This window comes from Eschrichtius robustus, chromosome 20, assembly GCF_028021215.1.
Source record: "Eschrichtius robustus isolate mEscRob2 chromosome 20, mEscRob2.pri, whole genome shotgun sequence".
NCBI classification, from domain to species: Eukaryota; Metazoa; Chordata; class Mammalia; order Artiodactyla; family Eschrichtiidae; genus Eschrichtius; species Eschrichtius robustus.
In genome coordinates, this window is record NC_090843.1 from 45,464,975 (window position 1) to 45,609,153 (window position 144,179).

The 144,179-nt window shown below is 46.9% G+C and overlaps 1 protein-coding gene, 1 long non-coding RNA gene and 1 other non-coding gene across 8 annotated transcripts; 2 read left to right on the forward strand and 1 right to left on the reverse strand.

Moving 5' to 3' along the window:
* Positions 1-15,097: 15,097 nt before the first annotated feature.
* Positions 15,098-68,466, reverse strand: HNF1B (HNF1 homeobox B). 6 transcript variants are annotated; one of them, XM_068530012.1, is made up of 9 exons: positions 68,123-68,466; positions 63,314-63,513; positions 58,398-58,584; positions 56,706-56,941; positions 37,111-37,271; positions 31,936-32,068; positions 27,689-27,883; positions 25,017-25,135; positions 15,098-16,067 (listed from the first exon to the last, which is right to left on the reverse strand). In XM_068530012.1, exons 1-9 carry the CDS (start codon positions 68,464-68,466, stop codon positions 16,047-16,049), a joined length of 1,596 nt encoding a protein of 531 aa, XP_068386113.1. In that variant the 3' UTR covers positions 15,098-16,046. The 6 variants fall into 6 exon arrangements, with proteins under 6 accessions (XP_068386113.1, XP_068386112.1, XP_068386111.1 ...); XM_068530011.1 differs by having other exon boundaries at positions 31,936-32,071; XM_068530010.1 differs by having other exon boundaries at positions 58,398-58,662.
* Positions 20,259-20,390, forward strand: LOC137755729 (small nucleolar RNA SNORA72). The gene has a single exon (XR_011072111.1). It is a non-coding gene; the product is annotated as a small nucleolar RNA SNORA72 (small nucleolar RNA).
* Positions 68,467-68,786: 320 nt separating the features above from the next.
* On the forward strand, positions 68,787-73,409 carry LOC137755309 (uncharacterized). Its single transcript, XR_011071990.1, has 2 exons — positions 68,787-69,021; positions 69,654-73,409. It is a non-coding gene; the product is annotated as an uncharacterized lncRNA (long non-coding RNA).
* Positions 73,410-144,179: the final 70,770 nt, after the last annotated feature.

Sequence of the window (144,179 nt, forward strand, 5' to 3'; positions counted from 1 at the left end):
ATTATACACTAAGAAGGTTCTTAGGGTAGAATCTTATTATACACTAAGAAGGTTCTTAGGGTAGAATCTTCCAGTAGGCTTTAGCCCCTTTACAGACAAAGAAACATAGGTTCAGAGTGTTAAATAATGTTCACATAGGGAGTAAGTGGCAGCATTAGGATGTGAACCCCGCTCTGGATGCCTCTATCTACCTATCTATTTATTTTATTTTGGCCATGATGTGCAGCTTGCAGGATCTTAGTTGCCTGATCGGGGATCGAACCCATGCCCCCTGCAATGGAAGTGCAGAGTCCTAACCACCGGACTGTCAGGGAATTCCCTCTGGGTGTGTTTAGTGTCCACACATGTCCCCCAACCCTATACCGCCTCTATCATGGGGCCGTATCTTCAGAAAGAGCCTGCACACTCTCAATACCCTCTTGTGCCTGGGATGGACAATATGTGGGGACCATTCTTCAGGGAAAAGTCATCATCATCATAATTATTACCAAAAAAATCCTGTTAAAGGTCCAGCTGGGTGCTGGATGCTACAATCTGGGATCACTTTTCAGGCCTCAAAGTGAGGGTCCCTGGAAAATGGGAGTGTTTCACCATTGACCTGGTGGAAGTAAGCCGAAGGGTAAATAAAGCCTAAGTAAGTAAATAAGTCCTAAGATAGGTTTCTCCACCTTTGGAGCTGATGGGTTGAATCAATTTACTGCTTCTCATAGACCCACAGACTTAGAAGACAAACTCATGGTTACCATAAGGAAAGGGCGGGGAAGGGATAAATTAGGAGGTTGGGATTAACATACACACACTACTATATATAAGATAGATAAACAACAAGGACCTACTGTATAGTACAGGGAACTATACTCAGTGTTTTGTAAAAATCTATAAGGGACAAGAATCTGAGAAAGAATATATATATATATATATAGATATAAATATATATTGATATGTATAACTGATTCACTTTGCTGTATACCTTTCATTGAATCACAATTCTGTACAACATTGTAAATCAACTATACTTCAATAAAATACATTTTTGAATAAAGTTTTATAATTTTTGCTATTAAAAATTTACTGCTTCTCATACACCATTTCTGCTCTTGCTTTTAGATCAAGCATAAGAATTTGTTTTCAGGGCTTCCCTGGTGGCACAGTGGTTAAGAATCTGCCTGTTAATTCAGGGGACACGGGTTTGATCCCTGGTCTGGGAAGATCCCACACGCTGCGGAGCAACTAAGCCCGTGAGCCACAACTACTGAGCCCGCGAGCCACAACTACTGAAGCCCACATGCCTAGAGCCCATGCTCCGCAAGAAGAGAAGCCACCGCAATGAGAAGCCCACACACCACAACGAAGAGAAGCCCCTGCTCGCCCTAACTAGAGAAAGCCCGCGTAGCAATGAAGACACAACGCAGCCAAAAAGAAATAAATTAAATAAATAAATAAATAAATAAATAATTTAAAAAATCTTAAAAAAAAAGAAGAATTTGTTTTCAGAATATGAGTCAAGGGCATGGTTCCTAGAAAACCGTGGGTGGCGTCTGGGATCACTGAGACATGTACATTCCTGTGCACACGCTTGCGTGTGGGCACACACACACACCTGGCCCAGACAAGCACACACACCACATCACCACATTCGTGATGAGCAGGCCCTGGAAACAAGGGTGTCCTTCGGGGGAGCAGCAAGTTCACGGGCTTGTGGTCTCCATTCCCCGGTGCATTGATGTGACCAGTTACGCCCTGCTGTGGGAGGGTGGAGCCTGCCTTCTCTGAACTGAGTCCCGGCTGGGGCAGTCTTTCCAGAGGTTCGCCCAGGGGCCTGGGGACACAGTTCCTATTCCCTGGTCTCGGACTGGCAGGAGTGCCCACCTCACAGCCCCTAAGCAGGGTTCCGTGTTCCAGGTCGGCACCCAGGCCAGCCGTCCTTCAGCAGCGATGCTTTCGTAGGTCAAAAGGGAAAGCATTGTTGCTGCCCTGTGGCCGGGCAAACAAGCAGCTGGCTTTGAAGTCCCAGGCGGGGATTTGCTCAGGCTGGAGTGGGGAGCCTGAAGGAGAGGGCTGCGAGCCTCCCCCGAGCCTGGCTGTGTTTGTTAACTCCGCCCGGCCACCCAGGCCTGGGGTGTTTGATGTCTCTCGGGAGAAGCAGGAGGAGGGAGGCATTCCCCGGGGGTCCTCCCAGGGACAGCTTTCAACTCCTGCTGAGCCTGTGACGGAAGGAAACACCTAGCCCCCTCCATTCAGGGTGGGCCACGGGGGTGTGGCCCAGGGCGGCTGGCAGAGTGTGCTGTTTTCCTCGGGCGCTGTTTCTTTTCGGGTGGCATCAGGTAAGAATGAACGGCAAGGGGAGACAGGAAGAAAGAGGTGACAAAGGCAGCCCTGGTGCCTTCAGTAGCCACAGGCCTGAGGGTCCCACCTGAGGATCAATCTCCTCCTCCCTTCTCATCCTCCATCAACTGCTTCCCTGGGTCTCCGCATGGTGCCTCACCCTTTCTCCCCCATCCCCAAAGCAGCGCAGGGGGCAGTTTGCCTTCCCCCACGGGCAGCGCTGCTGTGTTCCTGCCTCAGAAGCTCTGCCCCCCAGCCCCTCCTGCAAGCAATAAAATGCACTGGGTGACAACCCTGGTGGGAGGTCGGGGGGAGAAGTCTCTAGAAACCTGGGTAACACAATGCTCCCACTGGGTTGGCTCTCAGGGCTTGCCTTAGGGTTCCCAAAGCATGTTTGTAACCTTTCAGGCCTGGGCCACAGGGAATGAGACAAGGAAGTAACCATTATTATTAACCAGTTCAAGGTCCTATATACGATTAGCCACGAACAGCTCCATTTCTGTCTCCTTCTGTCCCTCCTAAATGTCCCTCTTCTGCTACAAGCAAAGGAACACATTTCTGCTAGAGTCTCACCTCCAACACCGCTCCATCTGGTCCGTCCCTACCCGCCTCCCCCCCCGCCCCACACACATGTTGAGATTGAGAAAGAGCTTGTTTACGATAAGACCTTGAAATCTGGAGTTATAAATCCTTCCAGGACGGCCACCCTATCTCCGTGTTAATGCTTGTGGTGCCGTCCAAAGGAGGCTCACCTGATTGTGACCCATCCCCTCTCACTCCCCGGAGCCCCCTGCTCCTTCTCTGCAAACATGGGACAATGGGCAAATGGGAGTTACCTGTCTCAACAGGTGTTAGCCTGGCCTCACTTTCCTACAGGGTGATGGAGAGGTCACCTCTAGCCCAGCCCTCTCTGGGCATTCTTGTGATTGTAAAAGCCCACCTTCGGATGTGACCTTCCTTCTGGTCCCCCACGACTTTAGCTGCAGGAGGCCGAGCCCACCTCAGTGGATTTAGAAGTCCTCACTTCAGGGACTTCCCTGGTGGTGCCGTGGTTGGGAATCTGCCTGCCACTGCAGGGGACACGGGTTCGAGCCCTGGTCCGGGAAGATCCCACATGCCGCGGAGCAACTAAGCCCGTGCGCCACAACTACTGAGCCTGCTCTCTAGAGCCCGCGAGCCACAACTGCTGAAGCCCGTGCGCCACAGCTACTGAAGCCCACACGCCTAGAGCCCGTGCTCCGCAACAAGAGAAGCCACCGCAATGAGAAGCCCGCGCAACGCAACGAATAGTAGCCCCCGCTCGCCGCAACTAGAGAAAGCCTGCGCGCAGCAACGAAGACCCAACGCAGCCAAAAATAAATAAAAATAAATAAATTTATATAAAAAAAAAGAAGTCCTCTAGCTGCTGAGGCCACTGGCTAGAGAGCAGGCAGCACCCCCATTGCCTGGGGATGCGGTGTGTGTGTGGGCGCAGGCTGATGCCGCTCAGTTTGCTCGCTACTCTGTCGTGCACTGGTCATGGCCCCTATTAGCCTTCCCTGCTAAGCCATGAGCCCCTTGAGGGAAGAGATTTTTTCTTATTCATCGTTGAATCCCTATGCCCAGCAGACTGCACAGAACATAAATATTTGGTAAATGACTTAGCCTAATGCTGTCATACTCATCACCAGCAAATATCTATTGAGGGCGTCTTCTGTGCAGCGACTCCACTAAACAGTAGTGGGTGCAAAGATGAACGAGACACCATTCCCACTCACAGGGGTTTACGCTAGAGTCAGAGAGACCCAGAGAAGCTTCACTTGCCAGGAGGTCAGAGGAAGGAGCTGGGGCTGGAGACCCCAGGGAATGTGGCAACCAAAGTTTCCCAAAAAGTAAACTTATTGTGGATACCCCCAGACCCAGATACCCATTCACTGTGGATCTCTGTATATTCCAGAGTGGAGCTAACCGCTTACCAATTATCTGCACGTCTAGCTTTTCCCTATGTGATTTCCGTGACTTTGTCTCAAAAATGTGAATAAAAAAGTAGTGTCTCTACTTGGGAAGGATTTCTCAACCATTTAGTCCTGGGAACCACGGAAGTGAAACGTGTCCCCACGGGGACTCCAACCAGAGCCACACTTGTTAGCTGTGCCCGTGCTGTTTGGTTTGGGCTCCCCAGGGATTTGAGGCCAGAGCTGCCACCGCCCTCAGGAGGAAGGAAGGAAGGAGATGGAGGCACCCGTCTGGAGTTCAGGCCATCCCAACACAGCTCAGCACATCTGTGCTGGCCACCAGGAATAGAGAAAATAACAGCAGGGTTGTAACTCCTCCTCTTATATCTCCGAGAACCTGGGAGAAGAAGGACAGCAAGTTGATCTCTTGGGGTCCCAGGGGGGCCAGATAATGTGAGGGGCCATTGCTGTACCAATGCCATTGTCTCATCAAGGGGACCTTCACTGCATGGACTGGGGTCTAGCAGCATGTGTGGACAGTAGAGGCACCGTCAGTGGGTGGCATTTTCTGCTTGACTCTTTTAAGCCAGTGCTTCTGAAACTGTTCTACTCAAGTACCATTAGTGGCAGAGAAGAGTGAGTTTCACATTTCTCAAGGAGTCTGGGGTTTTAGATCACTGCAAACAGGACATTTCTTTGAAGACCCATATTTGATCTTAAAAATGCATGTAAAATGTGTATTTTCTACCACGACCTATCAATTTGCTTTGATATAAAAATGCAGTTAAAATTACTTGTCTCTGAATAAAATGGTTGCTCCAGGAAGACGAACTATCTTTCCTGTGGCTTCTTGGACCCCCTGACTCATTGCCCTGTGCCCCGCTTTGAGAAGAAGCATGCCTTTTGGGACATCAGGCCCATACACATGTTCCAACCCAAAGTGGGCCTATAACACACTTGCATGGCCCATGACCTTGATCCCCAAACACTCCTCTAGGTCTGTCCTATGCTGCCCTGTCCACACGTTCCTCCAGTCTGACCCTGTGGGATCATCCCTTCCCCTCTGGGTTCATCCTGGTGCCTCTAGCAGAATTTGGAGATCAGGTGGCCAGTAACCCTCTTCTTCAAATGTCTAGGGCCAATGGCTCTAAATCTTTTTGCAGCCTCTTTCACAGAGAATGAGCAGGGCAGTAAGTATGAGATCCTGAGGTGGGTTGAAAATAACTACTAAAATGGATACTTAATGAATCAATTATCTAAAGGGTCCTCGGCTAGGGATTGTCCTTGCAATGGCCTTGGTAGGCTTTGCTTTCCCTGACACAACTGCTCCAACCTGTACAAGGAAACTAGGAATCAAGGCTGCCTGCTTACGTGATGACGCAGAAGTTAGGTGATCTGAAGTCCATAGTAGGTTTGTTATGGATTCACTCTATCAATGGATTTCAACTTTTAAAAGAAGTGCCACCAATTCACTTATTCACTCATGCATTTGCTTATTCATTCAACAAGTCTTTATAGAGAATCTACTGTGCACCAGGCACTACACGAGGTACTGGAGGTACAGTGGTGAACAAGAGTAACATGGTCTGGGCCGCCTTAGAACTTGCCAGGGGGAGAGAAAATTAAAGAAATGGTCTCCAGGAAGCAAACAGAACGAGCTCAGATGGGGCAAGCCCAGGGCCTTCCGCCATTGACCCCTCCTGCCTTGGATGTCATGCCCAATAGCACAAGGACACAGTGAGTAGGTCCGGAACTAAGTCGGGGTCATGGCGAATTGCCTGCAACTCCTCATAGGAAGGTTAAAAACACATAGAATGAAATTCCCCTCCGAGTCCCCCGACCTGCCCAACTGCCCCAGAGACAATGCACCAAAACCTAAGTGTGCAAACATGCCTGAGAGTGAGGAAATTCATGGTTTCATATAATCCTCACATTCGAGCAGCAACGTGAATTGGCACCAGGCTCTCCCCCAGGTCACAGATGCAGAACCCGAGGCCTTGGAGAGGGGAAGCAGCCTGTGGAAGGTCCCCTGGCCGGGCCAGGACCGCGATGGGGTTTACGGGGGGGCGGCGGGGTCCGGGGGCGTAGGGCCCAGGCGTGGCTCTTGATTCTACTGAACAGTGCTGGGCTGGAGCCTCTAGTAACTTGCCAGACAGACCCCCATGGTTCTGGAGACTCTGGCCACAGCCCTTTATCTTTCCTCTCCATGACCTGTGCAGATCTGATAGCTGTCGTTCTGAAAGATCTGGACTCTAGAACTCAGCTAAGAGCTGGAGGGACAATGGAAACGTGGGCTTTGGAATGTATCTAAACCACCCACAGCCCTGTCCCCTCCTCCCCAAAGACTGACCAATGACCCCTAAACCCCTGGATTGTTCCTAAGAAGCCTGGCGTGGCTTTGGCAACTGCCTGGATTATCACCATTTCCATCCTTCAGGGCTGGAGTATCTTCATCTTAGCCTGTACTGCCATGTAAAAGAAAACGCAACCGAATCTGGAGTAAGTTAGGTTGTAGAGCTAATCATGTGTAGAGTCACCTTCTTATGACATTAAGACCTCCAGGAGAGCCACTGAAAAGTCTTGTGAGGTCTGCTAATTCCCCTGCGAGTGAGGAATGTGTTTATTCTTCCAAGGGGCAAAGATTCCCCCACTCAAAGTGACGCTGTCACATTGTGTAACCAGGAACACGGGTTGTTGCTGATGTAAACATCGGCCGCGGGCAGACCTGCCGGGAGCCTGGGCTCCTTTTCCCAGAGGTGTTTCTTATGAATGGTTGTGTCCAGTGAAGCAATTTCCTGCCTTGTAAATTTCTGCCCAGCAAACCACATCTCCTATCTATCTGCTGCCTGGCTCTGGGTCATAAAACAATTCCCCAGAGACCAATCAGAGCCTGATCAGGAGTCCTTGAGTAACAGGAAAATTACCCTCCACCTGCAGACGTAATGACACTCTGCAAGCTAGTGGCTTTGCAGTTTCTGCACGTAAACATCACATGCCTTACGCCATGCCTTACCTCTGCTCATCTGAAATGGGGGGCCCACCTATTTGATTCTCAGGCCCTGGTTCACTCCTCAGAGGCACTGGCTGGGTAGTGACCCATTACCTTGACCTGAGGACCCTGCAGCCTGGAGAACATATTTCACTGTGTCAGATCACGATTTGCAGAGCCAGGGCAAGAGAAGTTCAGGCAGGGGGTCTCAGGCACGCAGAAGACAGAAGATTTGGGCTGAAACTACACTGGAACTGATTTGGACATTCACTTTGCATTTTGTGGGTCCTCAGCCTGGAATGTCTTCTCCCCACCCCCTCCCCCATCTGCCTGGTGAACTGACATTCATTCCTTTTTTTTTTTTTTAATTTATTTTATTTATTTATTTTTTGGCTGCGTTGGGTCTTCGTTGCTGCGTGCGGGCTTTCTCTAGTTGTGTCGAGCGGGAGCTACTCTTCATTGCGGTGTGCGGGCTTCTCCTTGCGGTGGCTTCTCTTGTTGTGGAGCACGGGCTCTAGGCATGCGGGCTTCAGTAGTTGTGGCATGCTGGCTCAGTAGTTGTGGCTCGCGGGCTCTAGAGTGCAGGCTCAGTAGTTGTGGCGCACTGGCTTAGTTGCTCTGTGGCACGTGGGATCTTCCCAGACCAGGGCTCAAACCCGTGTCCCCTGCATCGGCAGGTGGATTCTGAACCACTGCGCCACCAGGGAAGTCCCCTGACATTCATTCTTTGTGATGCAGTTCAAGTGTCCTCTGAGGAAACTTCTCTTGATTTCCACCCAGACAGAATTTCCTCCACTGGCCTACCACTCTACCTTCTAACACCAACGCAGCACATTCATTGCAATAACTTGCAAAATTTTCTGTCTCCCCCGCCAGGCTGGGAACTCCTTCAACGCATCTTGGAATCCCCAGCACCCACCCCTGTGCCTGGCTCAAGTCAGTGTGCAAAAGAGGTTTGTTGAATAAATGAGTGAATGGGCATCTATTATGTGTCTCTCTACCACACCTAGATGCTTTGCATATGGAAAATGCACAATGGATATAGTCAAAGGGATGAAGCTCTAGGTTAGGCCAGTAAAGACAGACATAACCCAGGGCTCCTGTCCTGGAGAAGTCTGCAATCTGGTTATGTTTCTATGGGTGATAGGAATAATTGCAGACGGGGTATAAAGATCAGATTCACAGATAGACAGAAGCGGTTTGTTTTCGTTGTTGGTTTTCCTTTCTGAGTGCCAGCTCAGAAGCCAGAATGGGTTCCAAGCTGGTCTAACTAACCCTAGTACTGCACTAGCCATAAGGCAATACCTAGGACCTCCATTTTCATCTCTTTCCTTTCTCCTTGTCCCCATTTATAGAAGATATAACAGTGACTTGCTCCTTCCTTTGAAGCTTGCGAGGCCCCAGACAGAGATGCTGAGGGTGGTGGTAGCAGGTGCACACTGGGGTCATTTTCCAGATGTAAAACTAATAAACTCCATGACACACATACACACATGCATTCACTCAAAAAATATTTACTGAGTGCCTAATATGTACCAGGTACTAGATGTTGGGGACAAAACAGTGAATAAAACTCCCAGGTCCCTGCTCTCATAGAACTTACACTCCAGTTGGGGGCAGGCACTCAGTGATGGCGGGGATGGGGGCCATCATGTTCTCTCTCACATAGTCCGAAAAAACTGGATGCAAATAACTAATATTTAGTGCACACTTTCTCATGTACCTGGTGAAGGACTTGATCCACCTTGTATCTCATTTAATCCCTACAACAGCCCCATTTTCAGAGAAAGAAACAGGCCCAGAGAGGTTAAGTAGCCTTCCCAAGATCACACAGCTAGTAAGTGGTAGAGCCAGGATTTGAACTTCGATTTGCCTGACTCCCCGCCAGCCTGAGCTCCTCACCATGACTCTGTATGGCAGCAGTAAATATTTACCAGGTGAACAAAGGGGTGGATGAATGGTTAACCGTCACTACAGTGGCAGCCTGTTGTTTTGCTTCCATGATACAAACGTGAGCACCACGTTTAAGTTTTCCATTTACTTATTGATTCAAGCTTTTCCAAAGTGTGGCTCCCATAGAAAGTAGATTTCATAAAGATGAAGAAACAAGCATCTTCCTCATTATCATCTGTGTTTCCTGGGCAAGACAACCTATTTTACAAAAATAATCATGAATTATCATTGAAAAAGTTATGCCAAAGCAATTATCACCTTCAGTTCTCTTTTCTGGGTTTGTGGTAAAGTCTGTATTAGGCTGCATAACGACCCCCAAAGATAGCAGGTCTGAATCCTTAGAAGCTGTCAACCATTACGTTAAAAGGAAAGAGACTTTGCAGATGTGATGAAGGAATAATATCCTGGATAATCTGGGTGGGCCCTAAATGCAATGACATGGATCCTTATGAGGAGGAAGAAGAGGGAGATTTGACACAGGAGAGAAGGCAATGACACCAGGGAGGCAGGGATTGGAGTGATGTGGCCACAAGCTAGGGAACCTGGAAGCCACCAGGAGCTGGAGGATGCAAGGAACAGATTCTCCCCTATAGCCTGCGGAGGGAGTGTGGCCCTGCTGACCCCTGGCTTGGGCTCAGTGATACTGACTTTGGACTTCTGGCCCCCAGAACTGTGAGAGTATATATTTCTGGTGTTTTAAGCCACTGAGCTTGTGGAAATTTGTTATAGCAGCCATGGGAAACTAATACAGTCTTCTACAGAAGGAGGCAGCAGGGAGAACAAGTCTTTGACCACGAGTGTAGGTGATTCAGAAATACACTCTCTTTTAAAATTAAAAATAGAATTACCATATGATCCAGCAATCCCACTCCGGAGCATATATCCAGACAAAACTCTAATCCAAAAAGATACATGCACCCCTATGTTCCTAGCAGCACTATTCACAGTAGCCAAGACATGGAAACAACCTAAATGTCCATTGACAGACAAATGGATAAAGAAGATGTGGTACATGTATACAATGGAATACTACTCAGCCATAAAAAGAATGAAATAATGCCATTTGCAGCAACATGGATGCAACTAGAGATTATCATACTAAGTGAAGTAAGTCAGAAAGAGAAAGACAAATACCATATGGTACACTTATATGTGGAATCTAAAATATGACACAAATGAACCTACCTACGAAACAGAAACAGACTCACGGGCATAGAGAATAGACTTCTGGTTGTCAAGGGGGAGGGGGCTGGGGGACGGACGGAGTAGGAGATTGGGGTTAGCAGATGTAAGCTTTTATATATAGAACGGATAAACAACAAGGCCCGACTGCATAGCACAGAGAACTATACTCAGTATCCGATGATAAACCGTAATGGAAAAGAATACAAAAAAAGAATGTATATATAAGTATAACTGAATCACTTCGCTGTACAGTACAAATTAACACAACATTGTAAGTCAACTATACTTCAACTAAAAAAAAAAAAAGAAATGCATTCTCTTTTTAGTCAGGATGCCCCCAAGAAATCCCACCTTGGAAAGCAAGGGGATTCCCCTACAAAAATGAATCCCCCTCCTTCCCAGCTCCCATCCCCTCTCTTGGCTTTGTGTTTCTTTCCATTACCTGTCAATCAGTACCTGGCATACTGTATATTTGTTTATTTCATTATTGTTGGCTCCCTCCCAGTTGAATGTAAGCTCCATGGGAAGAGTAACATTTTTTAAACTGCTTTTCTTTCCATACCTGGAAGTGTATGTAGCACATAGTAAGCACTCAATAAACATTTGTTGGATGAATGATCAAACGTCAGGTTACTGCCACCTGGACAGTCCTGACATCATATCAGGGACATGATAACAGCAGACATCACAGCATGACATACTACCCAGATGCTTCCTAAAGTACCACTTTACAAGATGCCTGAGATAGAGTCTTTGCCCAGGTAATATTGTTTTTCCATTTTCTATAACATCAATTTCTATTTCCTGATTTGTCCAGGCCTCAGACCTTGGAATCCTCTTTGATGCCGCATCTAAACTATCAGAAAACCCTGGTGCCTTCAAATCCTCTGCCTTTAAAACCACATCCACGATCAGACAGCCTCTCCTCACCTCCACCACCACCCCCTGGTCTCAGGCTCTGATGATGCAACGGCTTCCTGATGGTCTCTTTGCCGTCACTTTTGGCGCCTCCCTACAACTCAGCAGTCAGAGGGATTCTGTTAAAGTGTAAGCCAGATCTTGCCCCTGCTCTGCTCACAACTTTCTGATGGCCCCTAGCTCCCTCAGAATAAAAGTCCTTCCAGTAGCTTATAGCAGTCCTTACAATGGTGACAAGGTCCTTGTCATCTGTCATCACCTCCCAGCACTCTGCTCACACCCTGACTCCCACACCCCCCGCTCACTCAGCTCTATAGCTACTCTAGCCTCCCAGCTGAATTTTTCATAGATTTAAAAAAATCATCTGACATGCACATACACACATTCACACATTTACTACCCATCTCCTTAACCAGAATGTAAAGGTCATGAGGGCAAGGATTTTCATCTATTTGATTCAGTGATGTACCTTCAGTGTCTAGAACAATGGTGCCTGGCACACAGTAGGTGTCAGTAAGTATTTCTTGAATAAATAAATGGGAAATATTATTTTGGACTAGATGATATTTCCAAAAGCAAAGGGATATACAGAAGGCTAAGGCCTTCTGGCTCAGGAAATCAGGCATGCTTTCCTTATAGTGCGATTTTTTTTTTTTTTTTTTTTTTTGTCTTTTGAAAACTAGCTTTGGACTTTCCTGGCAGTCCAGTGGTTACGACTCCACGCTTCCACTGCAGGGGGCACGGGTTCAATCCCTGGTCGGGGAATTAAGATCTTGCATGCCGTGCAGCGAAGCCAAAAAAAAGAAAAAGAAAAAAAAAACTAGCTTTATCTTTTTATCTCTTTCATAATTAATTGGGAATCATTTAACATAATTGGTTTATTAAGGATGTCTGGACAATTGGCCACAGAAAGGAAACCTGCCTTTGGGGGCTATAACAGTATGTATCTGGTGAGAAAATTAAATGTGTGGAAATGGAGAAGAAATTTCAGGTGATCTGTTGGAATAAACATATTTATACATATGCAGACTGCATGAAACCCGCTCTGAGGATTCCTGCTTTTGATGTTGTCCCCCCTCATGTTTGTTCTGCTCATTCTTCCTTAGAAAGTATTTCCTCTATATACATGCAGATACCATTTTATATACACCAGGAAAAATATGGTCATCCAGGTGTGTGTGAAGCCCTGCATGCCCCAAAGATTCATTTATAAAATGCTGTCAGGTTATAAATCTTGGCTGACAATCTAGTATTTGCCCAGCTGGAATGACCTCTGTACGAAAGAGAGACAGAGACAGAGAGACAGGGAGACAGAGACAGAGAAAGAAAGGGAGGGAGGGAGACAGGGAGGGGCTTTATAGGCATTTGGTTTAGCTGATTGCAGCTTCTCGTGAATATTCAGTCTGTTTGATACAACTGGGATGTGTTTAAAGTATTAAAAAACATGGATTTGTTATATGCCACTGTGTGGTCCATTACTGGCAATCTCCTATTTTCCAGAACAGATTTCAATGGCATTTATTTGAATTACTTCCTCATTCAAAGGGGACGGACGCATCAGCCCTGATCGTGCTTGGGAAGAAGTTCACTCCTGCCTCTTCCTGACCCACCCCCTTCCTCACTCCCTCTATTCCTCCTCCATGACTGCCCCCTCCCCAACCTTTAGGGACGTGAAGCCACCTTTAGTCCCAGCCTCCTGGCTCTCTGTGGCCCTCCCACTCATCACATTTTACCTTCTTCTTTCCCTAAGGACACAGACTCCCCAGTCAAGCCTTTCCTCTCTCCTCAGACCTCTCCTCCCTGACTCATCCTTGGATCACTGCTTGATTGGTCATATACCATAGATGTGAGCAAAATCATTTCACCAGTGATTGGCAGTCTTCTTTACCAAGCATCACACTGGTGATGAGGGTGTCTGGAAAGATCAACCAAGTCCAGAAGGCTGCATGGGAAGGCACTCTGGGATGAGAAGATGCTAACACACACGTCTCACAACGTACCAGGCCCACGTCTAAGCATTTAACATATATGAACTCAATTACTCCTCAACAACTGTATACAGTAGGTACTACTATTATCACCCAATGTTATGTAGGACGACAATGAGCACGGGGTTTAGTGGTGAAGTTGGAGATTCTAATCAAGGCATTCTGGCTCCAAAAAGAACATCAAAGATCTGCCCCCAACCCAAAAGCTCAGTTCCCTGGCTGTCTACACTGTGTTCTTATCCACCTGAATCCAACAGTTAACACTCAAGTTATTTCTGCCTTTGCGGGGAGATAATCCACTGTTTGGCATGGGCAAGTCAATCCATTTTAAGGCAGATTTTTATTACCCATTTCATTTCTTATCCACGGATGTGAAAATGAAATCTGCCTTCCCCAGATTCACCCTAGAAGACGGAGGCAGGTCATGGTAAAAACAGAACCATCTGTCTGTTAGCCTGGGCTCAGGGTGTAAAGAGAGACCCCAGAAATGTTGGTCCATAACCTGCTGGAGGAAGGTATGGGGAGGTTTTAGTTGCGAATGAATCTTCAGAATGGGTAATGCCCACCTGAATGCACACACAGTGGGCCTCCTTGCCCCTCTTAGAGCCAGTGGGAAGGGAGATTTGATTTAGAAGGGAGGTGTTCTCAGCTGTCAGGGTCACCTTCTACAAGTCTTGGATCACGTAGGGTTTGGTAAAAAAACTCCCTAGAGATTTCCCCCTACCTGCCCACCCCCCAACTCCCAGATGGCCTCTTGGATGGTTAAGACCTTCTGGATTCTCAGGGTTATTGCAATAACACAAGATCTAAAATCTATCAAATGCAGATACTAGCTGTCCCAGAAACAACGTGAGTCCAAACATAGGGCTTCAGTTGAGGCTTGAGCTCGAGACCTATATTCCCTTCCTCTTCCTGGAACTCACAGGAGCCAACCAATAGGACATCGCAACCAGAGACAGCAAATCTTGGCCTCTCTTGATACATGCTGCTCGGCCTTGGCCCCAGTCCTTTTCAACCCAACCATGAATTTTCTCTTGACCACTTTAGCCCGAATTACATTGTCTGGGGGAGCCAGGAGCCAAAGGAGGTCAGCGTTTCCAAACCTATCCATCCCTGCCCTGGGCACTCAGTACATTTGCTCAGCTCACTAAGAATTACATCTTCCACTACACTGGGATTTTGAGAAACCTATTGCTTGGGGCCTCGTTGGCATGATGCCCTTGCTTACACCCGGCTTGGGAACTGCTCTGTCTAGAAGCCAGAAACCACGTGCTGGTAGGTCTACGCTGCACGTAAGAGGAGACGGCAAAGAGGACAGGTCCATCCTCCTTCTTCCTGGAGTCAACACTGGATCATCTGTGGCAAAGTCCCTGCTGGCAGAGTGTTCAGGCCTCTGGCTTTTCACCTTTTGGCTTTTCACCTTCCTGCCTGGGAAGCGATCCCCACAAGAGCCATTCTCCTGACTAAGGGAAGAGAGCTGGAGTTAATGCTTACAAGGAGGTTGAAAATGTTACCCACGGGGATTCCACTTTTCCTACTTTTTCTCTGTTCCTGTGACCAACAGTCACCAAGAGTTGGCTCCATGTCTACTCCCGTGAGTCTCAGAAAGACAAAGGTATTGGAGTCTGACTGGGGGAACAGACTTTCCTTACCTTAGCGGTAAAGCCGGCCTGAAGACACTGGGGCGTGCAGCAGCGAGCCTGGTGGAGTAAGTGGAAAATTCCAAGGAGACCAGGGGCCGGGGGTTCTTGGAGGAACCGTGGCAGGGGGAAGAGTCAGAGACAGACAGAAATATGAGACTCTGGGCAGTGACAAAATAAATTGTTTTAATGGGAGGTTTTCGGAAAGGGCGACTTTTCCTTGTGCTATCCAACAGCCAGTGTCCCTGTCTTGGGGTTTCCTGGGGAGGTACTGGCTGATCCCCCACCCCCCACCGGAAGCGAGGACATTACTCTGACACTACGTTCAGCCCTTCCAGGGATCCAGAGGCGTGTCTTAACATCAGGAGATTGGGGTGAGCTAGCCGACAGTCCAAAATACACAGTCCCTGTGTGTGCCCGGGCCCGAGGAAGGGGGCAGGGGCTTCACTTCCACATTAGATATTTCTCCGTGGGGGAAGACAGAGGGGGCAAATCGCTTTGAAAATTCAACTCTGACCTTTACGAAGAAAACTGAGAGACACTTTAGTATTATATACAGGGCAGAGGGGAGAGGAAGTAGAGGGGAAATTGCACTTAATTACAGTAGTTTATAGTTTACACCCATTGGACAAATTTACTTCTTTAAAAGAAATCTCCAGATCAGCCGGGATGGGGGGTGGGGGGGAGGGAGGTGGCTGATATTTACAGTGTGTTTGGCTCAGTTCAATAGCACGTGTCCTCCTCGCCCCATTTCAGTAACAGATTCAAGTTTTCACATCAGTTTGTTCGATGAAGGAGCATAATGTAGACGCTCCGGCTTTCTCTCTTCCTCTTCCTCGGTTTCTCATCTCCCGCCTTTAGGACAGACCAGACGGGAGAGCTTGACGTCTTGGGAGAGGCATCGTGACAATACTGCATAGAAGGGAAGCTGGGCTCCGGGCCGCGCCTCTCAGAGCCGATTGTCCGAGGCGCTGGCAGGACGTCAGGTGAGCAGCGACCTCTCGCAGGTGCTGCTTGTCAGGTCACTGCGCTTTTCCGAGACAGCTGCCTGGAGGGTGATGGTGTGGAAAATAGGGTCCTTGTTGCTGTGCACAAAGTAAGTGACGTGTGGGCATCACCAGGCTTGGAGAGGACACTGCAGAGAGAGAGGAGAGACAGCTCAGCTGTGTACATCTGCCGGGACCTGGGCCATTAGTCTGGCTTCTCTGGGGGAGCTGAGACCCAACTCAGTCAGCACAGAGCTGAGGCTGGAGGCCTGGGGACCCAGTGCCTGCTGAGTCCCGCAGGGCTGGTCCTGAAACACGCTCCCTTTAGGAAGACCTAGGTGCCGGCTTCCCTGGCCACTTCAGAAGAGAGAAGTGAATTGCCGCCGACCTTGAAATAGTCATAACTCGCCGACCTTTATCCTGAAGTTGGGCTCCTCTTCCTGTGAGTTTATAAATAAACTGCTCAGTTTGGTGGCAATGGCAGCTGGATGGGGAGCTCTTGCTTCTGGCGGAAATAAGGGTCTCTTCCTAAGTCCTCTAAGAGCAGGGGTTCCCCTAGACCCCTTCCCAAACTGTAATGGACCTATGAGTAGCAGAGATCCTGTTAAAATGTACTGATAAATTCTGATTCAGTGGACCTGGGGTAGGCCTAAGAACCTGCATTTCTAATCAGCTCCCAGCTTGGGCGGATGCTGCTGATATATTTTGAGCCACAAGGCCATAAAGCACATGAGAGAATTACCACGTACTCACAAACGATCCATCAGGGAAGAAGCATGGGGAATTGCAAAGCGCTTTCTACAACATTTGTTACTGTCAGGACGAGAGCTCAGAGGATCAGGATACAAGGGCTGAAGGCCTCTGATGCCAGGCTTCCCGGCGGGTCGGGGCAGGAGACCTACGCAGCATGGAGGAGCCTTTGAGAGCAGCCAGACCCCCATCCGAGGCGGCCTCTGCTCCCAGAGCCCTGGGCCTTGCTCATCTCAACTGTCTTGGAACACCATTGCTCGCCCTTGCCTTCCAGGGAGTCCCTTTTCTCCTCTCTCTGTCTCCTCCTTCTCTTTCCCCTCTGTTGTCATCTCAGGGGAAGGTTCTGCCCTTTGGCTTAGTGGCTTATTTTCTCAAGACCTCAACCAACACACACACACACACACACACACACACGCGTGCACGCACACACACACACACACACACACACCTACCACTACTATTAAAGGCCTATTATCCCACTGTTATCTCATTAATCAGTGCTCCCAGCCATAGCCTTGTATGAGGCTGCCATTATGCCCATTTTACAGGTGAGGAAAACAAGGTCAAAGAGAGCCCGTGAATTGTCCAAGGTTTCAGAACTAGGAGAGTGTGGGGATTCAAACCAGTTCTGGGAGACCTCCCAGCCCGCGTCCTTGCTATTACGCTGAGGTTAGAAGCCTTCTACTAGCTTTCTTCTTGGTCAAGCGCCTTCCTCTGAGCCTCGGTTTCTCCACCTATAAGATGAAGGTCGTTGAGGGATCAGATGGGCTGCTCTGCGTGCAGTACTCCGCACGGTGCTTGGTGTAACTGTCCTTGTTAACACTGGGCTGCCTGGGGTGCCCCCGCCGGGGCTGCTCCCCCTCCAGTGCCCCTCAGAGCAGGACTGAGCTGTGCGTCCGTGTGAGGAGACAGGTTTCTGGCCCTTCTTCATTCTTGAGGCCCTGGTCAGGGTCCCCTGATACCCTTTGCCTCCTCTTCCTTCTCCCACCCACCCCCACTCTCGAGTTTCTTTACTCCCCACTATCAGCCTTTTTCCAATTTTCAGATTTCAGGTGGAGGAGAGAGAAAATGGCTTGTGACCTTGCAGGTTTCAATAGAAAAGCAAACACCAAGAGCAGATAAGGAGACGCCAGCAAGATTCTATGACCTGTCATTAGGGATGGGCTTCCCAGCTATCAAATGTTTGCTCACATAATAAAATGGTGGCAGAGCCCTAAATGTTGTCAAAGGAACTAGGGTTATTTGCCCCCTTCAGAGTCTAAACACAAACATCTGATAAGGGGTGCCCTGTGCTCCCTCAGAACGGAGGTCCGGCTCACCCAGCCCCGCGGGGGCCTTGCCCGAGGACCTCTGAGGGACTACAGAGCCCCCGTCTGGAGGCTGTAGTGGCTGGGGGATTGTTAAGGACGTCCTCGCCCTAAGAAGATTTGATCCGTAATGGGGAAGAGCTGACATTTATTGAGGTCCTACTGTGTGCCGGGCTGCACCGCTAAGTAAGGGCTTGACACGCATCATGGCATTGAATGCTCACGTCAAGCCTTTGAGGCAGGTGATCATCATTCATTCATTTCACACGGTTTGGAGGTCCTTCCATACGCTTAGCCCTTTTTTAGGCACCGGGTGTGTGTGCAGTTGCGAACAAGACCCTGTCCCCATCCCCGCTGAGATTACATTCTAGTGAGGGTTTCGAACAATGAATGAGTAAAACAAAACGCATAACATAAAAGTGTAGGAGGAGATGAACATTCTAGAAAAATAAGCATGGTAAGAGGTTTCAGTGACTGGAGGGAAGAGGCAATAAATTAGGGAGGGGGATCGGAAGGTGATCCCCCCACTCTTTGAGGTGGTGACGTTTGAACTGAATGAAATGAACGCAGGTAAAGATATGCATTAAAGAATATTCCAGGCAGAAGATACCGCAGAAGCAGAAGTCCTGTGGTGGGATTGCTTCAGCTCTGGTTCAGCTGAAGCTGAGTGACAGAGGGAGAAAGGGCCGTGGTCTGACCACATAGGGCCTTGGAGGTCCCTGTTTCAGTGTGGTTACAACGGGAAGCTAGTGGAGAGTTTCGACAGGGGAGTGACATGATGGATTTCCCTTTTCCAGAGATCACTCTGGCTGCTGTGTGGTGAACAAAGCACACCCACGCCTGTGGGGCAAGACTGGAAGTGGGAAGTTAGGGGCTGCTGCAGGAGCGAAAGACTGATGGGGTGGTGAGAAGCGGTCAGACTGAGGATGCCTTTTGAAGGACCCCTAGCAGAACTTATTGATGGACTGGATGTGGGGTGCGGGGTATGAAGTGATCAAGGGTACCCTCAGGGATCCCACTGGAACAACTGGTTTCATGTTTGGAAATGGAGAAGCCCAAGGAGGAAGCAATTTGGGTCAGGAGGAACTGGGGCAAAATGAAGAGGTGCTATTTTAGGCAGGTTCACTTTGAGAGGCTTGTCAGGTATGTTAGGTATGCATCTGTATGTGCCAAAGATGCATCAGGTTTGTGAATGGACCCTCTCAGGGGAGAGGTCTGTGCTGGAGACAGAATGATAGGATCCATCTTTGTGTACGCTTGATCCAAAGCCCTGGTACTGGAGATTGCCCAGGGACAAACATGGAAGAGAAAAGGCCAAAGAAGGAGTCCCAGGGCCCTTTGACAAGTAAATGTCGCAAAGATGAGCTGCCAGCCAAGGAAAGGAGGAGTGGCCAGTGCCATAGGAGGAGAACCAGGAATGGGTAATGCCCTAAAATCCAAGTGAAAAAAGGAGGGAGTGATTGGCTGTGTCAGAGATAGAGCTTGAGAGATAACCACTGGATTTGGTGACAAGGAGGTATTAGTGAGCTGGCCAAGAGGGGTTTCAGGAACGTGGGGACAAAAGTCAGACTGGAATGTTCTCAAGAGAGGTATAGATACAATGGGGGGGGGGGTATATATACAATGGAGTACTCCTCAGCCATCAAAAAGAATGAAATTTCACCATTTGCAGCAACACGGATGGATTTGGAGGGTATTATGCTTAGTGAAAGAAGTCAGACAGTGAAAGACAAATACTGTATGATATCACTTATATGTGGAATCTAAAAAATACAACAAATGAGTGAATATAATAAAAAAAGTAACAGGTTCACAGATTATAGAGAACAGAACAGTGGTTACCAGTGGGGAGAGGGAAGGTGGGTGGAAAAAGAAAGGAGATTAAGAGGTACAAACTACTATGAATAAAATAAATAAGCCACAAGGATCTGTTGTACAGCACAGATATTGGAATACAGCCATTATTTTATAATAACTATAAATGGAGTATAACCTTTAAAAATTGTGAATCGCTATGTTGAAACATGTAGAATATTGTAAGCCAACTATACCTCAATTAAAAAAAAAGAAAAAAAAGAGAATTGGGGGTGAGGAAGTGGAGACAGTGAGTACAGATTATTATTAAGTTAGATTAATTATAGCTCTATTAATTATAAGTAAAGATTATACTTCCAGTTTTGTAGATGAGGGAACTGAGGCTTACAGAGATTTTAAGTGATGTGCCCAGGGTCTCAGAACAGAAAATTCTGTGCTCTTACCCACTACGTAAGATTACTGCCTTTTCTGCAAATATTCTCGCTGTTCTGATTTTGTAATAATCAGGGCAGGCTAAATATTCGCTATATTAAGACCATGCATGTGTCCCCAGACCTAGTTCTTTTCCTAGGTCTGGTTTTATAAATGCTGGTGATAAACCAAGTCTGATTTATGTGATGAATCTTATGTGGGAAATGTCTGTGACTCTAGGTATCCGATCAACCTTGAGAAATGGTAGCACAGCTAGTGTAATAACTTTTGAGGATAACCATTGCTAATCTGATGATTACCCGTTGCCATTAAATGAATTGTAAAAACAAAAAACAAACAAACAAAAAAAGATTTCTGCCTTTTATCTTGAGTGGGACACCAGGGGGAAATAAATGCCCTTTGCCATTTAAGATCCTCCTTCCTAAGCTCGAGAGACACTCAAGGTTACCATCAGGGAAAGCCAAGATTGACCCAGCTGCCACGGACTGGGTGTTTCCAGCCAAGCGCCAAGCTGAGTGCTTTACAAGTTTTATTGCGTTCTGTCCTTTCAATGATCCCACGAAGGAGGAATCGTTATCTTCATATTAAAGATGAGGAAACTGAAGTTCAGAGAGGCTAGACTTTTCCCTTTGGTCACACAGGTAGACAGTGGTAGAATCTTGAGCCCGGGTCTGCCTCGTGCCCACATCGGCACTTCATCAGCCCACGCTGCCAGTGGGGAAGGTTCGGGAGGGTGGGGGGCAGCTGCAGGGGATTTATGACGATGAGGCTGCCCACCTCCTTCTCGTCAGCACCCCTGATGGGTGACCGCTCCGGGGGTCCTCTCCTGACCTCTCTCTATGTAAACTAGGAAGCGGAGCGGTGGGTAGAGAAGTTGTGGAAACAGGACTCGGCTCACAGCCTACCCACACTTGTTCTAGCCAAGGTCGGTGCTTGCTGTGGTCTGGTTTCCAGGCTGGCGGGCTGTTGTTTGGCAGGAGGCTCAGGCAGAGACCCACTTAGGTGGTAACTCGCCAGCACCCAAGGGTTGAGAAGGGGGGGATGGGGCATAAGCTCTGGAAAGGACGGAGGGCAGTAGCTGCCAAGGATTCCCAGCAAGAAAGTTCCAGCGTGAGGTTCCCGAAACATGATCCACGAGGCCCTGGGGCATGTCTGTCTTGACAATGGAAAACACTGGGATCAGACAGATTCAAGGTCAAATTCTGGCTTTAGCCTTATACTGGCATAACCTTGGGTCATTTTTATGAGTACTTTAAAAATGGATCTTAGGACTTCCCTAGCGGTCCAGTGGTTAAGACTCCATGCTCCCAACACAGGGGGCACGGGTTCGATCCCTGGTCGGGGAAGATCCCCGCATGCCGTGTGGCATGGCACAGCCAAAAAAAAAAAAAAAATTAAATGTTAAAAAAATGGATCTTAGAAGGTGAGTGTTGTTTAATGGATGTGGAGTGAGAAGAACCAAAGTCTGGAACTCCAACTCCAGATTTACCGTCATGTGAATTTGGGCAGATTCTTCCCCATCTTTGAAATTCAGGTTTTTGCTCTATAAGTCAGACATACAAATTTCTACCTCGCAGGATGGGTGGGAGGATTAGCCAGGAAATTAAGATGGACAAGCATCTGGAGTGCTGTGTGGCAAATGGGAGGCAGTCAAAAAATGCTAGATCTGAATTCATTCATTCATTCATTCATTCATTCATATTTACTGAACATCTACTAAAGCCCAGGCATTTGGCTACACACAAAGGGCTTGGGTGCTTTGAGAGGCCCTGAACTATTTGCTTTTTTCCTGGGAGGTGGGTGAGAGGGCAGCCTTGTGCCAGCAGGAGAATGGGAAGCAGGGATCTGGAGCCTGGGCCCAAGAGGCAGGACGTGCTTGAGAGATGGTCCTAACCCTGAGAAATGTTATTGTCAGAACCTCCTTTGATCACATGCAGACCAAGCAGTGAGTTAAATATTGAAGGAGCTAATGGAAGGTGTCTCCTAAAGGATCACAGACAGAAAGGGGTAGGAACAGGGAGGAAGCTATCACTTTGTGCACGTGACTCTGTACTATGCATGGTCTTCAGGAACTTTGAATATTCCGTAAGAGGGAGGTGGGATTTTCCCCTTTAGAGATGAAGAAACTTAGTCTCACAGCCATGAATTAACTGCCCAAGGTCGTGTAGCAGGGGTGAAGGAGCTGGGATTGGCTCAGGCCTGTTGGCTTTTCCTAGCATTCTACGATGCCTCTAAAGCAGCACTGCCCGGGATGGGTCTCTATTCACTGCCCACATCAGCACAGGAAAGATTCTGAGATGCCCTGCCCTGTGGGATTTCTGTTTAGCCCAGCTGTTTCCCCAACAAATTTGACCATGGAATCTTCTTCTCATGCCAGATCTTCTCCTCATGCCATGGGCCCCTGATTCCTAGCAATAGCCTTGAAACTCTTTTTGGAAAATACTACTTTAAAACAACAAAAAAGCAGAATTGCCACCAATTCTCTTCCAGAACCCACTTCTGACCCTTTGCCTTTGGAACAGAGTTTGTACAACTTTTCTTCACCTTGGGTTCCTTCTGCTGCCAGGAGACAGCATTTTTACCCTCTTTTTACTTCATTCTGTCCTTCCCATTTCCTCTTCTCCTGTAGTTTGTAGGAAGAAAGTTTCCTGACTGGAATACAGTATGTGGGCTTAATTTTTACTCTTGTTCCTGACCGTTAAAGACCACAAGAGCAGCGATTACCACGGGTGTTTTAAAGATGGGTATTGGAAGACAAGTATTGTTTAAGTGGAAACAGTCCAGGATTTAGAATCAAAGACCAAAGTCTGGAAGTTTGGCTCCAGAATATCATCTATGTGACTTTGGGCAGGTGACCCTGCATCTCTGAGCCTCAGTTCATTTCTTTGTACTTCTTAGGAGGTTTTGGTAAAAAAGAAAATGGTGAGATAATGTTCATGAGAAGTATCAATGTAAACTGTAAAGTGCTGTATGAAGTTTTATCCTTACTAAATGTTATCATCACCCTGGAAGTGAGTCCATCATAGACTCCTGAAATGTGCGGGGACTTGGAAACAACTTCACAGTAGTTCTAGAGGGCCGTCCGTGCGGCTTCAAGGTCGGCTGGCCACTCTGTCCGGTGGAGGGGAGAAGCCGGCTGGGGGCCGGTGCAGCGTCTCAGAGAGCATCTCGAAGCATTTTGATTAAAGAGACCATTTCCTGAATTCAGAGGACTTGTTTCAACAAGCAAGCATCAAAGTCAACTTGGGAAAGACAGGAATCATTAATCACAGCCCCATCTAGGGCTGACCAAGCGGCAGATGGATTGATAAACCTTTCAAAGGGGAAGGTATTCCCAAGCAGGGCTGCTGCGCCTGGCTGCCCCCCTGATTGAGATTTGTGAGCACAGATAAATGTTTTCCCTGCTCACTACAAAGAGTGGGAAATCACATGGGAGTCGAAGGGCAGGGCAATGGGGGCTGTCCTTTCATCTTCCAATGGGTGAGAGAAGGGTAGCAAAGCAGGTCCCACACACCTCTCCCTCCCCAACACCCCCAATTCCAGAGCCTGGATGCCTAGGTTGTATGTGTTTCAGCATCCAAGATGTGCCAGGCACTTAATCTACATGACATCATCAAATCCTCAGAACAAGCAAATGATATGACTTGTTTTAGAGATGAAGAAAGTGAAGGCTCATAGAGGTCAAGGTCACCAAGCAAGTGGCAAAGCCAGGAATTGAACCCACCTGTTTGACGCTGCAGGACCAGGAGGAGATGGGGGCAAAGGAAGAACAGAGAAAGCTGAGCACGTGAAAGAACTTGCTCAGAAACACATGGCACTGGATGAGGTGCGATTTGAGGGAAAAAAAGACCATCAACAGGACCAAACCCTGCCGAGAGCGTCTGACATGAAGTTCAAGGTTGTCGCCTACTTATCTAGCAATCAATAAAGGCCAAACAGTTCCCACACTGCACAGACCCCAGCTACTAAAAGGTCCTATTGTGTTACTCTGGAATTGTGACCTCTGTTCAGACATCTTGTCCTGTTTTCTAACTCTTGGCATCTCATTCCAGTCCAGCTGTCCAAGCTGCCGCCTCACCATGGGTCATCTTTACTCTCCATCCCCTCTATGTGGAGGTGGGCATTAGTCATCAACTGACATGATGACTAAGCCTCTGGATTCCCCACTTTCAATGCACCAGGAAGTTGATTCTAGGTTTCTCTGTAAAACACCAAGTAAATGCAGGTCCCTGGCAAGGCCAGGCTGTCTACTGGGGAGTCCCCGTGGGTTGGCAGAATTGCATCATTCTCTAGAGCTTACAGCGTTGGGGGTCCAGCATGGGTCCTGGGCTGGGTGAATCAGCCCGGGGACTCACTGTTCACTCTCTCTATTGGTGGGAAATCCTCAGGGATCCCTCTTGCAAAGCATGGAACTCCGCAGGGGGTCTGACTTTCTGAGCCCTCCTTGGAAATACCTTTTCCGTGGCTCACTGATCAATCCATTGGAGATACTCAGTCTCAGTGCCTATAGGCTCTGTGTAATCCAGTCTCTAGCAACTGATCAAACTTCAGTACTCTAGCGCTCTTGTTAGGGATGCTGGGGGGAGCAATAAGTCCCTCCCCTTCAGGCTGTGGCCCATCTTCTTTGCCCTGTGACCTCAGGGATTCCTTTAGCAAGTGCCAGGGGAGCCTCGGAAGGATCACGCTTGTGGCTGAGTCCACACTTGCCACACTCTCTGCACACGAGTAGCCGTAGTCATCCCTCCCCTCCCCACCCCCCCCCCCCCCGCCCCCACATCTTCTTGCCGGCATTACCTGTTTACTGGAAGACATGTTGGTGAGCGTACTGATGCTGCTGGTATCTGTGACCACCATTGCAGATGGAAACCGGGAGGTGTGGGAATACTGGGGGGGTTCCTGCTTGTGTGCATACACTAGAGAGACAGAGTGAAGACAAAATGAAGGCGTAGATCACACAGGCGTGAGCACAGCTACAGACCCCCGCCACCTCCATCCCACACCACTGCTCCTGCTTCCCCAGGCAGATAAAAGGAAGGTGGTGGTGGTGGTTATGTCTGGCAAGGCAGTGCGATGTGATAAAAAGAACAGCCATGCATTTAAATCCTGGCTCCTTAATCAACTCAGTTAGCCTCAGTTTCCTCACCTCTAAAATGGGAATGATATAGGATTAGAAGAGAAATGGGAATGATATAGGATTAGCCATGCGTTTAAATCCTGGCTCCTTAATCAACTCAGTTAGCCTCAGTTTCCTCACCTCTAAAATGGGAATGATGTAGGATTAGAAGAGTTTGTGTTTAAAGCACTTCATACCAAATAGATCAATAGCTTTGCACAGTGCCTGGTATGCAGTGGTGGATGGCACTGCTGGGGTGGGAGCACTTCTTTCCCCCTGACTTTCAACAGAGTATTAGACTCCTGGGCATCAACAAGTGATCCTTAGGCATATGTGGTGCATCTGAGAACTTAAGGCAAAAAAAAGTTCTAAGTAGCTGGCAAAATGAAGGAGCTGGCCTGTTTGCTTACTGTTTCTGCCATGACTCAAGTACCAGGTCTCGTGCTAGCAACTGTAGATTAATTAATAATTGTAAATGGACACGGATGTCATTACTTGTATAATTCTGGGCTGTTCCAGTTTGCACTAAAATGCCTTATGACATCACACAAATATGAAGGCTGATGGACAAAAGGAGACTAGATTCCAATAAAACCTCCAGGACCATGTGGCTCACTTTTTGTTTTTCTAGTATGTGTCCACCAAGTCTGGAACCTTTGACTCATGCTAGTTCATCCATAAGAGTCATGTAAATTCCAGGTCACATGACCAACCCAGAAAGCATGTGGATGTTTGGCCTTGAGGGAGGGACCAGCTTGTTCCACCAAGGAGTCCTCCAGTTGGGAACGGGGGTGAAGGTCACAGCCCGCCGCCTCAGCCTGCCCTTCCCTTCCCTTGGAAGGAGGCTGGTTATTTCCTGGTCTGGGGCCCCATGAGCTATCTCTTCAGAGCCAGCCAGGCCAGCTGGGCCATGGCAGTCCACAGGTCACTGGTGACCACTCTCTGACTGTCACACCCGGGCCTCGCCACTGAGGAATCCTGCCCAGGGTGAGGGGCGGGGGCAAGTGGGGAGCATATTGGCCCTGGGCGGAAGGGCAGTGGTACACCTGTGGTCACAGACTCTGCTACAGGCTGTGGCAGATTTTTTTAAAGCCACGAAAATGTGATTGGAATGTGAGATGGTACTTAGAAACCAGCTCCGCAGGCCTGGGGATAGAGCCCCGAGCATAGAAGAAGGCTGAACTTGGCTGGTCTCCCTCAGACCCACAGCTCTGCCTGAGGCAGCCGGAGGAGAAACTGAAATCCTCTTTCCCGACCCTGCCTCCTTCTATTAAGGAGTCCCTTAATAAATAATCATTTGCATTTTTACAACTCTTAATGCTTACCAAACACAGTTCGTACCTATTTTTGTTTCATTTCCATAATCACTCTACATGCACACTACTTCCATTTTACGAGGGTGAAACTGAAGCTGAGAGTAGCTAGGGAACTTAACAATGGCTACCTAGCTGGTAAGGCTCAGAGCCAGGATTTAATCAGACAGCTAGGTCTGTCTGACCCTAAGGCTATCACCCTATTCCAGAGACGTCCCTGGTGTCCCTGTGGGAACTGTGCTTGAAGCAGGGAAGCCATCCTTTCCATGATTTCTCCCCAAACTCGGAGGCCAGGGACTATAGCCTGATGTGGCCAGAGGACTGGGGGTCTGGGGCTCAGGAGGGGTAGGGGGAGAGACACGGGGGATGGGGGTGGGTGGGAACTAAATGGTTGAAAGGTAGACTTGAGGTAGGTGTAGAAATTGGAGGCGGGAAGCAGCCTCTGTGTGGGGGGCAAAAACTCTAATATTCCTTGTACAGGATGATGTGTAGGCGGTATTTTCTGCCCATGTTCATGGTTCTTGATTGGAGATGTTTGGGGTGTGGAAACTGGAGGGTGTGGGGACTCTGGAAGATTTTTCAGTTTCACAGAAGGCAAATAGGAGGCAAATTATATGCCAAGTCTGATCATTTGGTAACAGCTGCCTGGAATTTTGAACTGAAAAGGCTAAGTTGAGGCTCATTGGGAAAAGGGGCTGTGCTTGATTGGGGGGTCTCTTCCACGGGGGCCAGGGTGGGAAAGGGGGCATGAGTTCGTTCCACATCTACGCTACCCTTACTCTCTATCTCCAGCTCCCCTTTCCATATAGGCCTTAATTGTCTTCATCAAATCTTCCCCCAGGAATCCTGGGGGTAGGGAAGAGGACCAGAAAAGGCACAGCACTGCCTAAGAGTTATGCTTGAGATATTGGCTTTGTTGATCACAGGTAGGGAAAAGTGACCAAACCAATAAGCTTCCAAGAAACTTCAGACCCGGAGAGGGAAGAGCTTGGCTGCTGAGGTCCCTTTGGGTTCCCTCCCCGACTTGCCCGTGTCCTTACTGTGTGAGTTCTGCAGCTGCGTCACAGCGGCCATGAAGGGCTGCTGGGCCATGTGGCTGCCCGGGCTCTGCTGCATGAGGGGCTGCTGGTGAGAGCTGTGCAGCTGCTGGGAGAACTGGACGGGCTGCAGGGCTGCCAGGCTGCCGGCCACACTGTTGATGACGGGGACGCTCTGAGCTTGGGAGGAGTTGAGGCCTGTGGGAACGAGAGGGAAGATTAGAGATGGCTTCAGGGGGGAGGACAGGTGAACAGATGTGAATGGTCATCAACGGAGCCCCTGCTATTTGCCAGGCACTGGGCTGAGCCTGTTACGTAAGAGACTGCACAGAAAGCAATTTTATAGACCCATCTTACAGACCAAAAAACTGAGGCTTAGAGAGATTAAGTTGACTCGCTCAAATTCCACAGCGAGTTGTGGATTCAAATGGGCTTTCAACAGATCTGACGGAGACCTGAGAGTCTCCCAAAGTCGTCCTGTGACCTCCCAAACTTAGCTCCCTTGAGGTTGCAGGGCCCTATGCTTGCCTGCTCCATCCATGCCTGGCTCTGAGGGAGCAGAGTTAAAGGCATCCACACTAAGGTGCAGATTACTGCCCAGATATGTCTGTCCAGCAGGGGGCAGGAGTGTGCAGGGACCCACGTTTGGATAAAAAGCAAAACCCCCTCCGCAGTCCTGGAGGTATGGAGCCTGAAGCCCCTCGTCTAGCGGGCTGTGCAAAAGCCGAAAGAGGTCAGATGCTCTTTCTCTTGACTGGAACAGAGAGGGGATAAAACACTGCAACTCAATCAGTCTATGAAGCGGGTATATCTCATCTGGCAGCACAGGGCTGGTGGCATCAAAAGGACCAGGTATTGGAAGGAGTAAGCAGTAAGTTGAAGGTTGGCAGTTACAGTAGGTGTTGCTTTCTGTTCTGGAAGGATGAGGGCCTCCATGGTTCTGTCCTGTGTCTGTATCCTAAGGTCTCTTTAGAACTGGGGCCGGCACTGCAAAGATCAGGTCCCTGGTACCCACCCTCCATCGGCTCCCTGGGCGGGACTCTGGGGAAGGCACCTGAGGCAGCGTGGGAGTGGGGATGTGAGGAGCAGGGGAAAGACACCCCAACCTCTTTCCTGGAGCTGCCAAGGTTCCTTTGCCCTTGCTTTCTGGGAAGTGGGGGGAAGAATGCGACGAAGAAGGAAACCCAGAGAAAGGTCTCTTTTAGGCAAATGTGGAAAAGTCACCTAGAGAGCCCTTCCTGAGATGGAGAGGGTTCCATAAGCAGGTTCACAGGAGGGGGCAGTCCTCCGTGGAGACAGCACAAAGACCTCAACAATTGCCTGCTCAGAACCCAGCTGATACTGTTATCAGAAACCTAAAAGGTGAGACCGATGAGCAGAAGGGAAGGGGAATAAGCCCCCTCCTGGCTCTCCTGGCTGGGACTGGGGAGGTGGGGTCCTCTGAGCACTCAGAATAGTGCTATCTCAAAAAAAAAAAAAAAAAAAAAAAAAGAATAGTGCTATCTCCAGTTCCCCGGGGGGCTCGGCTTCTCCTCCAGGCAGTGTCTCACCTGATACCATGATCTCCTGTTTCCCTTTCCTACCTTCTACGTAAGGTCTCAGTACCCGAGGAAGCCCCATGGATTTGCTGTTGTCTCCCCGAGCCCATTGCCCCTGCTCTTTTTGGGAAATCTCTGCCCAGAAAAGCAAATTATGCTGTGTAGAGTGGATGACAGTGGAGGGCATACTTCTGCAGCCTGCCTGTGTTTTAGAATCATCCTGGGGAGCACTTTAAGAAATATACATTCCTCGGCCTCACCCATGACTTAATGAGTCAGACACTTTAGAGGTGAGGCCCAGGAATTTTATTTTCAACACAGTCTGTGACCCTGATGTGCCTCAATTCCAGGATGGAGAGCCACTGATGTCATTCGAGCTCCTGCGGAGTGTGACTCTTGGCCTTTCCCATCTGTTTTCTGGGCACTGGTTCCTGCTTAGGAAGCATGTTATCCAGTCCAGTAGGTGAGTAGAGAACAAGGAATTGACACTGCTGGGTAATCTGTTATCACATTCTCCTTGGGCCTCTGCAGTCGCCAGGCAGGGCCCACGTACTCAACAGGACAGGGGTTGGCTATTCCTTGCCCCAAAACTCATCTCTCGGTTTATTGGCCTGTCGTGTGGAGAGCAGTACAAGCTTGGACTCGGTAACTGATTCTTCATCCTGACACTCCATGGGGTAGGACCACTGCATCTCAGCCATGTTTTCTGGTGACCCTCACCATGCTTCAAGTACACACACACACACACAAACACACACACACACACACACACCCTTCTAAGGTCAACGTACTCTGGTGTTGGCTGTGTGCAGTAGGAGATTAAGATTATCGTAAGAAGGTAGAGAAGTATGGGTGAGAAAAATTAGGAGGAACAAAACAGAAAAATATGTAATAGCTCCAGGGAAAATTTTAATTCAGATAGTGCCTAAGAAAATATATAACTGTGTGTGTCAGCCAAAGCTGGACGTGTGAAGAGAGAAGGTAAGTAGGATGGTTTGTGTATCATTTTGGTTGTAAAAATATAGGTGGGATATCTTATCCGTGGGCCTTTTCAAATCTTCTAGAAGCTGGTTTCAGTTATCCTATCTCATTCGCAAACCCTGGTGTTAGTGTGGTTACCATATTCCTGGAGAGGGCCCAGTGAAAAGGCAGCAAATTTTAAATACTTTATTTTGTGAGTTCTCTAAAGGCTTCTCTTTTCCCACTTCCCTTTACAGAACTCAATGGGGAGGGTGTCAATCTCCCAGCCGCTGAGGACAGACAGAGCCACACCGATTCATTCAGTAAACTCCTGTGTCTCCTAGGGGCCTAGCCCTGTTTTGCTCTCAAGGAGAGCACGAGTCCTTCTCTTCAAAAGTGATCTGAGTTGCTACCCTGACTAGAGATGGTTTAGGGAGAGAGGAGGGAGGAGCGAAAAAGGCAGGAACAAATAAAGAGGCGGTCTTTGTGGGTACTGGACACAGTGAGGCCACGAGGACAGTGGGCGATCCCCAGGGCGAAAGAAAGACAAGCAATGTACCGCCCTTAGATCTTTCCCGAGACTTCTCAGGGATGCTTCCCTGGGTCACAAGGAAGACTTGGCCTGAGCTGTTACCATAAGGCTGAAATATGCTGAATACTCATCAACATTATTACTCTGAGAGAGACATCCACTGGCACAGCCGTGTCAGCCTTCCCGTGCCCTGAAATGGCCCATCTGTGATGGATGGGGACAGACTCTCTGTGGGGTGTGAGCTGCTGGGGCTGGAAGGACCTGACCCCTCTCCCTGTCTTCAGGTCTGGGCATAACACAACCTATTTCTCCTTAAATCTGTCAAGGCTCAGAGATGCTGTGACAGTTTCCTGCAGAGTTCCTTCTCAGTATGTTTTCACCGTGGGCCAAGGAGGTCTCGTTCGACCACACAAAATTCCCCTTTAAGGAGGAAGCCCCTCATGTCTTGCTCCATCTTGGCCAACACAAAGAAACATCAACACAACCCAACCTCCTGGAAAATCCACCACATACTTAGGGATAGGAATGAACACCAGACAAAAGTATAAGCTACAATATTATACATACTCATGCTTTATCGATTTACAGGCGTGTCTACATGTGTACACGGTCATTGGATTGCCTCAGCAACCCATTTTACAGATGAGAAGACTGACCCTCATAAAGCTTCAATGATTTGACCTACAATGCACAGCTGGTGAGCTGTGACCAAGATTCAACTCCGTTCCATAACTTTCTCTTATTTTACGCTAAACAATCCAAATCTTGTTGAGGAGAGAGATAAGGAACGAAACAAGTTGAATCAAACCTACGAGTAAAGTGAGAGAGTGGCATGGACATATATACACTACCAAATGTAAAATAGCTAGCTAGTGGGAAGCAATCGCATAGCACAGGGAGATCAGCTCGGTGCTTTGTGACCACCTAGAGGGGTGGGATAGGGAGGGTGGGAGGGAGGGAGATGCAAGAGATATGGGCACATATGTATATGTATAACTGATTCACTTTGTTATAAAGCAGAAACTGACACACCATTGTAAAGCAATTATACTCCAATAAAGATGTTAAAAAAAAAAAACAAAAAACCTACGAGTAGTGGGTGAGTTTTAAGGGGATCTTCTTTAGTTCTGTTTTTGTTTTTTTTTTTTTAAATCAGGTTGACTCATTTCCCACACTGCTTCTCCCTGCCCCCAAGTTTTCTGACCAAGAACAGAGCTTACTTTGTGCAATGGCCATGACTCCAGAGAGGGGGGTCATGATGAGGTTTTGAGGTTGCTGGGGATTGTGGTGGGACAGGCTGTGGATATTCGTCAAGGTGCTGACCGGGGGCAAACCTCCCCCTGACACTGAGATCTGCTGGAGAGAAAAAACAAGAGCAGCATGAGCGGAATCAGGGTTGCAAAGAGCAGTGTCCAAAACGACGTGGCTTAGCAATTCCTTGGCATGGCTAATTCACTGGTTCATTCATTCATTCATTCATTCAGGAACAATTACTTTTTATTTTTATTTTTTTATACTTATTTAACTTTTTAACTTTTTTTATACTTATTTAACTTTATAAAGTCAAACAGGTTAACACAGATTTTCTGGAAATTATATTGGCAATACAAATTTATCAGGAACAATTATTAAGCACCAAGTGAGGGATAGGCACCGTTCTAGGTACAGAGGATGGAGTGGTAAGTAATATCGACCATAATCCCTTCCCTCATGTGCCTCTGTTTGTTGACTACCTTTGAATTACTAGCTTGCCTTAGAGATTCCTCAGCCCATGTGTATTATATGATTGTCTCTGGCTCATGTTGAAAGTATCCTCTGTTCTGCTCTATGCCCTCTATATTATTGGTGCTAAAGACACGCGATTGCTAAAAATAGTAGCTGAAGAAATGCCCTGGGATTCCCTAGCGTAGCAGATTAGGGCCCAGGCAGGAGCACAGGGAAGCTTTCACTGAGTACAGGTTCTAGGAAGCACTGCTCATGCATTAACTCACAAACCTCACTATAGCCACGAGGCAGGTACTTCTGCCATTCCCATTTCACGGATTAAAAAACTGAGGCTCAGAGTAGTTGTGCATATTGCCTGAGATCCGACAACTAGTAAATGGTAACTCTTGTATTCAAACCCAAGTCTGTCTGACTCTAAAATTCAAGTTCTTACTTTTTACAGAGGACTTTTCCCCGACAATTATTACTAAGGTTTGTCTGGGGGAGATCAGCCATTATTGGGCTTCTCTACTTTTCCCAAATCTTTACTATAGATTAAAAAAAAAACACAAAACTTTTTTTTTTTTTGGCAAGGAGCTACTATTGTAATGACAAAGCTACTAAGTGAGGCTTGGCTCCAGGTACCCCTCCTCTGTTTCACCATTATATTTTAATGACAGATTAGTAAGAGAAACCTACTGAGTTTTGTGTATTTTTGTCCAAGGCCACTCTGAATCCTTTTATTTATTCCTAATAGTGTCTTTTCCTTATTGATTTTCTTCATTTTCCCAAGTGTATATATAACGGCATCACAGGCATATAATGCTAATGGGGTCTCTTCCTTGCTAGTGCTAATATGTCTACATGTCATATTGCATTGGTTAGAATTTTCCCAGTAGTATCAACCAGTAACAGAAGTAACAGATGTATTTACTTTGATTCTATATTATCAGAAATGCTTCCAATGTTTCCCCATTAATTATAAGGAGCTTTCAGTTTTACACACACACAAAACACACATACACACAACATACTTTTATTCATGATAAAGTAGTTTACTATTTATAGTTTTAAAATAATTTTTAAAAGTATTACTAAGAAAGGACTGTCCCCCCTCACTCTGAAATAACTCAGACATTCTTGATGGCATCAGGAATGCTGACAGGTGGGTTAGGGTTGGGATACATACATCAGATGTTTGAGTCGCCCTTTCCTTCTTCCTTCCCTTGTGACCCAGAGCTCCTTAGACTATAGGGTCTCACACCAGCACCCGGGGTGGGTGGAAGACACTGTCTCCTGCCTGCCCTTCTGATCAACCCCATAGCTTCCAAGGTGAATTTGAAAAAGAAAGAAAGGAAAAACCAAACAGGTTTGTTTGTGTTTTTAAAATGAGCATCAAGACATGAGTTAAGGGTCACGTGACCAAGAAGGAATTCTGACCACATCAAACAAGAGAGAACCAGCTTGTTTGCTGGACTTGTTTTTCAAAATGTCAGAGTCATTAAAAAAAAAAAAAAATCAGTGACCTGCCTTCAGACTTCCCCTGAGTAATGTAGTCCTTTGGAGAAAGTCAATGGAGTGACAGTAATCTCTGCCATTTCAATGTCTGGTTTTAATGGTGAAAGAGAAACGTGGGTGCTAATGATAAAAACAATTTAAATGTGTACGGCTTTAGCGCTTTCACTGATTGTCCTCAATAGTTAATGACACACATAGGGAAGGCATTATGATTATTGCTCTATGGTACAGATTAAGAAACTGAGCCTCTCTCAATGTCTTGTAATAACCTACAACGGAAGAGAATGTGAAAAATATATATATATATATATATTTATATATGTATAACTGAATCACTTTGCTGTACATCTGAAACTAACACAACATTGTAAATCAACTATATTTCAATAAAAATTTTTAAAAAAAGAAAAAGAAAGTGAGCCTCAGAAGAGTTGAGAGAGTAGCTCTGTGTCACCTGACTAGTAAGCGAGGAAGCCAGAATTCAAACCCAGTGTTGCTGGGCTTTAAATCGCATCCACTTACTATTTTGGGGGGCACCTTGGGCAAGTTCCTTCCCACTCTAAAATGCAACCATCATCTTCTATTTGCCTTCAGGACTGATGGAAGCCAGGGAGCTGCCAAGAATATCGGTCATGATCCTCACAGGATAATCCAGAGAGTTTGAACGGTATCAACGCTGCCTTTTGCAATCCTTTGCTTTGTGCTTTACATACCTACCATCTACGAGGTTGGTACTGTTAACCTTCCTTTGCAGACAAGGAGACGGAAGTTTGGAGAGGTTAAGAAATGTGCCCAAGTGGTACAGTGGCCATGAAGAGCAGGCGATCTGCCTCCAGGCCTGAGATTTTCACTATTAAGCTCTACTGCTTTGATACTGTGAAAGTATCCAGCATGTGCTTTTCTAAAACACAAGGTTCAACACACACAGACTGCAATCCGAAACGTGGCCAGCTCTTTGTGGACGCGTGCCATTTGGGCATGGGGTGGGGCCCAAATAGAGCAAAAGAAAGCTCAAATGGATCACCATTATTTCCAAAACCAATCCCTGGAGGAAGATTTCAAATGCACGTCCTACCACAGGTCAGCACACGGAGACTGTCATTCCCTGGATGGGTCTTATCCCCCAAACAGCAGAGTTACAGGCAATCCTTACACCACCCTGGTGATGCAGGCATTGTTATCCCCCATTTTCCAGATGAGGAAACTGAAGTTAAGCAACGTCCATCCTATGGCTGATAAACAACAGAACCCAAGATGTGGACACACTAGTTCCCTTGCTGTGTTATTTTTAACCATACTCCACTCCTGTCTTTGGTGGACCAAGATCTGTGATGGCTTGTTATATATTAACCGAAAACAGACTCTTGAATTTGGGCATCCAGCGATAGTGACATAACATATGAGCCAGGGTGTTGGAAACTAGAGAAAAGCTGGTCCCTGCAAACAAGCTTCCAGGTGTTTGCTAACGTTGAGGTGTGCTGTCTTGGTCAATCATCAATCCAATAACATACTGCCCATTAGGGCGCTGCCGAGCAGAAGAGGAAGAAAAAAGCGTCTCCTGCGGCTGCCTTTGGAGCGCCCCGGCCTGGGTGAGGCAGTTTGCTTGTTAGGAGGAAGGGCGGGAGGGCTCACAGGGAAACCCCAAGGACCTTCAAGCAATAGGAGAGGAGACCTGTTTCCTCCGCTGCGAAGCCAAGATCTCTCCCACAAGGCCCCCTCCTCCAGGGAAGTCTGGGCAATCCTTTAACTTATTTGGGTCTCACAAGGCAGCCAGAGAAGAAGCTTAAGGGATGAGAAGTGGGCAGGGGGGCTGCAAAAGGGCTGCCCTAGGAGCATCTTTCGTTTCCTTTTGCAGACACCACTACCAGGGAGCGACCAGTTCAAGTCCCCAAACTAGAGTTGGCCGGGCCTGGCGCTCCCCTCGGATATTACACTTTGTTTTTTCCTCCAGGGAGCTGGGGACTCAGTGACCTGTGACTCACCATTCCTGTGTTGCCTACACGGCACACACGCGTCAAGGTCTAAAATGGCATCGGCTCCCTGCCCCCTCCTCCCCCCGCCTCTAGGTCAGACACCTTGAAGGAAGGCATACGGCTCCACCTTGAGCTTGGAAGCCAGGAACCCTCGGCTCCTCCCTCCCCTGAAACACAGAGCATGACCCAAAGAATCAAGTTTTCCACGTCCTACCCTTCCTAGTGTCGTCATGCTCGTGTTCTCTCGGAAGCCGCCCTCCCCTGCTGCACTTGTGCTGCTTGAGGATTAGGACTTCGAAAATTCAACATCAACTAGTCTATTCCTCACCGGGCGGGGCTGCTCAACTGACATCTGGGGCTGGGCTGTAGTTATGGGTACAGACAGCTTCATTTAGGGAGAATAATACTGACATTCACCTAACAATAACCACGTTGTCATTCATTGAATATTTACCGTCCCAAACACCGTGCCTCTCGTGTTATCACATTTGTTCCGCCAACAACCCTAGCGTTATTACTTTTTATAGATGAGAAAGAAAGAGCTAGAACCTGCCCAAGGCTACACAGCTATTAAGTGCCAGAGCTGGGATTTGAACCCGGGTCCTTGTAACTTCAAAGTCGGTGTTTCCCACTCACCCTGTAAGCACCGCCCCACCCCACCTGCCATTTTGTGCTGTGATCTTCACTGCCGTCCAGTGTCCTTCAACACCCCCGTGCCAGAAGCTTCCCCACCTCTCGCCATCCACTCAATCCTGACTTAACTACCCTCCTTGCCAGGACCAGGGGGGTGTGAAGAGGAAGAGGGGGCTTGTTTCAAAGTGAGGTGCTCTCTGGGTTAAAAAACTGGCTTTGGAGGCCCTGGGTTGGGGGGGATGAATGAGCATTTTATCAACTCAAATGTCACTGGCAGCCCCAAAACAAACAGTGTCCCACCCGGTTTGCTCCTTTATGAGGCATTCAATCAATAAAACGAGAGCAGGGCTCTGTCAGATTTATTGGCTGGGTTCAAACCGAACACCTCTTCCACCCGCCAAAGGCTGGGTCACCGGTTCTACCTTTCCGTTCCAACTCTGGACGGCCCCCATTTTCCCCTGCGGGGCTACAATGGTTCATTGTTTGAGGCAGGCCTTGTGAGAAGTTGTGTTTGTTTTGCCTCTTATCTTATCAGCTCCAGAGCTACAATGGCCCAGGTGTACTCACCATTTTACCATCAGGTGAGAGGAGATTGTGGCCCGGGTCCAGGCTGGCTGGAGAGACTTGCTGTAAAACAGACTGGCTAGTCACCAGGGCGCTGTTGCCATGGTGACTGATTGTTGAGGAGGAAGTGACCTCATTGTTTCCCTGCTGGCTGTAGCGCACTCCTGCAAAACAAGGCAGACACAACAGCGAATATTAGTGTCACCTGACCCGAGAACACTTGCTTTCTAGGGTGGATGACAAGGAAGAAAAGTTGCCTTCTTTCCCCTGTCTACCCATGAGAAGTATCAGCTGCCTTTCTCTAGGGTAGAGGTTGCATGACCTCTGCTTGAATTCTAGAATGTAATCTCCATGAGGGCAGGATGTTTTTATCTGTTTTGTTTTGTTCATTGCTGTATTCCCTTGATAGCCACTCAATAAATATCTGTCAAATGAATGAACGAAGGAATGAACAAATGAATGGATTCTGATTCTTGTTGCTTCAGCATAGTTTTTAGGATTTAGGGCCTTCTCTTTCTGGCTGGCGTATTTCTTTTGTTTTTCAAAATGCCTTCTAGAAATGTTTCCCTGGCATCGCTTGGCCGAGTAGGGCTTCAAAGCATGAGTTGATGGATTTTACAGAGAGGCACTGGCCCAGCGACCCTTCTAAGGACCACAACAAAATGCACCAGACTCTGTGCACCACAATTTTGGCCAAGCCCAAGAGGCCAGGGGGACACAGGCAGAGCAGGATCAGGATGGGGCTGAAGCTAGGAGTCTTTGCTTCTGGAACTCACATTCCTTTGGTGGGGTCCCATTTGGCTGACTTCCAGGGCCCAGGGGAAGGCGTGTCTGCTGGGAGGTGGGGCAGGCAGCATGCACAGGCAGGAGATGGATGCCTAGTAAACCACTGCAGTTTGGTCTGCAAGGGAGGGGAGAACCAAGCATGTGTACAACGTCACTGCTCTGACCCTCCCTCTCGCTTGGGAACCAAAGCGCAGGTCTGTGCTCAGGAAAGGGACAGTGCTGGCCAGAGACCAGGCGACTGAAGGGAGCTGAAGGGGGAAGAGAACCTGGGCCCAGTGTGCAAAGTCCTGCTTGATGTACCCATGAAACAGCCAAAGACAAAGCCAGGGGTAGCTGGGGCATCTCACCCTCAGCTCAAAGCTGAGAAAGACAGTGTTCTGGTTTATGCTTTGGATTCGACAAAAAGGTTCGGGGGACCCTGTTCCTACCTGCAAGGGACGGAGACCAAACGCCTTAGGCATGGAATTATTTGGAGAGGAAGGCCAACTCCTCCTTCATTTTCCCTTTTGCCCAGTTCCCCAGGATCAAACATCACTGTATCAAGTATCCGAGTTCTGTTGGTCCGCTTGCCCCCTGCCCTGCCTCCTGCCCCACCTGGAGCCCCATCTGCTCGAGGAGCCTACAAAAGTCCCCCTCTGCACCCCCGGGAGCCAGGCAAGCTGCCCTAACCAGCAGCCTCTTATTCACGAAGACAAAGTTTGCCAAGACGAGATCCAAGCTAGTTTTCCTTGAATTGTGCAAAGGACGTTCCCCAAGGCTGATATGACCTAGAGCTTACGAGGGCTGGGGAGAAAACAAACAAATGCTAGGGCAGGGTTCTAATCTTCAGGAGCAACTTGTTTGACTATGAAGTGGCTTGATGCATGCTCTGTGGGCTTCTTCTATTGGTTGTTTCCCCATCCTTTGATTCAAGGGGCTGCTGGGGGCTGGGTGTTGGCAGAGGGGCAGCCCTGGAATTTGGTAGTTATAGGTCTGGAGCACTATATTTTGGTGGTGGTGGGGAACAGGAACCATGAAGTTAAGAGGAAGAAAGACTTCCACGTCTCCAAACCAACACCGCCTGCCCAGTCCTGTCTGTCTTCCTCTGCACCTACCTGTAGCCCCTAGGTCTCCTCTTTACCACCCTCTACTCCATCCCGTTGGGTTAAATTAAGTCCTTTTTCTCCACTCATATTTGCCACCGGGTTCCCAGCAGGATGCTTATTTAGGAGAAGAGAGATCTGGAACTTGTGAGCTCAGAAGGCAGCTGGGTCCAGTAGAAAAGGGGGGAGACAGATTTCAAATCAATTAAACGAAGGATTTTCTAACAAGGAGGGCTAATGGGAAGATCGTGTGCTCTGGAGCTGGACAAACTCGGGTTCCAATCCTGACTTTGCTCTTAACAGATGCGTGATCTTGGGAAAAATCACTCTCTCTCTCTGTGGCTCAGTTTCCTCTCATAAAGTGAAGAGAATGCTTCCTTAATAGGGCTAGTTTGGATTAGAGATAACATCTATAAAGCTCTCAGCAGAATGCCAAATAAATGGCAACCATGGCTAGGGGTGCTGCAGGAAGGGAGCTGGTGTAGGGATGGAGCCCAAGGTATTTGCCCTAAGGCTCTAGAATTCTGGACAATGAACGGTAGATCCTAAGTACTGAATGGAATTACCTTTCCACGGAGAATCATTTCCAAAGAATCCAACTCTGCTGCAACCACTGATGCTTTGTCCTGGAAGCAACTTGGGAGGGAGGCCTGGCCCCTGGCCCTCTTGTTCTTTCCTTTTGGAGAAACTGGACTTCACCCTGTTTTTCTCCTGCTTCCTCTGACTCCCTGACCAGCTATTTACCTCCCCAAGATGCTCTGCTCCTGAGAGAGCAGTGATAACGCTGGGAGTCAGGTGTGTTTTCACCTCCCAGCTTGTCCCCATCATTGATTCAGTCTCAAGTCAAACAGACGCTCGTTTTCTCCTATTTAATTTGGCTGAAGGAAGAGGGCCAGTCCTCTGGTGATCGAATATGGGTCGTGGGGAGACTTCTCCCCTACCCCAGGCTACATAATTATTTATTTAAAAATAATTAACCAAAGATACCCGCAGGAAACAAAAGCCTTCTTTACAAGGGAGCCTGGCAGGAGGGAGGCAAGAACCATTTGTTAGAATCCCAGCAGCACAGCCCAAGGCTGCTGTGCTTTGTAAACCTTGTTTTCTCCCCCAGCGGAACTTCATTATATGAGAAATATAATGATGGAGCTGCTCTCTTCAAAGACAGATGGGCCTAGACCTCTGCAGCTCCCTTTAAGGACCGCTGGTTAAGAGACAGCGTCTGGCTGGGGATTAGGGGATCCCTGTTTTGAACTCAGCTCTGCCATCAGTGTATTGGGTGAGCTCTAGCTCCCTCAGCTCTCAGCCAGAGGAGTGCCTACTGTGGGGAGGGGGCTGTCATCACTGCAGAGTGTGGTGAGAGCTGGCCACCAGGCTGCTCATCCGCTCCAGGTGCACCTGTAGCTTTTCCCACTGACACTCCTCTCGCCAGGAATTCGGCAATCACTCAGGCTCCTGAGAGGGTGGCTGTAATCAGCCAGCCACCTTAAAAGGGGGTGCGGAGGTGGACGGTGTATCACAAGGTCTCTGCCGGCGAGACCAGAAATCGGTGTTCTCGTTGGAGGAAGGAGAGGCCAGGTCCTTGTGTATTTCACAAACCCAGAAGAGCGCTTGAAAGGAGAGCCAAAGTAGAAAAAGCTCTGGTGCCAGGTGACATGGGTTTAAATCCTGGCTCTACCACATAATAGCTGTGTGACCTTGGGGGAATTACTTAACCTCCCTGAGCTTCAGGTTCTTTATTGTTAACGATTTCCATCCCTTCGGTCACTGGATGAGTTATGGGCGTGAAATTACCCAGGCCACGCTTGGCACACAACAGTTACTCGAGACACATCTGTTCCTCCTATTTGGGGATTGTCTTTGTCTAAAAGACATTTTTAGGAAGGCTGAGTTCACAAAACTTCACTGAGCACCTATCTCTGTGCCAGGCATTGTGGCAGGGCGCCTGTAAGAAGTGGAATGGCATCTTCCCTTCTCCCTTCACCACTGCAGGCTCTGAAAATGAACATACGACGAGGGGTCTGGTTTAATAGTGACTGACTGAAGATGCCAGGCTAATAGCCACAGAGGTCCCATAGGAGAAATGACAAGGCCAGAAGGTGGTCATGTACTTTCCACTCACTTCCTGGCTCAAGTCACTAATTGGCCACATCCCTATCACCAGCCCTAAGAACCACGGCAAGTATGTCCAGCAGCAAAAGGCATCTTAGCTGGAATCTAGAGACATCCCTGAGGCCTTGGAGCGGAGGTATCTACTCTCACCTGTTCCCAGTCCTCAGCATCATGGGTGATGATGTTATTTCTGAACTCCTGACAGCATGTGGGACAGAGACAAATCATTTGGTTTCTATCCAGTATGACTTGGTCAGAAGTGACAAAACATGAAGGAAGCTTATGGTTCCAGAAGCCAGCTTCTCCATACCCTGCCTTCCTGTACCAGCACCCAATCCAGGGCACTCTTCACACTACGGCAGGTTGGGATTTCTTTCTAGTACAAAATTGCACCATGTCACTGCACTGTTTGGAAACCTAATGCTGCTCCTCGCTGCCTTCTGGAAAAGCCCCAACACCTGAAAGGCAGAATTGGGCTGTTGTGACTCCAGTCTGCCTTATTGGTATCATCTGTCACCACATTTCATACAGCCATGTCAGAGCCCTGCCACTCCTCACCCAGACCCTGCCATCTCCTGCCTCTGTGCCTTTGCTTATGCTGTTCCCTGTGCCTGGAGAGCTCTTCCCTTCTTCTCCATGTCCCATCATTTAAAAGGGCTAAATGTCGCCTCTTCTGTGAAGCTCTCCTTGATTCATCCTGGTAGTTATCTGCTCCATCCTTTGCATTTTACATACAGTAGAGACTCTTACAGCAGGAGCTGGTCGCCCTGCACTAAAATGCTCTGATGATATGTTTCTTTCTCTCTCCCTCTTAATGAGATGGCTTTTTACTCATTAGTGCATCCTCAGAGCCTAGCAGAGGGGCTGATGTGTGAATATTCATTGAATGAGGGAATAAGCCCTCAGATGCTTTGAGGATCCTTGTCCCAGAGAACAAGGGAGTATCCCTTCGGGCAGAAGGAGAAAATACAGTCAGTTCTGCGGTAATATTGGTATTAACAGTGTGGATTGGTTCCAACTCTATTGATATAATAGGGAATAACTTGAGTACAACATGAATTTCATATTTGAGGGATTCAGAAATCTGCACCCAGCTGAATGGAGCCACAGAGGAATATACTACAATTGCTTTTTTCTTTTTTTTTTTTTAGTTTTTTAAAAAATTGAAGTATAGTTGATTTACAACATTGTGTTAGTTTCTGCTGTACAGCAAAGTGATTCAGTTATACACATATATACATTCTTCTTTATATTCTTTTCCATTATGGTTTATCCCAGGATATTGAATATAGTTCCCTGTGCTATACAGTAGGAACTTGTTTATCCATTCACATAGGAATACACTAAATGCACACACACACACACACACACACACTCTCACACTCGTCAAACATCTACCAGCTACCATTAGTTCACTGCATGTACTGTAAGCCACATCTATCCCCCATCTCACAATAACTCACCAGCTGCAACCCTTCCGATGCTCAGTTCAATGGGCAAAATTTAGGACTTTCTCAAGCTAAAGTGCCATATTTATTGTTGTACAGTGTTTACGTATTTCTTAAGCATTTAACAGGTGTAAAACTCTGCTAATGTTTTTATTAGATTCTTATCTTTTTCAAAAGGTGTCAATGACAAAGTTTTGGAGTATTGTGCCTTTAACCCCATTTTTTTCCCATAAGCCCTGTGGTTTTTATTGTGTGACCTTGAAAAGCACGGTGGTTTTTATGATGGGTATGTTGGGTTCTATAGGACTGACTGTGCCCCTGTGTTCAAAGATGGAAGCAACTGCCTCCCAGGAGGACCCCAGAGAGGAGCTGCCCAGGGTGTAATTAACCACAGAAACTTTTCAGAAACCTGTGCTTCAGGGGCTTGGACTACCCCATAGAGCCCTGGGTATCTAATCCAGCTCTCTACGAGCTTCAAAAAACAGCTTAGGAGTTTGGGATTAACATATACACACTACTATGGGACTTCCCTGGTGGTCCAGTGGCTAAGACTCCACATTTCCAATGCAGGGGGCCCAGCTTGGATCCCTGGTCAGGGAACTAGATCCCACATGCCACAACTAAGAGTTCGCGTGCCGCAACTAAAGATCCCGCACGAGGCAACGAAGATCCCGTGTGCCGCATCTGAGACCCGGTGCAGCCAAATAAATAAATAAATAAGTAAATATTTTAAAAAAATACACACTACTATATATAAGAGAGATAAACAACAAGGACCTATTGTATAGCACAGGGAACTATACTCAATATTTTGTAATAACCTATAAAGGAAAAGAATCTGAAAAAGAATATATATGTATAACCGAATCACTTTGCTGTACACCTGAAACTAACAAACACAACATTGTAAATTAACTACACTTCAATTTTAAACAGTGGTTTAAAAAAACCAGCTGAGGGAGTTCCCTGGTTGTCCAGTGGTTAGGACTCGGCGCTTTCACTGCCATGGCCCGGGTTCAATCCCTGGTTGGTGAGCTAAGATCCTGCAAGCCATGTGGTGTGGCTAAAAAAAAAAAAAACCAGCTGAGACCCCAATTCCACAACTCCAGAAATCAACTGGGCACCAGTGTCCAGCCACTTTAAATTCATACTCTATCTCTCTGCTTTGACTCGCTGATGATTCTGGGCCAGTCAACTTCTGGGCCTTGGCATTTTTATCTGTAAAATGGGCATACAGATCTCCCTTCCTCGGAAGCCAGAATAATGAATGAATAAAATAAGGTTAGAGAAGCACTGGTTTTTCCTGAGAAAGAAAATGCTGGGCAAACAGAGCAGCAGCGTCAGCCCAGAAAGCATGACCAGAATTGCTCTTTTAGAAAGAAGCAAAGAGGGAGGTGGGGTCTCCTGGGCAGTGGGAGGCTCAGCTTGACCTCACGTGGCCTTTGAGCCTGAAGCCTGGGGATCCCTTTCACTGGGGTCTGTGAGCTGCACCCAGAATCTGGTGGGCTGCCTTTCACTCTTGACATTTCAAAGCCAATCTCCCATCCCTGATAATGCAGGAATGTTCCTCTGGCTGGTGGACCGCTGCCAGCTCGAGTGAGCGTCCCAGCCACCAACAGAGTAAACATTACTCAACCGGCCGGGGCTCTGTCACACACATTCTTCCCCTGTGTTCCTAACCTCACGCAGAGTGCAGCCCAGCACTGTCGGGTCTGGAAACTGGGAATTTAAAATCAGGCAGGAGGGAGAGTGCAGAGGGGAAAGCTCTTCCAAAAAGGAAACAACCGTGTCCATCAATTATAAGTAGACAGAGCTGTCTTTCTTATGAAGCCAAAACAGAGGTTTGGGGGTAGGGGCACCAGGAGGAATTAGGCCAGTCTTGCTGGGTCCAGTACTGCATCCTTATAAACCCACTCCCCCTTTTCCCCCAAACGAGTCACTTTCTTAAGGAGAGAGGCAGAGACACATATGATTCAGTCTAGAGAACTTCTTAAGATACTCATTTAGGGTAAAAGAATGTGAACAATTCCCCCAGCTTGAAACTGGGAACTCCAAAAATGAAAGCTTTCAAATAAGCTGGCACTGCTGCCTCAGTTTCCTCATTGGTCACGCAGGACTATTGCCGGTTCTTATTAATATTTCCTTCTCTCTGAGGATAAAGATGAATGTTTGCCAAGAGTTGAGGAGACTAAAAATCTGAAAGCCTGGGAGGAAAAATCTGAGGCAAGATGAAAGCAGTTTAAACATGGGGCTGGTTTCAATTCCAGATCTCTTTCTACCCGAGGTGGCTTAGTTAGGAGCCCAACTCATAAGAGGAGAAACACAGACAGGCCTGCGGGGACGGTAAACATTCTTGAACTCAAGGAGTAAAAGTTGAGTGATACTTGAGGGAAGCCCACAAACTGGTTTTCTTATAAAAATCAAAGCAAATGTAACCAAGAAAAGACAAAGGCTTCCATCAAAAGCATCTTGGCTGAGAACAGAAATGAATGTGCACCTGAAAAAATGGCACATGTGGGGAGGTAGAAAGGGCTGCCTGTCCTTCCCACTAAGCCCATCTCGGCTACCACGCCTGCTCCTTAGCAGAGAGCTGGTTTCTGCAGGCAAACAAGAGAGGGTTTGCAACGAACACTTCAGCCGGGAGATGCTGCAGCAGGTGAAAGAAACCCAGCCAACCCTCGAGTACTTGAGAGGTCCTCACCTCTGTAAGTGTTTTACACAGTCTGCTTCTCAATGTGTCCCAGATGCCCATTTGACAGAGTGGAACACTGAGGTTCAGAGAGGAAGAAGTCATTTCCACCATCTCTTGCTAAGGGTCTCCCAGCAAAGCAGTAGTATCCCGAAGCTGGCCCCTCTCCCTCTTGCCCGATAGCCCCACATTGACTCCACATATCCTGAGCCTCCCATCGTGACGCACTAATAGTTTGAAATGATTTCATTTGTTTTCTTGGCTGCATCTCTCACTGGAATGTAAGCCCAGTGAGGGCAGGACCTCATCTGTCTTCTCCATGATCGCCTTCCTCAGCACCTTGTACAGACTATGCTCTGCCTCCTCGATAAGAGCATGTGATGAATGAATGAATGACCTGCACTTCAACTCTGACTGAGCAGTGGAGAAGTGACAATGGTATAATTTATTCTCTGATCTCCCGGGTTTTCTGAGGTTGACGGGAGGCATGTATTTTTAAGGAGGAGTAGCAGAGAAGGAGAGAGGAGAAAGAGAGATTAAAATCTAATCAAAATGAAGAGATAGCATGGATGCATTTCAGCAACTTCATGTTGGAAGGTGCGAGGTGGGGGTGCTGAGGAGTAAGTATGATGTCGCAGCTCTTCCTTTCCGCACCGGACACCTTGGACAGTGCTTTATCCAGAGTGTAAAGGGCCAGTGGGATGCCTGCAAGGACCTACCCATTCCCTACTTCCTGAGGCCTAAGAACATACCCATTACCTAGGGTCCTGATGGGCTGACCGTTTCTAAAGTGGGCTGCTGTTGGGAGCCCCAAATTTAGACTTGCCATGTTAGAACCCAGTTTTAGGCCCCTTGGGTTTATTTGGGGGTCAGGAGGATCAACTACTGGGGATTTACTGTGGCAACCTGAGTAACTCAAATGCCTTTCTCCAAAGGAATCTAGGGTAAAACTAAGAAGGGTTAATGATGGACATCTTTAGGCCGAAAGTCTGTGCGGGCAGACACAGCCCTGCCACCGTCTGGCTCCTGGGGTGTCTTTTCTGAGAGGCTGCCTTTGCAGGCAGGGGTAATGCGGCTGCAACAAAGGCCCCTAGGCTTGGCTGACGAGGAGAATGCTGATGCTTCTAGTGGGTCCGGGGAACGGGGAAGGCTATAAAGTCATCAGCAGACTGAGCCACTGGGTGTCCACATAAAAGTGAGGTCCCATAAACAGACATCTGTATTGTGACTGAAGGGCTAATAAAATTGCCTTAGAAGAGGGAGGTTTTCCACTGCGACCTATTCACAAGCAGGACCCTACTGGGAAGTGGTACCCGGGGAGAAGATCCCTGGAGGCCTGGCAAGTGTCAGAGCCGCCTCATTATGGGAGCTTGCCCGGCCAGACCTCAGCCTCTTCATCACCGTCGTGGTGGGCAGCTCCAGCATCATTATCATCATCATCATCACCATCATCATGACAGATAGCCGCCGATCACCTGGCAGGCTCATGGATGCTGGTCCCAGGGAGCAGCGGGTGCTGGGCACTGATACCTTGCAAGCTGGATGATCACTGGCTTCCATTGACCAGGAGCACCAGTAACGTGCTTAGGGATCCACCCCAGAGACCTGCTGGCAGCCTGGAGCTGGGGAGTTTCCTTCCCGTTTCTCCAAACGACTGATTTGCAATAAGTCCAATCCCTTTTCTAGTCCTCAGTTGCTCAACAGAAACTCAGGAAGAGTAATTCTTGCTCTTTGCTTGCCCAAGGGATGCTGGTAAGAGATTATAAAAGGAAGTAATCTAGAGTGAAGTAAGTCAGACAGAGAAGGACAAATATCATATGATATCACTTATGTGGAATCTTAAAAAAGGGTACAAATGAACTTATCTACAAAATAGATAAGAAACAAAACTTATGTAGAAAACAAACTTATGGTCACCAGGGGGTAAGGGAGGGAGAGGAGGGATAAATTGGGAGACCGGGGTTGACATATACACACTACTATATATAGAATAGATAACTAATAAGGACCTACTGTACAGCACAGGGAACTCTACTCAATACTCCGTAATGGCCTATATGGGAAAAGAATCTAAGAAAAGAGTGGATATATGTGTACATATAACTGATTCACTTTGCTGTACACCTGAAACTAACACAACATTGTAAATCAACCATACTCCAATAAAAACTGTTTTTAAAAAAGGAAGTAATCTAGTAGAACTGAACTGAACTAGTAATCTAAACTCAGCTAATACACTAAACGAGGAGAAGCTAAATTAGTAGAACACAAGGGAGAAAGAATAATCACATGTTCCTTGAAAACTTCCTGGTAGCATTTAACATTGAGGGATTTTTTGGTGAACTGTATACTTTAGTTAAGCAGTATTCATGGAGGTGGAGCTGAATGACTTGTTTCTGGAAAGGGGAGAATATGCTTTACATAATAATATGTACATACGTTATGTAGAATGAAACTAATTCCATGCTCAGCTTGAAAGTGAATAACACACTTATAAAGCAGGGGATTTATGCATGAAGTTTTTGAACAGGAAGCCCTCTACAAGAGAGGTTGTCATTCCACAAATATATGAAAGGTCTACCATGTGCCAGGCACGGGGCTTTGGGCTAGAGACTCAGTGGCGAAGAAAGCCAAAAAAAAAAAAAAAAAAAAAAAAAAAAAAGCCATAAGGAGCTGGATTTTTAGAGACTTCAGGGACTACCTTTTTCATGGTGACAATAAGACTTTCTTGGTTTTTTCCTCTGTCTTTGACAGGTAGGAATGCAAACCCTACACTCCACCTGGCAGTGGGATTCTCAAGACGAAGGAGGAGAAGGCTCATTTCTGTTTCCACCCGTAAGACATCTTGAGATAAATGAAGCACCTATTTTGTGCTCACCATGCAAACTGATGTTCTCCAAATGGGAGATGCTGTTCAGAGGTTTTCCATCCTTGCTGAGCAAGGACTCACTGGGCTTCATTGCCGGCCTGATCCAATAGGTGCTGACTGGAGAGAGGCACCCTGTGGCGGGCAGGGCCAGAAGGTCTGGGCAGTCAGGCTGCCACTCAAAGGCCCTGAAAGTGTTAACCTCCAGCAGTTATAGGTGCCTCGTTTATACCCATTTTAAATCTGTTTATTGTGACTGGCCCCACCCAATCTGCTGGTGCTGTAAAGCTCTAATGGTCCCTAATAAAGGTGGAAGGCACACAGTTCCTGAAATGGGGAAGAAGTGAGGGAGTGAGGGAGACCAGGAGGGAGAGAGCCAGATGATGAGTTTAACAATAAAGTATCACAATGGCAAAGCTCCCTCTGCTACTTCAAACAGCAGAGCCCTGGGCCCCAGTGTCCAAATAATAACCTGTCAGAGCTGAAAGGCCAGAGCTGAAAGGTCTCATTTGCCAGACTCCCGGAGAAATTAAGTGATTTGCCCAAGGTCACCCCTGCTCCTCAGTGCCTCAGGGCTCCTGGATCCGAGTCTGGGGCCCTCAGCCCAGCTGCCTCATCGCTTTTATTTCAGCAGGGGACCATCAGGACTGTCGCCAACCCCTTGAGACTCTAGCCTTCTCCCATCTAGCCTATGATGTCCAGCCCTGATTGTATATCCACATCTCTTAGGGAGTTTGTTGAAACTTCCCATGCCTGACCCCTTGTTCCAAATTCTGATCCTAAAAGGTGTGGATGGGGGAGACATGGGTACTTTTAATAAGCTCCCCAGATGCCTTACATGTGGCCTGGGAAGGAGATCTGAGAACCACAGATCTTGTCAATACTTGGGTTTCACTGTTCCTGATGTCTCAGATGAAAAGCGGGGTTCATAAAAAGGGAAACTCTTCCAGGGTGAAACTGCAAACCACAGCCTTGTCAAGAACCCAGGGAGAACCAAAGCTCTTCCTCTCTCTTGACGCCCTGAGGGTTCCTGAGTCAACCTAATAACGCCTTCTGGGTCAGGCACTGTGCGGGGGCACTGGGTGCATTTTATCACCTTTAAGCCCCTCAGTAGTCTGAAGGAGATAGGCATTACGATCCCTATTTTGTGGATGAAGAAACTGAGGCTCAAAGAGGCTAAGTAACTTGTTTGAGGCCACACTGCCAGACAGGGACAGAACCACAATTCAAGCCCAAGCCTGTTTGGGGTGCTACACCTTGCTACCCAGACACACCCATCTGAGTGTGGTCCTGGCAATGCACTGCCTGTGACCAGCTCGCCTGGGGGATGTGGATTTCCCTTGGGAAAGTCATTAAATGCTAAAGATCATCTGCATGCATGGTGTGTCTCCAGCTTGGGAGGGACATGCAGTGTACACGTCCTGAGAAATTTCTTGACGTCCTGAGAGCACTAGAGAGGCTGAGCCTCGCTGGTCAGCCCCTCCGTGGCTGAACTCACACAGGGGTGCTTTGGACGGGGCTGCTGAAGCCAGAACAGAGGGTGCTGGGGAGGTATCTTAAGCAGATGCCTGCTCTCAGGTAGAGGAATGTGGCTTCCAGAAAATCAGCCCTCAGGAGCATCTGAGGTTTCCTGCGTTCACTGCAGGAATCGTGTCTACCCCACCCCTTCTTACTGCTCTTTTGCGTGAAGTTTGGGGGAGCTTCCTTCCTAAGAACAAAGGTCATGAAGCTTCTCAGATTTGGCCTCCACCAGGAAAGTACCACACCCTCTCTAAGTGGCAGGTTCCCAGGGCTAATTACCAACGAGCAGGGGTACTCACACCTCCTTTCATTAAAGGAGAGAAATGCCTTATTAGGTACAGGAAATTCAGGGTCATCTTACGTACCTGACCTTGCTACATGGTCATGACCTGCCATCCCCTCCACCATCCACGGTCCCTCCCAGCTTTCTCTCACTGTTTAGTGTCTTTGCACTGAAAGCCTGTGGCACTGGATATGGCACTTGCAAATGCATTATGGATGTCACAGAGCAGTCCTTCCTGGAAGCATGAGAGCCTGCTTGAGACTCAATTACTACAAGAAGCCAGCCTGAGTCTACTGCAACCATCAGGATGAGTATCTAGTAGAACTACTCAAATCATCTCAAAATTGAGGTTGAAATAAACCTATAAGAGGAACAGAGGTAAAGAGGAAAAAGAAACCCAGACCACTAGGCTCTGCAAGTTATGGTAATAGGTACCATTTATGAGAGCCTGCTACGTCTGGGGTGCTTTGCATATGTTATCTCATTTAATCCTTCCCACATCTGCATGAGCGGGTGTCTCCATTTTATGCACTGAGAAACTGAGGCCCAGAGTCCAGAGTCACACAGCTGATCAGTGGCCAAGTTGAGGTTGGGATTCAGGTCGACCTCCATACCCATGACTTTGTTGCTACGCCCACTTGGATTTATAACAGCATTTCCCCAGAGTATCTTTAGCATATATTCAGTGTCGGTACTGTTGACGGTCAGGCATCTATGGTACAGCCCGGGCACTGGGATTTTTGGAAGTCCCCCAGTTGATTCTAAGAGGTGGCGAGATTTAGGAACTGTTGTCCTAGAGCACGGGTCAGCAAACTGTGGTCTGCAGGCCAAGCAGCCTGTTTTCGTATGACCCACGAGCTCAGAATGGTTTTCACATTTTTAAATAGTTTTTAAAAATAAAAAAAGAATATTTTGTGATATGCAAAAATCGTAGGAAATTCAAATTTCAATCCCCATCAATGAAGTTTACTAGAAGACAGCCATGGCCATTCTTTCACGTATGGTCCATGGCTGCTTTTGTTCTCCAAAGGCAGAGCTGAGCAGCTGTGACTGAGACAGTATGGCCTGAAAAGCCTAAAATAGTCACTATCTAGCTCGTTACAGAAAGTTTGCCATCCCCTATACTAGAGTTCTTATGCACAGCTAGGATGATAAACAGGATTGAATGTATTTGACTTTATTTTGGGGCTATGTTTCATATATATTTACTTTTATACGTTTCATATATATATATTTTTTCCCCTCTCCCCGTTTGTGTTCGATCTTGTGGCTTCCCGGCCAGCAGTTAGCGTCATAGACCCTTGCATAGCTCTCTGCCTCTCTCTCTCTGCACCTTTGGTGCTTAATTCTCTCCCAGTTCTTGTCAGTTTCCATCAAACCTTCAACAAACAGACTCCAAGGACACTTCTCCCATAACTTGCGGGCTGGGGCAACGTGTTTGCAGACAGCTTCCTTCCTCCTTAGATCGGACAGGAGGCATCAAGGAGTCCTTGAATTCTCTAAGGGTCCTTCAGGGGGATTAGGCACGCAGGGAGGGCTGCCTTCAGTGATAGAACTCCGGTATCTCCTTGGCCCCTTTGTGAGGAGGCTGGAGTCCCACCAGCCAGGGCAGCCGGCTTTCTTTGTATGCAGACCAGGGTTGGTCCGCTCTCAGGGGGAGGTTGCCAGCAGAATGCTCTGAAGGCTGGGCCTCTTAAGCTCATTAATATCCTGATTGTCTTCCCCAATCTAGTGGCAGCCGATGGGGTGGTACCCGCAAGATAAAATGACCTTCGAATTCAACAGATAAAATGGCAGTCAGATAAAGTCCCTACAAGGAGAACATTGGAGCCGTGGTCACCGTGGAACTCCAAATCAGTATAAAATGTGTTTTCTAAAACAGCAGATGACTCAAGGCAGGATCTGTTTCTCTTCTGAACTCAAAGAACCTGCTACTTAGGGACAATGGGGCTTATTTACTGTGGGGATCTTTGCTGCGGAGATGAATATTTTTACGACTGCCCTCATAAACCCCCTGCACTCGTCTGCTGCCCAGGGAGTGGGCGGGGCTCCAGAGGTGAGCTGAGGTGCCTGCACTGTCTCAGAAGCCCCATTAAGTTGTTAAGGCATTTAGTGCCCCAGACAGTGCCGACTGCAAGGGCAGTTCAAATCCCCACCCAGATGGGGATGGGGTTGTGAAAGAGGGGGCTTTGATTTCTGCCCTGGGCAGGGCACAGAATCCACCTTGGTCAGGGGCAACAGCTGGTGGCGGGGGCGGGGTGGGGGGGGGGGAGGTTGAGAGGGAGGCGGAAGCAGCAAACTAGCCAGACTGGGAGACCCCACCCTTAACCCACCTCGCAAAGCCCCTTTGTCATTCAGAGGGGAACAGTAAGAATATAGGAGAAGAAGGAACTGTGGGAGGATTGTGTGTGTGTGTGTGTGTGTGTGTGTGTGTGTGTGTGTGTGTGTTGATTTCCATGCCTGAAAGTCCTTAGCATCTGCGTAAAGCAAAGTGATAGTCAGTGTGTAACAGCTCAAAACCTGTCTCTGTCACTTACAAACTATATGAACTTGGGCAAATTACTGACATACGAAATATCTCACCTTCCTTGATTGTAAAATAAGGGTAAGGTTATGGATGGTGTCTACCCTACAAAGCTGTGAGGATTAAATAAGATGACGCATGTACTCAGCCCAGGGCCTGGTACCCAGGAAGCGCTCGATCAGCACTAGGTGTTCTGATTATTCAAATTTCCTCACGACCCCGCCACTGGGCACTTTTGAGATTTCCTTGGGTTCTGCAGATTCCAGTGTCAGGGAAAACCACAGCGACCACATGATATCCTGGCCCAGAGTCTGGTTTGTCTAAGACCCAGGGTTAGATTTCTGCAGGCAAGTTAGGAGGAGCTGTAAGAGGGGTTCGGGGGGAGGCAGGAGGCTGGATTCTCAGGTCCTCAAGCTCTGATCTGACCATGGGGGCAATCACAGCCCCTGGGCTTGGAGAGGGAGGAGTAGAATTTGACGGGAGTGAGGCGTAAGCAGCCACAGAAATAAACGTCTCCTCTTCTTGGGTAAAGAGGCTGTGTGGCTCAGGACATCCAAAGGTTATCCTGGTAGGGCTTGTTCTCGCCTCTGGGCCTCACTTTCTTACTAGGAGAATGAGCCTCTATCTCCTTCTCGAAAGATGACACAAGAGGGAGGACATTAGGTGTCGGGTGAACGAAGGCTGATGAAGACCTCTGCCCCTTCCTCGCTGTCGCAAGGCGGCCAGGTGAGTTTGCTGGAGGCGACCAGGCGAGTTTGCCACAGACTGGAGCAAAGGGGACAGTACGCAAGGCCACCGCAGATCGTGCAGCGGATCCCAGGGCTTGGGCCAAGGCTAGCCCAACTTCCAACCCATGCCAACTTCCTCCTCCTCGGGCTGATCAATACAGATACCAGTCTCCAACCAGTCTGCTTCCTGGCCACAGCCCTGCTCTCTGACCTTTGGGGGGCCTTTCTCTTGATTCCGCTCCAGAAGGGAGGTCGGGGCCATCACTCCGGGCCTGCTCAAAGGCCTCAGAATGGGCTGTCACAGGGCCTATAACCAGGGACAGCTCCTGCTGGCGAGAGCTGGGATGGGGGGGGTGCAGATAAAGGCCTTCCCGGCTGAAGATAAATGGCTGCCCGCAGCCTGCTACAGTAACTCCAGGCCCCCAAGAAGAGCAAACAAAGGGTGCCCCTGTGACACTCACTGGAAACATGAAGCCCCATCAGAGGCAGCCAGGCTGGTTCAAAGCCCCAACTTAATTGTCCATTAAGCATGCATGAGGAAGACAAAGCCATGACAACCCTGGGCTGCATGCTGGCGTGTGATTGTAAAGTCAGGAGGGGCAACGCTGAAAACAGCTGATTCTGCTGACAGTGTGTTTGTAGGGCACCTTGTAACCAATCAGCCTCTGCTGACAGAGGCAAAGGGCTCCTCCTGCCACTCCTATTGTGCTGGACATTCCAGGACCAGGGTCACACTGTGGTCACCGTGGGCAAGTGGGCCACAGCACCGTAAGCGTGGCCGGGAAGGAAGGGGCTCAGGTACAGAAGGGATGCTCTCCTCACCAGGAAGAGGGGTCAAGGGAAAGATTTGTCTCAAAGGTGCCTCCTGTCCTCCTGGCTCAGAGACTGGTGTTTGGAGGGGAAAGTGGGGAGGGGGTGGGGACCTCATCTCCCCAGCTCAGCCTTAGAGGTTGCTAGTGCTGACTCCGGCTGTTGGCTTCTCCTCGGCCACCACAGAGCTCTTTTCTGCAGCCAGGTAGGTTTGGGGCTTACTTAGAGACCATACCTTGGTTGTAAGGACCGTGATGGGAAATATATCGTGAGAAGTTCAGATCAAACCTTCCCTGAGCGCCGGGCTTCAGCCTGCCGTCTGGCTGGCCCTGGGCGCACTTCCTAGGAGCCTGTCACAGCCCATGCGCTGCCTCCAGCAGCAGCCTGCGAGGGGGGCAGGGCCTGATCCCAGCATTTGCACCCCAGCCCCAGAACACACCTCACTGCCTCTTAGGAACAAGGCCCGTGTATGAAATTGAAAAGGAAATAGATTTCTGCTGCCCGTCACTCTTTCCACTGCCGCTTGTTTAGCCTTCTGTGATAATAATAATGATAATAGTAGTTATGGTTTATTGGGAAAGATGGTGTTTACACACTCTCTCGTTTAATTCTCACATGGCCCCTATGAGGTGGGTACTATATCTCCATTTTACAGACAGGAAACTCAGACTCAGAGAAGTTATGTGAACTGGCCACGCTGCAGTTATGGGAATTAGAACCAGGTTAGAACCAGGATTCAAAACTAAGTCCAGAGAATCAGTCCCGGGACTATTTTGATGAACCCTGAATGGAAATTAACAGAGAGGGGGAGGTAGCCACTGAAAATACACAGTGGCCCATAATTATTGCTCCATAAATAGCTAGAAAGACGCACAAACCCCCCAACGATAACCTTGATCCCCAGCCAGTTCTAGGGACTCTACGCCAGCAGGAGGTCTTCCCAACAAGACCATAAGCCCCCAGGGGCAGGGACACGTGCGCGTCTTACTCATCACTGACGTGGTGCCCGGACTCAGCGCGTGTCTGTGCTGCAGGAAAGTACAGGGTGGGAATCGGCAGGCCTGGGTTCTAGCCCTTGTTTGGCTACTGTCGCCCTGTGGAACTCTGCAAAGTCACTACCTCTTTCTGGGCCTCAGTTTCCTTCTTCCAAGTTTCTCCCGGTTCTAATATTCACTGATTTTTAAAAAGGTTGCGACTTCCGGGGACCCTAGAGAATCCACTTCCAGTGGGATACGCCTCCTCAGACGGCTCGGTGGTGTCTCAGGGCCGTGTTTCCCGCCCGACCCCTGCCCTGTCCCTAGTACCTGCTCCAGCCCCTCCAGTCCCGCCTCTCTGGGTCTCCTGTCACCATACAGAATGCCTAAGCCAACAACCGCCTGGTGACCTCACCACAACCCCAGCTTGTCAGAAAGCTGCCGGGCCTTTGTTTGGCTTGCAGGCTCCCTGACTTTGGTGTGGAGATCACAGGTCCCAGCACAATAGCCATTGTCTTCTCAGTAACGCCCCTAACCCCAGCCACGCCCCCCGGGAGCTCCCCGCTCCAGCTCCAAGGATTACTACTGCACAGGGGTACGTTACTTTGCCGTCAGGCCAGTGTTCATCTGGAGGCTTCTCTGCCTCTCAAGAGTAACCCCAACTTTCTTCCCGTGTGGCCGAGCCCTCCCCTTCTGTGGCAGCGGGACCCAGAAAAGCTCCCCTCCCTGGCCCCCCAGGCTTCACGCTGGACAGTAGCAGGCTCCCAGAGACACTTGAAGGGGTCATGCTGGGGGGATGGGGTGCAGTGTGGAACAGATGCTTGGAGACGGCCCAGCTGCTGGCTCTGAGCCTGCGCCCCCAGCACTTAGGTCAGCGCCCAGGTCTCAGGCCTCTCCCATCAGAAGGGCAACCAGCAGGCGAGGGGACGAGCAGTTTCAGAACCGTCCCCCGAGTTAGAAATGGTGCTCGGCTCTCCTTCTGCAAACCCTTCCCCGGAGCAGGCAGCAGACTGTGCCGCAGTCTGTCTACACAGGCACCGAACCGACCTCAGTAAACACATCCACTCCGGGAAGCCGGCTCTCCTGGGAGCACGAAGCCCCAGGGGAAGATGTACTCATCCCATCCCCAGCCTATGCCCGCCGCAGCCCTCAGCCTATGCGGGTGCTTTCCCACCAGGAAGGTGTAGGCTTCCATCCTGCCAAGCCCACCGCCCAGAGCAGAGGCACCTAATCCCGGCCGGGGCCTGGCACACGGCAGCACACATACGTACTCAACCAGTTTTGGCCAACTCATCACCGCCAAGATTTCAAGTGACCCGCCCTGCCCTAACTCTGGCGGAGCACAGACGCCAACAAGCAGAGTGGCCCTTCCCCAGAGGGCCCTGGGCTCCTCCCGCGGCAGCTGGACAGAGCCCCGGGGATGCACCTGGATGGGGTGGAGGAGGCGAGCCCTCTGCCTGCGGCGTGGACCGGGCACACCCGCGAGGCAGCCTGCTCCGTCTCATCCGGTGGTGGCCCTGACCCGCTGAGTCAGCAGCCGCAAGGGCAGAAGAGAGGAGCCTGGAGAAGAACGAGGCGGGCGGAGGGCTCCCTGGAGGCCGAGCAAGGAGTCAGAGCAAAGCCAACTAGAGCCACACGCTCTTCTCACGAGAATATTCCAGCAGCAGGAGGAGGCCAGCCCTAGGACCATCCAAAAGCACTGCCTCCTCTGAGATACCCTGAGCGCCGTGGGGAGAAGCCGGAGGGTTGGGTCGCCGAGGCGTTGGGGCCCGGCTTACCTGGCAGCTTGTTGGGAGGGGAGGTGCTGGGCTGGTGCGGGGGGGAGCCGTGGGAGAGCAGCGGGTTCAGGCCGTGCGTCTGGCCGGAGCTGTAGGCGTCCATGGCCAGCTTCTGTCGGAATGCCTCCTCCTTCCTGCGGTTCGCGAACCAGTTGTAGACGCGGACCTCAGTGACCAGGTTGGAGCCCAGGCCGTGGGCCTTGGAGGGGGAGACACCTCGCTGCAAACATTCCGCCCTGAGAACAGGAGGGAGGGGAGGTGGTGAGCAAGGGCGGCCCGGGGCCGGCCCGCCGGCCTTTGGCCCCAGACGCACAATCACGGGGGGCCTTGGCAAGGAGGGCGAAGAGGCCACGGATAGAGTGGGGGAAAGCCTGTCCTGAGAAAAGGCCAGCCCATGTAGTTATCTGATGAGACGGCGGGAGTGGGGCGGAACACAGGTCTGGAGCAGGCTTGCTGCCCCGGGAGTCAGGGGCGCAGCCTCTGGTGTGGCTCCTGAAAAAGAGAGGAAGCCGAGGGGCAGGCAGCTCAGGGAGAAGGTCCAGGTGGGCCTCCTGACTCCTCCTGATGTGGTTATTCTTCCCACCCTACAAAAGGCAAGCTCCCGGCTCTGTCTAAGCCCTTCCAAGGCACCCTGAAACGACTTCTGGTCTTCTGGGGTTTGGACATCCCACCCAGGTACCAGGGAAGCGAGATTCCTCATTCACACAGCAGAACCCCTTCCAAGGGGCAGGCAGGGTGAGGTATAAACGAGGACACGCAAAAGACGGCTGGTCTCTAGTTTTATCGCTGCTGATGAAACCCCAGTGCCAGGCGTGAGAGAGATTCTTAGACACCAGTGGATACTGGGGGGTGCTTCTCCTCAGCAGGGGGCCAGAGCACAGCGGAGGACGCTGTGACATGTACGGGCGGATCGTTTCGCCGCCCCACTCCCCGGTCTGACCTCCCTGGCTGTATCCTCCCACTGCCAGAGCCAGTCCAGCCCAGAGAGAGGTCTTAACCAGAGCAAAGAGCAGATTTTTTAAAAAGTCAAGGTTGGAGTCAGGGCGGATGGGGCAGGAATGAAGCAAAAAGATATCTTGAGGATTTCTAATAGTTTTCTTTAAAATTCCATGTCGTTAAGAACAAATGAACTCTACAAAAAGAACTCTAATCAGTGTGGGCAGAGTGGAGGGAAGATCTGAGTAATTCTTGCTCTCCTGCTAAGTTTCCTTTGAACCAATGTGTGTACAACATTTGGTCGAGGCCAAAGCCAGTCTGTGGCTAAGGGAGAGCTTTTCCCTGGTCTGTAAGGGAGGTCAAACACATGATTCTCCCTTCATTGGCATCATATTTTAGACCAGCATTCTCCAGCATTCTCTGGGATAATAGTTCATAGGGGTATACCACAGAGAGACCTCCCATGGTTAACAACCAATTCAGCAAAGTGAAGTGGGTTTCTTGACTGCAGGACTTCTCAGAGCCTTTAAAATATTAATGTATGCCGTGACTCCCTAAGAGGAAGTGTGCAGAATGATGCTTCTCAAACTGATTTATTAATGGCTTGAAATGAGGGTCCTGTGGAACACACTTTGGGAAACCCTGATTTGGCCACTTATCTGGATAACTAATGTCTCAATATTCCAGGACTGAGGGGATGGAGGCTCGGGTCCATGTGCTTGCCTGCCTGCTCGGGTGAGCTTCTGGTGGTGTTACCTGTTGCACTCCTCCACTAAGGCCTCCCTCTCTTCCTTGCTGGGGTTCTTTTGCCGGTCGTAGGCCTGGTACAAGATTTGCTGGGACGCGGGCCCCCATTTGAACCGGTTGCGACGCATCTTCTTGTTGGTGGGCTCAGAGCAGGCATCATCGGACTGCCCAGGCCCCTGGCTCTGTTGACTGAACTCTGGAAAGAGAAACAGCAGCTGATCCTGACTGCTTTTGTCTGTCAAATTTCCAGAACTCTGGACTGTCTGGTTGAATTCTGAAAAGAGAAAGGAGTAGATTTGATAGGGTCTGTAGCCTTCACTCAGCAGACACACAGACAGATAGACCAATGGAAAAAAAACACCTTTATTCCTCTCCCCTGAGCTTTGGGATCTGCTGTTACTGTGGATGGGGGTGCAGGGGGTAGGCTCGGCTCAGGCCCCTCACTGCCCACTTCTGTTGGCTCCACCAAAGCCACCCCTTTCCTTTCTTTGGAGGAGCTCAAACGTGGCCGACCATTGTTTGCAGGACAATTTATTATTATTATTATTTCACTGGCTCACTGGTTCTCAGACATGAAGCAACACTCTGAATCCTGAACTCTTGTGTTTTGATGTCAAGGAGATGAACTCCATCAAGTCTCAGGTCTAGGGGAAAAAATGCTCAAAAGTACAATTTGCACTTAGACAAAGTGTTCAGAGGCTGAAAATAGCTCCCCCCACCGCTCGCCTCCTAATTCCTAGGGATCAACATTATAGTGTTACGCTCTTTGAAAAACCCCAAACCCCAAATCTTTTGACTACTGCTTTGAAATAAATATAACTGGACCTTTGTATTGGAAAGAGAAGAAGCTCTTTAGAGCTCAGATCATTTCCGAGGCAATGGTGTGTGTGTGTGTGTGTGTGTGTGTGTGTGTGTGTGTGTGTCCAGGGGTCCATTTAGGAGGGAAACAGCCCAAGAGGGAAAGGTCTTACAGACCTGCCCTCACATTTGAAAGATGGGAAATGCAGGAGATAGCAAACACAGGACCTTCCTGGGAATGGCATTTAATGAGTTGGAGAAAGGTAAATATAGATGGCATGATGCCCCTTGTCAGTCCAATTCCCAGGACCCAGGCACACTGTGACCCTCAATATATTTTGGTTGAATGAATGAATGAAACACGGCAGTTCGCCTGACGGTGATTCCCTAGCCTTTGTGGTTGCAATGAGATTTGATATTTGCTCATGGAAGAGGCAGCCTCGTTGTCCTCCTCCTCACATGTGCGTGAAAAAGGGTTCATCAGGGTGATTAATTCCATTTTACAGATGAACAAGTATAGAGGCCAAGGACCCTGCTGAACAAGGACACGTAACGGATTCATCTCCTAACTCCTGGTCCCTGGGTTCTGGACCTTGATGTTTTTCTTTCTTGGTTCCTGGAGTCATCCCCACAGGTCTCAGAAAATCCTCAAGGTCCAAAGTCAGGCCACTACTTAGTGCTTGAATCCCGTCCACAACACCCTACCACGTGGCCTTCCAGCCCATCCACCTCCAGCAATGGGGAACTTACTACCATCTAAGGATCCATTTCCATTTTGGTCCATCACAAGGAGCCATGGGCGCCTAACAAGCCTGGACTCCAGATGCAGGTGGTGTTGGCCTTTGTTTAACCAGTTGCTGACCGACCAGGTTAACGAGCTGTCTCCCAGGTAGATGGACTGAACGTGTCACTGGGGCCTTTGATTTGGGCCCCACCCACTTCGGATGATTCTCAGGCCACTTAGGGCTCTGTTTTCACTGGTTCCCAACAATTCCTTTAGATACCTGAGAATGTCTCTGCCAAATTTACTGGCAGGAAGTCACTGACTCAATGAAATAATGTAGGGCCCCAACCAAGTTCCTTAATTCCTGGTCCCTCAGCTTCCCCGCCTGTGGAATGGGACTGGGTGAAGACCTACGGGCACTAAATAGTCTTTTAGAACATCTGCCCCTAGTCAGGATAACGGTGATGATAATGATGATTAACCAAGTTCCTACGGAAGTTATACTTTTCAAAGTGCTTTTACACTTCCTATATTATTTGGTCTTCATAGCAGCCATCTAAGTACAGTGACTTTGGGGAGGATCACAGTGGGAGAAGGAAGTCCCCTGCTCAGTGGGTGTCTGTCTCAGTGACTCCTCTCCTCCCTGTGGCCCTGTGGAGTTACCATGAATAATAGCCAAAGCCAGTATGGATGATCCCAAGGACCCAGGATCAGTTTGAGGTTCCTTATTTGATGTGAACAGATGTCATCACAGGGAACATTTATTGAACCATTTCTACAGTGAGGTATTATACAGAATCCTCCAAATGTATCCCTTCATCTAATTCTCACACCTCTCTGTGCAAGAAGTATCGTTATCTCCATTTTACAGATGAAGAGGTTAAGGTTCAGACCAGTTAAAGTTGCATGGGCTTGGGGCGGGAGCCAGGACGTGAACCCAACCTGTAGACGCTAAACTCATAACCATTGTATCACCATGCATATGCATCACCTCTCGCTTGAAACAAAACCCAAACAACAGACCCACAAAACCTTCCAACTGGCCTTGGGTAGAGGTAACTGAACTGACTCCTGAAGTTCTGCCTGCGGTGGGTGCGAGACATGCCCGCAGTTGCCCACACTATGGGGGCTGCCTCTGGCTGTTGGCTGCCCATTTTGAAGAACTAGACTCCCCCATGTCCTCCATCCACCACCAACTCTCCCCCACTTCCTTCCAGATTAATTGGGGGAGGGGCACAGAAAATGTTCATTGCCCATAAAAATGAACTTGGAGAAGTTGGCTTCGACAACCTCTTTACAGGCTCAGGAGCCAGCCTGGACAAGGAGATTCTATCTGCACAGATGGGTTCATGAATATTACCATTTATTATTTTTAGTTTCTCAAGAAAATTTATCATGTGTCATCTTTTTTTATCTTCCCCACTCTCTCTTACCACTTGCCACGTTCACTTGTGTCCCTCTTTTATTCATCTCACTTCCTATATTTTATCCCATGCGTGCATGTCTTATATTCATCCTTTAAGAATTGGTTGAAATGTCGCCTCCTCTAGGAAGCCCTCCGTGATGTCTCTAGGCAATTTAGCAATTCCTCTGCTGCCCCTCGTGTATACTTTTATAACAACTCTTAGGAAGCAGCTGTCATTATTTTTTCAAACATCTCATCTCCCTCATTAGGTTGTAAATCCCTGGAGAAAAGGACCTGTGTATCTCACAGCCCAGCGAGTGCTTGGCACCTCATAGGTGCTCATACAATATTTACAGAATGAAGGGATGCTTTGTAAGCTTTATGCCTCATGGGACTTTAAAACAATAACAATAATTTTAAAATCCTTTGCAGAGACCGTCATACATTTTTGCAAAATGTCATTCTCAAGCATCTTGAGAAACTTTTTGGGACTTTTGTCTTTTTAGAAGCTTCTGGCTGTCCTCCTTCTCCTTTCTGAGGGAAATCCCATGGCACACAGAGAGGTAGCTCAAACTGGAGATGCTGCCTGAGGCTTGTATTGGAATGAGGGTGTGTCCCAAGGGTTCTCTGGCCTTTGGAGACTGTGGCTCCTGAAAAATTTTCTTGGGCTTTCCAGGAATTACAGGGAGTTGCTTCATGTCAGACACACAAATTCTTAAAGACCTAGGCACCATGGATGGTGAATCATCCCAGAGTTTAAAAGGGGCCTCTTCCCCTCAGTAGCAAAGAGCTCTCACTTTGCTTCTTCTAACCTACCCATCTAATGCTTCCAACAAAAGAGCGAACCACCACAATATGAGATGAACCCTTAAACCCTTTCCCTCCACCTTGAAGTCCTTTCCAGCCCACAGACATTGAGACAATAAATACTGAAACAATCACTTCAGGTCAGTGTGTGACAGAAAACAAGAGTGATTTTAAAAAGTAGCCCTCCAGTGAGAGGGGAAAAACCCTGCCCAGACAGTGGTAGAAACTCATATCTTGACAGAGAAGCCCACGGCCCAGAGGATAGTGTGTGGGAGGAGTGAAAGCTCATATAAATTTTTCCTAGAAAAAGGGCTGGATCGAAATAATCAAAGTGTCATGTAAAAGTATACCTTCCTAAAGTAAAAACAGTAGGTCACTGATACTCTTATCACTGAAAGGCAGTTCAAACTTCCCTAGACTTCAAAACAAAAATCTTTGTGTTACTGGGTAGAAGAAATCTTGGGACAAAAAGGAAATTTGGGAATGACAATGGGAATGACAAGAATCCATGGGTCAGAGTTGCAAATGCAGACACTTTTAGTGTGTCCTGCTTTAGCTAGAAGCAGCTTCTTCCTCCGATAGGCTCACTGGCTGGGGGTCTCAAAACTCTACCGATTCTGGTAAACGTGAGCAAGCATCTTAAGTTGCTTCAGAACTCAGTTGCACCCCCCTACCCAACCCTGCCAAATAACAGGATCAGGTTCTGAATACATCTATATATATACAAATGCCTTCTATTTTTTATACTCTTTTCAGAGAAGAGAAAAATAATGATAGTGGTGATCAATATTATTGATTGCTACTAAATGTCTTCCTTGGAAACTGATCCATGGTCATGTATCAAGGGGAGATGCTTGGCTTACTTTGGGGACGATACTCCGCTGTTACCCACTTGGTTTCAAAGAGAAAGATGTTGGAAGCAGGGACCAAAATATTCAAGGTGCACTGCACACACTGAAGGGCTTGTCAAAGCAACTGGCTGGGTACTAGGGGATCGTGGGAGAAGAAAATGATGTAAGTCAACCCATTGTGCAGCAGCTCTGAAGGCCAGATCCACATGCCAGCTTCCTTATATTTGCCAAGTGCTACGCAGACCTTGTTGATGAAGAGGAAACTGAGGCATTCCACAGGGGTCAGAGTTAGGGCAAAGGTCACTCCTGGTTGAGGCAGAGGCAGGATGAAAGCACTTACGTCGGAGGATCTCCCGTTGCTTTCGGACGTACCAGGTGTACAGGGCGGCGCGCTTCTGGGTCTTCATAGGGGTGCCCTTGTTGAGATGCTGGGAGAGGTGTGACTGGTTCAGGCCGGTGACGTCGACCACCTCCCTCTGGGGGATGTTGTGTTGCTGCATGTAGCCCTTGATCATTTTGGCAGCCCTCCAAGGGTCCTCGCTAGACAGATAAGCAGATGGTTAGGACGCTGGTAGAAGAGGTCGGGGAGAAAGACCCTCTTTCTAGAGCTTTTACCTAAACTCTGTGTAAAACTCTGACCTTCCCCTGTTTCTCCTCCTGTCCAAGTTACATCCTGGGGAGAGGCCAACATAGAACCTAAACAAAAGAGGAGATGAAAGCTCCTATATAGTGTACTCCATCCCTTTCATCTGAGACTAGGAGGGCAAAGAGGAAGATGATTTCCCTGCTTCAGGAATGGGAAAGCACCCCAGCACTCTCTCTTGGGAAGCAGAAAGAGAAGTTCCTGCTTTATTTTGCTTTCCTTCACTTTCCTGGAATGTGAGAGACTTAAACAACGGCAAGAGGCCCACTGGACAGTGGAGGTGCCATTAGCTTGGGGCTGGGCTGGCTGATCCGACAGTGACAGAGGGCAGAATCTCTAAATTCACCTGGACTGCTCCCCCATTATTTTCCTTCAGAATGGGTGTCTCCGTTTCTTGTCTTATAAAACAGGAGTAAAACTTTTGTGTCCACCTCCTGAGAAGCAAGGAGGACTTCTTAGCCAAATGTTAAACAGTTTTCAGAGTTTCAGAAAAGTTTTAAGAAATGATGTTCCTCCCTGGGGCTGAAGAATCGCTGCACTGAGTTGAGGCCAGTAAAGTTAAAAAAAAAAAAAAAAAAAAAAAAAAAATCTTCACAGCCCCGCCTCTCAAATAAGACCAAACGGAGGGAGAATAATTTCAATTTCTGAATAAGATATGAATGATTCCAAATGCGATGTTTTCTTGTATTCTTACATTTCTCCTCTGACAGGGTAAGAGTGTCTGGAAGTTAATCTTTCTCATACATTTTAAGCTTGGGATAAGGACTTACATTTCTCATAAACACAGGTAATGCAAAAAGCTTCTTTAGAACACTGTATGAGTGCCTTTGAATTTACTCCAAATGTTTTCAACTTTGCCAATATCTTTTCTTGCTTACTGAATAGGTGACTTAAAAGTGAGAGATATAATTGAAAGCAGAAATTAAGAAAACAGTGCACAGTATAGAACAAAAATATTCAAGAAGCAATACAGCCACATACACTATTTGTTTAATGCAGCTACATATTTAACTTAAAAAAAAAAACAGCATCCCTTTACTGTATGTTGATGTATATAATAGCCTGACAGAACATGAAAAAAAGTGAAGGGAAAAATTAGTTTCAGAGGTAATAAAAAACAATGCTGAAAAGCAACATTTACAGTGTTGCAAATGAAATAACCGATTTATTTCTAAATGGTATTTATAATATGTCAACTAAAGTTATGTTTGTGTAATTAATTTTTAAAAATCTAGTAATTAAACTGAGATTTTTGTAAGCATTTGAAAGATTGTGATCATTTTAGCAAGTCTTTAATATTAAATTTATGAAAACACAGGCTTTGACAGACATGTTTTGAGAAATGCAAACAAGATTAATTACATATAGCTTAATATATTTCTCAAATATTTATAAAGGTACTTCCATGTAATACAACATAATGAAGTAACAACAGGAACAAAAAATGAGGAACTGCGTCCCGGTTTCAAGCATGGAGAATTCACCTTGAGTAAGAGGAAAGTAATGTAACATTTTGCACATACCCGTGTAAACATCAGAGCTCATTTAAAATCTTATTTTCTGGTGAATATTTCCACAGATATTTTTAGGGTAGAAAAACACCTTCAACGGATACCAACAATAGCTTCGAAAGTTAGAAAAAGTATTTGGATTTTAAAAGTTAATGCTGCTTCAACAGATTCTTTGACTTTTTTGGTTTTGTTTAATATGTTTTTACTTGTATTTATTTCGTGTGTCTGAGAAACCTAACTGAAATAGTGTAATGTTCTAAGAGCGAATGATTCCGTTAAGAGTGAATTAGCTTAACAATTGGGAAGGTTAAAAAACAAACAAACAAACCAGTAAAACCTTATAAACGATAGCAAATCTTTCAGCCCGCATTGAAGGACCAGAGTTGGGGATAAGATGGCGTAGTTACACCTTTACAGCTCTGACCACAGAATTCTCATGCATTCACCGGGAAGAGCCCCGAGAGTCGGTTACGTTTTGAAATTTGAAAATACAGCCCGTGATCAGGGGTTCCCAACCCCGATAAACACACAGAACGGGAGAAGCGCGCCCGGGCATTGTGCTCAGGACGCAGGTGTCAAGCGCCCGACCTCGGCGCCCGCCTGGCCAGCCCAGCACGCTCCTTTCCAAACAATGCCTCGGCCGCCCACAAGCAGAGAGGCCCTGGACCCCGTCTCAGATCGCCGTGATTCTTCTTTAAGAAGCCTCAAGCCCGGCCTCTTGGGAGCAACCAACTTCCCAACTTTCCACCGCGCGCCAGCCTAGACCTGGGGCCGGGGACCCGGCAGCGCGCAGCCCCCGGCCTGCTTTTCTCGCCTTTCTCTTCCAGGAGATGGAAAGAGCGGCCGGGCGCTCCCCAGAGTGACTTGCCCTGTTCTTTTCTTTCCGCCTTCGGGGAGCGAGGCGGGCCAAAAAGGGAGTGCGTGCGTCTGGCGGTCAGCAGCCGACTGTGCAGTGACCTGGGGACCGCTAGCGATTTCTTGAAAAATTACTTTAATCAAGTCCGACCACTCCCGAAGTTGGGGGAGGGAAGGCAGCAAACGCTGGGGAAACGGAGCGAAACCTTGGGGTCTGTCCTGCGTCCACCCGCCCCAGCGGGGGTCTCGCGCCCCCTAGCCTCGCTCCCCGCCCCCTGGAGCCGGGGGCTCTGCTCAGCGAAGAGCGCTGAGGTCCGGGGCTCCGGGCCGGGCCTGGCTCTCTGCCTGCCGGGCCTGCGGCGTCGGCGGCCCTGGGGCAGCCCGGGTCCGGCGCCGGGTCTCCGGGCGGCGCGGGGGCTCGGCTGGGAGGGCCCGGCAGCGCGGTGCGTGTGCGTGGGCAGCGGCGAGCAGCCCCGCGTCCGCGTTCTGCTTTTCCTTCCCCCTCGAAGCCGCCGCGTTTACAACTTCACCAATGAATAACCCGCCTCTCCGTTCAACCTAATCACGACTTTTTGTGTATCTTTCTGTTGATGATTTATAGAAATAAATTAATAACACCCGAACTCCACGTGCTGCAGTTTATATTACATCTCTGCCGCGTCCGGCCCGGCGCGGGGCTGGGTGCCGAGGGGCGCCCCAGGTCGCCTCGGGCTTCCCAGGTCCTTCCAAATCCCAACTGGAAGGCGGGCCGCCTGCGGCCAGGCATATGGGCCTAGGTCCCAGGGTTGGGGAGGGGGGGGGGGCCCGCCGGCGGGCGGCGGGAGATCGGTCGGTCCGCTGGGCCCGGGTCAACCTCCGGGCCGCCCTGGCGCCCCAGCCGCTCCTCTTCAGACCCCTCTCACCTTCCTGCACCCTAACCCCGGCTGGGGAGAAACCGCCGCCACGGGCGAAACCGCGAGGGAAGAACCTCAAACCTCAGAACTGTAGCAACACACTTTCGGGAAGTAAAAAAAAATCTAGAAATTCCCCTGACCGTTTTGCTAGAGAGTTAGCCGCCGGGTCCCCAGGTAGCAAATTCAAATGCAAGGTCATATCCCATCCCAAACTGCCACTGCGGGCGGGTGACCGAGGCTGCCCGAGTCCCCGGCGCGACTTTGGTCCTGGCCCTGCCTAGAGACCGCGGCTCTGAAGGGTCCGAGGCCAAGCGAGGGGCTTGGTCCTAAAGCAGAGTGGCCGGGAGCGACGTGCGGTCTAAGGGGACCGCTCGGCTCCTTGGATAATTAGTAACCAGCTGTCAAAGCCCTGGGCCGCTCGGGAAGTTTTAGCAAACGACCCGGGGCCGGGAGATAGACCTCCCGCCAGCCTGCCTGGATTCCCCAGGGACGCCGGGGTGTCGGCGGCGAGATCCGGAAACGCCCTTCTTTCTCCCACCAAATCCGCTGCGAACTGGGGTCTTGGCCGCATTTTCCCCTCGCTTGCTTAGTGACGTGGTTTCTTCTGCCGCTTGAGGATCCACCCTAACCTGACAACGTGCAAACATTTCCTTTCGCGAATCTAAACGGGCTTTGGGGATTCCGGATAACCCTGGGGTCTCGCACGGGCGCTGCAAATGGGAGTGCACTCCAGAGAAGTCGCGCCCCAGATCCCGTCCCGGGTGCCGCCTGTCCCTCTGCTAAGAGCGGCAGGACGCCGTGCCCCAGGCCGGGTGCGTTTCCCCGGACCGCGCAGGCGTTACCTCGGAGAAAGGCTTGGCCTGGGGCTGATGCGGGCCCGAGCCTGGTCTCCTGGGAATCTCAGCGGTTTCACCGCGCCCACTCGCACCTTCCGCCGCGTGGGCAAACCTCCGGGCAAAGGGCCCCGCAGCTCGGGTTCTCCCAGGCCGAGCTCCAGCCCGGCCGGGAGGGCCCCGCGGATCCCGGGCGCTGGCCTGGGCAGGCGTTCCCGAAGCCTCGGGGCTCGGGCCGTCTAGTTGAGGGACTTGGAGGGGTCCAGGTGTTGGGAGAGAAGCGGAGCGCCCCCCGGGGGACTTCTCTGGTGAGAACCAGGCTTGGCAAGAACGGTCGCGCGCAGTGTCGCTCAGGCGCTGGGCCGGGGGCTCAAGGGGCTCGGGCGCACACTCCGCACCTCGGCCCGCGCCTACCTGAGCATCCGGTCCACCTCCGCCCGCTGCTCCGCCGCCTCCTCGGTGTTGAGGGCTTGCAGCTCCTTGAGGATGGGAGGGGTGTCATAGTCGTCCCCGTCCTCGGAGCCCTCGTCCCCGGACAGACGGCCCTTGGCGTGGCCGTTCGTGAGAGTATGGAAGACCGGCTTGGTGTCCGGCTCGGCCCCGCTCCCAGGGGACAGGGGCAGCGTCTCCAGCTTCACCCCGAAACTCGGGGATGGCAGCAACTCCTCCAAGGCCTGGACCAGCACCTCCTTGGTGACCCCGGAGCTCAGCAGGGCGCTCAGGAGTTCTTGCTGGAGCGACGTGAGCTTGGACACCATTTTCCAAGGACAGAAAAAGAAGGGGGTGAGGGGGTGAGGGGGTGAGGGGGTGGGTGGGTGCGAGAGAGGAGGGTGGAGGGGAGTTTCACAAGCGAACCCCAAGTCCAGGAACCCCCCCACCCTTCAGCCTCCAAACACCTGTTACTCCCCGGGGTCCGGAGTCTCCTCCGAGAGGAGTCAGAAAACTTCTAACTTGCCATGATCGCCACCATTAGGCCATATAAGATATGCAAATTAGTGGGGAGGGCCCGGCTTTCGGCCAGATGCAAATGGTCGTGGGGAGGGGGGAAAACCGAGAGAGGGAGAGCGTGAGGGGCAGACGGGGAGAGCAGGAGACCCGGGCCGGGAGCGGGGCTGCCAGGGTCCACTGTACTCACGCCAGGGGGCTGAAGAGATTCTTGTCCTGGTTCTGTTTATCAGCCAAACTTTAGCTGACCTTTGGACTTGTTAAACAAGTAGCTTGCAGCCTAGTGTGGAAGGCTCCGGGACTTTTCCACCGGCTGCGGGTCCGGCTTTAGTCCGGAGAGAAGAAGAAACTGCGCTTCGGGGGTTCAGGTGAGAGCTGGAGGAAGCTGGGGTGCTCTTGGAAGAAGGAGATGGAGGGGGATGCGAAGAGCAGAGACCCTCCGACGCGTCCCAACCGACGCAGGCGATGGGCCGGGAGAGCCAGGCGGGCGGAGGATAAACTGACCGCAGGGGAATGGACGCGGAGACCTGGGGGAAATGGGTCGTATTAGGTGGGGTGAGTGTGGGTTGCGGGGGCGGGGGTCCCATTTACTTCTACCTGAGCTACCGCTCTGCGGACCCCAGGCCCTCACCAGCTGGGTCTAGCGGTTTGGATTTGCACAACTGCCGGCCCGAGAGCGTAGGCAAGCGGGAAGGAGGCCCGGAGAACACTTGGGAGGAGGCACCGACTAATTTATGACCAGAGGGAGTAGCCGAAGTTGAGCTCCCCCATAAGCGGGGCTGCACCAGCACCCAGACTGGCCGAGCCGTGGAAAGCTGGACGCCTGGGCCACTGGGTTCCCCGGTTTAAACCAGGACTATCAAAGCGCCTCCGCTTTCGGGGCAAAACTAGGATTGCTGGGCCTTCCTTTCTGGCAGTGAAAGCAAAGCTTGGCCTGCGGCTGGATGGACAGTTGGAGCTGCATGTTCTCTGGGCCCACTGATTTCTGGTTTATTCGCAGCTCCAGGACACAGCGGTTCCCGGGGCCAGGGGCGGCGCTCTGCAGAGGCGAGGTCAAGGTGGCCCTGGCAGGCGTCTCCCACGCCAAGTTGGGAAGGCGCGGAGTAAGCCGCTGGGGGAAAGAAGTATTTTTCCACGCCGGCCTGGCCCAGGAAGGAAGCCGGGAACCTTTCAGCGCTATCGGAGTTTCACCTGAGGCCTCTCCCTGAGGCGCCCAGGGGAAGGAAGGATGCAGGAGTCGCACCCAGACCTACAGGCTGGACCGGACCTGCAGAAGAACAGGGGCTTTTTAGGATCCATCGCTCACAGTGCCACAGTTCCTGGGGCAGAGAACACCCCCTTCCCCTCTCTAAGCCTCAGGTTCATCATCTGTGAAATATCGAAACCTAAAGTGCAGGGGATGGGGCATTGTACACAATGAATGAGACCACCTGTGAAACCCTGTGGTCTAACAATAGTGTTCACACTTTTCCTTCCGGGAAGGTAGGAAGCCAGTTCCTAGTAGTAAAATCTAGCCCCTCTGGAGGTTTAGGATTCTCAGAATCAGGCAGATCCAGTGCTGGGGTTGGAGGGACCGGGAGATTCAGAATGAGCAGGCAATTTGCAAAGGAGCTTCTAAGCAAATTCTCCTCCCTTCCCACCTTTAAAAGACAATTAGGAGGAAGGGGGGAATTTCAGCACGGGTGGGGTGGGGAGGGTCTGCAGTCCTGTCTGCTTGTTTCAGGATCAAATCTCCCAGGTGTATGAGGGCTGAAACTCCAGATGTGGCTGATCCAAGTCAGGCTGCTAAGGAGCTAGGCTGCCTCTTTTAAATACAGGGTCTGCTCCACACGCCTGGGCGACCCATGAGAAAGGGGTGGTTGTATGCACAGAGCTCTGGGGGACCTTTACACCGTCTCAGTGTCTTTCCCGGAGAGAGGGGTAATAAGTTCATAGAAACGAGGGCTCTTCATTTCACCTTATTGTCTTCTAGTTTGTTGTGACATACGGCAGATCCTTGGCCCTCACAATTCAGCCCAATGGGAGAACATTTTCTGCCTACCCAGCTCCCCTCAACGGGGATAATGAAGTGTTCAGAGTAAATGTCCCTGGAGAACAATCGCTTTTTCTCTGTCTCTCACTTACTCTCAGGATAGAAGCAGTCAAGTGTAATGAAGATCAGTTTCTGTGTTTAGCTGGAAAACCCATTAAAAAACCAGCCATCACTTCCCTTTTACCAACAAAGCTTTGATTTGTGGTTCCAACTGCTGTGTTCCCCGTCTGACTCTCAAGCTTCCTTACCTCTCAAAATTCAGGTGTCAGAAAACCCATTCTTCCCCCTACCCCAAGCCAACTATGGGAATGTACAGGAAGTTGCACAGAGTACAGGGAAACTTCCTATGCGTGTCCAGGTAATCTGGCTATTAATATCCAGCAACTTCCTGTAACTCTCCTGTCCAGATCTACCTTGTATATACCACCTGATGCAATATGGGAGCTCACCAACCAAGTAACTGCAACTATGGATCTGTGAGCAGATCCAATATCTACCCCTTCATATGGAAATTTAAAAAGAAAAGTGTAAGTATCCCACTTTTCTTTTCAAGGATGTGGGTCACAAATGCTAACCAAATGAGTTATCGCAGAAAACCCTTTGGTTAAGCTACCCCCAAACAGAGGAAGCCAGAGTACAGCTGAAAAACCCTTGTTTATGCTTCACACAAGATAAAGTAGTGACGGGCTGATACAGTAGCCCCATTTTAAAGAAATGGGAAAAGAAGACATAGGACACTTTAAGGAGGTGGCTTGGAGCTACTGTAATAAGTTAATGGAAGGCTTGAGATTGGGGCTCAGGACTTTTGAGCAGGACTTTAGGATGAAAGAGGAAGGGCTCCAGTTTTACTGCTTTGGGAGATGGGAAGTTAAAAGGGGGAATTCTGCTGTGATTCCACGGCAGAGAATAGAGAGCAGATGTTGGAGTCAAACAGACCTAAATTTGGGTTCTCCAATCTGCTTAGCCAGCTGTGCAACTTGGGCACATTATATAATCTTTCTGAGCCTCAGTTTCCTTAGGTGGAAAATAACGATAATACTCCACTGTGTTTTTGTGAAGATTAAATGAGTTAGTAGCTGCAGGTGTCTGGATATGATATGTTTAGAAAGAGGCAGCACATCATGAAAACACGCCAAGAAGTGAGGCGGCCGATCTCTTTGGTCTCTTTTATTCCCAGCTTGTTTTTTTAAGAGTTACTGAATTCGAAGAGACTGCATTAGGTTCTTCTACTCAAACAATGAATTCGCTGCTCAAATCCCAAGATTTTCTATGGGAAATGTAGTCCCTGGTCCAAGATAATTTAAAATCCTGATGGCTCATTACTGTGTGAAGGTTTTCCGGGCACCACCTTGGAAGTTTCACAGAATGGCAAGTGTGATTGCCATGGACTCAGTCTCTCCTGTAACTTCACGGCATAAAGGATATTTCTTTCCTGCTCTTGTGCACACAGTCTTCCCCCTACTTTCCAGGCTTACCCTGAGTTGCTTACAGCAGGGAGAGCCTGGTCCTCTCCGTTCCCTGCTGCTCTACTCTCCAAGGCTTTCACATTGACTTGGGAGAGTCTCTAGAAGGCCTCAAAATGAAATAACCTCTAGAGTAAAACGTGAATACTGCCCTACCCTAGTCTGAAGGAGGTTGGGGGCCTTATTGTTGGAGAGCGGTGCTGCAGCCTAGAGAACATTCTAGACTGTGGTATTAGAGCCTGAGTTTCCAGCTCTAGATACAACACTCTTTTTGGGATAACTCTTGACCTCCAAAGGCTTGGCTGAGCACCTTTTCTGATTCTGCTTCTGAAAAATGGCCAATTTGGTCTGGATGACCATTTAAGTTCCCTAACTTTTCTATGATTTGAAATTCCGGAATTAGCAGGGTGTCCATTTCCAGGCCTTTGGGCCTGATCCATGAGCTCAGGCCAGAACTCTGGGTAGTGCTGGACACGGGACTGGTGACTTGCCTGTGAGGAAAGACACCACGGACAGTAAGCTCCAAGAGGGCAGGGACCATTTCATGCCTTACTCTTCAATGCCCGGAGAGGTGTCTGATCCATAAGAGATGCTCAGTGAAGCCCTTGTTGAATAAATGAAAAAGTGATCATCCCTGCATGATGCTATTAAGGGTGATTTTTGTGTCCTTATTTATACTTCTCAATTTTCCAAGTTGTCAGTAGTTTAAATACCTTTCCCAGACGCAAAAGGGTATATATTGTGTGATTCCATTTATATGAAGTTAAAAAGCAGGAAAAACTAATCCATGGTGATAGAGGTTAAAATTGAGGTTATTGGGGGATGTATTCACAGGGATGGGTAATGAGGGAGCTTTCTGGGGTGCTGAAAAAGTGCTGTATCTTGATCAGAATGGTGGATACGTCATCAGGCTACACATTTAGGATTTGTGCATGTTGCTGTAAATGATACCTTAGTAAAAAGTAAATAAACAATTCCAAAGTGTAAAATGTAAACATTGGCAGCCATCTCCTTAGTGCCCCCTCTGTTTACAGTTGATGTGTGGCCCTGTACATTCTTCCCCATTCGCCATGTGTAGTTTATCACCGCTGAAACTTACAGACTAGCATATTCCAGGGGTGGGCAAACTTCTTCTACAAAGGGCTAGATAGTATTTTAGGCTTTGTGGGCTTATACTCTGTCACAACTACTCAACTCTGCTCTCACAGACAATACGTAAATGATTTGTATGGCTATGTGCCAATAAAACCATTTTTAAAAACAGCTGGGTGGCTGGATTTGGCCTGTGGGCCACCGTTTGTCAACCCCTGGATAAAGCACCTGTGTAGGTAGAGATCCATATATCTGAAAGAGACCTGAGAGGCATCTCACTTCACTTCTTCATCGTTGGGATGAAGAAGCAGATTCAGGGAGGAGAAATGACTTTCCCAAGAGATATCAATATTAGCACAGGGCACTGGGGAGATCCTGGTTTTGGAGTCAAATAGAGCCGTTGTTTGTGGGTGTGGCTTTGGGCAAGTTACTCAATTTGAGTCTTTATATTATCACCATGTGTCAACGGTGATAATAACGGAATTTCTATCTCCTAGGGTTATTGGAAGGATTCAATTAGATAACACAGCAAAACACCTTGTAGGGGGGCTGGCACAAGCTGGACTTGGTTTCAAATCAAGTGCTTTCTCAATCATAGCACACAGCTCACGGGCTCCCTCCCGCCTCCCTTCCTTCCCTCCTCCTAAAGGCACGACTTCTGGTGTAAGTTCACTGACAAACACCACCGGGTGTCTACTACCTGTGAAGTCCTTCAGGGACAGCTACAAGCTTGTGACAAATGGATGCAGGAAGATCTCAAGTACTACCACCCCAGCCCTCAACTTCCTTTCTAGAGATCCCTTCCAGCCCTGCGCTTTTATTTCCCAAACAAGCCGCTATCAGATGATCTTCGCCAGGAAAACTCCTAAGGGTAGAGGAGATTTCTCTCATTTTGATTCAACAACCTACCTCCTTCTGCCGGTTCATTTTTAGAAATAGGGTGTTCCCAGGAGCTTGTAAAAGATTAAATTAAAAATGAGAGACCTAGTATGATATTAAACTAATAAATACTACACCTGGCATAGACAGCCTTCACTCTGGAGCAATAATCTAGCCCTTCTACTACTACACCCATGAAAAGTGAGATTGGCAGGGGCCCAGCACACACCAGGGGCTCCATAAGTGTTTATTGAATCAACGATATGGGCCAGGCTAGTGTTCAGAAAAGAAAGAAAAGCGATACTCTTTACTAAGATTTCCCGGACTCTGCTTTAGGATTAACATTCAAAGAAGTGTTAGCGAGGTGTCTTTGCTATACTCTCCCCTGTATTCCTCCCACAAACCTGTGAGCTGGGCAGCGTCAGCCCCGCTTTAATGATGACGAGATAGAGGCTTTAAAAGCGTAAGGATTGGCCCAAGGACCCACAAACAGTTAAGGAGTGGACCTTGGCCTTGAACTGAGGACCCCCTAATTCCATATTAAGTGCCTTCCTTCTGGTTCTTTTGCATCTTTCAAACCCAAACAGAGGGGGGAGCATATAGAAGCACCCTGAACAGTCTCAGTGAAGAGAAATCTCGTGATTGTGTGAGTGTGTGTCTGTGTGTGTGTGTGTCTCTGTGTGTGTGTGTTTGTGTGTGAGAGAGAGAGAGAGAGAGAGGGATCAAAGTCTTCTTTCCTGTCTGAGGACATACCAACCACGTAAAAAGCTATAACATTTGCACAGCGTTTTATGATGTGCAAAGAGCTTCCTCCTCATTTGATCCTCAAAATACTCTTGCAAAGAAGGCAAGGCAGGCATTAGTATTCACAGTTCACAGACGAGGAAACTGAGATTCAGAAAGGAAAAAAGACCCACTGAAGATTCCAGAACCACCCTCTATTTTTTTAAAAAATAAACTTATTTATTTAATTTTATTTTTGGCTGCGTTGGGTCTTCGTTGCTGTGCACAGGCTTTCTCCAGTTGCGGTGAGTGGGGGCTACTCTTCGTTGTGGTGTGCAGGCTTCTAACTGCGGTGGCTTCTCCTGTTGCAGAGCATGGGCTCTAGGTGCGCGGGCTTCAGCAGCTGTGGCTCGTGGGCTCTAGAGCGCAGGCTCAGTAGTTGTGGCGCACGGGCTTAGTTGCTCCGCGGCATGTGGGATCTTCCCGGACCAAGGCTCGAACCCATGTCCCCTGCATTGGCAGGCGGATTCTTAACCACTGCGCCACCAGGGAAGTCCCAGAACCACCCTCTATTGACCCAAGTCTTCTTTTTTTTTTTTTTTTATCACATTTATTTTAAATTTATTTATTTATTTATTTATGGCTGTGTTGGGTCTTCGTTTCTGTGCGAGGGCTTTCTCCAGTTGCGGCAAGCAGGGGCCACTCTTCATCGCGATGCGCGGGCCTCTCACTATCGCGGCCTCTCTTGTTGCGGAGCACAGGCTCCAGACGCGCAGGCTCAGTAGTTGTGGCTCACGGGCCTAGTTGCTCCGCGGCATGTGGGATCTTCCCAGACCAGGGCTCAAACCCGTGTCCCCTGCATTGGCAGGCAGATTCTCAACCACTGCGCCACCAGGGAAGCCCGACCCAAGTCTTCTGAAGCTGGACTCCACTGTCCTCTCCACAATATTGTGTTTGTACAATGACAAGATTAGTACAAGGCACAGCCCAGGAATAGATACAATACAATATCTAAGAATTAGACAAAATAAGATACCCCAATTCTAGTCCCAAGGTCATGCTCAAGCAATGGAGAGCTGGAAGGAAGCCAGGCAAGAAATTGGGTCCACTCCACGAGTTAGGAACCGCTACCCACTTGGTGTCACCCTGTGCCTCCCCACCTGCATCTCCTCTCCTCCCATGGTGGACCCACCCCTGCTCTGCTTAGTGCTGTCTGGTCAGGAGTGCAGTCTGTGACATGCACTTAGGCATGAGAGTGGCCACTGGGCCTCAGGTAAGGGAGGACCAAGGTCTTCTTTAATGCTCTGGTGACTAGACACAGACACTGCTCCCAGCCCTGGGGGTGAAGAGCATGCAGTGCTGCTGAGACAAAGCAGCAAACATTTACTGAGCACCTACTGGGTGCTAGGCACTGCGGTAGGTGTCTAGCACTGCTGGGATGAATGTGATTTAATTCCTGCTCTGAAGGAGTTGGTTTTATAGGGGGAGAGATAGACACATATACACTCACTTCTATTGCTAGACAGGATGGAGCAGCCTTTACAATAAGCACGGTGCTGATGGCTTCACATAAAGCATCTCATTTATTCATAACAGCCCCATGAGACAGTACTATTATTCTACTTTTAGTTTTCTCAATTTATGCTCAGAAAGCTCAAGATTTACATTGAGATTTAGTGCTGTCTGGCTTCAAACATTTTCTGTACCTGCCGAGAGGCAGAAATGACAGGGGACTCAGTGTGGGACTTGGAGTCAGGATGATCTGGGTTTGCAACCTGTCTCTGCTGCTTCCTAGATGTGACCCTGGGCAAGTTGCCACTCTGAACGTCAGTTTCTTCAGCGGTAAAAAGGAAAACAGTATAGAATTTGGCAGGAAAGATAATATATGTAAATCGCCTGGCACAACAAATAATTAGAAGCACATGCTAATAATAGTAGGGGAACCAGCCAAGTTCTATGGGGGCTCAGATGCCTTGAAGGATAAGTAGGACTTTGACAACAAGAACTCAGAGAACATTTCAGGCAGAAAAAAGCGTCGAGCAGAGGCTTGCAGGCATGAAAGTAGGTGAGGAGGTGATGGGGGCAGAGGGCAAGCTGAGTTGTCTGGACCATGGAGGGATCTTGCTAATGACGATGCTGGGAAGTTAGGGCAGGGCTGATCACGAGTAAACATTGGATGCCAGGCCTGGGGTTCTGAACTTCTCTCCTTAGGCAATGAGGAGTCTTGGAAAGTTTCCAAAGGAGTGTGTGTGTGTGTGTGTGTGTGTGTGTGTGCCGTTATTTATTGATAATTTCTTGTTTAGAATGCTTATAACAACAACAGTAGCACTGCTATTTATTAAGTGCCTACCTCACTGTGCTAAATGATTTCCACTATTGTACCGTATAATCTTCACAGTTATCTGAGGTTACTCTCATTGCCTCCATTTTACAGATAAGACAATTGAGTGAAGTGATTAAATATGAGGCTCTGGAGCCAGAGTGCCAGGATTCAGATTTTGAGTTCACAATTCAAACTGTGCGCCCACGGGCAAATTCCTAAACCTCCCCATGCCTCAGTGTTTCCATCTTTAAAATGGGGATATAGGTGACATCTACCCAACAGGAAAGTTGTAAAGAGTAAATGAGTCAATACGTGTAAAGTGCTTAGAAAAGGAGTAGCTGTCAATAGCTCTCAATAATTCTTAGCTGTGATGATTATTATCGTCCAAAGTGACCCACCTAGGGAGAACGCGGCCCTGTGTGTTCCCTGATGGATTCCCTTCAGGGAGCCTTTGCCCTTCTCCAGACAGGTGAGTGACGGTCTGCAGTGGAGCAGGAGCAGAGGGGATAGAAACCAGGGCACCGAGGAGGGTTGCTACAGAAGGAGCCTCTTCAAAGATGCTGATGGTGCATCCACCCCAGCGTCCATCCACCGGGGGCCTCGGGAGGCGCGAGGCACCGCACAGCACACAGGAGGAGGCCAAGAAGTCCAGCATCTTACCAGAAGCCACAGTGGAGCAAAGGGAAAGTTCAGAAATAATCAGAGGAAGATCGAGACACCCCCATACCCAACCCCCTTACCCTGCCAGCACCTTGTTAATCTCCACTTCTGCACCTTCTCACCTGCCGTTTCCTCCACCTGGAAGGGCGCCTTCCAGCCAAACCAGATTCTACAAACTTCCCTGAAAACTTGGTTTAAAATTCATGAGCTACAGGACTCTTTCCTGATTAGTTCTGTCCCTTCTAATAATTATTTTCCCCTGTAACCTTCTGGGATCAGCTGAGGGTTCAACTCCCCTTAAGAAGGCCCCACCCAACCCCAGGTTGAGCTCAGAGGTTCTCAGCTGAGGGTGGTTTGGCCCCTTGGGGAGACTTACCAATGACCGGCAGGACTGGCTTCATGGGTGCGTTTGAAGTTTAATGCTCTGTAGTTGCCATCTTGAATGCTTAATAATTTTATTTTTGAACTTTTGTTCATCAGGGCAGCCTGATGGGAAAATGGAGCGTGTGCGGGGCGCTTGGCGCCTCAGCTCAAGAGGCCCCGCCTCCCGCTGCCTCCTTGACTTTCTGGGGTGGGTTTGAGGCTCCAGCTTCTGGCCCCGCCAGGCCTGTTTCTCCCTAACTCCCATCCAGCCACCGCTGCTGCCCTCTGCACCCTTAAGGGGCCTGGTGTGGGCACGGGGAGCTTGGGATAGGGTGCTGGAGTCCCATGGCATCTCAGGGGTGCTGGAGTCCCATGGGTGCTGGAGTCCCATGGCATCTCAGGGACATGACGGTGGCCATCCCTGATCCAAGCTGGAAGGGTCTGTTTGCCACGGGTTGGACCAGCACCCCTGGGAATGGGAGATGCCTGACCTGACTTCCACGCCCTCAGCTGCGGCACGATGCACTGGTCCAGTGGCTGGTCAAGGGGGAAACTGGCAGCTGGTGGGCTGGGTGCCCATGTGTGTACTGAATCACAGGGTGGGGAGAGAAATTAATTAAACATTAAATTCTATTTAGTTTTTAATTAAATGGAAAATTAAAAAACAGGGAGAGAAAGAGAGAGAGAGGGAGAGAAAACAAGAGAGGGAGGATAGACCACCAAAGAAATGAAAAATCTTTGTATTTTAGATCTTTAATGACACTTTTTTTCCTGTGTTTTGAATAAGGGAGCCTCACGTTTTCATTTTACACTGGGCCTCACAACTTATGTAGTTGCTCCTGACGTCTGGAGACACTGTATATCGTCATGGCTGGGGGTTCTTACGACATCCAGTGGGTAGAGGCCACGGATGCTGCTAAACGTCCTACAGTGCACAGGACATTCCCCAGAGAACAGAGGAAGATCTGGTCCAAAGTGTCAATAGGGCCGAGCTTGAGAAACCCAGGCTATTTGTTCTTCCTTTCTGCTCCCAGCATCCTCTGTGCTCATCTCTGCCCCAGCTCTTTGCCTGTGTTGTTGAATTGACCTCACCATCTGTCTAGACCAGAAGCCCTTCAAAAGCAGGGTTGCATGTTCACTAATCTTTGTGTCTCCGGGACCAAATGCAGCATTGGCACAGAGTAGGTCCTCAATACTCACGGGTGGGACCGGCTGGCAGGGCCTACGAACCTACCTGATCACATTTTAACCTATTATTTTGTGTCTGTTGGAAGCACGAATCCACTTATAGCTATTCTAAATCATTACGTGATGGTATGTTTTCTCTCCCCTAAGTGGATTGTAAATCTCTACAGCACAGGAAATAAACTTTCCACATTTTCTGTTTTGCTCAGTGGTGCTTAGAACAGTACACAGCAGGCCACAGGCACTCTGTTAAGTGCTTGCTTACTAACTCCGTGTGCTCGGTGCTCCCTCCACCTTTCTGCATGTCCAAGGCCCAGAATACACTCACTTATTCATTCATTCAGCAAACATCTATTAAGCATTTACCATATGTGACATGCTTGGGACTTAAAGATGTTAAAGATACAATTCCTACCCTCAAGAAGTTCAGTCAGGCCAGGCAGTCAGCGGGTGTTTTAACTCAGCATAATTAAGCATCACAGTGGCTGTGAAATTAGCCTTTGGAAGACAAAGGATAAAAAAGAGAAGATCCAGGGACTTCCCTGGTGGTCCAGTGGATAAGACTCTGTGCTCCCAATGCAGGGGGCCCGGGTTTGATCCCTGGTCCGGGAACTAGATCCCACGTGCCACAACTAAACATCCCTCACGCGGCAACGAAGATCCTGTGTGTGGCAACTAAGACCCAAAGCAGCCAAATAAATAAATAAATATTAAAAACAAATAAAATGCCATTTTTCAAAAAAAAGAAAAAATAGAAGATCCAGTGACCCCATTTCCAAGGAATCCCCCTAAGCCATGTTTGGTCTAACTCAGTCACTTTCAGCCCTTGGTTTCTTGGCTCATTGAGTACCTATCTGTGTCAGGCACGATTCTCGATACTGGAGATACAGCAGCAAATGAAACAGACGAAGGCCCTGCCTTCACAGAGCTTTCACTGCAGCGAGGGCTGGGGACAGATGACCAAACCAATGAACGAGGGAGTACATCGTATGTCGGGTGACAGTGTGCCATGGAGAAAAATCATAGGGCGGGGAAGGTGAAAGGGAGTGGGAGGACACTTGTAAGTGAGGGGTCTTCCCAGGGAAGACTTTTCAAATCAGTGACATAGGGCTGAGACTCAAACTCCACGTGGGCTGGTGACAGCTACTTCTCGGGATGTCAAGACTCAGCCCTCCTCACAGCTCAGTCCCTGTGTGTGCCTGGAAGCCCCCCTCTGAGTGTAGTCAAGGCACTGACTGTACATAGGGATGAGCTGAACCAGGTATTATTAAATTTTAAGGGTCTTTTCTTTAAAACTGTAATCTGTAAATGTTTTCCCTGATTACTCCTCTCAGTTAAAAAGGAAAAAAGTTTGAGCCCCTCAATACCATTATTTGCATTAAGTAATTAACTTACCACATGTGCTACTGTACTGATATTTCATGCTCATTATAAACCAAAGACGAAAATTAAAAGGCCATGGAGTTAACATAAATGTAAACGTCAGATCCAGTATTTTCATCCTGTACCCACAATATATCACCTTGCACACTCCCCTTTGGGACCCCTGCTCTAATGTATGAAAGTAGTCCATCTTATTTTATTTTCTGATAAGCAAGAACCTGGCTACAGGTCAGCAGATACCTGCCTCTCCGGAATTAAGATTTGGAAAAAAGGGGAAATTGATTGGAGGTGTAGGATGAGAGAAAGGAAAAAAGGCAGAAAAGGGGAATAATGAGAAAAAAAGATAAGATTAATAAAATTTTAAAAGGAAAGGAAGAAAGACAAAAGGGAAGGAAAGAAGGAAGGAAAAAGAGATGAAAGATAGGAAGGGAGAAAGGATGAGAGAGAGAAAGAGAGAGAGAGAGAGAGAGGCAAAGAGTAAGCAAAGGGGAAATGTCCCCAAGATTCCCCTGGACCGAGGCAGTGTGCATTCTCCCTGCCGGCCTTTGCCCAGACCTCACAGCGTTGTAAGAGTGTTCCGTCACAGTCTGTAGGCTGGACCTTGGCCTCTTTCCACACATTCAGAATCACCAGCTAATGAAGTGGATATTGTTTTCTGGTCCATCTCTCTCACCCTATGGCTAGTTCCCCTCCGTGGCCCTCACTTAGCAGTGGTGTCAGGAGTGATGGAGAGGCTGACCGTTTCCCATCCCTGTCCCGCACACCTCATTAACCTCTCCTTGCAGCTGGAGGCGACCATTACGGATTAGAAAAGCCGGCAGGCTCGTCAGAGAGCAGAGGCACCCACAGTTTCCCAGAAGTTCCTGACCCATGCGTTCTCTCCCGTAAGTCATGGGAGACAATCTTCTGGGTTATAGAGCCATCGGAAGAAAGCCATGTTCGCAGCTCTTAGAGAACCCTGAGCACTTTTTTTTTCTTTTCAGAGACTTGCTTTAAAAACAAAGGAACAGATCTAAAACATACAACAACAAACTAGTGAATGTAACAGAAAAGAAGCAGATTCACTGATACAGAGAACTAACTAGTGTTTACCAGTGGAGAGAGGGAAGTGGGGAGGGGCACTAAAGGGGTAGGGGATTAAGAGGTACAAACTATTAGGTATAAATTAATAATAAGAATATTGTACAACACAGGGAATCTAGCATATATTTTATAACAACTAAAAAAATGATTAAGCTTGTAAATTTTAAGTTATGTATGCTTTACCACAATAAAAATTTAGAAAAAAAAAAAAAGGAATGAGACTAGGGCGCTTCAATATAGAACTAATTAGAGAATATAAAACAAAAGAATACAAAAATACTATACAAAATTATTCAAGAGGAAAACTCAAGCATTGTTTGTTGAATGAAATGTCCCTATTTCAAATTTGATCTAGCCCTGGGCCAGGAGGCATGTGATATTTGTTGAATGGATGAATAAATGAATGGTGAATTTTCATGATAGTCCTGTGATGATTCAAGGTGGATAACATCTTCAGGTAAACCGAGGAGACAGAGGCTCAAGAAGTTAAGCACCCAAGGTCACACAGTGAGGAAGCGGGTGGCAAAGTCCTGTCCTCCACTGTCACGGGGGCACTTTTTTTTGTTTATATATATATTTTTTAAATTTATTTTATTTATTTATTTTTGGCTGTGTTGGGTCTTCGTTTCTGTGCGAGGGCTTTCTCTAGTTGTGGCAAGCGGGGGCCACTCTTCATCGCGGTGCGCGGACCTCTCACTATCGTGGCCTCTCTTGTTGCGGAGCACAGGCTCCAGACGCGCAGGCTCAGTAGTTGTGGCTCACGGGCCTGGTTGCTCCGCGGCATGTGGGATCTTCCCAGACCAGGGCTCGAACCCGTGTCCCCTGCATTAGCAGGCAGATTCTCAACCACTTCGCCAACCAGGGAAGCCCACGGGGGCACTTTTTCCAAGCAGTACTTTTGTTTCCTTTGAGATCTGCCACTTGCCCAGATGCTCTGGTGAAGTCATCCCTCGAGGGCAATGGGATTTAGAGCATCTATACTGACCACCTACAAGAAGACAGGTATGGTGTTGGGCACGGGCTGGGAATGGAGGATTAGGCTGCCAAACTGAGCGTGCCCTCAGGAATGGCACAGCCCGACAGGTGTTCCTGGCGCCCACGACAACCCCACTGATCCTGAAGCACGTCATTTTCACCATTGTCTCCCATGTCTCATTATTAAACATTTTTCTAATCTATGTGAGTATTCACTTAAAAAAGCTTTTGTTTTCTAAGTTACAGAACTAATAAACATCACCATATGATCCAGCAATTCCACTGTTTGGTATATACCCCAAAGAACTGAAAGCAGGGATATTTGCACACAAATGTTCACAGCAGCGCTATTCACAATAGCTCAGGTGTGGAAGCAACCCAAGTGTCCACAACCCAAGTGTCCACAGCCACCCAAGTGTCCACAGCAACTCAAGTGTCCACAGATGGATAAGCAAAATGTGATCTCTACATACAGTGGAATATTTTTCAGCTTTAAGAAAGGAAGGAAACTCCAGCAAATGCTACAACATGAATGAACCCTGAGGACATTATGCTAAGTGAAAGAAGTCAGTCACAAAAGGACAAATACTGTACGATTCCACTTACATGAGATACTGAGAATAATCAAATTTATGTACAGAGAAAGTAGAGTGATGGTTGAGGGGCAGGGGGAGTGGGGAATGGGGAGTTATTGTTTAATGGGTGCAGAGTTTCGGTTTTGCCAGATGAGAAAAGTTCTAGAGAAAGATGGTAGTGATGGTTGCACAACACTGTGAATGCACTTAATACCACTGAAGTGTACATTTAAGAATGATTAAGATGGTAAATTTTATGTTTGTTTTACCACAATTTTTAAAAACCTAACAAACATTACAAAAAATTAAAATGATCAAAACTGGATAAAGTAAAAAGAGAGTCTCCTTTCTCACCTATTTACTACCTGCTTCCCAATCCCCAACTGCCTCTTTCTCTAAGCATTTGCTATTCAGTTTATCTGTTTCCTTCCTGTATGCCCACACAGGTGTGTGTGTGTGTGTGTGTGTGTGTGTGTGTGTGTGTGTGTTGTACTTTAAAAAACCAAAACAGGATCCCTGGTTCCTTCTTTTCCGTTGCTTACTTCTCAAGGGCTGCCCAGAGGAACCTTCAAGCCCACAGGCAGTGGGACAGATTGCTGGGTCTGAATTTCTATTCCATCCCTTATCGACTGACACCAGGGGCTAGTGACTTAACCTCTCTAGATCTCAGTTTCCGCATCTGAAAATGGGTACACTATTATTGTTGGGACTTAATAAAAAGGAGAGTGGCAGAAGCTTGGCACGTAGGAAACATACAGTGAGGGCTGAGTGTGGTTGCTGTTCTCTGGAAGTTTCTTTCTTGACCTGGGCTCTGCGAGCAATCAGGGTTCAGGGAAGTCTGCAGCCAGGGAGGGGAGGGAGGACCTTCTAAGAGGTGCTATGCGCATACTTGCAACACGTGTTTCATCTTCCTGCAGAGGGTCTAGCTAGGAACAAGTTATCTTTGTCTTTCTAGCAATGGAGAGCAGCTGTTACAATACAGATATCCTTTTCAAAATAGTAGATCCCTGGAGTGAAAACTCAAAATGTAAACTTTAAGAAGAGGTGACAGAGCAGAATCCAGAAAATATTTAGGACCCGGAGCACGTGGATTGGTAATTTTAGGAAGATACTGGGGTAGTGGATTACGTGAAACACTTGGAGTCAAGATGCCCAAGTTCAAGTTCTACCCTATAGGAACATATAACCTTGAGTCATACATACTATAAACTTTGCAAGCCTCAGTTTCCTTGTCCAGAAAGTGGGCATCATATTTCATAGCATATAGGATTACTGTGAGGATTAAAGGGATATAGTATGCAAAAGCGCTTTTCAAAACATAAAGCGCTAAGCAGATGCAAATGATTATTTCTGACTTTTTGTGACAATGGATTTGTGTCAATGTCCTGCCACACAGGCCTGTGCAGTACCAAAATCTTTTTTTATTTTTTAAAAATGAAAATAACTTTCTTGTTTTTTGTTCTCGGTAATATATAATCATTGTAAAAAATTAAACCAAAATGAGAAAGTGCAATTTCCCTTAATTGCAGCCACTGTTGACACTTTGAAATCTTTATTTATTTAAAGAGATTTCAATATATTAAATGAAGAAAAGGTTTCAAACATTTTTATAGTATGATCCTAGTTATGGCTTATGAATTACTCCCAATCAGGTATCAGTGATGGGAAGAGACATGCAAGTTACTAATTAAGATCATACGATCTCTTAAGACTTGTATAATCTGGAAATGCTATCAATTATTTATAAAGAGTCTTCATGTATTTAAATTAGAATAATGTACTAGTTAGGACCTAGGTTCTACATGGGTAAAAATGGAGATAACATAGCGTAAATTCATAGTTTTGGTGAAGATTAGAGAATGCACAGTGTTGTCACAGATTGAGCCTTCAGTAAATGTTAGTTGCTCTTATTGTCAATAATAATACATTATGGTTATTTTGTCCCCTGCTTCTGGTGACAACTGAGTAGTTGATCTGACGAATCCATGATCACCTGAGATAAACAAAGTAGATGAACTAGGATTCTCAATTTACAAGGTTTGAAGGTAGAGCAGAAGTAAGGATGATTGTAGGAAGACTCTTTGAAGGTCAGGGAGTGATGGATGGTACCTGGTAGGTAGTCAGGCTAGGCAATGGTCCTGGGACTTCTAACCTGTGTTTACCACCGTGGCTTCTTTGGTCTAAACTTTAACTACTATTACTGAGATTTCATGTGACTTTCTCCCCATCTCCCTGTCCAAAGCTTCTTTACTGCTATTGCCAGACTTGCTAATGTGTGAGGGAACAGTACTTTTCTTCCCTCTGCCAAAGATGGGAAACTTATTACAGGAACCATCTCATAAGTCCAGAACAGAACATGTTTTTTCCATTTAATCTAATTCTAAAGTCTTTCCCTACCCCTATCAGATAGGGGTTATTAACATGTGGTACATGCAATGCCTGGGATAGAATGAGAGGCAGATGTTTTTTTGAAGTTTGAAAGTTGCTTTTTAAAACAGCATTTGCTACCACAGGGAATTTCTTCTGTATCACGGAAAACATACACACACATACACCCCTCTCCCAGTTTTCAATGAATAGTGTAAGTAACATTTGTGACTTTACCCACGACAAAAATGTGTCACCTTTTAGGTGGTCTTTGAGGTTTACCTTTTAAAAACTATTTCAAGGAGCTAAGTTTTGGTTTTGCTTTTTTCCTCTGGTCACTGCTGACTAAGGACTCCAGGCTGTTTACACGGGAGAGCTTTAGATACGGTTATTTGTGTGGCATTGTATCAGGGCCTTCAAATATTTGCGGGGAGGTTTGGTGGAAAATGTCTAGGCCAGTGCAAATACTGCCGGCCCCAGAGAAATCCAGGAGGCTCAGAGGACCATTCCAGAACCCCTGCTCTGTCCTACTGTCCCTACGAGGAAACCCTCTGAATCTTTGTCAGACTGAATGAGCCCATTGAAGAGACTTATGTGGGTTCACGTCATGAGAGGCTCCTGATTTAGCCACCGCTGGATTTGATCATTCCGCATCTATGAGAGGTACAGTGGAAAGCCATTGACCTCACAGTCAGGAACACTGAGCACCAGCCCTCGATCTGCTACTCACTTGCTGGGCCACTTTGGCAAGTCACTGGCCCTCTCTGGGTTCTGATTTTCCTAAATTTAAAAGGAGATGATTGAGCAAAATGAGCTCTAAGATCCCTTTCTTTGATCCTATCTCTCTATAAAGTACCTCTTCGGTGTAGTCATTGGACCAGGCCGGCAGTGGAAGATACAAAGAAAAATAAGATGAGATCCTTTGTCTCAAGAAAGTTTGATTGGATGTTTAACCTCTTTTATTATTTTTCAGCTCCCAGCAGTTTCCTGGAAGCTCACAATCTCAGAGAGTATACACAGGGTGGCCACAGGCACATAATAAATTATTTATTGATATATTACAATGCATGTTGAAATAATATTGTCTGTTTCCCTGAAATAATATTGTCTGGCCACCCTGAATTTTTGTACAGGTGACCACACACTCAGAAGGCCAACATATAAATAAGTAGACCTATAATAACAGTTACATTTATGTGTAATAATGGCCATAATTTATTGAGCACCTACTGTGTACCAAGCTCTTTGCTAGATGTTTTAACATTTTTATCTCAAGAATCCTCATGACAATCTTGTAAGGTAGGCTGTGTCATCTCCACTTTACACACAAGGAAACCAAGACTTTTAAGAGGTTGAGAAACCAGCCCAACCTCTTATTTATAGTGAGAGGCTTCACATCCAGTTCTTTGTGGTTCCAGAGTCTGGTCTCCTAGCCCTGTACCTCTAGCTTTGGGTGTAATATTTTGCATTTTACAAAGTATATATATGTGCGGGTGTGTGTGTGTGCACGCACGCACGCGTGTGTGTATACATATCTCTGCAGATTTTGAAGATAAGTAGATTCAAGCATAGAGAGCTTAAGTAACATGCCCCAAATCCCTCGGCTAGAGAGTGGCAAATACGGGACTCGAAACCAGGTGTTCTGACTCAAAAAACCAGAACTTTCCCCACCTCGCAACATTGCTTGTGCAGCATTCTCTGGCGGACTTGCTTTTGTAAGAATTTTTGAACCACCCCTTTCAGGTGGGGCAGGCACGCCACATGTATCTCCCCCTTCCTACTGTTTATACACAGCTTCCTATTTCCTTCCTCAAACCTGCTTTTCCTGCAATCTCTCCCAATTCCGTAAATGACAAACCCATCTTTCTACCTCCCTGTGCCTCCAAACAAGGAGGCATCCCTTTCGCTTATACCTGTATCTAACCCTTCAGCAAACCCTGTTGGATCTTCCTTCAAAATAAACCCGGACTCTGACCACTTCTTGGCACCTCCATCAACATCCTCTCAGTCACCCCAGGCATCTTTCCTATTGCCTAATCTGGGCCCTCTGCTTCTGCCCTTGCTCCCTAGAGTCTATTCTCTACAGAGCAGCCAGAGGGATTTTGTTAAATCAAAAGTCAGATCATGTTCTTCTCTGCTTGTAAATATCCTGGTGGTGTCCCATCTCACTCAGAGCAAAAGCCTGCTGTGAGGTACTTGACTCCAGCCATAGGGCCTCCTTGCTGTTCCTGGAACCCACCAGACACATTCCTGCCTCAGGGCCTTTGCACTTGCTGTTTCCCTGCCCTGGGGCACTTCTCCCCGGATATCTCCCTCAAGCCTCTACTAATTTGTCATCTTCTCTGTGAGGTTTATTAAAACTGTAGCCCACCCCCTGCTTGATATTCTTGAGCCCTATTCCCTTGTCTTTTCTCTTCTTCTTCAAAGCATTTATCATCACCTGACAACCTATGTATTGAACAACTTAATTCTGTTTATTGTCTGTTTCCTCAACTAGCTATAAGCCCCAGGAAGGCAGGGATTCTTTTTTTGGGGTGGGGGGCAGCAAGGTCTGGTTCATTCACTGCCATAACCCCAGAATCTAGAACAATGCCTGGCACTTATTGGTTCCCAGTAAGTGTTTTTTGAATGAATGAATGAAAGAACGGAACTCCCCTGGTGTTTGAATTTCAGCCCTGCTGGGTCTCATCTTTTCATGATCTGCAGAGCAGATCACTTTTATCTCAGTCACATGGCCACTTCCAAGGTATGGTTCATTTATCACTGCCTCTTCACCTGAGCCCAGCTCCTACCCAAGAAGCCCTCCCAAGAGACTTGGGTGACGTGCCGCAATCATGGGAGTTTCCGACCTAATCCACGTTCTGTGATTGTAACAAGGGACATGGACTCAGGCGCCGTCCTAGACTCCTCCATGAGATGCTGCCTTCTCCTAGAACACTCTCATTTTTAGGAGTCACTCAGCTGCTGAAGGTCAACCATTCAGTTTATTGAATATTAATTATTCAAATGTGCCTGGTCGTATGGGAAATGTTCAGCCAGCAATGACATGAGGGTGAATCAGGGAGAGAAAGAAAGCTCATATTAATACTCATCTTTTTCCCCCTCTCTAAAGGGGTAAATGCCCTCGAAAGAGCCCCTGTGTTTCTGGACGGAAGAGAGGGCAGGAGCACAGGAGGAGAGGCAAGGCTATTCATTTTGTAATTTGTGCAAAAGGAGTCAGTTATGCAAGTTTCTGCTTGAGATATTGAATGATGGAGTTGCCATTCAAAGTTTCTTTCGGGGTAACGTTGCCGATTGAAAATGAAGCATGTGCTCCCATTTTGTGAATGAGGAAACAGACATCAAGGGACAATTGTATTTGCCTCCATCTACCTGAAGTGCCCCAGACCGGCTCTGGAGGGGGTGTGTCATTATGAAATTACCCAGCAGTGAGAGAAAGAGGGAGAAGTGAAACTCCCTACTCAAGCCCCCCACAGTGTGGAGTCAGGGGTGGCAGCAGAGAAGGCAGGGCTGGGAAGAATCTTAGAGGTGATATCAGAGACCCAGCTGGAATGGTCCCTAGAGGTCGTCTAGAGCAACCTTAGAGGTCATTTGCACATGTAGAAGCTGGGGGGCAGAGAGGATGACTCTGGGTCCTGGTCACATGGGGAGTCTGTAACTGGAGAGGAGCCAGAATTCTCCTACCTTCAGGCTCCACATGGAGCCATGTCCAGGGTCCTCAAATGACCTTGGTGACCAGCTGGTCTCATATCCTCATTTTCCAGATGATGAAACAGAGACCAGTAAGGCAGAAAGAGCAGTGAGGCCAAGGAGGATATTTAAAATGGACCTTTGCCCCTTTGGGTTCTCTTGAGTTTATTTAAGCAGGACTTGCAGTTCTTTCTGTCCTTCAGTGTCAGAGTAACTGATACATCAATTCTGTCTAGTCCCCGAGGAAATGGTCTTGAATTTGAAAAACAAATGCCTAAATTCACTGGACCAAGTTAGTTTCTTGTACTGTCCCTTCTGTTCCATGCCAGTGTTTCTGTCCAGAAGTGGGGTCGGTTTGGTCACAGCAGGGGAAGGAGGTACAATGGACCCCCCAGAGCCATCGCTTAGCAACGAGAAAAGAGGGACACCTAGGACAGTCTCCCCAGAGTGGACTATCCCAGTGTCTTTGGCATACAGCAGATGCTTACAGACGATTGTTGGAATGCCTTGTGGAAAACTTGTAAGCTGTCAGTTTCACAACTGACCAATGGATGAGTTCACTGATCACCCAAACACTCTATGTGCAGAATTATACTCGGAATTGTGCAATAGTCAAGAGAGATATGTGTGTTTTTATTCTTACCCTCAGGGGCCTGGAAATCTTGTCCGGAAGTCAGTTCCGTCACATGTGACACAAATTGAGCAAAATATAAGACAGTTCCCACGTAAGACCATATAACTGATAGGACTGGGGGAGTGGATGTAAAAGCAATTCCTCTATCATCGTGCTGATGTAATAGTAATCATAGTAATAATAATAGCTGCCTTTCTTTGAGCAGTCACTGAAGTTACCATCTGCATTTTAGAGATATTGTCTCATCTAATCTGCACAACAACCCTACCAGTTTAGTACTAATGTCACCCCCCTCGTCTGAGGTCTCATAGCTACAGGGTGAAGCTAGAATTTGAACCCAGATCCACCTTGCTCCAAAGCCACCTTCTCGGTGTTGACACCCACAGCAAGTACTCAGCCTTCAGCACGTACTCTAGGCCTCTGTGTGTGTGTGTGTGTTCTTTAAATACGACTCTGAGACCTTTTAAACCCTCTCCTCATCCTCTGGTCACCATGTCTTTCCAGACCAGTGGTTCTCAAACTCACACAATAGGGTCCAGACGAGTGAGAAAGAAAGGGGAACTGCTCATAACCTGGGGCCCACTTGCTTCCACCCCAGCTGGCAGTGAGGGGCGCGAGCGAACCCTGTCCCGGTGTTACCCGTCAGGTGGAACATCACCCCGACTGCTGTGTGCCCGCTTTGCCCCTGCCCTTCCTGCTTTCCTCTGTGCAAGCTTGCTCTCGTGAAGTCTGCCTTAAAAGCTAGGAATAAAATTGTCTGTAAGGTGGTCTCTGTTCCTAACCCATGTGTGTTTCCCTGGGGGGTTCAGACACTGTGGGTCCTGAGCCACTGCTCCCCTCTATGGTTGTGCCTGGGAACTGCAGCTCTCCTATTCCATTCTCAGGGCCTCCAGCATTTAGGTGCTGGGTTTTTTGCTTTCTTTTTTTGTTTTTTGTTTGAGCCACGCGCAGCACGCAGGATCTCAATTCCCTGACCAGGGATCGAACCCACACTCCCTGCGGTGGAAGTGCAGAGTCTTAACCACTGGACCGCCAGGGAAGTCCCTAGGTGCTGGGTTTCAATTCCACCCTCTCCCACTCCTGTACTCACTCAGTCTCCAGGTTAATGTGGAAGTACACCAAGCTGACAAACCCATTTGACCTCCTCAGATTACTGCCTTGGCTTCTGGGTACACTGAAATTAAAATCACCCTGATATTACTTCCACTACTACTATCACCATTACTACTACTATCACCATTACTACTATTACTACTGCCACTACCACTACTATCACTGTTACTACTACTACTGCTACCACCACCACTACTACTTCTGCTACCACTACCACTACTACTACTACTACCACTACTACTCTCATCACTACTACTATCACCATTACTACTACTACTACTGCCACTACTACTATTGCCATTACTACTACCATGACTGCTACTACTACTACCACTACTGTTACTACCACTATTAGTACTACCACTACTACCACTATCACCACTACAGCTACTGCCACTATTACTATTACTACTATACTATCACTATTGTCTCTGTTAGCACTGCTACTACTACCACTATCACTAGTCACTATAGCTACAACCACTATTAATACCAGCACCACCACTACTCCTCCTCCTCCTACTGCCATCACTACCACTACTACCACCATTAGTACCTCCACTACTACTACAATTACTACTACTGCCCCTGCTACGGCTGCTGCTGCTGCCACAAACGACTTGCTGTGTGCTTGGCTCACAGTATTTTACTTAAATTGTCTCGTTCCATTCTCACAACAATCCTTGAGGTGGGAAATACTCCCACCCCTATTTTACAGATAAGCTAACTAAGCCTTGAAGAGACCCATGAGTTGTCAGAATTTCCACTGCTGCTAAGTCAAGTCAGGCTCTGAATCCAAATTGTCTGACTTTCAGAGCCCATGCACTTAACCCTTATGCTCAGTGGTCTGTCATGTAAGGAGGTGACATTGGCTTTGGAGTCAGGGCGGCCTGGGTTAGACTCTCCATTTAGCTGGGTAACAGGCAAGTTAGTCTTATCTGTAAAATGGGGTTTTCACTGACACGTATAGAGTTCTTTTGAGGATTAAATGAGAGGATGTATATAAAACACGTAACAGAGAAGCTGCACATAATCTACCCTGACTCCCAGGGAGCCTAAGAGACCTTCTGTCTGTGACTCTCCTCCCACAGCCAACAACAGGTCCTCTGCAAACGTTTGCAGAATGACTCACTCTCCACTCAGGCCATACAGACTACACGTTAATCATTCATTCATTCATTCATTTATCACACAATTATTGAGCACCTACTGTACGCCAGGTACCGTGCTCAGGCCGTGGGGGATAAGAAGGTGAGGAAAGGAGATACGGTCACTGCCCTTGCAGACCATACCCTAGTGGAATTTTCTGTGTACAGACTCCAGGGTATGCAAAGGACAGTGTGGGCAGGCAAGGCACATAGCTGCTAGGGGGCTGGGAAAGAGAGGTAAAATAAGGCCATCAAGATGAAGAGGTAAAACGAGGACATCACAGTGAAGATTAAGATAAACGTCTTAAGAGACTGGGGAATAGAGAGCTGAAAGGGAGAGAACTCCCATCAAAGGAAAGAGAAATTCCACTGGTGGATGGATCAGGCAAAGCTTGTGAAGGGAAAGGAAGGGGCCAAAGGTAGAAGCCTGGAGGTGCATGCCAGGTGATTGGTGCCTTATTATTGAGGATAGTAACCAACTATTCTCTCCTAGCAGTTTCACTGAAGAGGGGGCACTGAGACAGTAGAGGTTCCTCTAGAATCAGTAAGGGACAGATTACTAACCAAGTGAAAATACTCCCATCCCATGCCAGGCACTGGACTGGACTCCAATCCTCACCACTTGTGAGTGGGCCCCCACTTCACAGATGAGAACATTGAGGCTTACAGACATTCAGTCACTTGAATTCAAGTGACTGAATGGGGGAGTCAGCATGCAAACCTGGATCCATTTCGTTCCAAAGGCCACACTCTTTCCATCATAGGACACATTGCCTCTTTCTTTTACTGAAAAGGCAGGAAGTTCAGTGAACTTTCTCACTCAGATCTGATAGCTGAGGGGAGGGGGGTCTGAGGCAGTGTTTCCTGTGATCTAAAGGAATGGCAGTGTCTTCCATATGAAGGAGGCAGTACCTGGTGCCACACAGGGTCACTGACAGGAAGAGGTCAAGGCCATCGGGCAGTGTGGCATAGTGAGAGGCTGCAGAGAACAGCGGTTGCTGTCAGGCAGACCTGGGCTTGCATCTCAGCTGGGCAAGGTTTTTTTAACCTCTTTAAGCCTCAGTTTCCTCATCTGTAAAGTAGAAGGTAAACCAGTAGTACTTACCATAGGATTAAATCAGTTGATACAAGAGGAGCTCCAGCAAATGCATGTATATGGTAAGCAGCCAGTGCGTATTACTAGTTATCAGTGTTCTTTTACTAGACGGTTGTGGGACAGTGCTAAGTCCTCAGGATGCAGCTACTCTGCTTCCTTTTTTCCAGAGCCTGAACAACATCCTGGCCACCATACCCTTAACCCATGAGTCAAGTGGGTGCTTCATGAGCTTATGAATTTTTATAAGGTTCTATTTTTGCAATTTCATGTAATGCTCCAGTGCCATTGGACACGTCAGCTCCTGACCTTTCAGCCAGTGGAGTGCTTCCCATAAACAGAGCCATAAAAGCCCACTGGTTTTCTCCTTGGCGTGTGAGTGTGTTTGGTGCTCTCCCTCTCTCCTTCACTATTTGAATAGTGATGTCATATTCCAATATCCTCTCACCTCTACTGAAAAAGCCCTCCGCGTGATTCCCTCCTGAGCGCTCAGCAATCCCCAGAGGGGAAGTTGTGGTTTCAACAAGGTGCAGGCATCACGAAACCGAGAGAGAACTGGTAGGGTGGAGAAGTTACTCAAAGGTAGGAGACAGAGAAAAACACCCACGTGATGTATAAATCTCCAGTCAGTGGCCAGTGGCCGAGTCAGGTTTTTTTTTTTTTTTTTTAAGGCTTGCTGTTAAGACGCTGGCATAACAACATTTAAGGACGTATAAATAGAATAAAGCATCCACCCATTTCCTCCCCTAAATGTGAGCCCAACTATTTTCCTCTGTGACTGCTTTCAGTTTTTACACATATTTTTATGAACTTTATAATCAAGCTGTAGGTTTAATTTGGAGTCCTTCTCTGGTCTCTTAATGTTCTTTCAGGAAGGATTCTTCTGCATTGCTGCAATATCTTCACACTCATGGCGGAGGCTGTGGTGTCCAGCTTCATTCCTGAGACTCACTCACTCGCTCCAGTGTCTTGGTCCCAAGTAATCCTAGGGATGAGTGGAATAAAGTCTTTGGTTCAAGCCTTGGCTCTGCCATACTAGCCATTTAGTGACTGCCTAGTACTCCGAGCCTTGGTTTCCACATCTGTGACAGAGCTGTTGTGAGGTTTTGAAGCATATCCAGACCTGTCAGAGAAATGCTTCAACAAATGGCAGCTATTAATAGAGATGTGCCATGGTTTACCTGTTGTTGGATAGTTCTAAGCAACACCACGATGGACATCTTTAATAACGTTTCTTTTCCTTTTGACTTTTCTTTTGATTATTTGGCCCAAGGGTATAGACATCTTTGTGGCTTTTGATAGGCAATGTCAGTTTGCCTTCTAGAAAGCTGATACCAATTCACAGAGTTGGCAGCGTAACCTGCATTTGATCCAAAGCTAGCAGCAAAGGAAGGTGCGGGGACTAGTAACGTAGTTCAACAATAGGCAGGTTCTTTAGGAACCAAGATGCAGCAGTTAGTGGAACTTTTGTGCTGGAAGCCAGCAATTGGCAAGACAGTGTGGAGGTCGTGGAAGTTAGGCTGGGCATAGTTACAGACCAACCAAAGGCAGATATTTATTTTCTGGGTGTTTGTTAAAGCAGGTACTGCAGTAGGGCTCAAGTCTTTGATATTAAAATGTGACTCTTCCCAGATATATTTCTGGCGTAAAGCCTAAACAAAACTTCTGCTTAAATCTTGCCTTTTTGGTTAACTCTCTTCCTCTAATTGCTGCATCTCTAGTTCTTTCCATGGGGAGTTAATTAACCTGTTAAATAGAAGTTGTTCCATTTATCTGTTCTTGATTTTTATAATACATTGAAGCTATTGCTTTGCTGGTTTTTATATTCCACTTAGCTAGACTGTAAACCTCAGTGCACAAACACTGTTTTCCCATTTGTGGGGTGGGAAGGTCAGTGCTATGATATTTTCATTTACGCTTTACGACTTAACACTATACCTCTTCAGTGGGGTGGAGAGAGCACTGAGTTGAGAATTGTTTGATCCAGGTTCAGGGCCCTGTTCTCTCAATACCTTATAGTGTAATCTGGGGCAATCACTTCCTCTTCCCCAAATTCTCATGCTTCCCTCCACGGAGACTCCCTGCTGTGGGGGCCATGTTACAGGTGACAGGTGGGAATATAGCCCTTCGACCAGAGTCTCCTTAAATTATTTTTCATTTCTGGGACTTCCCTGGCGGTCCAGTGGTTAAGACTCTGCGCTTCCAGTGCAGGGGGCGTGGGTTCGATCCCTGGTTGGGGAACTAAGATCCCACATGCCGGTGCAGTGCGGCCAAATAAATGAATAAAATTATTTTTCATTTCTAAGTGTTAAGATGATCTGAATTCCTAAGTTCAAGGGCATGGTTTCCTTGACTCTGCCCTGTCCATCATCCACCTATACTGTTCTACAGCCCCATGGGAACTGCTGCAGGAATCCACACCTTTAAATTGAAGACACTGAACTAGGTAATATTGAAGGTCTCCATCTAGCTCTTATTTCCAAAAAAGATTTAGAAAATGTTGGAATTGACCCAGGAAAAACACTTGGGCAATGAAAAGTACTAAGGTCATTATTCCTTTTCTTAAGTTTGATTTACAATGGTGATAATTGGAAACAAACCTAGTGTCCAACACTAGGGGATGGTTAAGCAAATTGTGGCACATTCACATCATGCAATGTTTTGGGGGGCATTAAAAATATAAGAGTTTGAAAGAACATGGAAAAAGACTTCTGGGATAATGTTCAGTTAATAAAATCAAGTATGACGTCAACTAAGTACTAAAAACATGGCTGTGTAGAGGAAAAAAAAAAACTGGAAGGAAATATCCAAAGTGCCTATAATGATTTTTTTCTGGGTATTCAGATTTTGAATGATTTTATTTTTTCAACTTTTCTATATTTTACCAAATTTTATATAATTTATTTCTATTTTTTTAATAACCAGAAAAAAATTTTACTCAGGTGTTATAAAATTTTTGAGACTACTTTAATCTAACCAGGAATTAAATTACCCCAAGGTTTAAAATTTTCTAGTATTAGAAAGTAAGTTCAGGGCTTCCCTGTGGCACAGTGGTTAAGAATCCTCCTGCCAGTTCAGGGGACATGGGTTCAAGCCCTGGTCCGGGAAGTTCCCACATGCCGCGGAGCAACTAAGCCTGTGCGCCACAACTACCGAGCCTGGGCTCTAGAGCCTGCAAGCCACAACTACTGAGCCCTCGCGCCACAGCTACTGAAGCCCGCGTGCCTAGAGCCCATGCTCTTCAACAAGAGAAGCCAACGCAATGAGAAACCCACGCACTGCAACGAAGAGTAGCCCCTGCTCGCCGCAACTAGAGAAAGCACGCACGCAGCAAGGAAGACCCAACGCAGCCAAAAATAAATAAATAAAATAAATAAATAAATTTTTAAAAAAAGTAAGGTCAGAACAGTCAATTATGACATTAAAATAAAAATACGAATGAGAAAAATGGGCAAAATTTCCAGCTTTTTACAAAAATAAAACTACTCAGCATGATATATAAAAGTGTTTTGAGTCAGAGAACATGGGTTCAAATCCCAATAGAATTCTGGCTGAATGACGTTGGGCACAATTAACTAATATTTCTGTCAGTTTCATCTGGGCCATAAAATGTATACCTCTCAGGGTTGCTGTAAAATCAAATGAGACAACGTCTGTAGAACTCTTCTGTAAAATGTTAAGTTTAATAGGGGAGGATAATAACTGGGAGAAAAAAGGGAAGGGGCGCTTCTCTGCTTTCATTTGAAGGAACAGAGCAAGATTTTTCAAACCGTGGGTCCTGACCCATTTAATGGGTTATAAAATCAATTTATTGGTTCACAAACAGAAAGCAGTTATTTTAAAAAGAATATGATTGTATGGCAGAGTAATGACATTGTTTTGTGAAGTATACACATCAGATGATAAGTAAAACATGTATCTTACTGCCCTGAGGACCTAAGATGACTGCATAGGGCTGGAGAGTCTTTGGCTTTGAGGTCAATACCCATGGGGAGACCAGAATAGCAAAGGCCCCTTTCTCATGTTTGCTGCATGAAACTCAACGGAATTAATGTCTGGTGGCTCGTGAGTTAGTTTCAGGAGGAGAGGGGAAGTTAAAGAGGGGGATGGTTTACCCTACTGCCTGACAGTAAAATATTTACATTTGTAACATGCTCTGCCATTTGTAAATATTTTAGCGCTTAGGATCCATCCTTCCTTCCTTCTTCCCCCGCCCCCCCCAAAAAAAACAACTTATTAGGCACTCAGTGTTGTGGACTGAATTATGTCCCCCTCAAATTCACATGCTTAAGTTCTAACACCCAATAGGACTGTATTTGGAGATAGGAACTTTAAAGAGATAATTAAAATAAAATGAGGTCATAAGAGTGGAGCCCTAATCCAATATAACTGGTGTCCTTTTAAGATGACGAAGAGAAACCAGGGGTATACACACACAGAGAAAAGGCCTTGTGAAGACATAGTGAGAAGGCGGTCGTCTACAAGTCAAGGAGAGAGGCCTCAGGTGAAACCAAACCTGCTGATATCTTGATCTTGGACTTCCAGCCTCCAGAACTGTGAGAAAATAAATTTCTGTTGCTTAAGGCACTCAGTCAGTGATATTTTGTTAAAAGCTCTAGCAAACTTATACACTACTATGTGCCACGTTTGGTCCTAGGTCCTGGGGGATCCAGAGGTGAAAAGATCAGGCCCCTGTCTTCCTGGAGACAGATACACAAATCAGTACTTAAAATACAATATATTAATTGCAGTATGATGCTAAATGCTGCTCAAGGTTCAAAGGGGCTCAGAGGTAGCTGTCTCTAAGTCTTCCCAAGGGAGTCAGGGGTAGCGTCTCAGAGGAGGAAATTCTGGAGGCTTTTTCATTCATCCTATTTTCTGACACTGTTAATACCAGATCAAAGTACAGGTTCCCGATTTGGATACCTTTATTTCTAATCTCTGACTATACCTATAGCAGACACAGGGTCTCAGATTGTAGGTATACCTGTGACACCTACACAGGAACTGCAATGGTCTTAAAGGGACATGCGGAGGGGACCATCAAAGGCTCTAATGGAGGGACATTCAGGGCTAATGTAGGTTGTTGAATGCATGGAAGGCCCAGAAGTGACAGAGATAGCTCACAAAGACACGGTTCTGACTCTCTCCGCACAGGGAATTAATCCTTGCCCTCTCCACACATGGTGCCCTGTAAGCCTCTAGAGAATTTTCTTCATGAGTGATGTGTCTCCCCCCAACCCCCCCTTGGAAGTTTCTAGCTTTAGATGGCAAAGCCTGGGATCACTTCCAACATCTTACTCCAAACCTTTATTCTCTACGTGAAGGGCCTGCAAGCTCTTTCTGTAAAGGGCAAGATGGTAAATACTTTTGGCTTCAAGCACAATATAGTCTGTCCAACTGCTGGACTCAGCCATTGTAGTATAAAAGTGGCCATAGTTAATATGTAAACAAACTAACGTGGCTGTGTACCAACAAGATTTTACTTATAGACACTGAAATTTGAATCTCATATAATTTTCGCATGTCATGAAATGTGATTTTTTGTTTGTTTTCTTTTCAACCATTCAAAAATGTACAAACCATTCTCAACTCATGGGTATTCAAAACAGGGGGCTGTAGTTTTCCCACCCCTGACTCACATGGTCACGTATATTTTTCATGAATTTGATGCTTTTTTTTCCCCCAAGTGACTCCAGAGAATCCTAATAGTATCAAGAAGAAAGTTAAGGATGGTTGAGTTTGCTTTACAGCTTTTGAGTTTTCATAAATCAGTTCTGAAGTTCTCTATGACAATAGGCCAAGGGAATTTTAATAAAAGAACTTATCCCTATATTTTAATAAATTCATTTAAAATACCCTAGGGGGGAAAAATAATAATAAAATAAGATACCCTAGCGGGGGACTTCCCTGGTGGCGCAGTGGTTAAGAATCCACCTGCCAATGCAGGGGACACGGGTTCAATCCCTGGTCCGGGAAGATCCCACAGGCCATGGAGCAACTAAGCGCGTGCGCCACAATGACTGAGCCTGCGCCCTAGAGCCCGTGAGCCACAATTACTGAGCACACGTGCCACAACTACTGAAGCTAGCGCGTCTAGAGCCCATGCTCTGCAACAAGAGAAGCCACCGCAATGAGAAGCCCTCGCACCACAACGAAGAGTAGACCTTGCTCGCCGCAACTACAGAAAGCCTGTGCGCGGCAATGAAGACCCAATGCAGCCAAAAATCAATAAGTAAATAAATTTATTAAAACAAACAAACAAACTATAAAATACCCTAGGGGTATTTGCATAGTGATTTGGGGCAACTCTTCCCCTGGCTGGGCCTTGGTTTCCCCATTTGTAAACGAAGGGGCTGATTTAGGCAACCGCTCAGGCCCCTCCCTCTCCAAAATTCCAGTGTCCTGGAAAGAGGTACCCCACCCCCATCCCGTGCTAATGTTGAGGCTTGCCACCACCCTTGTGCTCTGCCTCTGACCATGCGCTTGGGGTCTGTGGACTTTGAGGCACTCTGCTCAGTTTAGCTCCCTTTCCCCTGTTAATCTTTAAGGAAGAAAGGATTAAATACACAGAATTGGAGAGCTGGGCCCTTTGCATCTTTCTTGGCAACAACACTTGGGTGGCCCCTTCGAGGAACTTACTTCCTCATCTTTGTTCTCTTTCCCAGCCTATTTCAAAGAACCCTTTGGAGAACTTGCTGTCAGATTTGGCATGCCCATTCCCATGGGGAAAGGGACAGACTCTGGGTACCCACGAGGCTCTGGGCTGGCTCAGGGGACCCCATCTCAGTTTCTCTTGCAGGAAGTGATTATGGCCTGAGGGCCCTAGACACTGTTTATAGGCCACAATCATTGCCAGTGAAAGAAAAATGCCCAGGGCAATGTAATTAAATGTAAATGAGATTATTACTGGAACAAGGTTTTTTTTTGTGTGTGTGTGTTTTTCCTTCTTTAAGAAAAAAACTCCAGCAGGTTCATGGAGTCAGAGTAGCAGAGTTAAGGGCCTCTCACTCTAGAACAACCCCAGCTACACGTATGAAAACTAATCGGCAGATGGCCACCCTTTATCGTCACAATTCCCCCCTCTTCCTACCACCATACTAAGAAGTCAGGCGTTCACAGCCTGTCTGGGACGGTTTCTCAAAACCAGGTGGGCTCAGAGGAACCAGAGAGGCTGAAGTCTGGGTCAATATAATCTGATTAAATGACCTGGTCTAGTTATGGCCCCAGTACTGCAGCAGCGTTGGGGGTAGGGGAGAGGATGGGGGGCCCTGGGCCCATGAGTGTGCATGCCTGAAGGAGGCTGCCTTGGTACACTTATGCTTGAAGACTCAGAAAAAAAATACTGTTCACATTAGTCACTAGAGAGGGAAGTGACTGCCCTGCAAGGAAATACATTGAAGTTTCCTGTGGTTAACCCAGGGAAATAGTTGGTTCTTCCTTCTCCCGTCACCTAGGATACTATGAACAGACTTTCACCGTAACCACACATATTTCCTGTCTGTATTTTCCTGTAGCCTTTGAGCTCTAAGCTTTGACAGTCTGGGTCTTTCTTTTTTAAACTTTGTTGCTCTTTTCCAACCTCTTACCTCCAACCCACATGGCCTGTGTCCATAGCACAGTATCTGTCTTGCATTAGACCTTTGCTAGTCAGTGTGGTCTGTGGACCAGCAGCACCGGCGTCACTGGGGCGTCTGTTAAAAATGCAGAACCTCAGGCCCCACCCTAAACCTCCTTAATTAGGATCTGTGCTTAAAAAATCTCCCTGGGTGATTTCTGGTACATTAAAGTCTGAGAAGCACTGAATTAGAGAACAGGTGTTTGCTGAGTGTATAATGATGACATGGTGTTGCTGTCACTCTCTTTGCCATTCCCTTGGTGTGTGTGTGTGTTTTTTTTTAGTGGCCGGCACATGCTGCGTGGCATGCGGGATCCTAGTTCCCTGACCAGATATCACACCCACGCCCCCTGCACTGGAATTGCTGTGGAATCTTAACCACTGGACCACCAGGGAATTCCCCCGCTGGTGCGCAATTTGTAGCAAGCAGTTTAACAGACTTGGGCCTCAACTGCCTTTGGACTAGATCAAATCAGACAAAAGCAATATTTTAAGCAGAACTTCACAGAATTATAAGATGAACCAGGCATGAGCCCTGCCCTCAAGAGGTTTCGATTCCAGTGATGGAGATGAGACAAATATGCAAGTAGTGATAATACAGGGTGAAAAGTGGCAGGTGCCCCGAGAGAAGTACAGAGAAGGGGCTCTGGGCTTCAGAGAAAGAGGAAGCTCCTGCTAGCTCGTCCTGCAGTTCTGCCCTTCTGTGGCTTCAAGGGAAAAATGGGGCTTCCCTGGTGGCGCAGTGGTTGAGAGTCTGCCTGCCAATGCAGGGGACACGGGTTCGAGCCCTGGTCTGGGAAGATCCCACATGCCGCAGAGCAACTGGGCCCGTGCGCCACAACTACTGAGCCTGCGCATCTGGAGCTTGTGCTCCGCAACAAGAGAGGCCGCGACAGTGAGAGGCCTGCGCACCGCGATGAAGAGTGGCCCCCGCTTGCCGCAACTAGAGAAAGCCCTTGCACTGAAACGAAGACCCAACACAGACAAAAATAAATAAATAAATAATAAAAATAAAGGAATTCCTTTTAAAAAAAAAAAAAAAAAGGAAAAATGAATTTCATGTGGAAGGGCTGGTTGACACACCTCACACTTTACAAGCTACCGTGAAGTAAGGTCCACAAACGCTGCTGCCACTGTTCAGGAGGAAGGGGAGTTGCTTAGGAGGAATGTCAAAGATTCTAAGTAGGCGAATAAATGAAAATAAAAAGAAAAAAAAGAGAAAAACCACAGAAAAGTTTCTATTTTCCCATCCATGTTCAATATCACCCAGACTGTGAGATTTGGAGATCAGGGGCCTCGTCCTATTCTTCTCTGTGTCCCCAGGGTGTGGCACAGTGTGTGAGCCACAGCGAGAGCTCGATAAACATTTGTAGGACTGAACCGAACTGCAATGATTTTCTTTTTTTTTTTAAATTTATTTATTTATTTATTTATTTTTGGCTATGTTGGGTCTTCGTTTCTGTGCGAGGGCTTTCTCTAGTTGCGGCGAGTGGGGGCCACTCTTCATCGCAGCCTCTCTTGTGGCGGAGCACAGGCTCCAGACGCACAGGCTCAGTAGTTGTGGCTCACGGGCCCAGTTGCTCCGCGGCATGTGGGATCCTCCCAGACCAGGGCTCGAACCCGTGTCCCCTGCATTGGAGGCAGATTCTCAACCACTGCGCCACCAGGGAAGCCCTGCAATGATTTTCATGAGCAAGACAAACACACCTTTGGGATGGAGGAACACAGTCTTCTCTTGGGTAGTTTCAAGGCAGTGTGAACAAAATCCTGCAGTGTAGCAAGTTATTATCTTGTCTTCATTCTAGAAAGGCAGATTGTAGAAAGTATCTCCTTTAGTTGCTCAGGCTTGAGTGGGAATTTTCTGAGGACCACGTTTCACTCTTCTTCCAATAAGCCTTGCGCATTTCTAAGGTCCATGAAGAAGAGCTAATCAGTGATGTGCCTTGACACTTGACTGTTAGCATTGTTGGGAATAAATCTCAATACACAGAAAGCTCTTTAGAACAATTCTTTAGCTCTTCTAATACTCCACAAGTTGGGTCAATAGAATTGCTTCCATTTTAAATAACAAAAAAGCTAGGCATATTTTCTGTCCATTGTCACCAAATATGACTGGGAGAGAACTTTGGTTTATGGGTTAAAACATGTGTCCACTGGAGTCACTGGACCCTATGTCTATTTCCATAGAAAGAGAGAGGAAAGATGGACAAGGTTCTTGGATTTCTATTTCTGATGTCAAGTTTCTCCTTTGAGTACATTTAAAACTATAGACTTTAGAACCTGGAATCTTGGATATCATTCATTCATTCATCATAAAGAAATTTCTGGAGACATCTGGTTAATGAGACAGACTGACTGACATGGGCTTGCTTCTCAACAAATTCATAAAAAATCTGGATTAAGTGGAACAAAAAAAAATTTTTCCCCAAATACATTGTTAAGCTTGTAAAAAATAAATAAAGAGAAGGGTTCAAAGCTAGAGTAGCAAGTAGGCACCGAGACCATGATGCTTGACCAGGGTCTCAGATTCAGAGATAGGTTTTAGGTGCTGGAGAGGCTAAGTTTCAATATTAAGTGAAGGCATAGAAGAGAAACTCTGAGGATAAGGAGAGGTGAGGAAGTGGGGTGAATTCTAAGGGCTCCCCTGTACACGAAAGGCAACTGGAAAGCTGCTCACCAGCCCAGGGAATTTACAAGGAATCTTAATACCCACCTGGGACTCTGGATGGAAGAATAGACACTCATGAGAAATTGTAAACCAAAGCCTGTGTCATATGTCAGTGTGGAGTTTGAATTTATAATATCCAGGTGGGGCAGTGTAAGAACCAGTTGAAACCAGTAAAACCACTAGGGCCCTACAAGAGGCATATGTGAGACTTCACAAAAGATAATTCCTGCTGAAGAAGAGCCCATGATAAAAACTTACAAATTACACAAGGAACCAAAGCAACATGAGGGAGAGTTAACAGAGACAGTAAGTAGGAGCATTTGTATCCACAAAACTATCGATAATAGAACATTCTGAAAAGATTATAAAATGCGTGTGTTTAAAATATTTAAAGAGGTAAAAGGCTAAGAATGGGATACTAAAAAAGAATCAGGATATCTGAAAATGTTGAATTTTAAAAAATGAAAAATATAGGTCATTGAAACCAAAAACTTAATGGATTGGCTAGATGATAGAACAGCTACAAATGAATAGAAAATCAGTGATATTAAATATGGATCTAAGGAAGTCACCCAAAATGAAACATGGATAAGTAAAGAGATGTATGTTATGGAAGGAGGTTAAGAGACATGAAATATAGAATGAGAAGGTCCAACATACTCTTAATAGAGATTCTAAAAGAGAGTCTAGAGAAAATGTAGAAATGGCAATATTTAAAGAGATGTTGGCTCCCAAATTTGAAAAAAAGATATGAGTCCTTGGGTTAAAGGAGTATCCTGAGTCCCATGCAGGATAAATAAAAGCAACTATACACTTAGGCACATCAGCATAATGAAGCTGCAAAAATAATACAGACCAAAACAAAGCAGAACACAAAAATGTTAAAAGCTACCAGAGATAAATACAAACACATTTCCTATACAGGAATGTCAGTTAGACTGAAACAAGACCTCTCATCAGCCACCGAAGGTACCAGAACACAGTGGAAATAATCTTCAAAGAGCAAAGGAAGAATAACCATTGGTGTAGAAATTTATACCCAGCTGAAGTATTATTTGAGAGAGATGGCAAAATAATGATATTTTCAGGCAAAGACAGAGTTTATCGTCACAAACCCTCACTGAAAGGACTACTAAAGGATGCACTTCAAGAAGAAGAGAATTGAGTCCAGATAGAAGGAGTGGTATTGCAAGAAGACATATGAGCAAAAATAAAGTATACATGTAAGCATACTGCTATATCTAAATAATCATCGGCTATAAAATTTTTTAAAACAGTAATTTGAGTGAGTTTAAAAATAGAATGAAACTAAAATAGCAAGGTACAGGATTTAGGAAGAACAAGTTAAAGTATTCTAAAGTTTTTCTATTGGGGGAGATACTGGTTAACTTTATAGTCAGTCAGACAAGAATTTATGTTAAAATTTTAAAGGTTCCTACCAAAAGAACGTAAATAAAATGCAAAACTTCCAAACCAAACAAAATACAGTCAATTTGGTAGAATGCGAAAAAAGAAAAGATCAAAAGAAAACACAAAACAAAATGGTAGAAATAAGTTCACAAATATCGGTAATCACAATGACTCTAATTGGATGAAACTTAAAATTTCTGAACACACACTTGATGCCAGGCACTGTTCTACGCACTGGGGATACGAAAATAGATAAACTACAGCTTCTGTCTTCAAGAAGCTCACAGTCTAGTGGGTGGGGGTGTGGGGACAAATGAAGCAATAATAACAATGGACTAAGTGTTATGATAAAGGGGAACACAGAGTGCTGTGGGGCTAAAAGGAGGGGCACCTAACTCAGCCTGTAGGGAGAGGGTTGGCGAAGACTTCCTGAAGATGGTGACCCTTCAGCTGCATCCTGAAGGATGAGTAAGAAGGCACAGGGGATAGGAGGGGTGCACCAGGCAAAGGTAACAGCATGGGCCAAGGCACAGAAGTGTGAGAGAACATGGCACGTTCTGGTCCAACCTTCTTTTGTTATGGATGAGGAAACTGAACCTCAGAAAAGGTAAGGAGACTATCCCAAGGTCACCCAGCTGATTAGTAACAGAACCAGGATTTGGACCCAAGACTCCCACCTCCTCGTACACCGCCTTTCTACTGTACCATGGTGTCTTAGATGTGTAGCAGGAGGTTTGGGGACTGCATGTCACGGAGACGCCAGCCGACTTTGAAAAAGAGCTGCCTTTGGGTGTGGGTGCTGGCTATGTCTCTGGCCTATCCTGGGCTGGGGCAGAGCCAGGAACTTGGCAGTTTCCAGAGCTGAGCAGCCCAACTCACCCCAAGGAAGCCATGGCACCGATGCCCAGTTTAATCATTAACTCCAAGTTCACAGGGCTGGAGCTGGAATGCACGGGACCTGGGGAGCAGTCCGGGTCTCCAGGGAGCTAAGGAAAGATGGCTCTTGAGATGGGAAGGGACCCAAGTTTAGAATGGGGTCTTTTGTTCCTGATTGGGTCTATACCCTGGGCTCAGGAATAAGGGCTCTTGCTGTTCCTTTCAATTTTGTTGGAGTTTACCCATCATGTTGTTAGCTTGATTTCAGGATCCCTGTCAATGTTCACAGTATATCGTACTTGCCTCTGCCTCAGCCCTTACCCTGCATGGTAAGTCTTTACTCATCCATCTACCCCAATAAACTGTGACCTCCTGGAGGGGAGGACTCAGTCTTTTATCTCAGCACCCTCGGTGCCTGGCACAGCCTGGCACGTGGTAGGTGCTCATTAAATGTTTGCTGACTGGTTGAATAAATGAGACCCTAACTCTGCATAAAGGTATTCCAAAGCACATGCCTTTTTTTTTTTTTAATTAAAAGAAATGAAGAGTGATTTTGCATAAAGGGTTCAACAGAGGTTCACGAACATCTCTTGAGACGTTCTGTGGTGTCTTAAAACATCATAGAGCCAAGATGAGGTCCACTGGTCTAAACCGGATGGAATGTTCTTAAGGAGATGAGTCTTCTCTTTCTCCCTTAGTGTTTGGATGACAGCAGGGCATATTGAAGGTTGCTTGGGCACGCATGGGAGAGGGGTGCTCTTCAAGCATGAGGTGACATTTTATTGAGGAAACAAAAGCCCCATAAAGGGCAAATTCCACCAGCATAATAAAGCTAACTGCTGCTTATAATTTCTGAAAGCCTGCAGCCTGCAGTTGAAAAGACTGTTGGTAGTAGCATTACCAAACCTTGAGAACACAACTTTAAAGAGAACAGAAGATTCCACAGAAGAAAACTTCCACTGGAGGGTGAGGTGCAGGTGTTGGCAAAATTTTTGTTTCTTTCTGGTGAATCTGATTTTCCTGATCTGCAAAGTAGAGGCAGTCATCTCTTCTTCACAAGGCACTTATCTCTTCTTCACAGGCACTTGTCCGGATTAAATGGAATAATGGCAAAAGGGCCTTGGTACCTAGAAGACGCTCAGTCATGGTGCAGACATTTTCTCTCTCTCTCTCTCTCTCTCTCTCAAGAATCCTGAACCTATACAGAAACAGAGATGTGGAAATAAATTCTGCTCTTACGGCCATGTGACTGGTACCCAGGGACTCAGCAGCCCCGTCTGGAAGGGACAGAGTCACGCTGCTGACTCCTGGCTTCCAGTGCAAACGTTTGCTGGTAGTGTTGTATAGTCAGCCCTGGAGGATGCTGGGAGAAGAAACGTTCCTTGTAGGAATAGTCACTCCCCTGGAAAAGCCAGCTTGCCCAGTTGGAGTTGAGCCAGAAAAGCTGAGTCTCACCCTAGCAAATTCTCTATCACTCCAAGGTCCTGGATACTCTGGGAAGACTGCCCAACGTCAGGGAGCCTCCTTCTGTACCAGCCTCTTGGTCCTTGCTGGTTGGTGGCATACAATCCAACCAGTTTGCATGTACCTCTTTCCACCACCTGTAAGTTCTGAGAGATCTGTAAGTTCTTTAGAATTCTAGCACTCAGTGATTGTTACGTGAGTTAATTCAGGAAAGACCCAGGCTTGGATTCCTCCAGCTTCCCACCTGCCCTGGGTCCCAGCACCATCTGGAGCAAGTCACTGAGCTGCCCTGTTCACCTGATTTCTTTCCCCTTGGCCTTTCCATTTCTCTCCCTTGCCCCAAGGAACTGATATGAAATGAGAAGTAAACTGCCAAAGGAGATCCTCTCCCGGGGCAAATTTCCTGTCTTGGCTTACGGGCACAGAGACCCTGAGTGGGGAGGCCAGTGCCGGGCACTCTTCTAGAACCAGCCCTGGGGTAACAGGTGCAGGGAGCATCCACCCTTTCATGGCAGGGCGGGGGTGGTTAAAAAGAGGAGGAGGAAAAAGAAAGACTGCGTAGGAGACCCCAAGGCTGCCCCTATTCCTCCAGCCCTGCCCCATCCCGAAACTGTCAGTCTCCACCGAGTCTCAGCAAGAGACAGAGAGAGAGAAAGAGTGAGAGAGAGACAGAGAGACAGAGAGAAAGTGGGGGTGGGGGAGAAAGAGACGGAGGGGGGAAATCAAAGAAAATTGCAAAAGTCAATGGCCTGGAACAAGAGGCAGCCTCAGCAACTGCAGTGTGACTTTGATTCCCCTATCATAACCCTGAATTAAAAATTCAGGCAATTATCTGCATGGCTTCCTTCTGATTAGAACGAGCCGGAGCCTCATTAATGCATCGGCACAGAGGAAAGCCATTAGGGTCTGTGAAATGGAATGTTTCTCTGAGAACAGGTTCCGCTTGATGTAGAATACCCAGCAAAAAGAAATTTCACACATTTTTGAGCTCAGAGTCACAGGACGGCAGGCACCCTGCTTCGGGGCTGCAGACCCCGCCACGGTCATCCCCTCTCAGCTGGCTCTGGGTGAAAGCCACCTTTGTTTCCCAGCCTCTCTCTGGTACCTCCATCTGCTGGAGTTGTGTGGAGGGAGGGTGAGGGAGTTGAGGGGCCAGAAGGGACTTCCTGGCCGTCCTAAGACACCAAGTCAGCCTGGATGCCTGATCTCAAAGTCCTCAAGCCACGAGGAGCACCGGAACTTCTGGGGAATTCACTGCCCTCCTTTGCTAGAAGAACCAGAAGCAAGCTTGTCGGGGACAGAGAAGGTCCGAGACTCCAGAAAAGATCAGAGTATCTGCATGACCCCAAGAGTCTTGGTGCTTTCCTGACCCATGTAGTTATTTGGGCATCCCAAGGTGGCCCAAGCAGGATCTGGTGAAGATGAGCCAGCCGTGGGGGCTTGTTGCTTAGAAAGGGGTGAAGGGTTGGAGGTAAGGAGGGCACCCTTTATTCATCTTTTATTCTGTGAGCCCAGAGCTTCCAGAGATGCAAATCTACCACCCCGTGCCTAAGGGGGTGAACATCCACACGATATCTGGCATTCGGAAGTTCTCGTGCACCCCTCTTTGGGATTTCTGGGGTGCAGCTTTCTTCTTCAAATGACTGTGTATCGCTCACAGGGGAACCCAAGAGCAGTTTTCCAAAATAACCACCCTTGCCGTCCTGGTAAGTTCACCTCTTGGGCTTGACCCTACTTCATCTAGATTTTCCTCAAGCCAGTGGATGGCGCTTGGGTTCCCTCAATTCAGACAGCTCCACATTCCTCTAATACAGTGATTCTGGGGACACCAAACATTGATCCTTGGGATAAGTCACATAAATAATCTCTTTAGGAGAAAAGCCAATCTGACATGGTGAGAACTGGAAACCATGAAAAAGTTTTTGTAGGAAGAGAACTAGTAACAGTCAATAGGGTGCCAACCAGGAAAGCGTTATCCTTCAGTGTTTGAGCAAAGCCACATTCTTCTCCTGGCACACCTGTTGCCTATTCAGTGTTAAAAACCAGGGCCAAGTGTCTGCAAAGCTGTAAACACAGCCAGACCGTGTAATCAGAATAATGGAGTCAATGTGTAGCTGACACAATTTGTACCAATGGCGCCCCCTACTGGAAAGCAGCAACCCTAGGCATCCTAGGCAACCCTAGTGGTCATTCAGGTTTTCAGAATGTTTCCAGTCCCGTCCCACGTTGAAGGGACATTCCTGGTCACCAGGGAGTTTTTCTGCAGCATGTTTTCAATACTGCAGACAGTTTTATGGATGAAGGCTCCTAGAGGTTACTTCACCCTCTAACACAAACAAGATGCTTGGTGATTCAACCATGTTCTTTGTGGGCTCTGAGGGTCCGATTTTTCTAACACTTTACTCTCTCTGGACTAACACTCACCAGAGTCAAATGCAGTTGAGAATGACTTGTGACTACAGATGATCCCTGTGTAAAGGGCTGACCTAAAGGCACCTGGAGTCTTGGGTGGGTGGAGGTTATCTCTCAAGCTTCACCGGCTGGTATGAGAGTAAAAGGGGCCGGCCAAAGGTCAGGAATGTGGGCCTTCTGGAGAGGGAAGCCACCCCACCAGCTCCACAGCTGAGCTCTTCTTTCTGCTGTTGGAAAGGATCAAATCTCAGCCTTTGTACCTTAGCCCTATCCACTGCATTCCTCAATATTTTAAACATAGACTCTCTCCTTAGTCAGACTATCCCTTTCTTCCCAAGATAACCCAGTTTCTACCTTTGTACCTTGTCACTCCTTATTCGTTCAACAAATATTTTTTGGACAACTCTTATGTGCCAGACATTGTTCTAGGAAGGGGAGCTATAGCACTGAACACTGTGGAGCAGACATTCTCGTTGGGGAAACAATTATAGAAAGACAAGTGTGTGTTAGCGGTGTAAGTGCCACGAATAAGCCAAGTTGGGAGAGGGGGATAGAGGGGGGGAAGCTACTTTTTTGGGGGGAGAGGGTCTCTAAAAAGCCCTTCGGAAAAGCTTCGTGCTCCATCCACCCTGGTGAGGATCTATCTGTTTTCTCTCCTTCAAAACTGGGATTGCCTCTTCCATAAAACCTCCCCAGTTCACTTTCCCTCTCCAGTGACGTTCCCTTCAGCACATCTCTGCTCAAGCTTCTTCATCCTTAGAAAGATGTTCAGTTATATCTTGGATTATCATCTCCTGGAGAATAAGGGTCCTGGTCCTGTCTTCTATTTCTCTGCTTTGCTACCAGAGCAGGAGGGTGGGGGAGGCGGGGAGGAGACAAGCATGTCTACTATGTGCTAGAAACAGTCACACATTCCTTCATCTAATCCCCGTGAAACTCCTGCAGACTCTGGCTTATTGTCCCCATTTTATAAGCAAGTAAAGTGAGGCTTCATTTATCCAAGGGCACACAACCACTGAGTGGGGGAACTGGGGTCTGAACCCTGATCTATCTAGCATCGTGGTCTGTACTATTCCCACCCTGGAGCCTAGAGTGAGTATTTGCGAAGTGTCGTCAGTGAGTGATGAGTACAGGGAAGGGATGAGCTTTGTTTCTCGGCGAATGGCGGTGCAAAAGAAGTGAGGAAACTCCCCCTGTCTGCTGGAGATCCTTCCTTTGCTGCCTTATAACCAGGTAACCACAGGCACCTGACTTCCCCTTCCAGGGGCGCATAACCCTTCTCTGTAAATTGAGGTTAGACCACACGACCTCCTAGGTCCTTTCCAGCTCTGACATTCTAAGGAACATCATCTTCTGCAAGGAATGGGAGAGGATGGAGGGCAGGGAGAAGTCAAGTGACTTTACTGCATCGAATCTGATTTTCTTAGCAGACAGAGAATGAGATACAACAGTTTGTTCATTCAATTAAAATTCAATATATACTGAATACCTACTACATGCCAGACCCTGGCGTGCGCTGAGGATACAGAACTAAACTTTTAAAACATTGCCCTTACCTTGGCATATATGTAAAGGGAAAGACAAATAGGACATGAAATTATCACAATGATAATAACGGCTAACATGGCATCCACCCTTGGCCAGAAATTGTTCTGAGCACTTGAAACCTTTGGACTCATTTTAATCTTCCCAACCATCTACGAGGTGAGTACTATTATCATTCCTACTTTACAAGTGAGGAAACCGAGGCACAGAGAGGGGTGTACGCCAAAGAAGTACCGTGAACATTAATAATACACAAGTAGTGCTTATTTACGGGGCCTGAGACGTCAGGTTGAGGACAGGCCGCTATGCTGCGGTATCAACACTGGTTTGTCCACCTGATATCGCAGTAATTCCTCGCTTGACCCTGTGCCGCCTGGAATCAGCCACACACGTCCGGTTGGAGGGAAGGGCTTTTCTGGAGTGAGCAGAGAAGGCTTTAGTTTTTGAAACTCAAAATCCGTGGCTATGAAGTAACTCAGGACATGGAATAAACCGGGTGAGTTAGAGCCAGTTTCCTGCCTGCCGGGAAGAGGAGAGGGGGAGGGGGAAAGAGGCAGGTACGGACCCCCTGAGAAGTGGAGCGCTAGCCCCTGTGCCCACCTGAGCCAGATACCCAGCGGGTCCTGGGGATCGGGCCCCGGACCAGGAGGGGCTGGTGTGCAAGTCAGATGTGCCCGATGGCCCCTGTGCGGGCGTTCCCTGGGCCCTGACGTGGCGGGAGCAACGGTGCCCTGGGCTCGGGAGCAGCTGGAAGAAGAAGTCTTAGCCCTGCAAGGGTCCCTCTGGCCAGCACAGTGTACAGAGCAGAACGAATGTCTGTCTTCCTAGGAGAAGCGTGGAAGGAAAAAGAGGGTAGCTGGACCCAGAGCCCTCTCGAGTGGGAACCGGGGCAAACGCTGCCCCAGGACCAAGTGAGGAATGGATGTCTCATGGCTGCTGAAAAGAGGCAGCGGGGTATAGAGGCCAGGATGCGGGCTCCCCGAGGGCGGGGGCCTCTGTTTGCTTCGCTTACCGCTCCATCCTGAGGGCCTGGGTCAGGTAACAGCGATCCACACACATTCGTTAAACGGATGACCTTAGCTGGGCTGCCTCTACAATCAGTCTGTTGGGTTTCAAACCTCAGCTCTGCCTTTTACTAGTTATGCCATCCTTGCGTAAGACTCTTCCGCTCTCTGTGCCTCGTGTGTAAAATGGGGATAAAAATAGTGCAGATCGACGCTGATCTGACATAAACAGAGAGAATGCGTCTGAAGCACTTAGTGTCTAGCGTAGCACGAGGGCTCAAGGAGTATTTGCTCTCAGTAACAGATGCCACTGCCCCACCCTTGCCCTGAACCTTAGCACCCCACCCTCACCCCCAATGCCACCCTGAACTTATACACAACCTTGAAGAAAAGAGTAGGACTCCAGAATTGGCTAAGATCAAGTTCCCACTACCACAGTACAATGGAGACTTCTAATACTCCTAATGGAAATGAAGCTAAGCCCTTAAAGAAAAGTTATTTTTCTTGCACAATGTATTTTGTAGCCTGATAATCATATTCAAGAAGAATGCAAGCCTGTGAAAGTCAGGTGTCCCTCGGAGAGCCCTGCTAGCATCTCAATTAAACAGCTTTCTCCCTCGCAGGTATGTCTACTCACAGAGCAACCTACCTCTCACCGTACTCGTCTTTCTGGAAAAAGCACGGTCCTCCAGGGGAGTTATCGTCTGCAAGTGCTGCTAACAGAACTAACTTTAAGGCAAAGAGGTCAAGTCTAGGAAACAGAACTCTGTCCTTCCCCCCCAAAAGAGCGCTGAACTTTCCTGAAGAAATTCAGTACCAAGGGTTTTATTTCTCGTTAAGATATGCTCTCCTGGGCTTCTCTGGTGGCGCAGTGGTTAAGAATCCACCTGCCAATGCAGGGGACACGGGTTCCAGCCCTGATCCGGGAAGATTCCACATGCCGCGGAGCAACTAAGCCCGTGTGCCACAACTACTGAGCCTGCGCTCTACAGCCCGTGAGCCACAACTACTGAGCCCGTGCGCATAGAGCCCGTGCTCCGCAACAAGAGAAGCCACCGCAATGAGAAGCCTGAGCACCGCAACAAAGAGTAGCCTCCGCTCGCCACAACTAGAGAAAGTCTGCGCACAGCAACGAAGACCCAATGCAGCCAAAAATAAATTAATTAAATAAATAAATAAAAAAGATATGCTCTCCTGAAGGTGAGTGATAGATGTTATCATTAATTTTTTGTTTTAAAAAAAACCTATCTGTATTTACCTGGCTTCACACTTATCTAACTGCCAATAGGTGACTAACTGTCCTATTTGCCCAGATTGTATGAGTTTTAACACTGAAAGCTTCATATCCCAGGAAACCCTCTCAGTCCCAGACAAACAAAAATTCTCTAAATGTCCCAGATAATCCCTAAATGCCAATGACGAATCAGGTGCACTTGTCAGCCCAAGGGAGTGTCTGCAGATTTTTGTTTTTTTTTAAATGGGCAAGGAAATTTACTCGTTTCAAGTCAGAAGAGCTCACCTCACAGAGGAAAAACAAAACTGATCCCCTGGGGGCACTTTCCACTCTGCTGAGTATCGGCAAGCCTGGCCCTGGAGACCCTGCAAAGGAAGATGCAGCCTGCCTGACTTGACGTTGAGGAAATGGGAGGGCAGAGAGAAGACTGTTTCAAATGGGGACACCGGACAAGGCTGCAAAGCCTCAACTTGGCATCCTTCCCATAAAGTCCCTCGTTTTTGGTCAGGCTCTCGACCCCTCAATGAATCCCAGCCACTGCGCAGGACAGTTCCCACATCTCCGAGTCACTGTCAAGCCTGTCTGCCTGTGCAGAGCCCTGTGGTTTGTCCACATGCAAGAGTAACCCAGGCATGGCAGTTCCCCTCAGGACACATGGAGTGGCTGCCCCAAGCCTCTGTGTGCGTCCCTTTCCCTCAGACCAGGTGTCTTTTGCTGTTTTTCTGGTGTCCTCAGACCTGATGGAATTGGTCCACTGCATGCAGATCAAGTTTCTGGTCACAGAGAACATGGCACAGCCTATTTCTGCACCTTGTGGGTGAGTGTAAGGGCCCATCAGGATTGTGGATGTTTGGCTCTGAGGTTGGATTCCTGAGGCTGCAGTGCTCGTTCTATGGGTCAGGGTGTCTCATGAAATTGCAGTCAAGATGTTGGCAGGGCTGCATCATCTGAAGGCTTGACCAGGGCTGGAGGGTCTGCTTTCAAGACAGCTCACCATGTGGCTGTTGGCTAGAGATCTAAGTTCCTCACCATAACATCTCTTCATAGGGCTGCCTGGCATAATTAGCTTCCCCCGAAGTGAGTGATCCAAGAGAGAGGAAGCAAGGGGGAAGCCACAGTGCCTTTTAAGACCCAATCATGCACTATCATTTCCTCCATATTCTATTTGTTAGAAGAAAGTCACGAAGTGCAGCCTCACTCAAGGGGAGGGGAATTAGGGAGGGAAGAATATCAAAGGATTTGTGTACATAGTTAAAAACCACTGTTTCCCCAAACATTAAAGGGCTGGACCATGGACGAATTCCCACAAACGTTGGTTCTGGTAGTAACATAGTAGGAAAAGCACAGGCTTCAAGTCAAATCTGAGTTTGATACAAGGCTTTGCTTCTTTCCAGTTTGTGGGATCTGGGGCAAAATTATCATCTCTAAACTCTTAGTTTCTTTATCTGTAAAATGAAGATAACAATAGTAATTCTTTCACTGAGTTACTATAATAATTAAATGAGATGACCTATGAAGGGACAGATCCAAATTGTACAGGGCACCATGCTTTTATAAATTGACAGGGCCCTCTTAAGAAAAGAGAGTGCAAAACTACAATTAGAAGTTAGGTACAAAATGAACATTTATGTAGAATTAGAAATGACCAAAAAACCCCACATTTTAAAAGCTGATAAATACCACAAATATCACAAAACCCAGAAAAAAATGACAATTAAATTTAACTACTTAAACATACCTCTTTAAAATACCTTCTTTCGTTGTTAGTGTATAGGAATGCAAGAGATTTCTGTGTATTAATTTTGTATCATGCTCATGCAGCTCAATATCAAAAAAACAAACAACCCAATCCAAAAAATGGGCCGAAGACCTAAATAGACATTTCTCCAAAGAAGACATACAGATGTCCAACAAACACATGAAAAGATGCTCTACGTCACTAATTATTAGAGAAATGCAAATCAAAACTACAGTGAGGTACCACCACACACTGGTCAGAATGGCCATCATTAAATAATCTACAAACAATAAATGCTGGAGAGGGTGTGGAGAAAAGGGAACCCTCTTGCACTGTTGGTAGGAATGTAAATTGATACAGCCACTATGGAGAACAGTATGGAGGTTCCTTAAAAAACTAAAAATAGAACTACCATATGACCCAGCAATCCCACTCCTGCGCATATACCCAGAGAAAGCCATAATTCAAAAAGACACATGCATCCCAATGTTCACTGCAGCACTATTTACAATAGCCAGGACATGGAAGCAACCTAAATGTCCATCAACAGAGGAATGGATAAAGAAGATGTGGTACATATATATAATGGGATATTACTCAGCCATAAAAAATAACAAAATATTGCCATTTGCAGCTACGTGTATGGACTTAGAGATTGTCATACTGAGTAAAGTAAGTCAGACACAGAAAGACAAATATCATGATATTGCTTATATGTGGAATCTAAAAAAAGGGGTATAAGTGAACTTATTTACAAAACAGAAATAGAGTCACAGATGTAAAAAACAAACTTATGGTTACCAGGGGAAAAGGGGGCGAGGGATAAATTGGGAGATTGGGATTGACATATACACACTACCATATATAAAATAGATAACTAATGAGGACCTATTGTATAGCACAGGGAACTCTACTCAATACTCTGCATGGCCCATATGGGAAAATAATCTAAAAAAAAAAAAGAGTGGATACATGTATATGTATAACTGATTCACTTTGCTGTACAGTAGAAACTAACACAACACTGTAAAGCAATTATACTCCAATAAAATTAATTTTTTTAAAAAACCTGTGTTTCCTACATTTTGACTGCACGTTTTTTGATCACTCCTCAGCATGACAAAGATTTTGTAATAGTTTATATAGTCAGAAGACAATGATAATTCAGTCTTTCCTTAGCATGGCTGATTAAAATTTGGTTTTTATTATTGAGAGTTTATTATTCAGCTTCACAACCCATTGTTTGTAACATCAGGCACTTCCTCAGGGTTGTTGTCAAATTTGGAAAACTTCTATCACGTTTCTTCTACAGAGGAGCTCAGGGCATTTCAAAGTGTCCTGTGTAGTGAATTGATGGCACCCATTACCCAGGGCCATTAGAGGGGTCTGCACAAGGGAGGGCCTTAAAGCTTCAGCTTCCCTGTAAATCTTCCCCTAGAAGCAGGTATGCGTGTAGCAGGAAGACTGGCATGTACTAGGTGCTCAGGAAATGGGAGAAGCGTGGAGACAACCCTCATCTTCCCTCTCCATTGCTCCAGGCAGTCAGGGATTTCTCATCCTTGATTTCATCTTCCTCCTTCTCCAGTAGACCCTCCAGGGACCTTCAGAAGGCAGGGACGAAAATACACCCCTTGTTATGATGCAGTGGAAAGAACACTGGACTCAGAATGAAAAGACCTGGGTTTGAGTCCTGACTTTGTCACTTACCAGCTGTGTGACTTTGGCAAATTACCCAACCTCTCTGTGTCTCAGTTTCCTCATCTCTGATATGGGCATCGCTATGCCAGCCTCATGGGTTGTTGTAGAGATTAACGGCAGGATATAAGTAAAGGGGCTTTGCAAATTGTAAGCAATTTTACTAATATAAAGTGTTTTATTTTGATGTCTGGAAGTTACTGAGGAACCAGTTTGGACACTACCCAATGTCTATGAGCATCTTGAATTCTTTGTTCTCTGTGGCCTAATGGAATTGGAAATTCAAACTGGACTTTAATCAAACTTGGCATAAAGCCCAGGATAACAAAATAGTCCACTCTTTCCACAGAAAGGTATTGGGTCCCAGCTATTGCCATAATTTGTGCTAGAGATGAGAATTCAAAGATAGACAAGACACAATCCTGGCCATTTGTAGATGGGCAGGTGGAATCCCGCACGGACATCTGCAGTTTACAGCCTCGGCCTCCCTGTGTCTCAGTGCCTCCTTCTGCCAAGGGACGTGGCTAAATGCCTGAGAACGGTGTGGAAACAAATGGGTGAAAGCCTGCATATCACGGAGAATCCTTGCGCAGGTGTCCGGCAGAGCCATTAGAGGGTTGCACGAAGCCCCGCCGAGACTGACTGTTCTCCTTGGAGAATTTTCAAGAAGCTTTGAAGTGCCGCCAGGGCAAGGGAGGCTGCCCTATCCTGGAGGTGGATTCACTTGTAATTTACTCCTCCACGTGGGCTCTGGAGCTCCAGTCTCAAAAATACATCACCCACGCAGCCCTACCCTGTGTAAAGGAAGATGGAGAGAGGAAGGGGGGCCAGGGGAGAGGAATCCCTAAATTAAGGAGGTCCCTGGGAGTGACTGGCCTACAGACACGACTGAGTCCCCCGAGTTTCTCTCCTTGACGCATAAATACTTCCAACTAAGATCACAGACGCCCTTGTCATAAAATCAATGAAACCACAAGGGAAAATGACCTCCCGCTTGACTGCACCAGAGATATCTTAAATGGAGTCATTTCCCCTCCCGCAGAAGCAAGTGTGCTGGGGCTCAGGAACTGATATCCAGTCTCTGCTGTGGAGAATTTGAGGTGAAGAGGAAATCAGGTGGGTTGGGTGCTTGTCTATCTTGTTTTACTTGCTACATTTTGTGATGGCTTCTGAGCAACCTCTGCTGCAACGGGGAACTTTTTCCTGGAGTCAGACCTGGGTCCAAGCTCCAGCTCCTCTAATTACTGGCTGGGTGTCTTTGGGCAAAGTAGAATCTCATCCCAGTTTCCTTATCTAGTCAAAAGAGGATGATACGGTAAGGTCTGACTGCCCTACAAGAGAGGTGACAAGATCAAGAGGTCTGTCTATGCAAATGCTTTGTAAACCATAAAGCTCTGGATAAATAACAGGTTTTATTATTAAAAGATAAAAGCACCAATCCTGCTAGTGTACCTGATAGAACTTCTTACACTGCAAGTGACAGAGAACCTAACTCAAACTGGTTTCAACCACATGGGGCTATTTCTCAACTTTCGTAACTGAAAAGGTCTGAGGTAGGATTGATTCAGGTGAAGATTAGATTCTAACAATGTCACCAAGGGCCAGCTCCTCCCCATCTCCCACAGTGACCACAAGCCTCACATCTTAAGATGCCATCCAGAGGAAGGGAGGTCCTCTTTCCAGTAACTTCTGTTGAAGAGAGATGGAGAGAGAAGAGTGAGGGGCTCTTCTCTTTCTAGACTTAGCATAGGTATCGCATTTCATTGGCTCTCTTTATATAGCCAGGGGATAAGACACAGTGGCTGAAGAGGACCAAGGGCCATCTCCAGATGTGGGGGGCAGGATCATGATGCCAACCAAACCACATTTGAAGGAGGTTTTTTTCTTTTTTTCTTTTTTTTAACATCTTTATTCGAGTATAATTGCTTTATGAAGGAGTTATTTTATCAGAAGAAAAGTGACTGGATACTGAGTTGCAAAAACAACATCTATCCAGTACAGTGCACCCCCTTTAACTACTCAATATCCACTCTCACCTATATCCCCATAAATATACCTTCAAAAATACCCACTCTCTACATAAACATGGGCAACCTCTTTTCCCAAAATGACAAGCCACAGTTTTACCCAGTCTGGTTCTCTGGAATAGAACCTCGTAAATGGAGCTCTTTTGGTCATATGTGGTCCAGTGAGGCTAAATGGTAAATTTAATCACTGTTATGCACTCAGTAAACTGTAATGGAGAGAGACAGGGTAATTGCAGTTAAAAACTCTCATTTGGAAAAGAAAAGAACAGGAAACAACTCTCAATGGTCATCTGTCCATACATAGTACATGTCATATTCTGCCAGAAACTACATGGACGACCTGCTCTAGCAGCAGGTATATATCTTCCCCAGTTCTGCCCTCTGGAAGGCTCTCCTTTGCCCTTTGCCCTCTGTGGCTCCTGCTTATCTCTTCCGTGAATTGTCCTTCATGGACCATATGACATGTACATCATGGAGGATGCCTCTTCTGGGGGCTGCACTGTTTTAGCAGCTCTCTTCCTGTGATGTGAGTTTGGGGGCCTGGAGATAACTCCCACAGACCATTGTAGGCCAGGTTTGAGGTTTCTCTGGCAAAATGATGCCCTTAAAAAGTTAACAGTCCGAAAACTATAAGACAGCGATGAAAGAAATTAAAGATGACATAAACAGATGGAAAGATATACTGTGTTCTTGGATTAGAAGACTCAATATTGTTAAAATGACCGTACTACCCAAGGCAATCTATAGATTCAATGCAATCCCTATCAAATTACCAATGGCATTTTTCACAGAACTAGAACAAAAAACTTTTAAATTTGTATGGAAACACAAAATACCCCCAATAGCCAAAGCAAAGCAATCCTGAGAAAGAAGAATGGATCTGGAGGAATCAGCCTCCCTGACTTCAGGCTATACTACAAAGCTACAGTCATCAAAACAGTATGGTCGGGCTTCCCTGGTGGCACAGTGGTTGAGAATCTGCCTGCCAATGCAGGGGACATGGGTTTGAGCCCTGGTCTGGGAAGATCCCACATGCCGCGAAGCAACTGGGCCTGTGAGCCACAATTACTGAGCCTGCACGTCTGGAGCCTGTGCTCCACAACAAGAGAGGCCGCGATAGTGAGAAGCCCGTGCACTGTGATGAAGAGTGGCCCCCGCTTGCCACAACTAGAGAAAGCCCTCACACAGAAACGAAGACCCAACACAGCCATAAAAAATAAATAAATAAAAGCTTTATAAAAACAGTATGGTACCGGCACAAAAACAGACATATTGATCAATGGAACAGGATAGAAAGCCCAGAAATAAACCCAGACACTTATGGTCAATTTATCTATGACAAAGGAGGCAAGAATATACAATGGAGACAAGACAGTCTTTTCAACAAGTGGTACTGGGAACACTGGACAGCTACACTTAAAAGAATGAAATTAGAACATTCTCTAACACCATATACAAAAATAAACTCAAAATGGATTAAAGACCTAAATGTAATACCAGATACCATAAAACTCCTAGAGGAAAACAGACAGAACACTCTTTGACATAAATCGCAGCAATATTTCCTAGAGTAATGGAAATAAAAACAAAAATAAAGAAATCGGACCTAATTAAACTTAAAAGCCTTTGCACAGCAAAGGAAACCATTAACAAAGTGAAAAGACAACCTACAGAATTGAACAAGATATTTACAAATCATGTTACTAACAAGGGATTTAAATTTCCAAAATGTACAAATAGCTCATACAGCTTAATATCAAACAAACAAACAAACAAACCCAACCCAATCAAAAAATGGGCAGAAGATTTAAATAGACATTTCTCCAAAGAAGACATACAGATGACCAACAGGCACATGAAAAGATGCTCAACATCGCTAATTATTACAGAAATGCAAATCAAAACTACAATGAGATAACACTTCACACCAGTCAGAATGGCCATCATCAAAAGTCTACAAATAATAAATGCTGGAGAGGGTGTGGAGAAAAGGGAACCCTCCTACACTGTTGGTGGGAATGTACATTGGTGCAGCCACTATGGAGAACAGTATGAAGTTTCCTTAAAAAACTAAAAATAGAGTAACCATATGATCCAGCAATCCCACTCCTAGGCATATATATCTGGAGAAAAACATAATTTGGAAAGATACACGCACCCCAGTACTCACTGCAGCACTATTACAATAGCCAAGAATGGAAGCAACCTAAGTATCCATCAACAGATAAGTGGATAAAGAAGATGTGGTATATATATACACAATGGAATATTACTCAGCCATAAAAAAGAATGAAATAATGACATTTGCAGCAACATGGATGGACCTAGAGATCAACATACTAAGTGAAGTAAACCAGAGAAAGACAAACATCATATGATATCATATGTGGAATCTAAAAAAATGATACAAATGAACTTACTTACAAAACAGAAAGAGACTCACAGACATAGAAAACAAACTTATGGTTACCAAAGGGAAAGGGGCGGGGGAGGGATAAATTAGGAGTTTGGGATTAACAGATACAAACTACTATATATAAAATAAACAACAAGTATCTACTGTATAGCACAGGGAACTATATTCAATATCTTGTAATGACCTAAAAAGGAAAAGAATCTACAAAAGAATATATATGTCTAACTGAATCACTTTTTTGTACACCCGAAACTAGCACAACATTGTAAATCAACTATATTTCAATAAAAATTTTTTTAAAAAGTGAATGGGATTCCGGTTTATTTGCTTTTGGCTAATGCCATGGATAGTAGCGACAGTCAGAGATATTCCCTCTTTTACTTGTGGGTGGATTAATCTGATCTTTCTTGGAAGATCTTGCTGAAGAGGTTATCAGCGCACTCCAAAATTTGAAATTTTCTTACAGTATCCTTAATGTTGAAGCCTCAGGAAGCACACAGTCTGAATCTCAAGGCTTAATAGGCAACAGGTTACATAGTAACCAGCTGTTTACTATGACATAAAAAAGAATTACTAAATTCTCATATCAACTCTTTCCCTTCACCCAAATATCTCCCTGCAGCCTTGTAATATCCCACTTCTGGCATTAGATTCTGTATCAGCTAGAAATCTTTTTGTTGAAGCTCAAACCAACTTAAGCAGAAAAGAAATTTAAAGGAGACTGGGAATCATGGCTGGGAAACCTCAGCAGTGACCCCCTCGGAGGAGCTGCCCAGTCAGTGCCGGCCACGGTGGAGATGGTGCTGCAGCCATTCCCTGCTTATTTGCTCTCTGCTGAAAATTCCAATCCCAGGGAAAAAACATCAGATCAGTCAAGCTTGAGTCACCTGCTCACCTCATAGCTAGGAGTAGGTAGGACCCACCAAACTACGCTTGGTGCAGAAGAGATGATTCCAATAAAGGAAACTAGGGTGATGTTAGGGAAGAGAAGTGATGCAGAACAGTCCAAATCCAACAAGCTCCCCTTGTACCTAGCAACGTCAATCATATGGCACTGCAGCTGTTATTCCAATTTAGTCATAACAGTTGGATCAAAATGAGAACAAGTTGGACAGAGGCTTAGAGGAAATCAAATGGCAGTTAGGTGAATGTCAAGGACCATGACTGCTCCCAACCAACACTTCTCCTTTGATGTCATCTTCAGGGACAAAATTCTACGTTGGATCTGAATTACTGTGGTAAGACTCAGGCTCTCAGGGGTTAAAATGTAACAAAAAAAATTTGCTTTGATTGATGTTTATTTGTTTATTTCAGATGTTTGTATCTAAAGGACAAATACAAGTGTATTTAGCTGTCAGCATATAATTATGCTCTCAGAAGCTAGTGATTCACTCTCTTACTTATTCACTCATTTAACAAATCACTTAATAGATATTTACTGGGCAGTTTCTTAGTCCTGGGCACTGTCTAGGAGCTAAGGAGATACAAACATGGATGATATAATCTCTGTCCTCAGAGGCTTAGTATATGTGTGGTGATACAAGTAGTAGAAATACTTCAGTTTACTTGGAAGGAATGGTTCAATGTGAAGGCTCTTAAGTCAGACATGGGAAAGTGCAGCATTCGGTTTAAATTCCGGCCATGTGATCTTGGGCAAGTTACTTAAGCTCTCCAAACCTCAGTTTTCTCATCTCTATAATGGGGATAATAATAGTTCCTAATTCAAAGGGTTGCTATTCTCACATTGATTAATACATTCAATGTAATTCCAATCAAAATTCCAGCCAGCATTTTAAAATGGAAATTGATAAGCAGAATGAGTCTGAAATATATATGGAATACAAAGAGCCAAGAATAGCTAAGACAATCTTGAAGAAGAACAGAGCAGGAAGGATCACACTACCATATAACATGCCCGATTGTAAATCTACAGTAACTCAGACAGTGTGGTATTTTGGCCCAAGGATAGACAAATAGACTAATATAATAAAATAGTCTAAAACCAGACCAACACATATAGGTCACTTAATTTATTAATTTATGACAAAGATAATACCGCAGAGCAGTGGGGAGAGGATTTTATTTTTTAGTAACAATATTTGTTCTTTTGTATCTTCATTCCTTCTTAAGGCTGAATAATATTCCATTGTGCGTAATACCACATTTTGTTTACCCATTCATCTGTTGATGGACATTGGGTTGTTTCCACCTTTTGGGTATTATGAATAATGCTGCTTTGAACTTCAGTGTACAGATACCTGTTCAAGTTCCAGCTTTCAATTCTTTTGAGTATATACTCTGAAGTGGCCTTGCTGGATCATATGCTAATTTTATGTTTAATTTTTTGAGGAACTGCCATCCATTTTCCACAGTAGCTACACCATTTCACATTCCCATCAGCATTGCACAAGGTTTACAATTTCTCCATATCCTTGCCAACACTTATCTTCTAGCTTTGTTTGTTTTTGTTTTTGATTATGGCCATCTTAATGGGTATAGCCCATTTTTTAAAATTTACTTTTCGTACTGCTAAATGAGTGTCTCACTTTGGTTCATCATGGTCACTGGTCACTATTTATACTATGACATTTAACAATTAACATTTAATGGGTGGGGACTTCCCTGGTGGCGCAGGGGTTAGAATCCGCCTGCCAATGCAGGGGACACAGGTTCGAGCCCTGGTCCGGGAAGATCCCACATGTCACGGAGCAACTAAGCCCGTGCACCACAACTACTGAGCCTGAGCTCTAGAGCCCGTGAGCCACTACTACTGAGCCAGTGCACCACAACTACTGAAGCCCGTGTGCCTAGAGCCCGTGCTCTGCAACAAGAGAAGCCACCGCAATGAGAAGCCCGTGCACCGCAGCGAAGAGTAGCCCCTGCTCGCTGCACCTAGAGAAAGCGAGTGCACAGCAACGAAGACCCAACACAGCCTAAATAAATAAATAAATAAATAGATTACTGCTAATTAAAAAAAAAATTTAACCGGTGCATGTCATAGGCACTGAACTGAGTTCTTTAATTTATTATCTTATCTAATCCCCACAACAATTCTTTAGCAAAGTTTTAATTGAAATATAACATACATAGAGGAAACTGAACAAATCATAAATGTACAGATTGGTGAATTTTTACAAAGTGAATACAGCTATGTAACCAGCACCTAGATCAAAAGCTAAAATATTACCAGCATCCCAGGAATCCCCTTGGTGCCCTCTCCCAGTTTTATCCAGTCCCCTACTATCCACCCACCCCAATAGAAAGCAATGATAACTAATATATTGACTTTTAAAAACCCATAGATTAGTTTTGCCTGTTTTTGAAATTTTTATAAAGGGAATCATAGAATATAAAATCTTTTGTGTATTGCTTCTTTTACTAAGTATGTGTTTAAGAGGTTCATTCATGTTTCACACATAACAATAGTTCATTTATTCTCTGTTAATGTAAAACAATAAAACAGCTAGTTATTTTACCAGCAAAACAGGTTTATTCAGGAGCAGCAAAGAATTGCAATTTGGGACATGTAACTATGGCAAACCACATGCAAGTCCAATAAAGCAGAGGAAACTCTTTTATAGAGGAAAAGGGGGAAGCTGGGAGGGGCTGTTATAAACAAAAAGTCCATTGGAGGAAACTGGGAGTTCAAAGTATAATGGCTTTTCATTGGCTGGGCTGTGACAATCTCTCATTGGCAGAGCTGTTGCCAGTCAAGGAGAAAATCTTTCCTTCTCCTGCTGGTGGTAGTAAATTAGTGTCAACTTCCTGCTGAAGATGCAAAATACACCCCTTCCTGTTGGGATCTGTATTGACGTGGAGAGGTATGTAGGTGAAGCCTCCCCTTCTGGCTTCCTGACTCCATTTTTGTGAGGTTTCCCTTTATTAATTTTCACATTTCATTGCTAAACAGTAAACAGTATTCCATTTTATGACTATGCCACAGTTTATTTATCTATTCTACTGTTGAGGGATATTTTGGTAGTTTCCCATTTCAGTCTATTACTAATAGTTCTGCTGTGAGCATTCTTTTGGCAAATATCTTTTGATGAACATCATCAAAAGAACATATATACACAATTCTCCTGGGTATTTACCCAGGAGTGAAATTGCTAAGTCAAAGGATATGCATATGCTTAGCTTTAGTGGCTATTTACAAAGGGGTTGATAAGTATACGTAACCACCACAGACTATGAGAGCCTGAGAAACTCCAAACACTTGCCCACATTTGGTATCATTTCTCTTTTTCATTTTAGCCATTTTGGTAAGTGCTATGGTCTGAATGTTTGTGTCTCCCCAAAATTCATATGTTGAAACCGAATCCCCCAGTGTGATGGTGTTTAGAGGTGGGGCCTTTAGGAGGTGATTAGGTCATGAGGGCAGAGTGCTCATGAATGGGATTAGTGCCCTTATAAAAGAGGCCCCAGAGATACTCTTCTTCTCTTCCGTCATGTGAGGTTATAGCTGGAAAGCACAGTCTATGGACCAGAAAGTGGGTCCTCATCAGACACCAAATCTGTGCCTACACTGTGGGACTTCCCAGCCTCCAGAACTGTGAGAAAAACACCTCTGTGGTTTATTAGCCACTCAGTCTATGGTATTTTGTTATAGCAGCCCGAACAGACTAAGACTGAATGCATAGTGGTATTGCACTGTGTTTTAATTTGCACTTCTTTGATGAATAGTGAAATTGAGCATTATTTTCATGTTTATTGGCCACTTGGGTAACTTCTTTAGTGCAGTGCCTGTTCAAGCCTTTTGCCCATTTTTCTATTGGGTTATCTTCCTTTTTTCTTATTAAATGTGAAAGTTCTTTGTACGTTTTAAAGATGAGTCCTTTGTGTATTGTATATCGCAAATATCTTTTCTTACTTGCCTTTTCACTCTCTTATTGGTGTCTTTTAATGAATAGAAGTTTTAAATTTTAATCTAGTCCAGTTTATTGTTTTACTTTAATGGTTAGTACTTTTCGTGTCCTGTTTAAGAATCCTCCAAGGGACTTCCCTGGTGGTGCAGTGGTTAAGAATCCACCTGCCAAAGCAGGGGACACGGGTTAGAGCCCTGGTCCGGGAAGATCCCACATGCCGCGGAGCAACTAAGCCCGTGCGCCACAACTACTGAGCCTGTGCTCTAGAGCCCGTGAGCCACAACTACTGAGCCCTCGCGCCACAGCTACTGAAGCCCGTGCACCTAGAGCCCGTGCTCCACAACAAGAGAAGCCACGACAGTGAGAAGCCCACGCACCGCAACGAAGAGTAGCCCCTGCTCACCGCAACTAGAGAAAGCCCACGCTCAGCAACGAAGACCCAATGCAGCCAAAAATAAAAATATAATTTAAAAAAAAAAAAGAATCCTCCAAGGCCATGAAGACAGTTTGTTTTATACTCGAATATTTATCAGTTTTTCTTTTATATTTAGATTTATAAGCCACCTGAATAAGTTTTTCTGTATTGTATGAGGTAGGAATTAGAGATTCATTTTTTTCCCATATGCATAGCCAATCGAAAATGAATTAGATTGCAAATGTGGCCTAGTCCAAACATTTAGCTCCTTTCTAAAATATTCCCACAGAATCCTAGTTAGAATCAACTAATTCATTAATCATTTTAAATTAATTTGATAAATCTTTTTTGCACATCTAGTATTTGCTAGTTTAGCTAGGTTTGTAAGGGAAGGCCTCTCAGAGCTGACATTTGAGGTCAGACCTGATTAATGAAATGACGCCAGCCATGAGCAGAGTTGGGGAGAAAATTCCAGGAAGAGGGAACAAGTCGTAGGTGGCTTGATATGTGCAAGTAACGACAAGAAGGCCGGTAGAGCTGAAGTATAATGCTCAAGAGGATGAGAAGCACAAGCTCACTCTTTCGAATGTGAGATCAAAGGAAAGAAGCAGGCTGCAATCATCACGAGACAGTGGAGCAACGCCTAAAAGTTCTGAGGGAAATTCTCTCTATCAAGAGTGAGGGCACGGGCTTCCCTGGTGGCGCAGTGATTGAGAATCTGCCTGCCAGTGCAGGGGACACGGGTTCGAGCCCTGGCCTGGGAGGATCCCACGTGCCGCGGAGCAACTGGGTCCCTGAGCCACAACTACTGAGCCTGCGCGTCTGGAGCCTGTGCTCCGCAACAAGAGAGGCCGCAACAGTGAGAGGCCCGCGCACCGCGATGAAGAGTGGCCCCCGCTCTCCGCAACTGGAGAAAGCCCTCGCACAGCAACGAAGACCCAACACAGCCAAAACTAAATAAATAAATAAATAAAATTAAAAAAAAAAAAAAAAAGAGTGAGGGCACAATAAAGACATTTCGAACTCACAAGAACTCAGAAATTTTACCTATAAAGCAAGTTTTCTTAGGATTTTTACACAGCAGTCTACTCCAACAAGGCGAGGATAAGAAGAGGACGACAGGAGCCGACCCAGGAAGACCATGGAGGGACACCCCACCGTGACAGCAGTGCGACTTCCCTGGAGAACACTCTGCAGACCCCAGCAGCTTTGGAAGAGGTTTGTGAGTATTTGCAGCTTCTGCCTGTGCCCCTTCCAATCTGTGATCCACAATGTTGCCCATGTAAACTTGGTAGAGTTCTAGATTCCCTCCCCACCTCAGTTTAAAACCCTCCAATGGTTTCCCATAAGTTTCAGAATAAAATCCAACTTCCGGTGTGATAGGAAATTCCCTTTGTTATTGACCCCTGCCCATCACTCACCAAGCTGGATGGCTGCTCATACCCTCTGCTCCAATCATTGATCGTTTACAGACTTCTTACAGCTATCAGTATTTGCCACTTTGGAGCCTTTGTATATGCTGCTCTCTCTCTGCAAGGAAACCCTTCTTCCCCTCCTTTCCCTGGTAGATTCGTCCTTGTTTCTCAAACCTCATTATCTTGGGGGGAACTTCCTTGACCACCTTGTGTTCCCCTCCTCCCACCACTGGTTTAAGTCCCCTCGGTTTTACCCCAGGATTTCTCTGTGTTACTCACCTCTGGTACAAATCTGTGTCTATTTAATTTTTTGTTTATTTACTGTTCTCCTCACTAGATTATAATCTCCTTGAGAGTAGGAGATTATTTTAATCATTGTTGAAGTTTCTATAATGGCTTCCCTGTAGTCAGCTTGCTTATGTTAAAATTTCTGCTGCATCACTTGCTATGTTGTCTTGGGAACTGGAGTCTCAGTTTCCTCACTTGCCAAGTGATACGGTATTTTTATTTGCAGCACCTGGCACACAGAAGGTGCTCAGTAAGGTGTGTGGAATGAATCCAGGGAGATGGGCAGAGTTCCAAGGGTCGGAGCCTCTCAGCAGGGGAGTAAGGGTGACTCACTCCACTCAATCTTGACTCCTCCTTTCCCCTCCCAAGGAGGAGTGCTCAGCTTCCTCTCCAGGACCGTTATGCCCTGAGGGTTGTGAGGAAAATCTGAAAAATGCAGGCTCTTTTCCTGTTCACCCTTATCCATGTGTTGACCTAAGGAATTCAGGATATCTCCCAAACATGTCACTGTCTGACCATTCCCATGAGGCTGTTTAAATATGGTGTTACTTTAGGACCCAAATTTCACTAGATGTGGATGTCTTAATGAGGGGCTGCTGGGAGGAAGCAAAGGGATCATGTACCCGTTCTGCAGATGGAAAACCTCACGATCTTCTCCAAACTTCTCAGAGCCCATGAACTCACATAAGTTGTCAGGAATCTACCAAGAAGAGGTCCCTGGCCCCCGGGTGTCCCCTCTCCTCCAGCTAAATGAATATTCTCTTTTTGTTCTTATGGTGGAGGCAACAGCTCTATGGGGCTGCTCTACTTTGAATGAGTTTCTAGAAACAAGAGAGAGTTGACCCTTCTCAATGTTTCACAAGACCTGGAGCAGAGTCAAGAATGGATTGTGAACTGGTACATGAAGGGTCATAGCAGCACTATTCACAATAGCCCCAAAGTGGAAACAACCCGAATGCCCATCAATGGATGAATGGATAAATAAAATAAAAGCAGAAAAAGGAATGAAGTACTAACACATGCTACAACATGGAGGAACCTTGAGGGCACTATGCTAAGTGAAAGAAACCAACACAAAAGACCACACATTATATGATTCCCCTTAATATGAAATGTCCAGAGCAGGTCAATTTGTAGAGACAGAAAGTAGATTAATGGTTGCTTAGGGCTGGGGGTGGGGAGTGGGAGCAGTGGTGAGAGACTGCTAATGGGTAGGGGGTTTCTTTTTGGGGTGATGAGAATATTCCAATATTGATTGTGATGATGGTTATACAACTCTGTGAATATATTAAGAACCATTGAATTGTACACTTTAAATATGTGAACTGTATCTCAGTAAAGCTGTTCAAAGGAAATAGATCTAAGGAAGCGTTGGGGTGGGGGGGTGATGGGAAAAAAAGGATGGCTTGTGTCACCTATATGCTCTCCCATGTATCTACTCCTGCAAGCAATCATCTTGCAGGGGAAGAAACTAGATCCTAAGAGTGGGTTTGAGACAGATTTCTGACCATCAGCTCTTCCTCTCCCCCTCAGCAGAGAATAGTCAGATATCAGAGTGGGCTGTAGCTGGGTAGCCTTTAAGGTTCACTTTCGCAAACTCTAACTTCTCCATTTCCTTCCTTCTTTCTTCTTCGCAGGGACCCAATTGCCGTGCAGGGAGACCGGGTGGACCACAGCTTGGATTACACAACTGGGACAACCAATCTGTCTGGAAAGTGCATTGAGTGCAACAGTGATTCAGGGGCCTTCAAGTGCATGTGTATTCAAGGTCGCCCTTCAGCTTTTCTCTATGCAGGATGCTATAAGGATGGTCCCTGCCTGTAGAAAGCTTGTGGTCAAGCAGGGAGATTGGCCAATTTGTGTCAAGAAAGAACTCAGAATGCAGGTAAAGTGCCTGCTTTCTTCTCGATGAGGCATTAAACTTGAGGCTGGCCAAGGGAGGTCTGCTATGGGCACTAAACTTTTCATGTTTGCCATCAAATTGTTCGACGTGTAAAACTTGCTTTTCTTACAAATGACAAACACCATTCTCTGTCAGATTGAACACTGAGAGTGTGTGCCTCAAAGTAATGTAGGTCCAACTTAATTTAAAAGCTAGGAGGCATAGGGTAAGGCTGCATTCAAGCCAAAGAAAGCAACGGAGTTTGCTGGAGTATTCCAGAAGTCTGCCTTGATTACATGAGAGGTGTGACAGGGCAGGAACAGCTGGATGCATACAACGACATGGGGCAAATCAGGGAGTTGAGGGTTAACCATTAGGGCTTTGGACCCTGAAGACAGTGTCACACTATAGGTGTTGAGATTGTGTTGTAATAATTGCTGGCTTGTTTCATGTTGCTTTGAGTCTCTTGATCCCTTCAAGTATGCCACCAAAAATTCTAGTATCTGACAAAGCTGAGAGCCACAGATTATCTACTTACTCCCTAAAGTCCCTTCTGATTAAGATGGCCAGGTAAAATACAGGCAATCCAGTTAAATTTCAATTTCAGAGAAACAACGAATAGTTCTTTAGTGTAAGTGTGTCCCATGCCATATTTGTTTATCTGAAATTCAAGTTTAACTGGGAGTCTTCTATTTTTATTTGCTAAATCTGGCAACCTTACCTCTGATTCCCTTCTGGTCACTGCAAAAATGATAAATGCAGCCCTGCTTCCAGGCTAATATTTTGTAATGTGCACCATCTAGTGGTTACATGAACAAAGAGGAAACCAAGAACCGTCCCCAAGAAACAACTTGAAAACAGCAATCCAGAAAGCTGAAAAGAAACAACTAGGCTTTAATTTTTAAAATTCTTAAAAAAATTTTTTTGACTTACTTCTTTGGATGTGGTGTCTGTGATCAGGTCAACAGCTTAGAGTGTCCAGTGAATATCTGAAATCCCTGGTAGATCAGCCAGTGTTTAAACAGCAACCCTCACTGGGCTGAGGCCTTGGGCTCCTCCATTAACACCTAAAGGCGAATACACAGCCTTGTCCTTGATCTGTTGTGGTTCCCAGCGTTCCTAGTGATGCTTCACAATGAGCATGTGGCATCCAGCCATATCTATCAAGTACAATAAATGTCAGGCTGGTGCAATTTTATTAAACCCAACCAGGCCTGTACGGAGACTCGAGGAAGCAAGTATTTCCTGTTTACTATTTTACCAAGAGGGTATAAGGTAAGTGCCAAAGGGAATTGGCCCCATCCAACGGGCCTCTGGCTGCACATTGCAATCACCTGGGGTGTTTTGAAAAGCACCAATGCCTGTCCTTTCCCCCTTCCTCCTCTTTCTCTCCCTCCCCCTTCTCTTTTTCTCCTGTTTAAATCATGTGAGTTTAGACATCTACATGGTATTACTTTAAAGGAGTGCAATAGGCAATGCTGAAGACGATAAGAGATGGTCACTGAAATCAGATTTCACCTTAAAACGAGATATTTTATGGACAAAACCTCTCATCCTCAGCATATCCACTGAGGCTGTCTCTGTGTTTTTGTTTTACAGGCAAGGCTAAAAGGCAGAGGAGCTTCCCTGTCTCCAATTCCGTGTCTGTGGTTCTGTAATTTCATCATAAATACTCACTATGAAATGGTATAGAAACTCCATTGGCGGTTTAGCCCAGGAGAAAATTCCAGAGCTCAGTCTGTTCTTTGAATAGGTTTTAAAATAAACTGGAAGGTGAGAGGGAGTTTGGGGATGGAAATTTTTCAAATACCCTCCAAATTGACAAGGTGTCTCTATATAATTGTATAAACAATGAAAAATAATACCTGCAATCTGTTGAGGGTCTTTTATTGACCAGGATGCTTTGCACACACTATCCTTTTTAACTCTCAGAGCAACCCAAGGTGGCTGGGGACTATATTGCCATATTACACACGAGCAAACGGAGGCTCAGGATTTGTACGAGGTTGGGCAAAAAGTTCACTCGGGTTTTTCCTAAGAGGACACAGCTGGTGAGCAGCACAGCTGTTTTTCACACCCAGCTTTGTCTGACTGCAAATCCTGTGCTCCTCCGGCTCTGATATTCTGCCAAGACTACAGTGCATAGTTCTGCAGATTTCTTTCCCCGCTGGTCGGGCTTGTGACAGAGAGCTGTCTGCCAAGTCACTCACATGTCAATGACACTCCACTGCCAGCCTCAGCCGCCCAGTATTAAGGCACTTGAAACCAGATTTTCAAAAATATTCACTTCCTTCTGGCTGGCTCAAGAAGTCAAAAGGCAGTTTTCGTTTTTTATGGCACTTACCTTTGGGTAGCTGAGTCACGTTGGGGGTCTTATTGGGGCTTTGGTGATGATATTAAAGGCTATCTCTAAGGATCTATGGAGCCCTCCTTGGAAGGAGGAACAGGAAAACAAACAACCATTTGTGAAGGGTAGAGTGGAGATATACCGACCCAGAAACCATGTTTCAGAATCAATCCATTCCTCGTGTTTCAAGGCCCCACATGCTGAAATGTCACCTCCTCTGGGAAGCCTTTGGGGACCTGCCTCTGCCCCAGGCTCATGAACTGCTCCCTCTAATGCCATTGGCACTGGCCTCTGTTCTCCGTCTCAGCACACAGCAATCAGAAGCGGAGTGTGCGCATATACACCTCTTTCTCTAAACTGTGAGCTCCTTGAGCAGAGCAGAGCTGGCCTAGACCGGTTCAGGCTTCTGCAAGTCTGTGGCATCCAGAGGAAGGGGTCCCAGGGAGTAGGAGTAGGCAGTGGGCTGGAAGGAGGCGCCTTTGTCAGACTTTGCTTGGTGAGTCAGGGTCACATGGATTATTCACAGGGGAGGGCTTTGAAAAGCTTTATGGTGTCCTGGGACGGTCAACCTTGTCCACGTCACAGCCTGTGGATTTTCTGAGCACTCTAGATTTTTCTGAGCACCTTTAGCCTCTCCTCTGGGACCTCGTAACCGTCGTAGGACTTCACACACTCAATCTTTCATTCAGTAAGTACTTCTTGAGAGCCTGTTAGGGGCCAGGCACTGTGCTGGGTGCTGGGATCAGTAGTAAACAAAACTATCCGGCTCCTGTCCCGTGCAGCTTATAGACAAGGGGAAAGGCTTACCTTTGCCTGGACTGAAAGTCTCCCCCAGCACACCGGGAGCTCCTTGAAGGAAGAGACTAAGTTGTACTGACTTTTTAACATTTTCATTTTATGTTTTAGTTTATTATGTAATTCACACCATAAAAGTCACCCTTTCAAAGGGGACAGTTGAGTGGTTTTAGTATATTCACAAGGTTGTGCAGCCATCGCCACCATCTAATCGCAGATCATTTTCATCAGCCCCGCAATAAACTCCTTGCCCATTAGCAGTCATTTGTCACCTCCCCTGCCCCCAATCCCTGGAAACCACTCATCTACTTTCTGTCCTGTGGTTTTGCCTTTTCTAGACATTTCACATAAATGGGATCATGCAGTAATGTGGCCTTCTGTGTCTGGCTTTTTTCACTTCGTGTGATATTTCCAAGGTTCACCCACATTGTAGCACTGATCAGGGCTCCATTCGTTTTCATGGCCAATACTACTCCACTCTGAATATACCACCTTCTGTTTGTGCAGTCATCGGTGGCTGGATGGTTACAGTTACTTTTGTAGTTTGTACCTCGATGTCTTCCTCCTCCGTGTCACCTTGTCTTCTTGCTCTGTCTCTCCTCTGTCCGTCCCTCCCTCCCTGTTCCTGCTTTCCTCTCTCAGATGCTTGTTATTCCACACCTACCATGTTATGGGCACTGTGATTAAACATCTCATAAAGGTTCCAGTCTGAGGTAAATCAAAAGGCACTATTTAAAAAATTTTAAATAAATGCCTTATTTTAAAATAGTTTTAGATGTACAGGAAAGATGTTGAGATAGTAGAGAATTCCCATACACCCATCCCCCAGTTTTCCCCATTGTTAACATCTTACATCCTGTGGTACATTTGTTCCAACTAAGGAGCCAGCACTGTTACCTTACTATTAACTAAACTCTACACTTTATTCAGATTTCACTACTTTTTCCCTAACGTCCTTCTCCTGTCCCAGGATCCCATCCAGGACACTTCATTGCATTTAATTATCATTGTCTCCTTAGGCTCCTCTGATCTGTGATGGTGTCTCAGGCTTCCCCTGTTTTTGATGACCTTGACGGTGTTGAGGACTGGTCAGGTTTTTGATAGAATGGCCCTCAGTTGGGGTTTGTCTGATGTTTTTCTCATGGTTAGACGGGGGTTATGGGTTTTCTGGGGATGGCCACTGAGGTGAATAAAGCCATCATTTTTAAATTGCTGAAAAGCCCTGGAACGAAGAAGTGAGACCAGATTTTTCAGGATTATTCAGAAAAACCAGGGAAACGTTACTCTGGAGACCTTCAAATGGTAGAAGTGCTGTATGGAAGGATTCCCTGGTCTTTTTCCCAAAGAGAGGGGTATGCCGCCTATCCTCACGGTGGTGAAGAAATGAGCCTTTATCTGACATATAAACACAACTTGACATGTGTTCTTTCTCTCCTGTTGGCTCTGAAGTGTGACCTTTGGTGAGTCAAGCCCTCTTTCTTGGTGTCTGTAGGATTAGGAAGTTCAGACTGATGATCTCCAGGGCCTCTTCCCACTGTGACGGTTTATACTCTAAGAGATGACCTGTAAGTTCCCTCAACATCCATCAAATTCCTAAGTTTGGCTCCCCACTCTTCCATATCAGTCCCAGCCTGTTGGATTCAGGTGGCATTTCTCCCCAGAGGATATGCCCACCCCAACCCCATTTTAAAAACCTTCCTTGCAGACAAACATACTGAACAAACAAACCCCAGCCCTTTGCCGCGTGGATCTCCACTTTGAGGGGCTGGGGGAGCGTTCCAGAGCAGCAGTGGCCAGAGCGGGACCCTGGCCTCCCTGTTCCCCTGCTGACACAGCACAAGGCCCAGAGTGAGGAGGGTCACAGGCAGAGCTACACACCGCACGACGCTGGACACTCTTCACCCCAAGGGGCTGTTTTGGTTCAGCAGCTCCTGTGGCTCGAACAAGTTAATCACTGATGACGAGAGATTAATTTGTAACTGGACAGCAGACAAGATAGTTCAGGCTCCGGTGGGGCGGCACTGAACTGTGGCGTGGGCATTTCTCAGAAGACGCCTGCTCCACAGCTTGGCGCGGACGCTGAGAACTTCAGATCTACACCGGTTCCTACAGGCCACCTCCCTTTCCCTCCAAAGGGGGGGGAAATGTGCCCGGGACTCTCCCTTCCTCTCTGCAGCATATTCGCTGGTCTTAGAAAACCTGTCCAGGCAACAGCCAGGCTCAGTAGAAGAGTCCAGTTTAAAAAGTCCACTTAAGGGGGAGCACGTGCCTGTCAGCCCAGCCGAGGCCCGTGGACCAAACCGTGCAGGAGGGGAGGAGAGGAGGGGACGAGCGAGGAGAGAGGAGGCAGTGGAAGGATGTGGAAGAATGGATGGGAGCCCGGGGTGGGGGTGAGAGATGGTTCCTACAGCCTGAAGCCCCGGCTCGTGGATTGCGGCCACTCCAGGAAAGGCAGGTCATTGAGGGTCTGCCCTCCCATCCCATGTGCATCCCCTCCGTCATTTCCAATCTTAGCCCGCCGCCCCCATTCTGGGTCCAGGAAAGACAGGTGAATCAGGATGTGCAGGTCCCCCTGCGGCCTGACCCTCATGCTCCAGTCATCACTTCTCTATCAAGTAAAATGACCCTTTGTTGCCATAGTGCACACCCATGGCCATAGCTGTTGGCTGCGGATGCTGCCATATTGTCAACTTCAGCAATCTCTTATTTCTAGCCAGGACAACTTGGAATTCTCAAGTCAAGCCTATTTATCAAGGAAGGCCCTGGCAATACTGCCCTGATGGCACTGGGCTCAGAAGGCTGTTCTGTAAGGCCACAGTCTCAATAGAGGAAGAAGATAGGAAAAGAAGGTAAATGGAACCAAAAATAGGAATGGGGCCTGCATTAAAAGGGGGTGCAGAAGAACTTCTCTGGGGGTTGCTGAAATGTGGGCTCCCCGCCCAGAAGTTTCTGGGAGCCCAGTTGAGTGGTGGGCGATTTGTGCTTGGTTTTCTACCAGGAGCCCGGATTCTTGTCATTTTGGTTCAATCCCACTGCCCTGGCCCATGAGCGCGCCTCACGCAGTCTCCTGTCTCTGTTTTTGTTCATGCTGTTCCGTGGACCCAGAAGCCTTTCCCTCCTTTCTCCACGTCACTCACTTTGATCAAGACCTGGCTGAGGTGTCATTTCCACCAGAAAACCTTCCGTGAGCCTCCAGGTTGGCCCTCGGCCCTGCTCTTTGGTGTCTTCGGTTCCTTACACCTATTGGCAACAACGCCTGTGGATCCTCAACCCTAAGAGGCAGCTTGGCATCACCTGGGGCACCTTGTTAAACATACAAATCCGAGATGCCCAAGTCTCTTGGGGTGAGCTTGTAAAGCTGTATTTTTATTAGTCTTCACGTGTGTTTTGGATGCCAGGCCAGGGTTGGGTGTGTCTTCTCTCGTCTCTGTCCCCTAGGCCTAGGCACAGGGCTTAGGTCACGGAGACTGCACGTCTCTGTGGCCAAACAGGAAGGGCTGCAAAAGTGCAAGACCCTTGCCCTTTCATTCACACAATTTCCATCCTTTTTCTGTTCCTGCTTTGTGCCCCAGACGCCGTGCTGGCGATCCAAGAGCAAAGCCCAACACAATCTGCCTCGTACAGCTGACGGTCTGGTCGGGGAGACAGAGGTGAATCAAATTACTTACACACATCTTATTGCAAAGTGCAACATGAACCTTATAAAGGAAAAACAAAGCTGCTCTGAGAACTTATAACGGACTCTGGCATCAGCTGGGAGGTCAGGGAAGGCTGAGCTGAGCCCTAAATGAGGGTTAGTGGAGGACAGGGGTAGAGGGGAGCAGTCTCACTGGGTTCTTTCAAGCGCTCTTTTGGAAGCCGACTGCGAGGCGTTGGGGGTCCATGCCCCTCCAGACGCTAAGATGGTCTCCAGAAGGAGCTTCTCCTCATACCCACCCCAGGACCCCACCTTCACTTCTGCTTTTCTGCTGTCTCCTCTTGCCATGAGCCTCTGGAAGATGATGTATTCTAAGCAGAGGAAAGGCCTATTTCTCCAGGCTGGGGGCTGTTCTGCTAGCATCTACGCTGCCATTGCTGAATTCCCAAGAGGTGCGCCTCCCTTTGACCTGATGTAATCTCGTACTGGGCACATGGCTTGGCTAGTGGAGGGCAGGCTCCCCTCCGACGTCCCTCCTGTCTCAACAGTGGAGCACCTTTGTGCAGTGAACAATGTGGACAACCATCTGTGGTGGCCTTGCTGCCGTCTCGAGCAGGACGTTCTGGCTTCTTGGTTCTCCCTCGTAGCTGGAAGATTCCTTTATCCCAGAAGGAGATAATTACATCTTCTGTGGCCATAACTCTGTTTGGACATTTAGACAAAAATTTATATGTATTTTCTGGAGGACTGGGTGTTTCTCTTACCTAAATTGAAAAGGGGCTTCTTTTAAATAGGATCCAAGAGAGTTCTTTCATATGGTAATTCACATACACTTTGGCTGATAAGCCCTAGACTTGGCAGAAGGTTCAAAGCAGAAATTGTGTTCAGATGAGGCACATGGATGCTTTTTGATCTGATTTGCTTTTAGCCGCTGACGTTGGGATAATTTTGGCCTCTGAGTGGCAGTGGGCCTCAAAAACCTGGTAAAATGAGATCTTTTTTAAACAAAGTCTGAACCACCTAGAGTGAGTGGAGGAGTCCTTACACATTGGGAGCTGGGAAAAGAAGCATTTTCTGGTGGAAGATAACCCTCATCACATGAAGGCCACGCTGGAGTGGCCCTGGAGAGGCACCTCATCCAGGTCCTTCCTTTTACCAGTGGGGAAGCTGAGGCTCGGAGAGAGAATGTGGACTGGCTTAGGTCACACAGTGAGTGGCAGAGCCAGGCTGACCCCTGACAGGCACTTCTTTCTGCACCTGAACCTTGCCGATGGCCAGCAGTGACCAGTGTGAGGATGGAAGGAGCTATGTGGGTGACCGTGTGTATGGGAAGGTGAGAAGGGGACATGTGGGCTGGAAGACAGGGTGTCTCACCAAGTCCAGTGCGGTCCCTCCTCCTTCAGATATGGGAAGCTGCTTTTCCTACGTAAGAGGGGTTAGGGATAAGCATCACCTACAGGAGAGAGCACTAGGAATACAGTGGGAACTGGGAAGGAAAAGAGGAAGAGGGAAGTTCATCTTACAGACACCAGAGAATATACAGGTGAACCACGTGCCATGCCACTGTTTCACAAATGACCGTAATACTGGTGTGTTGGGGGAGGGTTGGGTGTCAAAGTGACATCCTACCTCGGGTACCATATCTTTCCACGTCTGACATGTGTGAAAACACTTTCAGTTGTAAAGATAAGTTGAACTTACTGAGCACCCACTAGCTGAGCAACCTAGTGGGTGCTCAGTAAAATGGTAACATCTCTCAGTAGAGATCCTGCTAAGGAAAGGGACAGAGGAAGGGAACATGTTTTCCCCTTCAATTCCCTTAACGATGCCTTCAGGAGGTATGATTCTCCCCACCTAACAGATGAGGAAACAGAAAGGATAAGTTTCCTGCCCAAGTCACACAGCTCAGAGCAGTGAAACTCGGCTCCCCTGGCTCTGTGCTATTTCCACCAGCATAACTCCCATCGGCTTCAGCTGACAATTCCTTCCCTTGCCTCCAGGCCCTGCCACCTCTCCCTGGTGGACATGTAGCAGATATGGTCCCTAAATTCGAGTGCATTCGAGTAGAGGTGCAGTGCCTTGTGCATAAGCTTTGATTTAGGGGGACGTGTGTTGGTGGCTCAAGCATTTGAGAATGCTGGAAATGGGAGTCTTTCCCAAAAATGCAAGATCAGTGGACATTGTGGGACATACCTGGGTTTGTTTTTTATGCCAAGACCAGCTTGTTTTCCACAGGCCCAAGCTCCATCAGCAGGCCAGGGCCCTGTTCTGATTCAGACTTAGAAAGTCAGCGCACACATCTGCAGTTGAGGCTGCTCCTGCTTGGGCCTGAGAAATCCTGGGATCCCCTTTCCTTCTCTTGTCTCCCGGTTCCTCTGCTTCTGGTGATGAGGCAGGGACAGCTTGGAACAAAGACCTTCATCATTTCTGCTGTGAAACTGTCCTAAGATTAGGCAACTGTGAATTTTTCATCAATATTCATTTCTCTAGTGGATTTCAACAAGGTTAACTCTAAAAAATAAAAATTAACATTTCCATTCCCTGTGAAGGGTACTGGTGAATATGGAAAGAAAAATTCTTTTTTTTAAAAATTAATTTATTTATTTGGCTGTGTCGGGTCTTAGTTGTAGCACGTGGGACCTTCGTTGTGGCATGCGGGATCTTTTGTTGCGGTGCGCAGGCGCAGTTGCCCTGTGGCATGTGGGATCTTAGTTCCCCGACCAGGGATCGAACCCATGTCCCCTGCGTTGGAAGGCAGATTCTTAACCACTGGACCACCAGGGAAGTCCCGGAAAGAAAAGTTCTAAAGGTGAAATTGTCTAACTCTGAAGGGCACATGCAGGAGTCCTGACCAGGCTGGGAGTGAGGAGACCTACATTTTGGTCCTGATTCCCTCCTGCTGCCTGTGTGTCTTGGGCAAGTTGCTTAACCTCTCTGGGCCTCCATGCTTGTTAAGGACTCTTTCAGTGCAAATATTTTATGGTTATAAACAGGGAGAGAATCATCTCAATAACGTAGCTCCTTTGTAGTACTGACTTTCACACATTCACCATGGAGGATGATACTTGATGAGTTTAGAATTTTCTCTTGGTTGGAACAGGGACTTGAGTTCTTTCCAACTGTGGCCCTAAGTCTGTGGGTTTGGTAGGCCCATCAGGCTGTAGAGTCACATGCATTTCACATTGTAAAAATATTTCCCGTTTGCTTAAAATAAAATCCTGGAGGTGAAGTGGTGTTTCCAAATTCCACTGAATTGTAGCCTCAGAACTAGAGCTGGACCATGTGGTCCAAACTCCTCAGTTTATAAGTGTGAAGGCCCAGAGTCAAGGAAGGAAGTAGCCCAGGATTCCTGGAGAATTTGAACAGAACTGGAGCTAGAACCTGGGTACCATCACACCCAATCTAGTGCTTTGCCTGTGTCCTCTCTGTATGCATAAAATTGAATAAAAGCCAGTTGGAAGAGTAAAGGATTATAAATGTCAGACCATAATCTTAAGAACAACTTTAATCCATGTAAATACAGGCACAGAGATTCTTATTTATATTTTCATTTTAACATGCATCAAAACCCTGCAGTCTTCACACACCACTATGGACATTCTATTTGCATTTCCTGAAGCCACCCCAGTGAGCAACTCTGAAATAAATTAAAAAGAGTGGTCAAGCCTGAATGCACACCGAGGTTTCCATGTGCTCAGCTCAGCAGATTCAGGTATGACCCCTACAGAGCTTGGACTCTGAACTGGCACTAACATTCTCTACGCTCAATGACCATTTCACACAATGAATTCATCTGTGTAATTGTGCTTAGCTGTCCCAAGATTAACTCCATGTTTGCATGAAGATCAAAATGCTTACTTTAAAAAGTTTGGTTTTCTTCCATTTCTGTCTTATCTGGGGAGGTATGCATGCTTGGAATTTCTTGGGCTTTTCTTTTTCAAATCTATTCTAGGGATTGAGAATGTGAGGGCAAGTGTGTGTGTGTGTGTGTGTGTGTGTGTGTGTGTGTGTGTGTGTGTGTGTGTGTGTGTGGTGGTGGGGTGACTTACCTTTTATTGTTCTGTTTTTGAAACAACAATCGGCAATCATTCTTTACTGTTTTGATGGCCTCTTGTCAAAGGCAACCCAGAACATTGGGATCTTCAAGTGGGTAATAGCATTCTAGATTGCCCCCACGCCTAGATCCTACATTAGTTAGGATTCTAGAATTCTGCTTTATTAAAATTTTTATCCTGGGTTACAATTTACATAAAGAGAACACGTCAGACGTGTGCATCTTGGTACACTTTTATATATGCATATACTTCTGCTTTGCTTATACCTTCAGTTATTGTTTGGTACCACTTGGTAGTGAAATATCCATTGAGTTTTTCCAGAGACTACTGCATCCGCCTGGGGAGGAGGCTGACGTTTGGAGCTGCTGGAAGGTGGTGGTGTGACTGGAGTCAAGAGGATTTGCTTTCCACTGTCTCACCTCGCTTGCACTCCAGCCACAAGTTCTGGGAGGAATACTGGAAGGCACACTGCACTCCCGCTCGCAATGGGGATCAGCAGGAAGTGGGAGACGTTTGAATGGGGTGGGGTGTTTCCACTTAATCATTACCACCGCTGACATCAATGAAAACCAAGTAATGCAGATCGTCCGCATGGGCACCTACAATGAGTGGAAAGGAGGCCAGATTCTTAGGAAGTGTTACGATGAGGTAGGGGATGGACAGAATACAAAACTGAGAGGGGGAAGCAGGGTGGCTCGTATTTCAGCTTCAGTATACAATTGATTTTTGTGGTTGAAGGGTCCAAATTGCCCTGGCTATTTCAAAACAACGTCAGGAGAGGAGCAGTTGTGCTTTCCAGCACCCCAGTGGTTGCCCAGGACACGAGGCAGCCTTGAGGACAAATACGTCCCTCCCTGAAATAGGAAGCCAACTATTTACTTATACAAATAACACTATAAAAGGGCTTTAGAAGTTGAGCTGCAGCTCCTGAGCTTTGACCAGCCCCTAGATTTGTCTCAAAAGGCTCCTTCCGGAGGAAGGAAAGTCCTGAGGCTCTCAGGTCGAGCACTGGCTCAAACAACAATTTAAATCAAGCAGAGCCTCCACTGTCTCCAAGTTGAACCTGCCCAAGCGAACACCCTCAAGACAGCTTCCAAACAAAGATGACAATATTACCATCTCAACCTGAATGTGCATCACAACTCGGTTTCAAAATTCATTGTGTGAAATTAAAAAAAAAAAAGTTTTTATAATAAAATTCACCTTTCAATCCTATGATTTTTCATCGTACTCACTTCTTTACATCCCCTCAATTCTCACCCCCTTCCTTTATCACACTCCTTTGGCAAAATCACAACCCTGGTTAGATCTGACTCTCCGCTCACTTAGCACCTGACCCCATGTACCTGAATGAAGTTCGAGAAAAATGCACAGCTAGGCTGGCAGCTCACACTTTAGATTCATGACCGCAAACCCTGATGGCTCCTTAGTGCTGCCAGGCAATCATATATTGGCATATCAATATATACTGGCATATCTCACTCATCAGTATTTGTTGAATGAATGGATTAAACAAATGAATTTTATTTAGGGTCCCATGGATGCTACAGTTCTGCTTGTCCAAGTTTAAAAGAGAATTTTATTTTAAAAACATTTTTTTTTAAGTGAGCACTGATCTTGGATGCAGAAGACTTGTATTCCAGGCCTAGCCCTGCTGCTTACTAGCTGGGCGACCCTAAGCAAGTTACCCTTCCTCTCTGGGACTCAGTCTCCTCTATGAGTGAGGCAGCTGGACCAGGACACTAGCAGATGGAGAGTCTCTCTAGGTGTCGGTTGAATGAGCGAGATGAGGTCCCTACCTTCTGCCAAAGTTCACAGATCCATGATTCTTCCTTGAGCCAAGCAAGCCCACAGCTGGGTGTCAATCAGGAGAGGGAGACGTGAGGTCACTGACATTTAAAGGAAGCAAGGAGAAACACTTGCAGGAGGACCCTTCTCTTCTTTATTGGTCTCTGATTTTAGTTTCTGGTCCTGCAGCTGGAAAGAGATTCCAAAGTAAGCAAACCTCTCATGATAAAAGCAAACAATGACTTTGGTTCTGAGCAAACTTCAGATGGAGTGCAGCAGAGAGGTGACACTGGACTGGGATTTGGGGACCCGGATTCTAACCCAACTCTGTCACTGGTCATCGGTCCCACCCTCCTCTTGGGCCTCAGTTTCCTCTCTGTATAATGAGTGAATTTAAGTGTCCTAAGCTTTTATCTGGCCTCCACCATTTCAGAGCACTGGTGGCATCTTTTCGCCCTTTTAAACTTGCCTGGCCTGTTTCAGATCAGAACTGGCACAGTATCAGCAAGTTTATGGTTTTATAAGCCCCAAAACATGCTTTGCAAATAAATGATAAAGGCATTGGAGTATTGCATGGAAACACCAAAGTCTTGAACAAGAGTAGGACTTTGGAATTGTAAGAGGAATGGAAAGGCGTTCATGGTAGAAACACCTGTCCTTGACCTTAAAACCAGATGGACAAGTGGCCACAGACTGAGGGAGATCCACTGGTGCTAGGAATACTGTCTGGCACTTTCCCCCAGGATGTGGTACAGTGGGCAGTCTGGGTGCTACCTGGGCAAATCATTAAAAACAAATCAAAGTCTCCAGTGAGAAGATCACTTCAATTATCTTTCAATCTTTCTGATTCCTGGGGTCTGTTGATGGGCTAGGACATTTTAATAACTCTCAAAACTTTGCTAATCTGTCCCTTTCTCCCTGACAACACTCTCCCCTCTGCCCCCACTTTTTATTAAACAGAGAGAAAAAAGGGCTCAAGCTCAGAATCTTTACCAGCCTAGAATTTGGTAATATTGTTTTGTTTTATTGCATTTATTTTTGTGGCTAAGTTCCATGAATAGAAAGTGGTATTATTTTTTAATTTTAGAGTAGTTAAAATTTTATCTTAAAATACATGTAGTTAAGTTTAAAAAACGGAGTTAGTTTCTATA

Excerpts from the sequence above, each read along its gene's own strand:
- HNF1B (XM_068530009.1), bottom strand. The coding sequence starts at position 68,466 with ATGGTGTCCAAGCTCACGTCGCTCCAGCAAGAACTCCTGAGCGCCCTG. Across the intron at positions 37,272-56,705 it reads CCCTCCCAACAAGCTGCCAG|GAGTGCGCTACAGCCAGCAG; the intron begins GTAAGCCGGGCC and ends CTTGTTTTGCAG. Across the intron at positions 16,068-25,016 it reads ACATGTCTTCCAGTAAACAG|TGTCCTCTCCAAGCCTGGTG; the intron begins GTAATGCCGGCA and ends CTCTCTCTGCAG.